At 35.6% G+C, this 144,179-nt stretch overlaps 1 protein-coding gene across 4 annotated transcripts; it reads right to left on the minus strand.

Moving 5' to 3' along the window:
* Nucleotides 1-39,212: 39,212 nt before the first annotated feature.
* PCDH18 (protocadherin 18) lies at nt 39,213-100,565 on the minus strand. Of its 4 annotated transcripts, XM_057502616.1 has the most exons (5): nt 97,595-100,565; nt 96,795-96,883; nt 96,540-96,703; nt 40,480-40,543; nt 39,213-39,537 (listed from the first exon to the last, which is right to left on the minus strand). In XM_057502616.1, exons 1-5 carry the CDS (start codon nt 100,076-100,078, stop codon nt 39,402-39,404), a joined length of 2,937 nt encoding a protein of 978 aa, XP_057358599.1. In that variant the 5' UTR covers nt 100,079-100,565; the 3' UTR covers nt 39,213-39,401. The 4 variants fall into 4 exon arrangements, with proteins under 4 accessions (XP_057358599.1, XP_036782882.2, XP_036782942.2 ...); XM_036926987.2 differs by lacking the exons at nt 39,213-39,537; nt 40,480-40,543 and adding an exon at nt 86,205-89,224 and having other exon boundaries at nt 97,595-100,558; XM_036927047.2 differs by lacking the exons at nt 39,213-39,537; nt 40,480-40,543 and adding an exon at nt 86,205-89,224 and having other exon boundaries at nt 96,795-96,880; nt 97,595-100,557.
* Between the last annotated feature and the right edge of the window lie 43,614 nt (nt 100,566-144,179).

The raw sequence follows: 144,179 nt of genomic DNA on the forward strand, positions 1-144,179 counted from the left end.
ATGAATTAATACTAATATCTAATATCCATAATATTATACTGGAGATATTGAATAAAATAAGAAAAAGTAATTTTACTGAAAAACATAATTCTAAAACCTTACTGTTTCCTAGCTTAATTGAATCTATACTACTGTTTATCAGTTCTCTCTTAGGTCCCACACTCTTTAAAGATTTTCCAAATACTATTTGCATCATTTAAAAAAACTTCAAGTCTATCTACTCTGTTACTAAATTTGCTTCTGTATAACATTTTACTGATATCTTAATGTTGAAGACTGACTTGTATGAACTCACCCAGTTTTCAGGTCAAGAAATGTATTCTATCAATTGCATCATTTTTTTCCTGTATTGGAATCACTAGTTCTGTACCAGTTTCTCCCTATTCTACTGTTACCAATTCAAGTTTCTGGCCTATAAAATGACCTGATAACTCTTGACATCCCTTTCTTTTCCATCTCAGACATACATTTTGATTTGAGTTTTCATGTTTCCACCGCAATTCATAAACCCTGGCAATCCAGCATCTACACAAGCCCTACTTGCCAAATAACACAATGATATGATTGTTGATTGCTAATTTCAGTGGGAATTTTTCCTTCTTTAGCTTATTTGACATTTCAGGTGAACCTGACACTCATTCTCATAAATATTCTGAACACACAACTGCCATGATAGCAATCTCTGCCAATTCTCCTCTCTCTCGTTTTACTTTTACTTTTCTAAATTTGATCCTCTTTCTTTGTCTTTCTCTTAAATGTCAATGTCTTTGCAACTGATCTTCTAAAATCTTTTTTTTTTAGTATTAAAAATTATCTTTTGATTTTGGTCCAAACTTTTCAATAATAGTTACTAAATCTCTTTTTCAAGCCCAGACTACTCATATTAATGTTTATGGACCTTAGTAGGTGCATATTAAGTAACTTACTAAATATTGACTGAGGTATATCAAAAATATTTCAAATGAATCATTTCTAAATTCAACTAATCATATTTTCCATGACTTCATCATTTTTCTTGAATGATCTTTTTGTTGGCTTCCTAATTCCCAAGGAGAAACTTAAGAGTCATGCTAAAATCTTTCCCGTCCATTTTCCTCACAACTAATTGATCAACTTTTGTCAATGACAGACTCTTCCTTGCTATTTGTCAAACCTATCCATTATTTTTTTCTTTTACATATTAATCCAATCTTTCGTCAACTCTCTTGCAAATTACTTCATAGTCTCCTGCTCCTGGTCTTGCCCTCTCCTTCTTGTTTATTCTCCCCATTGCCACCAAACTGATTCCTGTAAAGCATAAACCTTAGCTTGATTCCTCTGCTTACAATGCTATAACTCCTAATTGTTTATGCTGAAAGTCCAAACTCTTTTGTTAGCTTATAAAACAGTTTTTTATATGGTCCCTATCTAAATCTCTTGCCTCATTTCTGTAAGCTTATTTGATGCTTTAGTAGAACAGATATTGTATGCTTCCACTCCTTTATATATAATATTTCCTCAGCTAGGAATAATGAGACATGCACACACATACATGCACACTTCATCTCCCCAGAGTACTCCTAATCAGTATTCCTAATCAGACTGCCCTAGATAGTTAGAAAAGTTTCTTGGCATACCTACATCGAGTTAATTACTACCATTATTATGTAGTTCTATACGCTGAACATGCTTCTTACTTTTGAATTTACCATATTGACCTGCCATGTATTTGCGTCCATATTTGTTTGTCTACCTTGTTGTTCTAGAAGCTACTTCATGTAGAGAGAATCTTCTTCTTTCTTGTACCTTCAGTGCCTGTTATGAAAGGACACAAAAATGTCTGTTGAATAAAAAAATGGATAAGCATTTATCTTTATGATGAATGACAAGACCCATTACCAATGTGGAAAGTAGATGAATCATCACCAAAATGTATGTTAATAAGATTTCACAAGGAGTAGTGAGCACACTTCAAAGGACTTGAGCTCTGCTTCACAGTAAATGTGTAGATATGCTTCCCAGGTGGCTCTGTCATATTGTTTGTGACAAAAATATCATGTAAGACTATCTCTGCATTAATGTATAATCCTCTGACAAGGGATGGAATTGAAAACATAGATAATCCCCATTCAATAAGGAGGTTTTATTCAAAATTTTTATTTTAATTTAGTAATTTGGAATTCAAGCGCTTTTTTCTATGGAAGTATTATTGTGGACTGTTGTTAACTTTTCCAAGGAGGTCACAAAAGGCAATTATACCTATAAAATATCTGATTATAATGGTGAGTTCCTTTTCAAATCACTTAATTATTATTCAGAAATAAATCTGTTCAAAACCACACAATTTCCGCTTCTGAAGGACCAAGGCACTCCATTTCCCACCAAAGTGCTCTTTAATCAGAATGCTGAATTTTTGCCAAGGAATTGAAATTGGATTTAAGGTTTTGATATTCCAATAGGTGACCTACTTTTTTGTAATAGTGTTTTCATGCAGTTGAAAAGGTAACCATCTGGTTTAAACCCATGACATTTATTTTCCTGTTATATCCTAAATATCGTGGTAGATACCCTTAGAAAAAACACAGAAGTCTAAGACATGAGGTTTTCAGGGCACTGGAAAAAAAATGGGAACCTGAGTATCCCTGCTGTCCTATCACATAAAATGCTCAGTAATAATAAATGTGACTGGAAAATGTGAGCTGAGGATACTTCATATGAGTTCTTGAATGTCATGTTAGGAATTTTGCCCTTAAGGAGGGTGCATTAAGATGTCATTAAAAACTTCACACATATACTTTGGGAAGTTTAATTAGGAAGTGATAGGTTTGAAAGCTTAAAAAGTAGAATGATTATTAAAAAACTACTTAGGTTATTGCAATAGTTTAGTCTCTTAAAATTGAGGAAGAATGATCAAATGTCTCTAGTGTAGGAATAAAAGCCTACACAGGCACAAAACTGCTCTTTGAAAGTTCACATACAAGGGTCTCATAAGACAACTAGTGGTACTAGTCCTTATAATGCCAATACTTCTAGGAATTACTCACATAAGGTATGCAAGGAAGCTCAAATAGTTCATGTAAGGTAGCTTTATACCAGACACCTAACAGCAAATAACTATCATTTGAGAAAATAGCCCCTTTTCTTACTGTGTCACAATGATGTATAATCAGGTTTTATAGAAATATGTGATTTCCCCATCTGTTATACAGAAAATATAACAGGTGGTACAAAATTTTGAAGTTATTCCAGTCTGCAAGTCTGAAAATAATGCTTCTGACTAACAGAAAATTAAATGAACAAGAAAATTAAAATAAAAAATGAAGCTTTAGCAGATACTTAAAGAAATCGTGATATTAAGCATGGCAAGTCAAGCCTAATTTTTTGGATCACTGAAATCCTTCTCCATGGTGGCTGCTTATAAGAAAACACTAAGCTCCATGAAGAAATGTGATAATTAAAGAACTTGGTGGCAATATATACGCCATCACCCTCCAGCAAGTTTCCACAGTGGAAGAAATTAAAGCATGTAGTGGTTTATGGCAACTGTCTTTATTTCAAGAAGGGGAAGGAATTAGATTTATTATTTTTTAAATGTGTTTTTTTCTTACACACTTACACATACACAGAATGCCACCAAATACAATATCTGACATTCTAATAGTTTTCCTTTCAAGCCATGACCATTTAGTCAAGCCATTGGTCATTGCCTGGAATAAGCACATATTCTCACCTTTGGCCACATTTTCTTCCACATGGAATGTGAATGACCAGGTGTACTATGCACAGTTCTGCCCAGTGGGGAGGTATTTTCCTCACTGTCTTTCAAAATAACCCCTGAATGTGACTGTTATGTAAGCACCATCCATTCTTAACCTCTGCCTTCAAATCAAACTGACCTATCCATAAATCAGGTAATGGGAGTTTTCCTCCTCTGTTAGCCATTGGTATGGACTTCTCACCATCAATTATGGCCATAGGTGAGAATGGAAGAAGAGGCCTGGTATGACTGTGTTCGGTGACTCAGTGTTGATGGGGTCTGGGGTCCCTGCTCACTCAACTTATCCATGTCCACTGTTCCCACTCAATTTCCATTTTAGGATGAATTGCTGCTTGGACCCATCCAACTTGGTGACTTTGAGAGTGTCTTAAGTCAGGCTGCTATAACAAAATATCACTGACTGGGTAGCCTATAAAAAACAGAATTTATTTCTCACAGTACTAGAGACTATAGCAAGGTCAGGTGAGGACAAAGGACCTAAAATAAATAAAATTAACTAACTAAATAAATGAAGAACCTAAATAGATTTTTTTTTCAAAGAAGACATGCAGATAACCAACAGTTACATGAAAGGTGTTCAACATCATTAATCATCAGGTAATTGCAAATCCCAACCACAGTGAGATATCACCTCACATCTGTTAGGATTTCCATTATCAAAGGAAGCCTAAACAAAACTCTAAACTGTTGGCAAGGATGTGGAGAAAAGGGAATCCTTGTGCACTGTTGGTAGGAATGTAGATTGGTCCAGTCATTATGGAAAACAGTATTGAGGTTCCTCCTCAAGAAATTAAAAATAGAACTATGATAAGATTCAGTAATTCCATTTCTGGCTATTTATCTGAAAAAAATAAAATAAAATGATAACTCAAAAAGATTTATGCATCTCCACATTCACTGTAGCATTATTTACAATAGGCAAGATATGGAAGCCTCTTAGGTGCTTGATGGATGAATGAATAAAGAAAAAATGGTATATGTACACAGTGGAATATTACTCTGCCATGACAAAGAAGGAAATCTTGCCATTTGGACAACATGAATGGACTTTGAGGGCATTAGGCTGGGTGAAATAAGTTAGACAAAGAAAGATAAATGCTGTAGGATCTCATTTATATGTGAAATCTAAAAAAATGAACTCACGCATGCAGAGAACAGATTGGTGGTTGACAGAGGCAGGGGGTGAGTGGTGGACAAAAGGAATAAATTTCCATTTCTAAAATAAATCTTAAAAGTTCTCTTCATAAGATAAAATATGTAACTATGTATGGTGATAGATTACTTACAGTACTGATTGTTTCTCAATATATACAAATATCAAATCATTGTGTTTATTTAATATAATGTTTATGTCAATTATACATCAATTTAAAAATGGAAAAACAGACCTAGCATATGATCCAATAAACAGACCTAGTATATATCCAAAGGAAACAAAATCATATCTTGAAGTTATACCTGTATTCTCATGTTCAGAGCAGCTTTAATCGACAACAGTCAAGGTATGGAAACAAAGTAAGTGTGCGCTGACAAATAAATGGATAAAGAAAATGGCATATATATATATATAAGGTGATATTGTTCAGTCTTTAAAAAGAAGGAAATCCTGTCATCTGTGGCAACATGGATGAACCTGGAAGGCATTATGCTAAGTGAAATAAGTCAGGTAGAGAAAAAGAAATACTGCATGGTATCATTAGTATGTGAACTCTAAAAATAAAGTTTGCACCCATAGATATAAAGAGTAGAAGAGTGGTTATGGGGAACTGGGAGGAAATAGAAGAAGTTGTCAAAAAAGTCTGAGGATCTAATATGTAAAAAGGTGATCATAGTTGATAACACTGTATTGTGCAATTGAAATTTGCTACAAGTAGAACTTAAATGTTCTCACCAAAAGAAAGGTAGAAGTTGAGGTGATGAACATGTTAATTAACTAGATGGGGGTGGGGGAAAATCTTTTCATAATGCATACATATATTAAATCATCATGTTGTACATTTTAAATGTCTTACAATATTATTTGTTAATATGTATCAATAAAACTGGAAATAAATCTATAATTAAATACCAGAAAATGAAAAAAAAAACACACACACAAAAACCCTGTGGTTGGGGCATTGTTGTTAATAAAGCACTCTTTCATTCTCAAAAGTCTACTTTACACGATAATTTTTTTCATCTGGTTTAGAACACAACTCTCCTGTACATTACCACATCATTGGTATATATATGACTATAGTCTTATAGACTATATATGACTATAAGAGTATAGTCTTAACTCTGTAATAAAGTTATATTTTGTTAAGCATTCTATGTCAAAGATATATATATCTATATGTACATAACCTCACTTAATCTAGTAAATTGTCATCTCTCATCTCTAAGAGAGATTAAATAATTTGCCAGATATTACCTCTCTAATAAGAGGTAAGAATAAATATGAAACCAGATCAGCCTGATTTCAGATTCTATCATATGACACTTTCTGTTTATCTGTTGATAAACACTTACAATAATTCACTGAAAACAGTTCCATTTCTGACACCTTATTTTCCTCATTTCTGAAAGAAGAGTTTGGCTGTATAATTTAAAATGTTTCTCTTAAATCTGAAATTCTATGACTTAAATTAAGAAGGTGGCTTTATTGCTATAGCTATCAAAGTGGTTACCATGGTCTGAATTTTGCCAAATGTATGAGAGGAACATACCCAATTAAAAAATGTAGTTGCACATAGATTCTATTAAACACAACTGCCAGATTTCTTGGAAAGTTCAATTATTCTTTTAAAAATGACGTTTCTGTAAGGCAACACCTTAGCGATAACTTAATTTTGTTCAGTAATACCAAATATTGAGGCATAGCTGTTCTTTTTCTTTAATTTTTATTTTTAGAATAGTTTCAACAATCAAATGGATTTATAAATCCTATTAAGAGCACTCACATGCCCTCATCCCATTCTTTTAGCTCCTTCTTTAATCATTTATCTTCATATCTATAAATAATATGCTTATAGTGCTTCTCTGGGATTTTTTTAAAGCCAATATCTACTGACTTCCTACTATGGAAATTAATGACTAAATTCTCTCTTATTCTCCATGTTCCAAATCTCTTTGTGTGTGCACTCACACACACAAACACGTGCTTCATACTTCTCCTCGCCTCTCAAACTAAATTTATAACATAGTTTTATTAGTTTAACATTCAGAATTTATATTCTAGTAAATAAAGGTGTAAAGGCTAGTCAATTTAGTCTTAATATGTATCAGGCCAGTGTTTCCCTTCTGGAAGAATTTTGGTTTTCAAGACAATTATTTTTTCTTATAATTTGCTTAACTCTCTGAGAACTTATCACTAATGTATTCTAAAATCTCTTGTTAGTGTCAACATACCCTTAATGCATTCAAACATATCATGTATTTTACCCACTTAATCTCTTAAAAATCTTCTGCCAGCATTACTCAGTCTCCAATCTCGGCTGACTGCTCTTTAGATTTGTGACTCAATGCCCTAATGCCAAGAACTTTCTCTCTCCTTCAGATTCCTTTCTCATCATTTTACACTGGATCTTTGTCCAGATCAAATAGGTTTGTTTTCTCTTTCTTGGTTTACTTCTGCAGTTTGGCAGATTGTATTAACCAGTACTTTCCTGAGAGGCAATGAAGATCATTTTGAAACTATCTATGTATGTCTGAAAAAAGTGTTTCTGTAACATAATATTTGATTGATAGTTGATTAAATATGTAATTATATTTTAGAAACAATTTCCCTCAGGATTTTGAAGGTGTTGCTTTTTATTTTCTTCTGGTTATCTGTGATATTGAGGTAACTGATGCCATTGTGATTCCTAGCCCTTTTCATGTGCCCTAGCTCTTCTCTCTCTCTCTAGAAAATTACAGGACCTCTCTTTGTCAAATTTCAACTTTCCAGAGTTTTAGTGTGATGTGCTCTGGTACAGGTGATACTCAAAGTTCCTTTTAGCTTTCCTATTGTTTATTTTTGGTTTCTTTCTTGACTCAAATTAATGATCTATTTTTAGTTAGTGTGGGTAAAATTGCAGTATTTACAGAATCTCTCGCCTGGCCTTAGTGCAATTTCATATCAATAGATAATTACAAGAACCAGCTATGGCATGTCTGGACCAGAGAGGTTGGGTGGGGCCTCTTTTCCTGCAGCTGGGTCATGAGAGAGACATGGAATAACAGAAGTGGGTATCTGCTTGTAAGAAACATAAATGGGTTTTTCCAACTTTATTTCCCTTTGACTGATTTCAGTTTCAAAAGTATTTTTTCATGGGATTTTCCCCTCAGAGTTACAGTAGTAATATTTGATAAGCACACTAAAAAGATTAGAAATTCTCTGGACATGGGTACAGTTAAAAACCTCTAAGCCTACAGAGCCACAGGGATGACTCTTCTCTCTGTCTTGTGAGGATTAAATTTATCTGGTAGCCAAGAGAGGGGAGCACAAAGTCACAAGTCTTAGTATAAGAACTTTCATGTAGACAGAGGAAAAGATGGTGGTATGAGTAGTGTGACAGAAATCCTCTCCCAAAACCACATCTATTTTGAAAATACAGTAAATAAAACTATTCCTAAATGAGTGACCACAAGTAACAGTACATCAGCCAGTCTACAACAGGGAGAAGTCAACATCTCATGGAATAGGATAAAGTAAAAAGCCACAACCCAGCAAGACCCTAACACCCCCGCCACCCCACCTCACCAGTGGGAGGAAAAGAATCAGAGTGGGGAGGGAATGGAAGCACAGGAATGCTAAATACCCAGCCCTATATACCTGCCCTGGGAGCACAGACCAACATTGCATGGTGCTCTGCAGATTAGAGGAGCTGAAAAGCAAATTCAGAGAGTAAGACTGTGAACAGTCTCTCAAAAATGGCTGCTCTGGGACAAAAACAGGGGATTTAAAAGTCTTAAAGGGTCAAGGGTTTAAGAGAGGGACAATATTGTGCTGGCACACTCAGCCCAGCAGGCTGGGAACTTTCAGGAGCTTCAGGCACCCTATCCCCCTGTTTGGGAATGCAGCCCAGAGGTCCCTCACTGCAATAAGCAGTCTGCTGTTCCTTCCTCTGCACCAGCACCTGCATGCAAACCAGCTGTCACCACCATTGCTGTAGACCAGCCAGAGGGCAGCCCCCCTACAGCAACTACACAGCTTAATGCAGAGGCTGTGAGTGGTTGACTGGCAGAGACAGCACAGACAGACACTGAGACCAGGAGGCATGAAGGGGCTTTATTCTTGCAGAAGAACATGCACAGCTTGGCAGCAACACCCACCATTGCCCTAGGCCATCCCGAGGGTCACCCAGACCATGGTAACTTAGGAGATTAACCAAGAGGCCACTCCATGGTTAACTGGCACAGACAGTGGAGATAGGCATGGCAAATAGCAAGCAGGAGGGGACTTGTCATCCCAGCTGACACCTACACCACTCACCAGTGACCACTCCCACTGTTCCAGGACTATGAAAAGGCAGAACCATGTTCAACCCCAAGTTCCTCAAACACCAGAAATAGGGCCTGGGGATATTGAAATTACCAATCTTCCTGAAAAAGAATTAAAAATAAAAGTCATAAGCATGCTGATGGAGCTACAGAAAAATATTCAAGAGCTAAGGGAGGGATTTAGGAGGGAGATAACAGAAATGAAACAAACAATGGAGGGATATAAAAGCAGATTAGATGATGTGAAGGAGATTGTTAATGGAATATTAGCAGGAATAGTAACAGGAATGAAGAGAAGCTGAGGCAGAGAGAGAGAAAAGAATCTCTAGGAATGAAAGAATATTATAACTGTTTGACCAATCCAAATGGAACAATATTCACCTTATAGGGGTACCAGATAAAGAAGAGAGAGATAAAGGGATAGAAAGTGTCTTTGAAGAAATAATTGCTGAAAACTTCCCCAATCTGGGGAAGGAAATAGTCTCTCAGACCATGGAAGTCCACAGATCTCCCAACACAAGGGACCCAAGGAGGACAACACCAAGACATATAATAATTAAAATGGCAAAGATCAAAGACAAGGAGAGAGTATTAAAAGCAGAGAGAGAAAAAAGATCACCTACAAAGGAAAACCCATCAGGCTATCATCAGACTTCTCAGCAGAAACCTAACAGACAAGATGAAAGTGGCATGATATATTTCATGCAATGAAATTGAAGGGCCTCAAAAACCAAGAATACTCTACCCAGCAAGGCTATCACTTAAATGTGAAGGAGGGATTAAGCAAATCCAAGATAAATAAAAACTAAGGGAATTTACCTCCACAAACCATCTCTACAGTGTATTTTAAAGGGACTGCTCTAGATGTAAGTGTGCCTAGGGCTAAATAGCTGCCACCAGAGAAAATAAAACCACAGCAAAAGATGTAGACTAACTAAATACTAACCAAATGCAAAATTAAATCAGTTACCCACAAAGTCATTCAAGGGTTACACAAAGAGTACAGAATATGACACCTAACATACAAAGAGTAGAGGAGGAAGAAAAAGAAGGGAGAGAAAAAAGAATCATCAGTCTGAGTTTATAATAGCATAATAAGTGAGTTAAGGTAGACTGCCAGATAGTAAAGAATATGCCCTTGAACCTTTGGTAACCACAAATTCAAAACCTACAATGGCAATAAGTACGTATCTATTGATAATCACCCTAAATGTAAATGGACTGAATGCATCAATTAAAACACAGAGAGTAGCAGAATGTATAAAAAAGCAAGACCCATCTCTATGCTGCCTACAAGAGATTAACTTCAAACCAAAAGATGTACATAGACTAAAAGTAAAGGGATGGAAAAATATATTTCATACAAACAATAAGGAGAAAAATGCAGGTGTTGCAGTACTTGTATCAGACAAAATAGACTTCAAAACAAAGAAAGTAACAAGAGATAAAGAAGGACATTATATAATGATAAAGGTGTCAGTCCAACAAGAGGATATAACCCTTATAAATATCTATGCAACCAACACAGGAGCACCTACATATGTGAAACAAATACTAACAGCATTAAAGGGGGAAATAGAATGCAGTGCATTTATTTTAGGAGATTTCAACACAACACTCACTCCAAAGGAGAGACAGAAAATAAGTAAGGACACAGCAGCACTGAAAAACACATTAGAACAGATGAGCCTAACTGACAACTATAGAACACTCCATCCACAAGCAGTTGGACACACGTTCCTCTCAAGTACACATGGAACATTTTCCAGACCACATGCTAGGCCACAAAAAGAGCCTCAGCAAATTTAAAAAAACTGAAATTTTAACAACCAACTTCTAAGATCACAAAGGTATAAAACTAAAATTGTACAAAGAAAACAAAAAGGCTCACAAACACTTGGAGATTTAACAACATGCTCCTAAACAATCAATGGATCAGTGAACAAACTAAAACAGAGGTCAAGCAACATATGGAGACAAATGAAAACAACAGTGCAAGGCCCCAACTTCTGTAGGATGCAGTGAGGTCAGTTCTAAGAAGATAGTATATAGCAATCCAGATTTATTTAAAGAAGTAAGAGCATTCCTAAATGAATAGCCTAAATTCACAATTAATGAAATTGAAAAAAAAAAAAAGAACGAATGAGGTATGAAGTCAGCAGAAGGAGGGACATAATAAAGATCAGAGAAGAAATAAATAACATTAAGAAGAATAAAACAGTAAAAAAAATTAATGAAACCAAGAGATGATTCTTTGAGAAAATAAACAAAATAGATAAACCCCTAACCAGACTTATTAAGAAAAAAAGAGACTCTACACTCATACACAGAATCAGAAATGAGAAAGGAAAAATCAGTACAGACACCACAGAAATACAAAGAATTATTATAGAATACTATGAAAAATCATATGCTAATAAACTGGATAACTTAGAAGAAATGGACAACTTTCTAGAAAAATACAGCCTTCCAAGACTGACCAAGGAAGAAAGAGAAAATCTGAACAGACCAGTTACCAGGAATAAAATTTAATTGGTAATCAACAAACTACCAAAGAACAAAACCCCCAGCCCAGATGGCTTCATGGCTGAATTTTATCAGACTTTTAGAGAAGACATAATAGACATTCTCCTTAAAGTTTTCCAAAAAATAGAAGAGGAGGGCCTACATCCAAACTCATTCTATGAAGCCAGCATCACTCTAATACCAAAACCAGGCAAAGACACCACAAAAAAAGAAAACTACAGACCAATATTCCTGATGGACATAGATGCAAAAATACTCAACAAAATATAAGCAAACAGAATTCAAAAATACATCAAAAGGATCATACACCATGATCAAGTGGGATTCAACCCAGGGATGCAAGAATGGTACAACATTCAAAAATCCATCAACATCATCCACCACATCAACAAAAAGGACAAAAAACACATGATCATTTCCATAGATGCTGAAAAAGCACTCAACAAAATTCAACATTGATTCATGATAAAAACTCTCAAGAAAATGGGGATAGACAGCAAGTGCCTCAATATAATAAAGTCCATAAGGACAAACCCTCTGCCAACATCATACTTAACAGTGATAAGCTGAAAGCTTTTCCTCTAAGATTGGGAATAAGACCAGGATGTCCACTCTCCCTGCTTTTATTCAACATAGTACTGGAGGTCATAGCCATGGCAATCAGGCAACACAAAGGGCATCCATATTGGTAAGGAAGAAGTCAAACTATCACTGTTTGCAAATGACATGATATTGTACATAAAAAAACCATAAAGAATTTAGTCTAAAACTACTAGATCTAATATCTGAATTTAGCAAAGTTGCAGGTACAAAGTTAATACACAGAAATCTGTTACTTTCCTATACACTAACAATGAAGTAGTAGAAAGAGAAATCAGGAAATCAATTCCATTTACAACTGCATCAAAAAGAATAAAATACCTAGGAATAAACTTAACCAAGGAAGTGAAAGACCTATCCCTGAAAACTACTAGACACTCTTAAGGGAAATTAAAGAGGACACTAATAAATGGAAATTCACCACATGCTCTTGGGTAGGAAGAATTAATACTGTCAAAATTGCTATCTTGCCTAAAGAAATCTACAGATTCAATGCAGTCCCTATCAAAATACTGACAGCATTCTTCAATGAACTGGAACAAGTAGTTCTAAAATTCATATGGAAACACAAAAGACTCCTAATAGCCAAAGCAATTCTGAGAAGGAAGAACAAAGCAGGGGAGATTATGCTCCCTAACTTCCAGCTCTACTACAAGACCACAGTAATCAAGACAATTTGGTACTGGCACAAGAACAGACCCATAAACCAATGGAACAGAATAGAGAGTCCAGACCCATAAACCAATGGAACAGAATAGAGAGTCCAGATATTAACCCAAGCATGCAAGGTCAATTAATATATGATAAAGGAGCCATGGACATACAATGGGAAAATGACAGCGTCTTCAACGGCTGGTGTTGGCAAAACTGAACAGCTGTGAGAGGATGAAACTAGATAATTGTCTAACCCCATACACAAAAGTAAATTCAAAATGGATCAAAGACCTGAATGTAAGTCATGAAACCATAAAACTCTTAGAAAAAAACATAGGCAAAACTCTCTTAGATATAAACATGAACAACATTTTCATGAGCATATCTACCCGGGCAATGGAAACAAAAGCAAAAATGAACAACTGGGACTATATCAAACTAAAAAGCTTCTGTACAGCAAAGGACACCATCAGTAGAACAAAAAGACATCATACAGTATGGGAGAATATATTCATAAATGACATATCAGATAAGGGGTTGACATCCAAAATATATAAAGAGCTACCATGCCTCAAAAAACAAAAAGCAAATAATCCAATAAAAAAATGGGCAAAGGACCTGAACAGACAGTTCTCCAAAGAAGAAATTCAGATGGACAACAGACACATGAAAAGATGCTCCACATTGCTAATCATCAGAGAAATGCAAATCAAAACCACAGTGAGATATCACCTCACACCAGTAAGGATCGCCACCATCCAAAAGACAAACAAAAACAAATGTTGGCAAGGTTGTGGAGAAAGGGGAACCCTCCTACACTGCTGGTGGGAATGTAAACTAGTTCGACCATTGTGGAAAGGAGTATGGAGATTCCTCAAAAAGCTCAAAATAGAAATACCATTTGACCCAGGAATTCCACTCTTAGTAATTTACCCTAAGAATGCAGCAGCCCAGTTTGAAAAAGACAGATGCACCCCTATGTTTATCGCAACACTGTTTGCAATAGCCAAGAAATGGAAGCAACCTAAGTGTCCATCAGTAGATGAATGGATAAAGAAGATGTGGTACATATACACAATGGAATATTATTCAGCCATAAGAAGAAAACAAATCCTACCATTTGCAACAACATGGATGGAGCTAGAGGGTATTGTGCTCAGTGAAATAAGCCAGACAAAGAAAGACAAGTGCCAAATGATTTCACTCATCTGTGGAGTATGAGAACAAAGCAAAAACTGAAAGAACAAATGGCAGCAGGCTCACAGAACCCAAGAATGGACTAACAGTTACCTAAGGGAAAGGGACTTGGAAAGTGGGGGAGAAGAGAGGGATAAAGGGATTAAGGGACATTATGATTAGCGCACATAATGTGGGGGAGGCACAGGGAAGGCTGTACATATAGCACAGAGAAGCCAAGTAGTGACTCTATAGCATCTTACTACACTGATGGAGAGTGACAGTAATGGGGTATGTGGTGGGGACTTGATAATGGGGGGAATCTAGTTACCACAGTGTTGCTCATGTGATTGTATATTAATGATACTATAATAATAATTTTAAAAAATGAGAAGAGAAAAAAGAGATTTCATGTAATGCTTTGTATTTAAATGGTAAACATCCTTGTAAATGAAATAAAGGAATAAAGCAAATCTCTCTTATTTCCTGTTATCTTTACTCAAATTGTCCAAATTGTTAGTATTATGTAAAAATTAAATATGAATGTCTTTTCAATAAAAAAAGTACTCAAAAAACAAATAAAAATATAAAGAAAAATGTTTAGAATTTATATAATAAATATGTAAAGCATATGCTAAGTAGTACAATACAGTGCAGTACATACTATGCATTCTTATAGAACACACCAAGACTTGACCAAGTGTTCCAGTAAGGATCAGGTTGGAACTCAACACAATCATGGTTCTCCCAGGCATACACTACCCATCCTTCTATTCTGTAGTAAAGAGGCCATTCTACCTCTTCTATATTATTCTGCAGAAGAATTATAATACCTTTACCACTATATTAATTCATATGTAAAACTTTATTATGCATGGAGAACCATTCTTGTTTTTTTCAAGATAATAATGTGGAAAGTCTTCACTAAGAATTGGTCATTCTAGTGTCTGCTATTTTTCTTTTTAATAAGGATATAATATCAAAACATCTCTCTATATGGTTTTATTTTCTCACTGTTCTTCAGGATTGACACTGCAGATAAATCCTAACATGAGAGGATTCCCATATTATGATAATTTCATAATCTTTAGTGAAGATTGAGCTTTTAGGGTTTGGTTCTCTCATCTCTTTAGAAAAAATTATCAGTAGCACACATAATATAGGTATGTCACAGGGAAGGCAGTATAGCACAGAGAAGACAAGTAGTGATTCTATACCATCTTACTATGCTGACGGACAGACAGTGACTGGAATAGGGTGTGTGTGGGGAACTTGAAAATATGGGTAATATTGTAACCACAATGTTGCTCATGTGAAACCTTCATACAATTCATAAGATTGTATATCAATGATACCTTAATAAAAAAAATTCACAGGTACTGTCATTGGAAGTATGGTGGGTGATGGAAGGAAGAAATGAAATTTAAAAGCTTTTTCAATACGGGAAGGGTAGTTTATCATTTGTATAAAGGTTTATAAGTGTTCTCCCCTGAGCCAGGTATGGAATATGGCAATGCTTATTTCTATTCAGGTATCAGACCTCACAAAATCAAATCCCATAAAGTTCAGCAAGCCAGAAGTATCTCTATCTTCTCTAAATCACATGAAATTTCACACAATGGAGTAGTTGGGAATTCCATGTAGTAGTAACTTTCGTTTCACAAAGCAATTGTGAATTTGTTACTATAATACGTATTTGCTGGTTCTAACCAGCCTTCATGGAAAAGATCTGAACTGTAAAAGTTTACACTTTCACCATAGCACAAACAGTGAAGTTTTAGAAGACGTTAGCAAAGGAAACAGCCCCTTGTAACTGCCTGTAGCAGAGAAAAGTCTCTTTCTCTAACATTTGCTAGGGAGAAAACAAGCATTTGACTCCCATTAAGTTCATCTATTCAGAAGATTTCCTACTATTCATTATCAGGCTTACTCCTTTGTTTTCTTAATAACTCCAGAGAGATTTTACCACATATGGAAAATAACCCAGCTTGTTTATCTCATCAGCTAATGCTACATAGCAAGGGACGATCCAGGTAGTAGATGGACAAAGGGAATGCTGAGTTCACTCCCCAAGGGCCCCAGTTTAAGCTGAGACTCTTTCTGAAATCTTTGAACTGATAATTACTACTTAATTTTCTTGCAATAGTAAATATCTATCATTTGATTAATCATTTGATACATCTCAGTTAATATGAGAAATTAAACTACCTGTGTTTGCACTATACATGTCTCGTTTATAAATTTACCACATTAAAACCCACATTTTAGGGGGTTTTGGCCCAGGAAGAAGTCTGCAGAAACCTATTTCTACATGTAAAATAACAACACAACAAATATTGCTCAAAAAATCATTATCCAGAAAGCTCATCAGCAGTATACCTAAAAAAATAAGTTAAAATGCACTTTATATTGATTCATATTGCAACAGTTCAGCAATGCTACTTAACTGAAAAATTTTAACACTGGGTTTATTAATACTGATTTTGATACTTTAAGACAGGCTATAAAAAACATTATGCACATTGGCAACAACCTCTCCTGATAGAGTAGGGTGACAAGGAATAAATAAGCCAGCAAATAGAAGAGTGCATAAATAAACCAACGTCGTCTACTGTAACATAAATTATCTGGAACAGTAAAGTTTGGGGGAAAAAAAGTTTGTTCAGTTTCCATGATTCTTTTGCATCATACTTTCGCTACAGATTTTTTTCTCCTAGTTTACAAGGGACTATTTTGCCAGTACTGTCAGATAGTAGACAAAAGTCCTCCCTCAGTGAAGGTTAATTTTCTTTAAATGAGTTAAATTTGAATTTAAAGTCTATTAGAGAAATGCATATTTCCTTTAATCCCCCCTTTTTTTAACATATAGCACATAGGTTGTATTTAAAATAATCTAATTACTCTAATCAATTTTGCCTAAACTAATTTGGATTTGGTGAAATATACATAAGACTAATTCAGTTAATTTTTTAATAATTTCACCATTATTGTCATCAAAAAACATTTATTAAAAATATATTTCCACTTACCCTAGTTGTGGTTGCTATACATAGAATTTGATTAGATATAATTGTTGGCTAAAAGTGACAAATTCTATGATAGGAACATACAGTAAATCAGAAATTTGCATTACAGTTTTCTAATGGCTTATTAGTATAAGCAGATCATTTTTAAAAAGCACTTTTTCTTATGTATGTAAGCCAAATTCAAATAAATTGTTGAATATTTAAGTTTACATCTTTATTTCCAATTTAACACAAATAATTAAGCCTCTAGTCTATAAAGGATTAGAGTGTCAGAGTTTATTTAACTCCCATTTATATATTTTCATAACTAGAAATGCTCTTATGAAAAGTATAGTCTAAGACTATGATCTTGTGGAGAGACGTTTTATTTAGATCTAATGCTTTACATTAGTTCCTTCATTTTGAGACACCTCTACAAACCCTCTGCTACCAACATCACTTATAGAATTTCAGATTAGAGACCTTCATAATCAGCAAAGCAATAGCATAAGGAAAAATCTTCTCCTTGAAAATAATTGAGTTTGTGGAACATAACATAGAATGAGAAATACAAATAAAATTCAATGTGGGGAAAGATTTCTAAATGAACATGAACTTAGAGAGAAGTTGCAATTTGATACATAGGCTGAGAACCCCCAGAGAGAAACAGCAATGTGGAATTACCATTAGGTTTCTGGTAATAAAAGTGGAAACTTTATTTTGAATGCCAGGATATGTGAAGCAACACCGAGTTCCCTAATGTGAAACAGTCTGGCAGGCAGAGTTTTATTTTTAAAAATTTTACAACTGTTAGTTAAAACTTCAGCCATTTCAAGGCCATTTAGATGGATTTTCTAAAAATCCTATAGCAAAAGCATTGATTTGTATTCAAAGTTTGATACCACTCAGAAAAGTTAAAGAGAAACAAATAGCTAGATAAGTCGGGAAAACATGTTTGCTTTTGACAGAAAAATAAGCAATAAAACCATTTGGATTTTACATTTAAGAATATTGTGCTCTTACTGACTAAGCAAAGAAATGGCATTTTCAAAATAAGAATGTGGTAGAGGAGGGGACAAAATCTTTAACAAAACATTAAAGTATCAGTAAACAATTTTGTCTGTAAACATACCATCTTTTTTAATGAATGTGCTAGTCTCCTTTTATTCCCCGTAACAATCAGGTGTCTGTGGTATTAAAATAAAATATTTTCAAATGAACTGAAACATTGCTCTCACAGAAATGTAATCTTCATATTTCTCCATCATATAAAAGAACTGATTGTGGAACGATATAAAATAATAGTCTGTATATATGAGCATTTCATTTTTGTGTTTCAAAACTTTGCATGAACTTAATTCAGTGATTTTTGGCTCACTCTAATTTTTCCATCTTTTTATTCAGTTTGCATTCATTTTTATTTTTCTCACATTAAAATTTTATATTTTAAATATACTAATTACAAGCAGTGTCACTAATATATTTAAAAACAATTAACAGTATGGAAACTTAGATCTATGCTAATGAATAATAAAAGATTTTATTGACAATCAATGGACAAAATAAGATAACATGGAGTGTTAGAAAATGTAGAAAATTTTTATCTTGGATATATTTATCCTTTGTATTTATAATTTTATTTCAATGTTTGTATTGGTCTTTAGAATTAAATGAATAAGAGCAAATATCTGTCATAATTGAGCACTTATACAATGAATAATTCATACTCTCAGAATTCACACATTACATATTTAAGGAACAGAAAGTTGAATTTTTCCCAAGAAATGGAAACTTATGAAGCAAGCATACAGTAACACATCTTCATGGTTACTTAGATACCCAGAATTCTCTCATCTTTGGAATTTTATCTTTGCGTTCTGTGTCAACTCATTCAAGCACTGAGCATACTTCCTGCTCTTATTTTTCTTTCTTTCTTTCATTTTTAAAATTAAGTTGTCATTTGTAAAACTGACCACTTAAAAATCACTCTGATCTGTAGAATTTGTCCTTGCAATTCACCTCCGTAGTAGATACATACCCCCTAGATTTAACACTCTTACAGGCTAGCACTTGAATGTGTTCCTGGGCATGACCATCATCCTAGAGCCCTGGCTCTATATGCCGATGCCTTTGGATTCCTGCCTTTAGGGTTACCTAGTCACCCTCAGTCAGGCATTCAAAGCTGAGACTTTCAAATTTCATCCTCCTAATACCATTAGCTAATTTCATCTCAAGATTAAATATGCAGCACAGATGAAAAATATTTCTGTAGCATTCTTTAGACATATGCACATGAAAGATAACATTGCTTTTAAAATCCCTTACAGACCAAAAAATTCAGTTGAGAGCTTATATGTCAGTGTTAATGTCCCAAATAATAACGATATTTGGGAACTACTCTTAGAGATTTGGATTCTTTTGACAAAATTAATCACCAGTATGAAGAGTGTGAGTAGACAGGTCATGTTGACCTTTACCTCCAAATTGTAATGTCTACAAGTGCCACTACACAGCTCCAAGAAGTCCAGTGCATTAAAACAAACTCCTTAAATATTTCTAAGAATCCAGGATAAAATTTCATTATCCAAAGACTTGGCCAGTTTATGACTCAGTTTTGCTTTGAGACTACACAGCTCCTCCCTGACCTGTTCATCACAATGCTGTTTAAAATGGTGGCAACTCTCCTGCTGTCACTGCAGTTGTTCTTGCAGCTGGAATTCCACTTTATTATTCTCCTGAACTGAGAGGAAAGTGTCACTATCTGTGATGGGACAAGGGAGTTCTCATAATAAGGTTCTTCAAGACTTAGAAATTTACAGAGGCGAGCTCTACAAGTCCTTCCTCTCCACTATGGCCAGCTAAGAGGTCCTTCATAGCCTGAACTTCAGCACTCTCCCATGGAAGTTTTACCATGATAATTCTATGTGGCCACCGTTGTCAGAATTTTCACTGACATTATTACTGCTGCTGCTTTAGATATACCAAGAGATCCTCTGAAATTACAGTTCAGGATGCAACCTTTGCCAGGTTTTTGTTCATGGACCCTACTTCAGTGTCTGCTTGCCTTGCATCACTCTCTAGTGCAAAGAGTTGTTTATTAAATTTTGCTCAATGTTTATTATCACTATCCCTGGGAGGGATAGTCCAATGGAAAGCATGATGTCATTAGTGGCAGAAATTCGGTATCGTATTGTGAATCTTCCTTTCCACTACCTTGTGTACACATTCAATGGATTATGTCATATTCCATCTTATGGTGGGAAAACTCTTTTAGACCTAATAATTTTATATAGATCCAACATTTACTTTCAAAGACATTTCATATAAAATGGTCTTAATCACTTTTTAACTTTGACAGTTTGTTATTTCTGTTAAGTATGTTCTTTGTGTCTAATTAACTTTCACACCTATCTGAGTGCATTCTATCACTATTAAGAGTTGTCCAAATTGTTTTTATCTGTTGTAATTCTTGACACATAAAGCATAAAAGAGAATAAAACAAAAAAAACATGCACACAAGGATATGGAATGACTGTATAGAAGCTCAAACCTAATATGTTTGGCACCATTTTTTTTTTTATCTAGGTATCATTAATCTACAATTACATGAGGAACATTATGTTTACTAGATTCCTCCCATTGCCAAGTCCCCCCATAAACCCTATTACAGTCACTGTCCATCAGCGTAGTAAGATGCTGTAAAATCACTACTTGTCTTCTCCATGTTGCACAGCCCTCCCCATGCCCCCACTCCACATTATACATGCTAATCATAATGCCCCCATTCTTTTTTCCACCCTATTATCCCTCCCTTCCCATCCATCCTCCCCACTCCCTTTCCCTTTGGTAACTATTAGTCCATTCTTGGGTTCTGTGATTCTTCTGCTATTTTGTTCCTTCAATTTTTTCTTTATTCTTATACTCCACATATGAGTGAAATCATTTCGTACTTGTCTTTATCCACCTGGCTTATTTCACTGAGCACAATACCCTCTAGCTCCATCCATGTTGTTGCAAATGATAGGATTTGTTTTATTCTTATGGCTGAATAATATTCCATTGTGTATATGTACCACATCTTCTTTATCCATTCATCTGCTGAACACTTAGATTGCTTCCATTTCTTGGCTACTGTAAATAGCGCTGCGATAAACATAGGGGTGCATATATCTTTTTCAAAAGGGACTGCTGCATCCGTAGGGTAAATTCCTAAAAGTGGAATTCCTGGGTCAAATGTTATTTCTATTTTGAGCTTTTTGAGGAATCTCCACACTGCTTTCCACAATGGTTGAACAAGTTTACATTCCCACCATCAGTGTAGGAGGGTTCCCCTTTCTCCACAACCTCACCAACATTTGTTTTGTTTGTCTTTTGGATGGTGGCGATCCTTACTGGTGTGAGGTGATATCTCATTGTGGTTTTGATTTGCATTTCTCTGATGATTAGCAATGTGGAGCATCTTTTCATGTGTCTGTTGTCCATCTGAATTTCTTCTTTGGAGAACTGTCTGTTCAGCTCTTCTGCCCATTTTTTAATTGAATTATTTGCTTTTTGTTTGTTGAGGTGCATGAGCTCTTTATATATTTTGGGTGTCAACCCTTTATCAGATCTGTCATTTATAAATATATTCTTCCACACTGTAGGATGCCTTTTTGTTCTATTGATGGTGTCCTTTGCTGTACAGAAGCTTTTCAGGTTGATACAGTCCCACTTGTTCATTTTTGCTTTTGTTTCCCTTGCCTGGGGAGATATGTTCGTGAAGAAGTCACTCGCATTTATGTCCAAGAGATTTTTGCCTATGATTTTTTCTAAGAGTTCTATGGTTTCATGACTTATATTCAGGTCTTTGATCCATTTCGAATTTACTCTTGTGTATGGGGTTAGACAGTGATCCAGTTTCATTCTTTTACATGTAGCTGTCCAGTTTTGCCAGCACCAACTGCTGAAGAGACTGTCATTTCCCAATTGTATGTCCATGGCTCCTTCATCGTATATAATTGACCGTATATGTGTGGGTTAATGTCTGGAGTCTCTATTCTGTTCCACTGGTCTGTGGGTCTACTCTTCTGCAGTACCAAACTGTCTTGATTACTGTGGCTTTGTATTAGAGCTTGAAGTTGGGGAGCATAATCCCCCCCTACGTTATTCTTCCTCCTCAGAATTGCTTTGGCTATTCGGGGTCTTTGGTGTTTCCGTATGAATTTTTGAACTATTTGTTCCAGTTCGTTAAAGAATGCTATTGGTAATTTGATAGGAATTGCATCAAATCTGTATATTGCTTTGGGCAGGATGGCCATTTTGACAATATTAATTCTGCCTAGTTAAGAGCATGGGATGAGTTTCCATTTGTTAGTGTCCTCTTTAATTTCTCTTAAGAGTATCTTATAGTTTTCAGGGTAGAGGTCTTTCACTTCCTTGGTTAGGTTTATTCCTAGGTATTTTATTCTTTTGGATGCAATTGTGAATGGAATTGTTTTCCTGATTTCTCTTTCTATTAGTTCATTGCAGGAAAGCCACAGATTTCTGCTTATTAATTTTGTGTCCTGCAACTTTGCTGAAATACCATATTAGTTCTAGTAGTTTTGTAGTCGAGTATTTTGGGTTTTTTATGTACAATATCATGTCAACTGCAAATAGTGACAGTTTAACTTCTTCTTTATCAATCTAGATTAATTGTATTTCTTTGTTTTGTCTGATTGCTGTGGCTAGGACCTCCAGTACTATGTTGAATAACAGTGGGGAGAGTGGGCATCCCTGTCTTGTTCCCAATCTTAGAGGAAAAGCTTTCAGCTTCTCACTGTTCAGTATGATTTTGGCTGTGGGTTTATCATATATGGCCTTTAATATGTTGAGGTACTTGCCCTTTATTCCCATTTTGTTGAGAGTTTTTATCATGAATGGATGTTGAGTTTTGTCGAATGCTTTTTCAGCATCTATGGAGATGATCATGTGGTTTTTGTCTTTCTTTTTGTTGATGTGGTGGATGATGTTGATGGATTTTCGAATGTTGTACCATCCTTGCATCCCTGAAATAAATCCCACTTGTCATGGTGCATGATCCTTTTGTTGTATATTTTTGAATTTGGTTTGTTAATATTTTGTTGAGTATTTTTGCATCTACATTTATCAATTATATTTTTGTGTAATTTTCTTTTTTGGTGGGGTCTTTGCCTAGTTTTGGTATTAGGGTGATGTTGGTTTCATAGAATGAGTTTGGGAGTATTCCCTCCTCTTCTATTTTTTGGAAAACTTTAAGGAAACTGGGTGTTATGTCTTCTCTGTGTGTCTGATAAAATTCCGAGGTAAATCCATCTGGCCCGGGGGTTTTTTGATTACTGCTTCAATTTTGTTGCTGGTAATTGGTTTGTTTAGATTTTCTGTTTCTTCCTGGGTCAATCTTGGGAGGTTGTATTTTTCTACAAAGTTGTCCATTTCTTCTAGGTGTTCCAGCTTGTTAGCATATAGGTTTTCATAGTATTCTCTAATAATTCTTTGTATTTCTGTGGGGTCCGTCATGATTTTTCCTTTCTTGTTTCTGATTTTGTTGATGTATGTTGATTCTCTTTTTCTCTTAATAAGTCTGGCTAGAGGCTTATCTATTTAGTTTATTTTCTCAAAGAACCAGCTCTTGGTTTCATAGATTTTTTTCTATTGTTTTATTCTTCTTATTTTTTAAAATTTCTTCTCTGATCTTTATTATGTCCCTCCTTCTGCTGACTTTGGCCTCATTTGCTCTTCTTTTTCCAGTTTCAATAAATGTGACTTTAGACTATTCATTTGGGATTTTTACTTCTTTAAATATGCCTTGATTGCTGTATACTTTCATCTTAAGACTGCTTTCACTGTGTCCCACAAAAGTTGAGGCTTTGTTTTGTTGTTGTCATTTGTTTCCATATATTGCTAGATCTCTATTTTAATTTGGTCTTTGATTCATTGATTATTTAGGAGCAAGTTGTTAAGCCTTCTTGTGTTTGTGAGCCTTTTTGCTTTCTTTGTAGAATTTATTTCTAGTTTTATGCCTTTGTGGTCTGAGAAGTTTGTTGGTATAATTTCAATCTTCTTGTATTTACTGAGGTTCTTTTTGTGGCCTAGTATGTGGTCTATTCTGGAAAATGTTCCATGTGCACTTGAGAAGAGTATGTATCCTACTGCTTTTGGGTGTAGAGTTCTGTAGATGTCTATTAGGTCCATCTATTCTAATGTGTTGTTCAGTGCTGCTGTGTCCTTCCTTATTTTCTGTCTGGTGGATCTGTCTTTTGGAGTGAGTGGTGTGTTGAAGTCTCCTAAAATGAATGCATTGCATTCTATTTCCTCCTTTAATTCTGTGAGTATTTGTTTCACACATGCTTGTGCTCCTGTATTACTTGCATATATATTTATAGTGGTTATATCCTCTTGTTGGACTGACACCTTTATCATTATGTAATGTCCTTCTTTATCTCTTGTTACTTTCTTTGTTTGGAAGTCTATTTCATCTGATACTAGTACTGCAACACCTGCTTTTTTCTCCCTATTATTTGCATGAAATATCTTTTTCCATCCCTTGACTTTTAGTCTGTGCATGTCTTTGGGTTTGAAGTGAGTCTCTTGTACGCAGCATATAGATGGGTCTTGCTTTTTTATCCATTCTGTTACTCTGTGTCTTTTGATTGGTGCATTCAGTCCATTTACATTAAGGTGATTATTGAAAGATATGTGCTTTTTGCCATTGCAGGCTTTGGATTCGTGGTTACCAAAGGTTCCAGGGTAGCTCCTTTACTATCTAACTGTCTAACTTAACTTGCTTATTAAGCTATTATAAACACAGTCTGATGATTTTTTATTTCTCTCCCTTTTTATTCCTCCTCCTCCATTCTTTATATGTTAGGTGTTCTTTTTTTCTGTACTCTTTTGTGTTTCCTTTGACTGCTTTTGTGACTAGTTAATTTTATTTTTTGCCTTTAATTCTATTTGGTTGGTCTGCTTTTTGCTCTGATTTTATTTTCTCTGGTGACATCTATTTAGCCTTAGAAGTGCTTCCATTTAGAGCAGTCCCTTTAAAATATCCTGTAGAGGTGGTTTGTGGGAGGCACATCCCCTCAATTTTTGCTTGTCTGGGATTTGTTTAATCCCTCCTTCATATTTAAATGATAATCGTGCTGGATACAATATTCTTGGTTCAAGGCCCTTCTGTTTAATTGCATTAAATATATCATGCCATCCTCTTCTGGCCTGTAAGGTTTCTGTTGAGAAGTCTGATGATAGACTGATGGGTTTTCCTTTGTAGGTGACCTTTTTCCTCTTTCTAGCTGCCTTTAATATTCTGTCCTTGTCCTTGATCTTTTCCATTTTAATTATTATGTGTCTTGGTGTTTTCCTCCTTGGGTCCCTTCTGTTGGGAGATCTGTGTGCTTCTGTGGTCTGTGTGACTATTTCCTCCCCAGTTTGGGGAAGTTTTCAGCAATTATTTCTTCAAATACACTTTTTATTGCTTTTTCTCTCTCTTCTTCCTCTGGTTCCCCTATAATGAGAACATTGTTCTGTTAGGATTGGTCACACAGTTCTCTTAGTATTTTTTCATTCCTGTAGATCCTTTTATCTCTCTCTGCCTCAGCTTCTATGCGTTCCTGTTCTCTGATTTCTATTCCATTAACAGCCTCTTGCACCTCATCCAATCTGCTCTTATGTCCTTCTAGTGATTGTTTATTTCTGTATTCTCCCTCCTAACTTGATCCTTTAGCTCTTGCTTATTTCTCTGCAGGTTCATCAGCATGGTTATGACCTTTATTTTGAATTCTTTTACAGGATGATTGGTTAAATCTATCTCCCAAGGCTCCCTCTCAGTGGTTGTCTGGGTAATTCTGGACTGGATCAAATTCTTCTGCCTTTTCATGGAGATAGAGGTAGTCATAGGCAGTTGGCTCATGTATCAGCTGGGAGAACAAAGTCCCTTCCTGCTTGCTGGTCTCCTTGCCCTTGTCTGCTGCCTGTGCTTGTTGCCTGTACATGAGGATCCGCTTCCGGTTTTATTTCCTGAGCTGCCGTGGGCAGGGCAGCTGTCAGGGCAGCCCAGAACTCTTTGGGGAGTGGCAGGCTTGCTGAGTGTGATCTTCTGCAAGAATAGTGAACCTTCGTGCCCTCTCCTGGGTTCCTCTGTCTGTGCTGGGCAGCCACGCACCAGTGGGACCTCTGAGTCTGGCCCAGGTGGCTGCGGAGGCAGGTCTGGGTGGCTTCTGTGGGTGTGGCCGCTCTCAGGCTGCTCCCCTGCTGTGGCGGGGCCATGCCAGAGGGGGAATGGATGGGAGGCTGTTTATCACCATGAGGGGCTTCAGAGCTGTGCTGCCGCCCACAGGGTTAGGGCGCCCAAAGTTCCCCGGGATTCCCAGCCTGCTCATCTGAGTGTGCCAGGATTCTTCCATCCTGATGTGGAACCCCTGTTATTTGCTTTTCTTTTGTCCCAGTGGAGCCAGCTGCAGGGACCCGCTCGCATGTTTTACTGTTCCATTTCCCTAATATCCAGCACACCATGTGCTGTGTGTCTGCACTCCCCAAGCAGATGACTTGGGCTGGGTATTTAGCAGTCCTGGGCTCCCTCTCCCTCCCTGCTCCAACTCTTCTCCTCCTCCCGGTGAGCTGGGATGGGGGTAGCACTTGTATCTTACCCCCTTCATGAGGTGCTGAGTTCTTGCAGATGTAGATGTAGCCTGACTGTTGTACTGTACCTTCTGGTCTCTCTTTTAGAAATAGTTGTATTTTTTGTATTTTCAAAAATATTTATTGTTTTGGGAGGACATTTCCACTGCCCTACTCATGCCGCCATCTTGGCTCCTCCCTCCTGCACCATTTTGTTCCAACTCTGCAAAACAACTGGCTGTATTTCTTACAAAATTCTCTTGAAATGTGTATGGGATATATACATAAATATGAGGAATACAATCTTAATTTTTTCATTTTCAATTTTGTCTTTGAAAAATTAAATATTTTAGGCTATCTATTTCTTATCCAGCTTAAAATATCTGTAACTTTTTCTCTTAGCTTCTCTCCTATCAAATTTTAAAGCCATGCTTTCTTTTTCTTTTATTCTTTAGCTCATGTTCTCTATTAAAATGGTTTATACAAAAAAATATATCATCAAATCACTGGTTTTCTGGGATTTTGAAAGTTCTATTGTTTTATCTGTCCGTGGTGTAAACCACTCAAATCATCTCTTAAGATGATTTACTATCTCAGGAAACCTGAAAACCTCCAAATGTTACACCTTCAGTTCCCCCTTGGGGATCAGCTGAGGTTATACTTCCTCCAGGCTGCTGCCAGACATTCACTAGTGTGTCAGGGTGGTACCAAAGGTGGATCATTTCTGTCCAGTGTGTCATTCCTTTAATTCTCAAGATCTCTCCATCAACTTTCTATTAGCAGTTGTACAATCTGAGCTTTTTCTACCTCCTCCTCCTCCTTTCTCTCTTTTCTTTCTTGGACATCAGACCTGCATCATGCTGTGGAGACCCTTTTCACCACTCTTGAGCACCCCCACCTCCCACTTTAATCTGAGGAGGTATTTACTACAATAAATGTCACTCATGTTTAACTGTCTCTTGATGTTTTCTCAGATGATGTGAACAGACAGCACTGGTAGAGTAGATCAAAAAAAGAAGCAGAAAGATGGATTTGGTGACTGGCTCACTTGCTGCTGCACTGGCAAGGAGAATCAATTCTGAGAGAAACATGAAGCAAATATGATGTTTCATTGCTTAGTATTTCACTGGCAGTGACTGGGAATTGGCCTGGTAGGTGGGAATGCCTTTGGTGTTGTGATGATTCAGTCATTTGAATGATAAGGGTTGGGGTTGGGGCAATGCTATAAGAACAATAGATTTAGGTGGGTATTTATACTAATGAACTGCAGAGGGAAAATGATAAAGTAATAGATGATAAAAGTTAATTTAGACATGAACAGTATGGCAGTAAAAGTTGGATTGCCTCATTTTGCCTCCCCTATCACAAAGACAGAAGTACAATGTCTGGGGAGCCTCTGTAGGATTCCAGAGGCAATGCACTCCACACTTACAATTACTGCTTCACCTTCATACCAGGAGACTCAGAAGACTGTCAGGCTTCAGTGGGGATCTGAGTAGGATAGGACTTCACGGCAGTTCCTTGCTGCAATGCAAGCAGCCCTTGGCTCGAATCATAGCATCTGGCAGACTTCACAAAGTTGAAGATTTCAGCAGCGAGAAGATACAAATATAGTGTTTGTGGCAAGATCTGAAGATAAAATTAAAATGCAATTCTTTGAGACTTCAGTGCAAGACGATGTGATCTGAGCTAGAAAACTGTTTTTTAAAAAATAGCTGCTGGGTGGTACTAAGCCTTCTTAGAAAGAGAAGGCTGTCTATGGGACAACAATGGAACATTATAAGCCTGTCCTATCAGATGGGACCAGTCATAGAGTCAGACAGGGTCAGCAGCAGTCCATTACTGATCAGAAATGGGACATCAAGGATCAGTCCAAGAAGGATGTGAGGGCACGAGTGAGCAGATAAGCAGATAGTTCAAATGTCCATTCCACCCACCCATCCTCCACCTCATACTTCTGTCCATGTGAGCTTATCAATGACTAGCTGAAGCAGGAGGGAAAAGCCCACCTTTATTTATGGATGGGCTATCTTGATGTGTGAATCCAGGAGAAAATGGATTGTGGCTACATTGCAACTATCTCCAGGGAGCAAGTTGAAAGACAGGGAAAATCTTCTAACAGGCAAATCTGTGAGTGGTATACCTGCCACAGTTTTGGTAAAAGCAAAAGTAGCTCTAGGTGAGGCTGCATACAGATTCTTGTGCAGTGGCCGGTAGGGAGGTATATGGGAAGAGGCACAAAGTGGGAAGATTTTCGTATCATACATTAACACCTACCAGAATATAACCTCCATCGAAGGGGTACTGAAAAACCAAGAAGAATGACTTAGCCAGTAGAGGTTAGCCATATTTTGCCAGTAGCCAACCCCAGAACTGGTTCAAAGTGCACATGAGCAGTGGACAAGGTGGTAAAAATCGAGGCTACACACGGCCCAACAGTATGTTCTCCTATGTACCTAGGTGTATTTGACCATTGTCATCTCCAAATTTCCTATGTGCCAGTAATAGACACCAAAACAGGGCCCCTGATGTTATTATATATCAAGGAAACCAACTGGCCATTCAGTAGTAAGTTGATTACATCGGACCCCTTCTGTCCTGGAAGTGCCTGTAATTCATCCCCACTGGGTATGGGTTTGATATTCTTACCTGCAGACCCTCATCTGGCATCACTAACTGGGGCTCATGGAATTCCTGATCTAAAAGTGTAAAATCCCACCACAGAGCAGTGGCTTTCAGCTCAGTTTCTTAACCTCTTTTTTTGCCAGCTTTACAATTCAGCAAACGTTGACCAAGTGAAAACAGTAGGGTTAAGCTCACTTCCCTATGCCAACCCTCTTTTTAGGATCTTGCCCCTCAAATCCATGCTGCCTTGGGAGCCCTGAACTCAAATTTTGTCTCTCTAGCCACCTAGTATTTTCAATTGTTTTGCTAGCATCTCTGATCCCTGCTTACAGCCTGTGTTTTCTTCTCACACAGAGGTAAGCATTAGCAAATGCCCTAAGAAGAAAAGCAGCTTGAAAATTAATAATTTCTCCTTGGTTTCCTTCTCTTTGAAATCTTAGCTTCTCTAGTCCTGGTTATCTCAGCAGCTTCAAAATTCTTTTTTTTTTTTTTTTTTTTTAAATAATTATTTTTTATTGAAGGGTAGATGACACACAGTATTACATGAGTTTCAAGTGTACAACACAGTGGTAGAACATTTATATACATAATTCTAGGTTCCAGCTATCACCCTACCAGGCTGTTACAATATCTTGACTATATTCCTTATGCTATACATTACATCCCGGTTACTAATTTATTTTACCATTGCAAGTCTGTCCTTTTTTTTTTTTTTTTTTTTTTTTTTTTTGTGAGGGCATCTCTCATATTTATTGATCAAATGGTTGTTAACGACAATAAAATTCTGTATAGGGGAGTCAATGCTCAATGCACAATCATTAATCCACCCCAAGCCTAATTTTTGTCAGTCTCCAATCTTCTGAGGCATAACAAACAAGTTTTTACATGTAGAACAAATTCTTACATAATGAATAAGTTACATGGTGAACAGTACAAGGGCAGTCATCACAGAAACTTTCGGTTTTGCTCATGCATTATGAACTCTAAACAGTCAGTTCAAATATGAATACTCATTTGGTTTTTATACTTGATTTATAGGTGGATACCACATTTCCCTCTTTATTATTATTATTTTAAATAAAATGCTGAAGTGGTAGGTAGATACAAGATAAAGGTAGAAAACATAGTTTAGTGTTGTAAGAGAGCACATGTAGATGATCAGGTGTGTGCCTGTAGACTATGTGTTAATCCAAGCTAGACCAGGGCAATAAAACATCCACGTATGCAGAAGATTTCTCTCAGAATGGGGGGGTGAGGTTCTAAGCCTCACCTCTGTTGATCCCCAATTTCTCACCTGATGGCCCCTCTGCGACTGTGCCTGTCTTAGGTTGTTCCTCCCTTGAGGAATCTTACCCGTCTCTGGCTAACCAGTCATCTTCCGGGGCCATACAGGGAAATGTGAAGTTGGTAAGTGAGAGAGAAGCCTTATTGTTTGAGAAAGTTAGCTTTTTACTTCTTTGCATATTTATGCCCTGTGGCTTCTATGCCCAGCATTTGTCTTGAGGTATCTTTACCACTTGGAAGAATTATGATACTCGGTAAATTTGATATGAGGCACGAATTCTATTTAAGGGTTGTAATTAGGAAGGAAGAAGAAAAGCTATAGAAGTAGCAGGCGGAAGAAAACATGGGAAGATTGATTATTTCTTTGATATATCTTCTTGTAGAGTAACTTCAGCATGTATAGGTTTTAAGCTACTACTTAAATTGCACACACACATTAACATAATAGGAGTATAGTTACATAACCAAAGCATATCTGTAATTACCAGCCATCTGCAGTGAAACCAAGAAAACCAGTTAGGCACCTTAGGCATTTGTGAAAACTTATCTATGATATGGTGGATATTGTCCAACTGAACTTGAACAGTCTGAGAGAAATCAGACAAATTAAAACAACCCATTCCTGGGGACTGTTCACATGCCATATGTTCTTTTAACAGTAAATAGTTTGTAGTTGTAAGACTTTGGAGCGCTACAATTTGCACTTCTCCAAATTCTTGGTTGAGTTCCAACAGTATAGATCCAGTCCAATTTTGTTGTTTTACTGTATGCACAGGCCAGCTTAGATATCTCCTTCCTCATTCCCATGGCAAGTCCAGGAACTGGTGGGATGAGTGCATTTACAGCTGTAGCAGTGCGTGGATCTTTGTTGGGGTTTTTTGATGATCATCTTCTGGCATGAGTCTTCCAGAGAGTGCAGATGTTGGAAGTTCTTTTTCATATCGTATCTTAGTTCATTTTCGGGGTAGCCCAATTAGGCTTTCATCCTCTGTATAAACACATACAGACCGTTTGCCTACACTTTTATATGCCCTTTATACCCTTGTGTAGAACTCGTTGGAGGTTACCACACAGGAACTGCCCTTTTTTTTTTTTTTTTTTTTTTTTTTTTGCTATCACTAATCTACACTTACATGATGAATATTATGTTCACTAGGCTCTCCCCTATACCAGGTCTCCCCTATAAACCCCTTTACAGTCACTGTCCATCAGCATAGCAAAATGTTGTAGAATCACTACTTGCCTTCTCTGTGTTGTACAGCCCTCCCTTTTCTCCTACCCCCCCCATGAATGTTAATCTTAATACCCCCCTACTTCTCCCCCCCTTATCCCTCCCTACCCACCCATCCTCCCCAGTCCCTTTCCCTTTGGTACCTGTTAGTCCATTCTTGAGTTCTGTGATTCTGGTGCTGTTTTGTTCCTTCAGTTTTTCCTTTGTTCTTATATTCCACAGATAAGTGAAATCATTTGTTATTTCTCTTTCTCCGCTTGGCTTGTTTCACTGAGCATAATACCATCCAGCTCCATCCATGTTGCTGCAAATGATTGGATTTGCCCTTTTCTTATGGCTGAGTAGTATTCCATTGTGTATATGTACCACTTCTTCTTTATCCATTCATCTATTGATGGACATTTAGGTTGCTTCCAATTCTTGGCTATTGTAAATAGTGCTGCAATAAACATAGGGGTGCATCTGTCTTTCTCAAACTTGATTGCTGCGTTCTTAGGGTAAATTCCTAGTAGTGGAATTCCTGGGTCAAATGGAAAGTCTGTTTTGAGCATTTTGATGTACCTCCATACTGCTTTTCACAATGGTTGAACTAACGTACATTCCCACCAGCAGTGTAGGAGGGTTCCCCTTTCTCCACAGCCTCGCCAACATTTGTTGTTGTTTGTCTTTTGGATGGCAGCCATCCTTACTGGTGTGAGGTGATACCTCATTGTAGTTTTAATTTGCATTTCTCTGATAATTAGCGATGTGGAGCATCTTTTCATGTGTCTGTTGGCCATCTGTATTTCTTTTTTGGAGAACTGTCTGTTCAGTTCCTCTGCCCATTTCTTAATTGGGTTATTTGTTTTTTGTTTGTTGAGGCGTGAGAGCTCCTTATATATTCTGGACGTCAAGCCTTTATCGGATGTGTCATTTTCAAATATATTCTCCCATACTGTAGGGATCCTTCTTGTTCTATTGATGGTGTCTTTTGCTGTACAGAAGCTTTTCAGCTTAATATAGTCCCACTTACTCATTTTTGCTGTTGTTTTCCTTGCCCGGGGAGATATGTTCAAGAAGAGGTCACTCATGTTTATGTCTAAGAGGTTTTTGAATATGTTTTCTTCCAACAGTTTAATGGTTTCATGGCTTATATTCAGGTCTTTGATCCATTTTGAGTTTACTTTTGTATATGGGGTTAGACAATGGTCCAGTTTCATTCTCCTACATGTAGCTGTCCAGTTTTGCCAGCACCACCTGTTGAAAAGACTGTCATTTCGCCATTGTATGTCCATGGCTCCTTTATCAAATATTAATTGACCATATATGTCTGGGTTAATGTCTGGATTCTCTAGTCTGTTCCATTGGTCTGTGGCTCTGCTCTTGTGCCAGTACCAAATTGTCTTGATTACTATGGCTTTATAGTAGAGCTTGAAGTTGGGGAGTGAGATCCCCCCTACTTTATTCTTCTTTCTCAGGATTGCTTTGGCTATTCGGGGTCTTTGGTGTTTCCATATGAATTTTTGAATTATTTGTTCCAGTTCATTGAAGAATGTTGCTGGTAGTTTCATAGGGATTGAATCAAATCTGTATATTGCTTTGGGCAGGATGGCCATTTTGACGATATTAATTCTTCCTAGCCACGAGCATGGGATGAGTTTCCATCTGTTAGTGTCCCCTTTAATTTCTCTTAAGAGTGACTTGTAGTTTTTAGAGTATAAGTCTTTCACTTCTTTGGTTAGGTTTATTCCTAGGTATTTTATTTTTTTTGATGCAATTGTGAATGGAGTTGTTTTCCTGATTTCTCTTTCTGTTGGTTCATTGTTAGTATATAGGAAAGCCACAGATTTCTGTGTGTTGATTTTGTATCCTGCAACTTTGCTGTATTCCGATATCAGTTCTAGTAGTTTTGAGGTGGAGTCTTTAGGGTCTTATATGTACAGTATCATGTCATCTGCAAATAGTGACAGTTTAACTTCTTCTTTACCAATCTGGATTCCTTGTATTTCTTTATTTTGTCTGATTGCCGTGGCTAGGACCTCCAGTACTATGTTAAATAACAGTGGAGAGAGTGGGCATCCCTGTCTAGTTCCCGATCTCAGAGGAAATGCTTTCAGCTTCTCACTGTTCAATATAATGTTGGCTGTGGGTTTATCATAGATGGCCTTTATTATGTTGAGGTACTTGCCCTCTATTCCCATTTTGCTGAGAGTTTTTAACATGAATGGATGTTGAACTTTGTCAAATGCTTTTTCAGCATCTATGGAGATGATCATGTGGTTTTTGTCTTTCTTTTTGTTGATGTGGTGGATGATGTTGATGGACTTTCGAATGTTGTACCATCCTTGCATCCCTGGAATGAATCCCACTTGGTCATGGTTGTGTGATCCTTTTGATTTATTTTTGAATTCGGTTTGCTAATATTTTGTTGAGTATTTTTGCATCTACGTTCATCAGGGATATTTGTCTGTAGTTTTCTTTTTTGGTGGGGTCTTTGCCTGGTTTTGGTATTAGGGTGATGTTAGCTTCATAGAATGAGTTTGGGAGTATCCCCTCCTCCTCTATTTTTTGGAAAACTTTTAAGAGAATGGGTATTATGTCTTCCCTGTATGTCTGATAAAATTCCGAGGTATATCCATCTGGCCCGGGGGTTTTGTTCTTTGGTAGTTTTTTGATTACCTCTTCAATTTCGTTGCTGGTAATTGGTCTGTTTAGATTTTCTGTTTCTTTCTGGGTCAATCGTGGAAGGTTGTATTTTTCTAGGAAGTTGTCCATTTCTCCTAGGTTTCCCAGCTTGTTAGCATATAGGTTTTCATAGTATTCTCCAATAATTCTTTGCATTTCCGTGGGGTCCGTCGTGATTTTTCCTTTCTCGTTTCTGATACTGCTGATTTGTGTTGACTCTCTTTTCTTCTTAATAAGTCTGGCTAGAGGCTTATCTATTTTGTTTATTTTATCAAAGAACCAGCTCTTGGTTTCATTGATTTTTGCTATTGTTTTATCCTTCTCAATTTTATTTATTTCTTCTCTGATCTTTATTATGTCCCTCCTTCTGCTGACCTTAGGCCTCATCTGTTCTTCTTTTTCCAATTTCGATAATTGTGACATTAGAGCATTCATTTGGGATTGCTCTTCCTTTTTTAAATATGCTTGGATTGCTATATACTTTCCTCTTAAGACTGCTTTTGCTGTGTCCCACAGAAGTTGGGGCTTAGTGTTGTTGTTGTCATTTGTTTCCATATATTGCTGGATCTCCATTTTGATTTGGTCATTGATCCATTGATTATTTAGGAGCGTGTTGTTAAGCCTCCATGTGTTTGTGAGCCTCTTTGCTTTCTTTGTACAGTTTATTTCTAGTTTTATGCCTTTGTGGTCTGAAAAGTTGGTTGGTAGGATTTCAATCTTTTGGAATTTTCTGAGGCTCTTTTTGTGGCCTAGTATGTGGTCTATTCTGGAGAATGTTCCATGTGCACTTGAGAAGAATGTGTATCCTGTTGCTTTTGGATGTAGAGTTCTATAGATGTCTATTAGGTCCATCTGCTCTACTGTGTTGTTCAGTGCTTCCGTGTCCTTACTTATTTTCTGCCCAGTGGATCTATCCTTTGGGGTGAGTGGTGTGTTGAAGTCTCCTAGAATGAATGCATTGCAGTCTATATCCCCCTTTAGATCTGTTAGTATTTGTTTCACATATGCTGGTGCTCCTGTGTTGGGTGCATATATATTTAGAATGGTTATATCCTCTTGTTGGACTGAGCCCTTTATCATTATGTAGTGTCCTTCTTTATCTCTTGTTACTTTCTTTGTTTTGAAGTCTATTTTGTCTGATATTAGTACTGCAACCCCTGCTTTCTTCTCACTGTTGTTTGCTTGAAATATGTTTTTCCATCCCTTGACTTTTATTCTGTACATGTCTTTGGGTTTGAGGTGAGTTTCTTGTAAGCAGCATATAGATGGGTCTTGCTTTTTTATCCATTCTGTTACTCTGTGTCTTTTGATTGGTGCATTCAACCCATTAACATTTAGGGTGACTATTGAAAGATATGTCCTTATTGCCATTGCAGGCTTTTAATTCGTGGTTACCAAAGGTTCAAGGTTAGCCTCTTTAGTATCTTACTGCCTAACTTAGCTCGCTTATTGAGCTGTTATATACACTGTCTGGAGATTCTTTTCTTCTCTCCCTTCTTGTTCCTCCTCCTCGATTCTTCATATGTTGGGTGTTTTGTGCTGTGCTCCTTCTAGGAGTGCTCCCATTTAGAGCAGTCCCTGTAAGATGTTCTGTAGAGGTGGTTTGTGGAAAGCAAATTCCCTCAGCTTTTGTTTGACTGGGAATTGTTTAATCCCACCGTCATATTTGAATGATAGTCGTGCTGGATACAGTATCCTTGGTTCAAGGCCCTTCTGTTTCATTGTATTAAATATATCATGCCATTCTCTTCTGGCCTGTAGGGTTTCTGTTGAGAAATCTGACGTTAGCCTGATGGGTTTCCCTTTATTGGTGACCTTTATCTCTCTAGCTTCCTTTAACACTCTTTCCTTGTCCTTGATCTTTGCCATTTTAATTATTATGTGTCTTGGTGTTGTCCTCCTAGGATCCTTTCTGTTGGGGGTTCTGTGTATTTCCGTGGTCTGTTCGATTACTTCCTCCACCAGTGTGGGGAAGTTTTCAGCAATTATTTCTTCTAAGATACTTTCCATCTCTTTTCCTCTCTCTTCTTCTTCTGGGACCCCTATCATACGGATATTGCTCCTTTTGGATTGGTCACACAGTTCTCTTAATATTGTTTCACTCCTGGAGATCCTTTTGTCTCACTCTATGTCAGCTTCTATGCGTTCCTGTTCTCTGATTTCAATTCCATCAATGGCCTCTTGCAGTCTATCCATTCTGCTTATAAACCCTTCCAGTGTTTGTTTCATTTCTGTGATCTCCTTTCTGGCATCTGTGATCTCCCTCCTTACTCCATCCCATTTCTCTTGTGTTTTTCTCTGCATCTCTGTCAGCATGTTTATGATTCTTATTTTGAATTCTTTTTCAGGGAGACTGGTTAGGTCTGTCTCCTTCTCTGGTGTTGTCTCTGTGATCTTTGTCTGCCTGTAGCTTTGCCTTTTCATGGTGATAGGAATAGTCTGCAGAACTGGGACGAGTGACGGCTGGAAGGACTTCCTTTCTTGTTGGTTTGTGGCCCTCCTCTCCTGGGAGAACAGCGGCCTCTAGTGGCTTGTGCTGCGCAGCTGCGCGCAGACAGGGTTTCTGCTTCCTGCCCGGCTGCTATGGAGTTAATCTCCGCTGTTGCTGTGGGCGTGGCCTGGCTCGGGCAGCTACTCCAAAATGGTGGAGTCGCGTTGGAGCAGGAGCTGCTCGGAGGCTATTTATCTCCGTAAGGGGCCTCCCTGCTCCCTGCAGCCCAGGGGTTAGGGTGCCCAGAGATCCCGGATTCCCTACCTCTGGATTAAGTGACCCGCCCTGCCCCTTTAAGACTTCCAAAACGCACCCGCCAAAACAAAACAACGACCACAAAAAAAAACAAGAAAAAAAATTTTTTTAATTAAAAAAAAAAAAGGTGGTCATTCGTTTTTCTTTATTCTCCGGTGCCAGCCTCAGGCCTCTGCTCACCAGTCTTTCTGCCCTGTTTCCCTAGTATTGGGGTCCTTGTCCCTTTAAGACTTCCAAAAAGCGCTCGCCAAAACAAAGCAGCAAAAAAGCAAAAAAAAAAAAAATGGTCGCGCGCTTTTCTTATGTCCTCTGTCGCCCAGCCTCCAGTGCCTGCTCACTGTTCTTGCTGCCCTGTTTTCCCAGTATCTAGGGCCCTGCACTCTGGCCCGGATGGCTGGGGCTGGGTGTTCGGCAGCCCTGGGCTCCGTCTCCTTCCCGCTCTGCCTGCTCTTCTCCCGCCGGGAGCTGGGGGGAGGGGCGCTCGGCTCCCGCGGGGCCGGGGCTTGTATCTTACCCCCTTCGCGAGGCGCTGGGTTCTCTCAGGTGCGGATGTGGTCTGGATATTGTCCTGTGTCCTCTGGTCTTTATTCTAGGAAGGGTTGTCTTTGTTATATTTTCATAGATATATGTTGTTTTGGGAGGAGATTTCCGCTGCTCTACTCACGCCGCCATCTTCCACCCCTCCCCCCAAAATTCTTTTAAATAGACGACGCCAAAAATTCTTATTCCTAGTTAGAAGTAGGAGTGCCCTATTTGTTTTTGAATAAAACTCCCGAAGGGTAAAATATCAATTTACTGCTACACAGATTAACCATTTAGAAATGATGTTCATGATTTTTGCAGTTCCCCAATATCAGTGTTCAATTATCTACTGAATATTTCTTTGAATCATCTTACTCTTACACTTCCATAAATGGAAAATCAGTATCACCTGAAAAAAACTCTTGCTCCCAGGACACAAAGTAATGAAAAAATAAGTAAATTCAATAATTAGCATTATTTAACTCAAAATATGTTCTTGAAATGCTTTCCATGGGTAAATATTACCTCATTATACTCTAACACCCTCAAAAGTATTATCTCATAGGAAGAAAGCTGAAACACAGAGAAGTTAACTTACTTGAAGTCACCCAACTAATAAGGAGCAGAGCCAGCAACTGAATAAAGGTAATCTCTGGCTTCAGAGTCCAAAGATTTAACAACTGTATTTCAATAAAACAGTGAAAATAGTTCAGTAATATTGTTTATCATACTTCATTTTTCCTCTTTTCTCTGCATATGTTGTTGTCTTTCTTTATTGAAGTATAGTTGATATACAATATTATATTGATTTCAAGTATACAGATAGTGATTTGACAATTATCTACATTATTAAATGCTCACCCCAACTAGTATAGTTATTATTCATCAACTAGAATAATGTTATAGAACTGTTGACTATATTCTCTATGCTGTACTTTCACCCCTGTGTCTAATTTATATTGTGACTGAGATTTTGTGCCTCTTTATCCCCTTCACCTATTTCACCCACCCACCGCAATCTTTCCCCCATGGTAACCACCACTCACTTCTCAATGTCTGTGAATCTATTTCTATTTTGTTTGCTTATTCTGTTTATTTTCTTTTATTTTTAGATTCCACATGTAATGAAATTATTTGTCTTTTTCTGACTTACTTCACATAGTATAATATCCTCTAGGTCCATCCATGTTGTCACAAATGGCAAGATTTCATTCATTTTATGAATGATATTCTATTGTGTAGATGTACCACATTTTCTTTATCTATTCATTTATTGATGGACACTGTGGCTGCTTCCAGATCTTGGCTATTGTAATAATGTGTCAATAAACAGAGGAGTACATGTGTCTTTTCTAATCAAGGATTTTATTTCCTTCCAGTAAATTCCTAGAAGTGGAATTACTGGGTTGAAAATGGTATCTCTATTTTAGTTTTTTGAGGAAACTCCATACTATTTTCAATAGTGGCTGGACCAATTTGCATTTCTACCAACAGTATAGGCAGGTTCCCTTTTCTCAATATCTTCACCAACACTTGTCATTTCTTGTGTTTTGGATAGCAGCCATTCTGACTGGTGTGAGGTGATACACATGTGGTTTTGATGTTCATTTCCTTGATGAATAGTGAAGTGGAGCATCTTTTTATATGCTTGTTGGCCATCTGTTTGTCTTCTCTGGAGAAAGAAAAGAAAAGAAATTTCTATTAGAGACTTCAGATAAATTTATTACATACTAAAACAATGGAATACTGACTTTCTTTCCATTTAAGATACCTTTAAGATTATTTAATCAAAATGAACAAATTCTCATCTTCGTGGTTTCAGAATTATAAGATTTGCCAATACAATAAAAAAGTTTTATAGTATTTGATTAATTGGGGTAAAATGATTTTTTAAAGTTTTTTAACTATTAATTATAGTTGAACTGTCTGACTATCCCTAGTAATAAAATTTATTAGACAATTTATTAGATTTTCTCCTAATATTTTTTCAAAGTATCTTATCTCCTACTCCTCAAATTGCTGTAATATTGTATTGATTGCTACTAAATGCTTGTTAAAAACCTAATTAATTAACATTTCTGATGACAAACATCAGCTGAAATAATGATTGGTGTTTATTCTGTTTCCGTGAAAGTAAATGATTGAAAATCACCCAGCTGGAAATCACCTATTTTCTGAATTACTATTACTCCAGAAAAGGCTTTACCCAGACATTTCAAGTAACTATTTCTTACGCCTGTTTCTCTTTCACTTAGAGGCATTATTTTTAACCATATGCACACAGAAGGATTTGAGAAAACTAAAATGCCATTGATTTTTGTGTTTGGACAAAGGCTTCTATATTATCATTAGCTTTGCAACCTTGGAGCTGATGCTGTGGATCATTCAATTAATGGGAAAATGTCTCACACATAACCTAATTTTCAAACAAAAGAGTAAGAGCATATTTACTTCTTGACAGAAAAAGCCTGACTTCATATTCCAATTTAAATATATGTGTCAGCATGCATCCTGAAACAATCTCACTTCTGAATTTTAATTCTGAGACCCATATATAATGAAATGATATTAGATGAATGATAGCTACGTGGATAGGTAAAGCATGGGGACTTACTGTGAGCTTGATCCTGAAGCTCTGCTGCCTTCTTCCTCAAAGACAAAGCATTCTCTGACTAAAACTGAACAATGAACAAGTCAGGGTCATTAAATGAAAGTTATCACAGCAAAATCCAGAATTTTTGAGAGGTTTATCTTTCTTTTGCAAGGTGAGAGCATGGCAATAATGAAAAGGGAAGAGGAAAAAGAGAAGATATGCCATCCATCACCTCACATATTAGAAAGAACACATATGGAGGTTGAAAATCTGGAAATTTGTTTCATTAAAACTATCTGTGCCCATTTACCATTTGGAACGTCTTTCTGACCCCCCTCTGCACCTGCACCATGGCACCCCTACCAAGGGTATTCATATCCCACCAGTTTGGAAGATATTTTGCATCACTTGTTTATACATAAACTCTTTTGTGTAGTTTATGTAATTAATCTAATTATTTGGGGGAAAATCTTAAATACCCTATCTTATCATCAGGTATTATTTTCAGAGTCTAAAGTTGACTGACTGAATTTTCAGTTACCGTAAAACATCATCAAATCATAGTACAACATGGAAAACAATTACAGTTATTTACATGAGAAAACTGGTAGACATTAGAACAATTCCCCTTCCCCAGCACACACATGCATTATTTGTATTGTCTTTTTCAATTCTGAATATTTCCTTAGTCTAGTTAATGTCAGATATATTCAGATCTGTTTGTAGAAGAATAGAGCAATTATAACCTACCTTTACTCCAAATTTGATAAATGATTAATTTTATTTCATATATCAAAACAAAACACGAGGATAGGTAGGCATAATTAAATGTTTTGAATAATACTACACATGCCTACCAACAGATTTTCAAACGCACAGCAAACAGCAGTTTTATATGTTTTCTTTAAAAATTCCAAAAAGAACACATTTTCATTAGAGTGTTTAAAATATAATAGGCCATTCAGTTTGACTCACAATAGAAATAAAACATTCTCAATCAATGGGCCTACTGGAGATAGGACTCCTGCATTGTTTCTAAATTCCAAATAAATCTTTGAGAGAGGTTACTAAAAATGGGATTGAATGGTAACAGGGAAAATAAAAGACAGAAAGCTTAAAAAACCCATGAATATCTGAGACCCAAGTTGAAGCCAGGAGCGGTCTACCTGTGACAAAGCTTTCCATGCACTGGAGAATAATAATATCAATGTTTGCAAGCCCCTTATAATGAAGTCAAATTTTAAAGAGAGTCTTTCTGGCTCTTGTTTTGAGAAGGAAATTTTATAGAAATCTAAGAAATAAAAGTTAAAATAATTCCCCCAAATAAGTTTCAGATGCATTGAACCCTATTTCAGTGTGCTGACTAGTTTCTGGGTGGCTATGAATAATTTATTTCTAGATTCTTTTTTTTTTTTCCAGGAAGCAGACTCAGTAAAAAAGCCTGTCTTATTCCATTGCTGACTCACTTTATTCCTTCTTCCTTTACACCTGACAAGTATGTTTCTAATTGAAATGCATAGTAACATTTGCCTGCTCAGAAAAAGAAATGTAGAAAAATAGTTTATAGTTAATTTTATTTCATTTTGGCTGCTTCAAATCAAAGTTAAATCCTCTTGAAGTCTGAATAAAGAAAAAAAGAATAAGGTCACATTTGTCAAGCTGAATACATTGTAGACTTATTTCTAACAAAAAATAGATTATTATTTCTAAAATAAATGCTTTTTATAAGAACAGAATTTTTTCTATATCCCAGATGGATGGGTGAAAGAGCAATGTATTCTGTGTAGAATGCTAATAAAACCACATTGGGTGTTCTGTAATATTAAGAAAACTCATATACCTTTTCATTATTTATAATGTAAAAATTGAAAAGTTGGAACAAATTTATTAAAACCCATTGCCAAGTTGTAGAGGCTTTTGGAGTTTTCAGCACTGTTCACAGTGTAATGGGACTGCTCCTACCACTGCACAGTTTTCTCTCTTAATCAACTTCTCTGTTATACAGTTAATCATCTTCACTCCCTAAACAACCTCTTTTTTTTAACATTTTTATTTCTTTCAATAGCAACTTTCCAGTGAATGGGCCTCAGTTCTTGGTATCATATTTAACCCCTTTTCCTACTTGGTACTCACAGGCCATAAGGTAATAAGTGCTACAGATTCCATTTCTATGATTTCCTTCCAGGATCTCTTCTTTTCCCATTGTCACTGCTATCGGTCCCGTTTAGACTTTCGTGAACATTCACTTAACAAACTATGATCCCCAAGCAAAATCCAGCTTGCCTCTTGTTTCATAAATAAAATTTAATTTAAAAAAAAATAAATAAATTTTTTTTTTTTAACACAGCCATACTCATTCGTGTCATATAGTCTAAGGCTGTTTTTATTTTTCATCAGTAGAGTTAAGTAGTTGTGATAGAGACCACATGAACTGCCAACTTGCAAATGTTTACTATCTGGCCTTTTACGAAAAACTTTGTCATCCTTTTACCTTGGCTATTGTTATATGCATCCTAACTATCTCCTCAATCCCAGATTCCTCTAAAGTTAATCCTGTTGGTTGAATCTTTTTAAAACATAAGCATTGATAATAGTCTCATGCTCACATCCCTCAAAGCTTCATCCATACTTGTAAAATATGGAATTCTGAGTCTGCTGTTAAAGCTGTACAGGTGCACCACATACTCTGGTGTAGACTTTGTCTCCTGGGGCTATATATCCTCACACTTCCCAGGTCTACCCGGGGTATCCATCATTGTCCTGTTGAAATGCTGGATGTTACAAACCCACTTAAACTAATACCTAATCCAGAAAGCTTTCCCAAGTTCATCATTCATATGGAACTTGCACACTTCCCTCTCAGGATCCTTTTCTTTTTGCTATAGTCATTTGTCTTCCCCTCTCACTAAATCTAATGGAGGAATGGAGCTTTGCCCTCCTTTTTCTTTATCTGCTCTTGGTTCTGGTCTGGCTGCCTGCATTTGTTTATTTATTTAACAGCAATCTATTTAATACTTACTATGTTCCAAGCACAATGCTGGTAAAGGAGGAAGCAAAGAAAGGAAAGGTAGTCTCTGCCTTCAAGAAATTTAGTTTTAGTATTAGAATTTAAAAGTAAATAGTAAAATATAATGAATTTAAAATAAGATTATGACCAAAGGAAGACAAGACTTGTACTTAAGTCTGATTGAAAGATAGAGAAGGACTTTCAATGAAATTGACAACTGTGTTGTCTTAAATAGAGAACAGCCAAGTACAAAATGGTAGAGGAGTATTTCAAGCAAAGAAACATATCATGAAATAGCATGGGGGAAGTTCAAGTAAGTGTGAATAGTTTCACAAATCTATAGTTGAGCATGTGTTGTCAGGGTAGTGTTATAAGAGCTGAAGCTGTAAAGAGAAGGAATCACGGCATCCTGAAAGTAGAGCCCTAAATACCTTATTGAGGAGTTTAGACTTCACTGTAGGCAATGAACCAAAATCAAGTTCCAAAGAACATTGATATTGAAGGGTGTTTGGCAATTCTTAAGAGAAGAAAAGAAGAGACTCTAGTCAATTAACTTTGGGAAATACTTGATAAAGCAAAAGTCATTCAAGTCTTTTCTGTAGGATTTGCACTGCTAACCATCAAGGGTGAGATAGATTGTGAAGTACTTCCCAAACTGATGTTGCCCATGAAATCTTTCCTTCTTAAAACATTTCCAGGGACTTATATATTTCAGGAAATTTAGGAAACTCTACTTTGTGCAATAGAACATTGAGTCATATCCTCCCAGGCACAAAAAAGAGATGTATTGGCAGAGACAGAACAGAGGGTGGGAAATGAGATAGGATATGCTGCAGTAATTCAGGTAAAAATGAGAAGGCTCTATATTAAGGAAATGATAAAGGAAGAGGGGGGAAAATACCCTTATTTAAGAGTTAACAAAGATGGGATTTCTTAACTAGATGTGAGGATAATTAACAAGATATTGATTATATCACTCACTGGCCTAAAACCCAGAAACAGTTCACCCTGTTTCATAGAATCTTTGAAAGTTCAGTAAGGATATGTGTGTTCTCCTCCTTTATTCTCTTCTACCTCAGCCCTTATCACACGTCCCGTCCCCAGACTCCTTCCCCTCAGCAGCTCTGGCCTTCTTTCAGCTGCTCCCATTCGCTGTGATTCCCCTGGTCTGACAGCCTTTACACTTACAGGTCCCTCCTTCTCATATCATAAGTCAGTTAACTTGATACTTATATTTCAGTTTTAGGCTCATTTCCCTTCCTCTGAAAATATTTCCCTGATCTTCCTGATTAGGTCCATTGTTGCATTATATGCTATTTTGGAGCCAAGCATCTCTCATTTCTAAGCTTATAACATACCTGGATTTTTGTGAGATTTTTTTTTCTGTGTAATTATTTGTTTATTATTTGTCTTATCACCTAGAGCAAAATCTCCAGGAAGGCAGTAAGTGTTACCACTGAACCCTCAAGGCAGAGAACAGTTGCTGGAATATTAAAAGCTCTGTGGTACTAATTTAATACAATGAATTCATAATTAATTAATTAATTAATACATGAGGAAGGAAGAGGTCAGAGATATATCTAGGATTTATAACTTGGGAATGAGCACGTTTATGTTTATTGATTAGGAAACACAAAAGTATAAGGAAATATGGGAGATATGATTACATTTAGCTTTCGACATAATGCTTTTGATATGCCTAAGTGGTTAGAATGTGAGTCTGGAGATCAGGAGAAGGATTTGAGTAGACATTTTGAATCTCTCATTGTAGTTGATGAGTTAGCCCAAGAAGAATATATCTAATTAAGTGGAAAGTCCATGAATTGTGCCCAGAGAAATAACTGTGTAATGGAAAGAAAGTGTTAAGAGAGGTCTAGAAAGAGATTTGATGGTATAAGCAGTGGTAGGAAGAAAACCACAGAAGAACATATAGAAACCTGTAGGAGAACAAGCTTCAAATAAAGAGGAAACTTCACTGACAGACACTGGAATCTCCAAGCCTAACTAAATTTACTGGTAGTTACCTATTTCAAAAACATATAGATGGAGATAAACAAGCTTATACCCACAGGTAGTGCATGTTATTTCACTATAATTAAGACGCTAGAACTCCCCCTATGGAGAAGAGAAAAAATTCAGATCATCTATTTATCAGTGAGTTTTGTTAAGTATAAGGATGGGAAGTCATATAGACTTGGGAGATAGTTAAGATAGAGTGAAATAAGACTAGGAAGATCAAAGCTTTCTGTATTTTACTTGTAATGATTTTGACTATATTTCCTCAGTTTCATCACATACATTGGAAGTGATAGTACCTACTTTCAGCGTTATATAGTTTAAATAAAATATAAATGAAGATAGTTATTTCCACATTTGTTTTATATTTGATATTTGTATGGAAACTAAATTTACTTTAATACTTTGAAAATTAAGAAAAATAAAAACACTGGCCTAACTTTATCCTAACAGTGATTTCCTAAAAATACTTAATGTACTTCTTAGGAGAAATTATAATGGAAATGCATTCCAAAATAACATTCCATAGCCTTGGCAAAAATCTATGTGAAAAAAATCAACAGAATTCAGAAAATCCATTTTATAAATTCCTTCATCTGCAACTGTATAAATAAGTATCATAAGCAGAGTTCAGGTTCAAATGAGATCTTTTTTAATTCCCTATGGATATCCTAAAAAACTGTGAGTGATTGTCATCATCTAGTCCTGCTTCAGTTAGTCAGTATTGTTTGTAAACAGCACTGCAATATACAAGAAAATAAAATTAAAACTCAAGGGCGTCTGAAATGTCACTCAACATTACAATATTTCTACAGTAATGTGTTTCATCCAATGCAGAATCATCATAACATAATCTGTGCTTAATGAATAAACAATTTCTAGAAAGTTTTAAAAAGGATTCAGCCCCAAAGAAATAATTTGTCAAATAGCATTTCAAGAGTCAATTCTTTCTTAAGCAGTGTTTTTTGTTATTCCAGGACAAATTTGAAGAACTTAATCAGATGGTTATTGCAGACATAGATTTTGAGATAAATATATTATCAGCAGATCTATCTAGTTTCTTCTTGAAGCAGCTCAATTTCCAAATATAATAATACTATACGCTCCCATATTTGACTTTTACTCTGGTATTTCTGTTACCTCTTGATTACATATATAACATTATTTCCTCTCTTGAAAGTTGGTATTTAATATGATAATCTTTTAAAAACATTTGAAACTGGTTAAGGTCATATATAAAGATCTGTCCAAAACTTGAAATTGTTTTCTTCATACTGTGTTTCTATAATTATAAGTGAAATGATTAATATTATCCTTAAAAATTACATGCCAAATTATCTAGAAAAATAACATGTATAAAATATTCAAATGGTCTTAAATATCAGTTCTCAGGATAGATAAATTCTGAGTAATTTCTAAATACTTTTTTTTGTATTTTATTTCAATACCCCATATTATAACTATTAATAGAAATACAAATCTGACAGAATGTAGTAATGGTGATAGAAACTTGCTTATCAAATATTATCTACAAGTTTCACTTTTAATGAAGATCTGCCAATTTATATAAGATACACCTTTAATCAGCATAAAAAATTATGATCTTTTTCTAATAACAAAAACACAGTTGATAAATGAGAATTAACTTTTTAAAAAATAAAGTTGGAATGTTTTCTCATGAAGTAACAGAGTGGCAATTTCTCTATATAAACTGGTCAATAGTGTGAGCCAAGATGAACGATTCAGGTCTTTATCCTACTGTCATTGTTTTATTGTTCAGACTAACTAGAATATTTATTTCAAAATGTTCAGTGGGTGATACACAAAAATTTATTAAAGTACTTTAAACACACAGTAATTTGATATATCTTCTGTATATTTTTATTAATTGAATAGGACATATGCTAAACAAAGGGAATATACTAAGAAGATCATAAAGTTAAGAAAAGGCAAGAATGGAATTATAAGAAATGAATTTATTCATTTTGACTTGAGGACATGGGGCTAAAATAATCTAAATTTCAGTGTTTTGAGGAATCGTACAGTTAAACTTTTGGAAAATTTACCTTGGAGGAGTATAATGGAAAGAGATAATGAGGAACAATCTATGTTTAAAATCTATTTTTTTTTTTGGATGAATATTACCCAATGTAATGAAAGCTGGCTGATCTTTATGTATGATATAATTTTTCGGACATACAGAAACCAAAAAGAAGAGATAAGTACCTTAATGTATATTTGAATTACTTCACTCAGCTTTGAAAGGAACGCAGTTTTAGTGTATCAAACAGCTACAGCTGAATAACTGTATAGCAACAGAATCTGGCTTCGTAAATTTCCCAATATTTCCAATACTGACAATAACTAGAAGGTTATTAGCAAAAAGTCAGATATTGTTGTCATCTGTACACAATTTGGAGAACTTCAACACAACAGATAATACCTATATGTGAATTCTGAAGTCAGCAAATAGGTTACCCAGTATCCTAAATAGACATGTCGCTGTCAGACAAATTGTTGTTGTAGTGAAAAACATTAAGAACATATTCTCTTCAAAATAAAGCTTCCATTTAGGCACAATCAGCAGGGCTTAATTAGAAAACGTGAATAATTGAACGTGCTCTCGTTCTTGTTATACAAAAGGGCATGTGGTACTGAATCATTCTTGAATCATTTCATCTCTCTGATGTCAACGTTTTCAGCGATAATGCAAATCAATACCCTCTGAGCAAATACTGAAAATATAGGTCTTCAGTTAAAATAAAAACAAACAAACAAAACAATTCCTTCATTATCTACATAACACCAAGTTTCTGAAAATACAACAGAAAAAGAAAGGGGTATGAATTGGAAATACTGTAGAATCTGAAGTCTCTGGAGAATTAGTCACTCTAGCAACACTATTAAAGGCCTAGCTCACAAATATTCTCTATCGAAACACAATTTAAATTTATGTGCCTATTTTTCCCTTCATACAAGCCTGACCTAATTGTATGCTAATAAGCCAAAGGCTGAATGCTTCTGGACAAACCCTGGAAGCTATTTCAGCCTCAGCATGTTTAGGTGCTCTTTAAAAAGTCACAAAATGATTAGTTGAGGTGATTAAGAACATCCCCATTGGTAAACAGAATGTAGGTGAACTAAAAAAAAGGTTTAGGTACAAAGATACAAAAAAATCCACATACCTAAAACCAGTAACAAAAAAGAAAAACAAATACAACAAAAAAATAGAATAAAAATCACAACTACCTAGCTCACCCCCCTAAGTGCTAATTTCCCTGGAATCATTCTCAACAGTACCATTTGTATGTCTTACTTTGGACTTTATTTTATTTTCCTATTATGAGTCATCAAACCCATCTTTTTGGATTTCCTGTTTATTTTGGAGAGCTAACCAAAGGAACCGCAGCCATTTCTATGGTGACTGGTTTGTCTGCTGGAACAAGGAATTGCTACCCACGCCTTGAAATCTCCTGCAACTGCTTTTGCTCTTGCTGACCTGGAAGGCCTTCCCTGCCCTGTCCATAACCTTCTATGATATTATTCTCTGTCTCTCAGTTTATTTCTCTTTCTGGACTCCTGAACCTGAAGGAGACATCAGAGTACACCTTAAATGCTGGAAACAGTGAGGCCACAGGGCAGATTTTTCCCATTGGTAGTGCTACCAAGGCCTGAGCACGTCACAGGGACACTAGTGCATACTAATTATTCTACTTTCGATTTCTTGGCTCTCTCAGCCCCTCCCCTCTCGCAGCTCTCCCACAAAAGCCAACAACGTTTTCATTTTAAATAACTTCCCAGGAGCTTTGGTTTAGAAGATAGCACCTCCCAGAAGCCTCAGATATCTGCTTTGTTATCTCTGCAGCATGGTCTCCAAACTCTAGGACACCAGTGAAGGCATTTCTGCAGGGTTACTGCCTAGAAAAGACCCTAAGACATCATTTCATTCTTATCCAGGATATTTGAACCACACACGATAAATTCCTTAGCCAACTCCTGTTTACCTATAGCAATCCTCAAAAATTTTATGCACAAGGTTTTAAAAAGGCTCCTCCAAAATACCTCAACTTGGACAGGCAGAATAGTCTAGGAGCTCAGAATGTAGACTGTGACAAGACTGTGCAAGGTTCTGATCTCAAAGCTGCTGCTTCCTACCTGAATTGCCTTCAAGTCACTTTACCTCTCTGTACTTTAATTTCCTTATCTGTAAAATGGGATAATATTTCCTTGAGTCTATTAAGAGGCATACATGTGCTTAATCATGTAAAGTGCTTAGAAAAATGCATCGCATATACTAAGCACTACATCAAATGTTACCTGTTATTATTACTAGCATTAATGGGAAAAAGTTGAATGTTAATCATTTATTTTCTATTAATTCACTGAATAACTTGACAAGCAGTTTAAGCTCTTTGCAGTATATTTCACTATTTAAATAAAGTTGCCAGCTCATATCCAAGATCTTTTCCAATATTAAAAATATGAATTACTCAGGGATTTCATTGAGCAACTCTACCTTTCAAACTGAAGTAAAGCTGTTCCTAAAATATTTACAATTAAGGGTACTTAAGGTCTGCCTTATTTTTTGAATTACATATCATCACAAGACAACCTCTTAGGTGTTATAGGATAGATACTTCTAAAAATTTTATTAACTATATACATATTTTATGATGCTATTTCATTTTAAAATTATATTAGTAGGTATTTTTTCACATGACTTTTTCCTGATATTATTACTGCTATATACACAGCTTATCTTGAATAACTAAATTACTTCTAGGAGGAAGAAAATGTCAAAAAATGTGTTGAAATTTGTTGTTTCCTGTGTGGATAGATGGGTCTGAAATTTCTTCTCATTTTAATATATTTCGCATATACTTTTACATAGCCTGAAGTAGAAACAAAAGCTAAAAATAAAAACGTATTCCTTAGCTTGTAATAACCATGATGTGCTTTCTGTAAAGAACAAATAACCTCCTGAGATATCAGCTTCAGAAAACTCCCCCTCAGTGAGAAATTATTTAGAAAAAAATCTTAGATTTGGAAAAGAACTGAGATGTTAAACAATCAAATTATCTACCTAACATAACCAACACCTAGAAAGTATCCTTTTTTTCTAATAGCCATTGACCATTGCTAAAAACTCTCTGGAGTTGGGAGCTCATTACTTAACAAAGCACACAATTCCACTGCATTTCGGAAACATCCAAATTGAGTCAAAACTCATCTCTGTGTCATTTCCCTCCACAAGGCCTGCTGCTACCATTTGGAGTAAGAAATAAGTGCATTATCTCAGGACATTTTATATGATCTGATTTCAAGTTTTTACTATCTTAATTTTTCTTTTCTAATTATATTCTTCTTTGTTAATTTCTCTCTGAAAATCTCAGGCAATTTCAAAATCCTTTCTCCTTTCATTTTAGACACAAAACATAAATTTCAATTTAATGAGCACATTATTAAAACTCAGAGGGTGAAATTATTTTTCTTCTTCCTATATTGAAAATGTTGATGCTGCTTCTTCAGCAGTTTCCTTAAAAAAATAGTAACAACAAAAACATACATGTAATCCAAAAAATAGAGTGACCTGCTTTGGTATATCCTCAAACCTACAAAATGCCATGAATCTCTTGGTTTTTCAAATTACCGTCAAGCACTGTGTTACTGGTTTTAAAGTCCAATCCACTATTTGACCATGTTTTTTTTATGGCTAAAATCAGTTTCTCAAAGTTTTCTATTACTGGGCAAATCATTTCCAAACAGAGCAGTGAAAGTGTTATGCTTTAATTGTAAGATTAAGAAATAGGAAATGAACTTAATAAAACATACTGCTCAAAGTTGCAGATGACTATTAAACACCAAATGCTTTTCTCCTTTCCAACTTGTGAGAAAATAAGTAAGTATTTTATCTTTTCAAGGATAAAAGAAAACTTCTCTCAGAAACTCATCTCTGAATGCATTGGTGCATAATCTGCTTTCATCAGCCATTCTTCGTGGAATCCCAGCCGTAGTTGCATAATTATAGGGATTGATATTTAGGCTAGGGTGTCTCAAAGGATGTTCCACTCAGGATCTCAGACTATTGCTTGTTATCTGGGGAGCATAATAGTGGGGCATCTCATATATATATGGCAGTTAGAGATAGAACGTGAAGAATGATTATAACCAAGAGAAAAAGGAAAAGGAAAACATATTCCATTTTGGAATTTGAGATAACTCAATAGCCAAATTGATTTTATAAAAATTACCAAGAAAACACCCAAAATCAATGGACATGAAATTGCTGAATTGCCATTAGCCACAGTGCTAGTGGGGGTTTGGGGAGGACATGCTGTGTTTGAACAAAGTTAATGTAGGTGAATAATAAATTATGGGAAGGGAAATAGGCAGTCTAATAATTTTACATTGTGAAGTACATGTTTTATGAATTTATGAAAATGTCCCATAAGTTAAATAATATATTAAAGAATGAGAGAAAAAGCAAACATTCAAACCAGTTGTGTTTAATTTTCCATTTTTATTATATACCACAGAAAAGTGACTCAAAATTCATAACTAAACCCTATCTTGCATCAGAAAACAATCTTCTGTTCCACTTGCAAACTTATTCTTAAAAGAAAAATGTGTGTTCTACTGAGAGAGGTTTTACATCTTGCATTCATAATAAACCTCTAGCTTTTTATAACATTTTGGCAGAAATCCTGAGCTTTATCCTGTGTACTTACAGTTATCTGATGCAGCCTAACAATAATTTTGCAACAACTTAAGCAATGCTAGCAAAGATTTCAGTTAAACAACACCAAAGCCCTACTGAAAATAACGACATTGTTTGCAATAATTTCCAAGTGAGATGGGTAAGCTGTAACGTTACCAACTCAAAGATGGTCAGATACTGTACTTAAGGCAACTGTCATATTCAACTTGAAAACAATCCCAAGTTTAGTCTAGGACCTTCACAAAGTGCCTGGAAGAGACTTTGGCTCTAGCTTAGGTCTGGACTCCTAGAAAAAGATAAATAATTAAATTGCATACCTTGGAATAGCTCTTACTAATATTTTAGGAAAACGTAACTGACTCAAAAAAAATAAATGGATATTTTTTAATTCACAGTGCATCTGGTGTTGAACTGATAATTCTTTACTAATCATTAACCATTTAGTATACCATTCTGGCCAACCGAATTTAATGAAACTAAACTTGCTGCTTTCGGAAGTGCAATATGGTGTTTGCTCTTCTTTTTTAATGAAGAACTGTCTTTCAGTATCTTTCAAAGTTGTCCTCATGGTCTATAAATACAGTCCAGGTGCATGGCTTACTAATAACCCATACTCTCTGAAAACTGTGTATGTACAATTTGCAATTTATATATATATATATATATATGCATTATGTCACTTGAATTTTGTTTAAGCTATTATTTAACTTCTTGATATAGAGCCTGCTAATGCCGAACAAATACATGGCAGTAAGAACACCACTCGGGACAATTCATCTAAACAAAATAATTGAACAGAGAAAAATTATATTCATAAACATTAATTACATAATTTTATCATTCAAACTCTTATAAATATCCTAAATGTCCAAAAATAGAGAAATGGTTGAAAACTTAGAATATCTGTTTAGGTAAATGTGTTTAGTCACAAAATTTTAGTTATGAAGATAATTTGATGATAATTATGAACATTTAATGAAGTAATGTGAATTAATAAAAGCACAATATGCTTTCAATGATATAAAGAATAAATATGTATGTGACATATGGTAGAAGGACAAATGGATTTAGTCCTGAGAGGATTTTTGTAACTCTAAATAGTTTTTGTTCTTTAAAAATGCTTTGTATTAATGTAAATGCTACATATACATTATGTATACATATGTGTATGTTTTTACATTGCATAAAGTCAGTCCAATAATCTGATTTGCAGTAAGGTAAAAATAGCATCCTAGCTCTGTCAGAAAGCTGTCTATGTTCTGAACACATCTAGTCATCCGTCTTTGACTCTACCCTCTCCTAAATATATATTGTACAATATGGACTAGGAAGTGAGATCTATGGTGATATGTACAAAGAAAAGGGCCTAAAAATACATAAATAATGACATTCTATTCAAAACTTAGTTAGAAACACTTGGGTAAATAATATTAACACTAGTATTGAGCTGTGGGTGCCCTTCACTCTGAGTAATACTTACTATGTCACTTAACTGGCACAGTTATGTTATATGATATGATTGCAATTATTATCAACTGTTTTATAGGTGAAGAAACCAATTCTTAAACAAATCAAATGACTTGTCTGAAATCAAGGAGCAAGTCAATGGACTAATCAAATTTTTAGCCTAGAAGCCTTTGACTTTAATCTCCATACTGTTCGTCCTCAACATGAAAATGATCCAGTTTCTCATTTACGCCTCAGAAAACCTGGATGTTTTGGGAGATGGTGAGCCATGGAGTAAGTGCAAGTTTTGTTATCAGGTTCAAGTTGCTCTTTGTGAACATAGGCAAAAATTTTTACTTCTACCAGTTTCAGAATCTTCTTGGTAAAATGAAAATATAAGGAATGCCATTTTTCCCAAAGGGTTATTTTGAGGTTTAAAAATATAAAAATAGCCATTTCCTCCATTCACTCAGCTAGTATTCATTAGACAACTACTTTGTACCAAGACTTTAGTGAGGGCTTAAAGATACAAAGGTGAGTCAGTGTAGAAAGGGAGAAAACATTAAGATACTTGTGTAAGTCAGTGCATGATTACTCAGTGTGTTAAGTACCATGAAGACAAATAAGTGGGGGATCTTAAATAGCTCAGGGGATAGAGAAGTCTTCCCTGAGGAAGTACTCTACTGAATGATAAGCAGAGAATTAATAAACAGAAAGTGTAAGGGAGGCTCTCTGGCAAAGGAAGCAGGTCTGAAGACCTTGAACCAGGAAGAAGTGTATTCAGGGAATCAAAATATGGCAAAGAGGGGGATTTTCCACTGAAGCTAGCAATTTGAATAAAATGGTAGCTGGAGAGAGAAGCAAGAGCTAGATAATGGTCCTTTAGACCCCTTAAAAGATGTCAATCTTTTACCTAGGAGTAATGATTCAAGGGTTTCGAGTAGAGACCTAATCAGATTTGTACTTAAAAAGAATTGAGGAACTGGGGCAGGGGTTTGGAGTGGGTGAATGTAGGGAGATAACTTTGCAAATGTAGAGGGAGAAGTAGGGATATAGATAGTTTGGACCAAGGCTGAGCTGAGGATTTACAACATTTAAATGTTGGATGAGGAGAATGAGTCAGAAATTCTCCTCAAAAAAGAACAGCTAGAAAAGTGAAGGAAATAAAAGCTGGGCAGTATAATGAAGCCAAGGGCTGGGTTTCAGGAAAAGGAATGGTTAATACTGCCAAGTGCAGCTTAAATGTCAAGTAAAAAATTGGAAATAAAAATCACCATTGGATTTAGAGGCAAGGACCCCATTGGTTTTTTTTCCCCTTTTAATAGAAAATCATCCACCATCCCAAATAATTAATGAAATCTAATTTATTTGAAAAGACATCTTGATTTCTGAACTGTACTTCTTACAGTTCTTAAGACAATATGGTCAAACCTTTTGACCATATTATCTTAGCCATCTTCCTTTTGAGCAAGTATTAGTTATTAGGGTTTGTGAGCATATAAGGATATACTGAACTGTGTGGCAATGGGTTTCCAGTTTTCAAGCAGTTTGACCTTGTATGCCATATAATGTCACATAGTAAAGAATAAACTGCTAAACCAGAAAGAACGCAACAAAAAGAGAGGACATGAACTTAATCAGTTAGACATTTTAGTGCCTTGAGGACTAATCTCTCTCATTCTTCATGAACTGAATATTTATAAAAGTGTTTCGTTGGGTCTTATATAATACTTTTCCTCATCAGTTTTTGAAGTCTTGCAGAAACTTGGGCTTTTGTTGTTACAAAGAAGTTTCTGTCACATATTATGTGGCAGACATTAACTCAAACGAACACATTTTTGCAAGAGTTAGTTTCTAGTTAGTGATACTTGTCAAGGACTGAGCAGAGCTCTTGTGAAGTTTAACTTATAAAACACTGAAAACTAACCATGAGTGCATATTAAATCTGTACTAATAGGAAAGTATGCTAATGTTTATGCCTATAGATTGTAAATGTAGAACTTGTATAATTATGTATAGAACATCAACATAATATCAACTTAATTATCCAGTATCAGTAAATCACAACATTTTGAGATTATATCAGAAATGTTCATATTTATACCAATAAGATAGCAACATAGTCCAGTGTATTCCAGTGATGTAAAGAAGATAATATGAGGAGAGAAATACCTACTGTGTCAGTTGCTAAAATAACATTCGGTATAAATGTCTTCACTTTTTTCTTTATTGTTTTTCCTTTTCCCACATCCTGTTATAATTCTGAATTTCTTAATTTATAGTTTATTTTTAGGAAGTGAAGTCTGCTGTTTCATTTACTAGTTTTTTTCAACAAATATTTATGAGCATGCACTACTTACCAGATGCTCTATTAGGCTTCAGGGATGCAGCAGGAAACAAAAACAAGCCTCGCCTATGCCTTCAGGGCACTTACAGTCCAGTTGTAAAGAAAGAACCAATCAACTCACCTCTGAAATAAACCTCAAACTGCCCTTTCAAAATTCGATGGGACTGGAGAAGTCAGGAAATGAAATGCTGACTCACCTGTGCTAAGGAATCTACCCTACTGAGAGGGGAGTGGAAAGTGTATCTGGCAGATGGAGCAGATGCTGCAAAGGAGTAGATGAAAACAGGAAATCTAAATAATCACACTGTGGGTGGAGCAGAGAAAAAAATGAGGGCCAAAATCAAGCTAGTCTCTAACTTGGATAAAATAATAATATATTTTTTTCAAAGTTTTGTGCACATTAAATTTAACCTCCATGAGATTGTTAGAAAATAAGTTGATTAATTTGTAAATTATGAAGAAAACACACTTCATGACTAGTAGCTAGAAGCAAAAATAAATATTAATAGAACCCAAGTCTTCTGATTTTCAAGCCATAGATCCAATGATATTAACTCTCCCTCACAATTTTGTACCATTGTATATACTTCATTGAATTCTAAACAAATATTTTTTAAATTATGCTCATCAGCCTGATGACAAATGGCATTATGAAGCATATCAGTGAGCATGAAATGGAAATGTGTTCATGGAAAAGCAGAGTCTTGCCTCATTTGCACCTTAACTTGGGAATCAAATGATCTTAGAAAGCACAAAGAGGTCTGGAGTAAACTGGATCTCTTCTTCTGTGCTTATTATTATTCCCAAACTTTGAGTATTAGTATCTTGCACTTTAAAAATGGGGTTCAAATATCTATCACTCACTAAATATTAATTTGAATTTGTAACAGTAATAGCTAACTTTTGCCGAGTATTTCCTGTGGACAGCCACCTTACACCTATTAAAATTATCTAATTAAAGCAGGTCCAGTTAGAATCCTGATTTACAGACGAGAACGTTGAGAGCCAGAGTTGCTCAATATCCGGGTCAATGTCTTATAAGTAGTAGAGAGGCACATGTAGGAATCACTCTCAGTCTAGTATTTAAGTTCAGGCTTGTAACTATGGGTACATCCTCCTATTCTCAGAGAAACTGATTTGGCTTTTTCATCTTGATGGATCTACTAACACTAATACTTCGGTGACTAATGTCACCAGATTTTAATTAACTCCCCATTTCTTTTCTACCAAAAAAAATTATTTAGGCTTTCAGATGCAAAGAGATTTAAAAATTCAGCCAATTTGCCTTTAGTTACAAGTAATTCTCCTTGACTTGGTTACAAAGAAATATCACAAATGATTTTGTAGCAAACTTCTGTTGTCTGCTGATAATTTGATTTGAAACAAAGCAAAAAAGAGAGAAAGCTTTTTTGTTTTTGTTTTTTTTGTTTTTTGACTTATTAATTCTCACAAAGTACATCCTGCTAGGAAGCTGCAGGATACTTTAAACCAGGTTATTTTAACTAAGCATAAATACAGCACAAATTGGATGTCCCCTCAGGCCTTTGAACTGACTTAAAGCCAAGTCTGTACCCCGGCCTTTGGTTTTATCTTTGCATGTTCTTGGAGTAGAGCCAAATTCTCAGCAGAAACACACATTTGCAGGAATATGACCAGCTGCTGAAGGTTTTGAAGCTATGAGCACTAACACTTTCTAGAAGCTGAAAAATACAGACGGCCTCTGAACTTTAATTACTTGACTTCTCCAAAGGCACAAATAGAAAACCCCATGTCTATGCCTAAACTATTCATTGCTGTGGGATATGATGGAAAGAAAATTAGCTTTGTAATTTGTCTGGTTTTGCAATCCTGGTCTGTCTGCTAGTTGTAAGGCTTTATCCTGAGTTTTATCTATCAGTTTTATATCTTGCTGGGTTTGTGTGTGTACGTGTGTTCTTGGGAAAGAGCGGAATATCAACAAATAGTTGCATTGTTATATTGAAGCTGAGCACTTTGCATTACCAGTATTCAGAGGTGTGTCCCTTTCAATATTAATTTCTTTCAGAAGGTTTAAAACACCTTTTGTCCTTCTACAGCTTTCTTTCTCTTTCTGAAGGGAAACAGTCTTCCACCATTTTTGTCTTTCTAATGACTGTATCATTTTGCACCATCATTGAAAGGAAAGCTCATCTTTTATAGCAAAGAAAGCACTCACATTTGTAGAGCATTCATGAAATAATCTTTCAAACTAATTTAAGCTGCAGTGATATAGTCTCAAGTACCAAGTTACTAAAAAGGTGTGAAAGATTTTGGAGTTAAAATGGGGGGAAATGTTTCCCAAGTCTCATTAAAAGAAATATATATAAACAGTGCAATTAGGAGAGACAAACTAGATTTGGTCTTCTCAGTATGACAGTGGAAAGAGGCATCTTGCTAGGTAATGTCTTCTGAATTCAGGCACATTTATTGATCTTTTCTTCAAAATTAGCTTATCTACTGAATTCTGCTGCTATATCCTGTAATATCAATCTGTTGCCCAGGTTTAATGGCATTGTGGATACACTCCCTTTCCTTAAGAAAAGACAAATGGGCTGAAGGGGACTGTCACTGGCCAATGTCCACAAATAGAAAGAGTACCATGTGCTGTTTCAGCAATTTGAACACCACTGCCAAGCCTGCCTGTTTACAATAGAAATAAAAAATGACAAATGTCACAGAGAAAGCCAAGTACTAAATGATTTCACTCATATGTGAAGTAAAAGAACAAAGCAAAAACTGAAGGAACAAAACAGCAGCAGACTCACAGAACCCAAGAATGGACTAACAGTTACCAAAGGGAAAAGGGGGTGGGGAGAGTGGGTGGGAGGGAGGGAGAAGGGGAATAAGGGGCATTATGATTAGCACACATAGTATAGAGGGGGGCATGGGGAAGGCAGTATAGCACAGAGAAGACCAGTAGTGACTCTATACCATCTTACTACACTGATGGACAGTGGCTGTAATGGGGTATGTGGTGGGCACTTGATAATGGGGGAATCTAGTAACCACAGTGTTGCTCATGTAATTGTATATTGATAACAAAATAAAAAAAAATGACAAATGTCAATTTTGGAAGACTACAGAAGGAATGAGTTGAAGTAAACTATAGAAAGCCTATTTTCTTTTTCTTCATTCTTGGGCTAAGTGAGGGGCTGAGAAATGCAAACCAAAGTATATAGGAGGCTTTTCAAATTAGTCCATTAATTTGCAGCCACTTAATAACTTAAGATACATGAATTTAAGAACTTTGGCTTCCAGCTGTGCTGAGAGTCCTGGGCTTAACTGACTTTCTGGCATATACAAAAGACACAGCCGAAACTCTGGAACATAGGAAAGAAGACCTTCAAAGTCTGATGAATTCTATGCTAACCCAAGGCCCCTGTAGCAGCAGACTAGCTTACAGAGGGATAAATCAAAGTATTAACTGGTTTTGTCTGAAAACAGGTGTTTTGACTGTCTTTATGGTTCATTTTCATACAAAAAGGTTGTGGGATACAGAAATCACAAGGGATTGTGAATAAATGGCACTGACAAGATTGATTCCACCAGGCAAGGGGGCCCAAATCAGTCTGTCTTTTCATATGAAATATACCGAGCAGCCGTGCCTTCTTAAGCTCTAGCTCTATAATAGCCTATTTGTGAGCTCAAGATTTTTCTTCTTTTTTTCCTTGTCTTCTTCCTTCTTTTTTTTTGATCTGTCAAGGACATTTCTTTCTTTCCATGATAAACTCTCCCAACACCCATAGCAAGTTTAGAATGTTAAAGGACCATGGCACACATGACTTGACAAAAGGATTTTTGTTTTTATAAGGTTCTAAGACAGGACAGACAAACTGTGTGATCTGGTTCTAAGAAGGAAGGAGGAGGAGGAGAGGTGGGTCCTTCACCCCACTCCCATTTCAAATTTCAGTGATGGATATATCATTTAAAAGGCCCAGGAACATAAACCACTCTCAAGATACTGGTTTATCACAATTTTATATTTTAAAGTGTGGCTGAATTTGGAAACATAATTTAAAACTTGAAAAATCTTAAATTTAAAGTCAAACTGACATAAAAGGCAATTTTGATTTACTTTGGAATTTTGCTAGATTTGCTAACTGAACCATCATTGGTATAGTAAAATGTAAGTTGAAAAACATAAATAAAATTAAAATTGCAAATTCTCTAGAAGATTTCATGATTTTTCTCCTGTATAGTAGTAGTAGCATAGTTTTGGACAAACTCCAAAATTGCATGCCAACTAGTTAATAGACAATTATGAAATACTTATTATATTCTAGAAATTATTCTAAGCAGTTTATATGTGCTACACTCATAACTGTATGTGACAAATAATATTATTATCTCCCTAAGGAAACATAAGCACAGAGAGGGTAAGCAATTTTTTCTAGGTCATATAGTTACTAGGCTGGAATTCAAGTGCTGACTGAATTCCAGAGCCCTTATGCTCATCCATAACATTCTTCTGCCCCTATAGAGTGACTTATTAGATTCCTTGTTCTTAATATTAGCATTTTGAATTGTTATACTAAATGTATAGATCTTTTGCGATACAAATTTCTTTTTAAAGAAAGCAAGCTAAGAAGTAAACTGTTTAAGCCAAATTATGTTTTCCATTTCCATTTCCATTATGACTTTACATAGATCCTTCAGTTTATAATATATAATAAAATCTTGTTGGAGAGGTTTACAGTCTTTCCTAATAACAATTTTAAAGAAAATCTAATACTTTCCTCACTTCCCCAGATGTTCTAGAGCTTATTGTTGGGAACAAGAAGTAGTCCTGGATAACAAAGAAGCTTAAAGATAGTTTGGAGAAAACATTACTTCAACTTGCAATCTAATATAAATCTTGTGTAGCCACCATGTTACAAGATTGGTAAGAACTATCAGGATAAGATGTACATGAGGACTTTTAGAACTATAAATTTCCAAAGGAATGAAATTGGTCAGGGCATCTGGCAAGTACATTAGTGCCCTGCAGATAATCTCTGTAAAGAATCTGCTCAAAGCCAGGAATTTGCTTGTTGAGTGCACATCCCCAGAGCAAGGGTGACGTTGCTCACACAATACATATGTTTTGTGACATCAGGTTACGAATACACCAGACATACATCACCGCAAAAGAGAGATGGAATCCTTCAACTAAAGTGATTTCTTTTGGTTTTAGTATTTCCCAGATGATTCACCTTTCATTACAGCCTAAGGTTGATTAATCCCCTTTGTTTTAGAAGTGTAAATACAGCCTATTCAATCACATAGCAATCACATCTTACTGGCCTGCACACATTTGTCTCCTTTGGAAAGATTTAATACAAACACTCATGGATAGGCTCAAAGGCCCAGTGCTGAAATGACACATTAATTATAATTGAATATTGAATTTGAATGTTAAGAGCTTATGAACTTGTGCATTTTTCTGAGGACATGATCTAAAAGTTCTATCTAAATGTTTTCAGATCTAAAATGTTTTCAGAGAGCACATGTTTCAACAAAGTAAGAAAACTTAATGGATGTAATTCAACAAAACTCTGCTCTTAACCATTCATTCTGTGCTGTTAATATACTTTAACACTCATGAGGGCAATCTAATGATGGTCCATTAAGAAGAAACTGCAGCTACTGTTAATAGTGATTTTTTTCTTATTGATGAATAAAAGGAGATAGAAATATGCTCTCCTTTTTTTGTAGTGTGTAACATATACATAACATTTTACTATTTTAGCCTTTTTTAGCTCACAGTTCAGTGGCATTAAGTACATTCATATAGTTCTGTAACCATTGCCTCTATCCATCTCCAAAACTTTCCATCAAACCAAGAGATTGTTTTTTGAAAAACAGTTTGATAGCATTCTCAGTTTTAAGTATGGAAGAAATGAGCTTTATTACTTTAGTTAAGGCTATGATTTCCTAACTGTTTCAGTGTCTATTCTCCCTCCAAATATAGATTTATTCTTGTGTATGAATTACTTCTGACAGTGTGTTATAAGATATATGTGTTAAGCCCAATATGAACACTTATATCATTTAAAAATTCTTAACTTGAGTTCAGTTTTAAAAATTGAGTTCATTAAAATCCAATGCTAAAAAAAGATTTTTTTTTTGTCATGTTCTTAAGTTAGAAATATGACTATGGTTTCAAAAGATAGTTATCATTTGATTAAAAATCAAACGTGAGTATATTAATTGGAAAAGTCTAAGAGATCAACATAAATATTCAATTAGTATCATTAGAAAAGCTGTTATCCTAATTTTTTACTCTACTTTGTAAAATTTTGTATTGTTTTAATAGCCAATCTAATTAAATTACAGAGTGGATCCTTATTTAAACAAAAGAACTTTTTTGCTACTAATAATAATTACAGAAAATATAAAATAAAATAAAAGTGGAAAGAAGGGAAAAAACATTTATACATACCATTTCAAATTGTGCTTCTTTTTCGGTAATGTTATTACAATTAAAGAATATTAATTTGTATATAAAAAGTATATCTTAACTTTTCTAGTAACTTCATGTTTTAAGCTGAAAATTAAAATTCACATCCATATATTTATGTCAAATTAGTTTGAAGTGCACTATGGACACATGAATTCCTTTTTATTATTTATTTAGATAAATAGTTACTGGAACCCATGCTCTGTCCTTGTACTGTAATTATTGCAGAAAACATTTCCATTCTCTTTATTGTTTATATAGCGCACAAAATATGGATATGACAAGAAATGATCAAGCATCAGTTTACAATTTACAATAATTAATTGGAAGCAACCCTGAGACTTTATGGCAGTATATTTATTTCTAAATATGATTTAGAATGCTTTCACAGGATTGCATGATGCTTTCCCCAGCGACTCTGGTCAGGAACAAGATTTGAAAATTTGCTCTTCTAGTCCTATTCCAGACAGTAGCTTTTAAAATACGAGGCAGCCTAAGGGAACTATTGTAATGCCTCACATTCATTTGTACAGATGAGCTTTCTGCAGTCGTGCTGACTTCCTGACTTTATTTTTACATAAGGACAAATTGATCAGGTCTGTAGAAAACAGAGTTCCTCACTCTACAAATAACCTCTGTTGATAATACATCCAGATGAATTCAACCACTAGTTGTGTGAGTGTAGAAGAGCTAATCATTGATTTTTCTTCTAAATTTGAACATTCAGAAAGGCATATACATGTCTTAAGAATATTAATGTGAATGATGATGAGTTAAAAAAATCTAATTCATAACATCCTTTCAGCTGGGTTTCTGAAACATACTTTTCTAACATTAGTAGCCAGTTTCAAGATACAGATGTCATACATTCCTAGCAGAATAATTTATTTTGTGGAGGAAACATGATCAAGAACAGTTTAGAAGTATATTTACAAATGTTTGTCTTCCTTATGGGAAAATAAAAATCTTTTAATAAAAGCAACATTTCTCTCAAAGGTATTAAAATGTCCTAAGTAGATTAAACTCAGAGTGACTTGTATCCCTCACTGCTGAATGGCTGCCTCACTGCTGGTTATTATTGATTTACTAATCCAAGAACAATTTAGAGGTTGTGTTGTGGGCTGAACAAATACCCCAAGTTCTACTTTTTAAATTGGATCCAATGGTAGTTACATAAGGCATTTAATCAAAAATGTTTAGCAGATACAGCTACTAGCCTGTGAAATAGAATGTTAGCTGTTGCCTGCCATCAATTTTACCCAGGGCAAGAAAACAGAGAACAAAAAATAATATACCCTGTATACTGAAAGGAGGAACCATCAGATCTACAATCATATTCATTTCCTCCGCCAACTGTAACAAATCACCACAAAAGTAGTGGCTTAAATAAAAAAAAATGTATTCTTCTAAAGTTTTGGAGACCAGAAATCTGGGATCAAGAGGCTGTGCTCCCTCTAAGAGCTCCAAAGGAGAATCTTTCCTTGCATCTTCCACCTTCCACTGACTCCAGGTGTTCATTAGCGTCTAGATGCAGAACTCCAATCTCTGCTTCTACCTTCACATGGCTTTCCCCTTTTCTCTGTGTCTTCTTTTCTTCTGTCTCTTAAAAGGACACTTTTCTTTGGAAATAGAGCCCATTGAAATAATCCAAGATGGTTTCAATTCACAATGCATAACTAAATTATACCTACAAATACCCTTCAGAAAGATAACATTCACATGGCTAAGTTTTTTTGGGAGGGGACATAGTTTTACAATTACTATCACACTTATGCTGCTGTATTTTACTATATATGAAATTAATGAGCACTTACATTGTACTTTGTAATGACTACCTGCCTATCTTCTCCAATACTGTGGTGTACAACAAACTAAAATGTTAAATGATAACAATAATAACTCTCATAGTTAATATGTATTGAATTTTATTATGTGTGAGACATGCTTTTTAATTTTTTTTACTCCTCAGAGAAGCTCTGTAACATAAGCAGCATTATAACAAGTTTACAGATCAGGAAACAAAGACACAGAAATGTTAAGTGATTCATCCAATTTATACAGGTGAAGTTGCTGGGGTTTAAATCTAAGCAAGTTGATTTCAGAACCCTTACTCATAAATTAGTATCTATATATTTTATAACCTTTCATGTAATATAATTTAAGATTATCCAGAAGAAAACCTATACCTCTTAAGAAAATGTCTACACTCATTTCCAAAAGTATTAAATAGTTTGAGACCAAAATACCTTTATTAAATTTTACCTTGAGAATTAGCCACTGTATTTTTACTATGGATAATATTGAAATGTATTAGAATCCAGAGCTCAAAGGGTCATTTATCACAGACAGAGGAAGAAAATTTTATGAAAGCAATGCCCTAAGTTTATTAAATTTACAAAGTATGTTAGGAATTTTAGAAAAGGAAGTCAACCTCCTGCCTGAATTACAAGACAGTATTCTTTATATTTGTTAAAGAAAAAAACAGATAAATTGACTTTTATAGTTAGAGGGCATGTGGCAGATATTTTTGCCCCAAAGACAGCAGTAACAAAATGTATCTTCTTCATACCCTCGAATGCACATTGTGACATTAACATATCCATTCGAGAGGTGGGGGCCATGTTACCTCCCCTGGCCTCAGATGGAACTTGAAACTGTAAGCAAGGTGGTAGAAGTGATGCTGTGTGATTTTTGAGGCTGAGTCCTGAAAGGCAATACAGCTTCCACTAGCAATGTCTTTCCCTCTTTTGTCTGTCTTAAGATAATTGCGTTTGGGATACAGACCCTGTACTTTGAGGAAGCCCCAGCCACAGGGCAGCCATGTGTAGCTGTTCAGGTTGATAGCCCCAACAGGTCCTCAGCTGACAGCCTGTATCAACTGTCAGACATGTGAGTAAATGAACTTTCAGATAATACCAGCCCCAAGTCTTTGAATTTTTCTCATGGAAACCCCAGAAAGACAAACCATTCCTACTGTGTTCTAAGTTCCTGAGCTATGAAACCATGAGAAGTAAGAAAAGATCACTATTGTTTCACAGTACTAAGTCTTGGGGTAATTTGTAACATAGCATTAAGTAACAAAGAGGAATATGGCATTATGCCCTTTTTCTGTACTACATATTAGTTTCTCTTTTAACTTATTAGTTTACTTTTTTGACTTGTGGAATTGTCATTATATAAAGACCTTAAGGCATTCAAGAAACCCTTATTTTAGCATCTTCCATGAAACAGGTCTTGTGGTGACCTCTTATGACATGGTAGTGAGATCGAATTTGTGCTATTATGGAGAGTTTGCATTCTAATTTGGTAGAAACACAGTTCCTCCTTTGGCCCTAAACAACACATACCTAAATCCAGAGACATGCGATAGGCTGTGCCAAAGCAAAATATTCTAGGCATGGTTTGTGTCCTAGCTCTGTTCCCTGGAATCAGAGTCTGAGAAGTATAGTATTTATTATGGAGATTGCCACAGGAAAAACCACAAAGAGAGAAGGAATAACAGACAAGGAGGCAGAAGACACCAAAAATGGTACAGGTTTCAGGCAAAGTTCCAGGCTTAGCTTGTTCCTATAGGGTGGATCTATGGGTACCCTTGCACCTAAGAATTTATCTCCGTTAGAAATGACAAAGCTAGGCTTTTCCACTCTTGCATCAGCTAGTCATTTTACAGGGTTGTTAACGGCCAGGCACTCTGATTCTTTCTGAATTTGAGCAATGTAAGTTCAGCAATGCAAAGAAAATTTTGGAAACAGACCAGCACAATGAAGCCAGGGGAAAGACACACAGAAATTATAAAAATAATCTTAAGGGATCTGGGATGAACATGAATATGTCTCCTTGATTTATTTAGAAAAAATTATTTGGGATATGAAAAAGAGCTACTATTCAAAGCATAAAACTTACAGAAAGACAAAATACTGAATCATACTGCAAGAAAGTAAAATATTTTGCACCTCCAGAATGAAGGCATAACTTGTGACATAACATTTATATATTACTGCATAATTTTTCTGTTCCTTTATTTTATTAAGTTATTTAATAATATATTATGACTTTAATTTTCAGGTAGAGTCAAGAATAATATAGACAGATGAAGGGGTGGAGTAAGGAGGTCATTCATGTTTGTGTATACCAGATACAGATATTACTTATTCTTTTTCCAACTTAGACTAGATGTTGATAGTTCTGATGATGACTAATTTGGCTTCTGCTTCTACTACCCTTTGACTACTTTCTCCAACTAGAAGTTATTTACCTCTATTATCTATGTGCAAACAGAACCAATATCTTCCTTTTTTGAGTCTGCCTACCTGGCTAAAGGAGAGGGACCTCCAAAAGTATATTTCATGCATTTATTTACTTATTTTAATGGGAAGAAGTTTTTAGAATGTCAACACAAGTTTAAATTGACAGTAGTGACTAAGTATAGAATACTGAGTAGGGACATGTAGCTGTCTTCATTGACTTCTAGCTGTCTCTACAGTATGGTAAGAAGAAATAGGCTCAATGTTAATAAAGAAAATTCATTTTATATTCCAATAAAGGGCTGAACCAGTTATTTGCTCTTGGCTAAATTTAAGATTAATGGAAAAGTCTTCATGTTCTCAGACCTTGTTGAATAACAAATATTCTTATTTGACTATTCATTTGTATCCGATAGATGGAAAAGTTGGTATCAATAGAAATCAGTCATTTCATAAAACAAAGCAACTAGATGAAGCTAAGTGTAATTAAACATGTAAGTTGTATTAGTTATCTGTTGCTGCATGATGAATTGCTGGTGTTTTGTGGGTCAGGATATAGGCATGCCTTGCCTGGGACCTCTGCTTCAGTTTTCTCACAAAACTGGAATCAAAGTGCTGGCCAAGACTGGATCTCCTCTGAGTCTCAACTTAGAAAGGATTTGCTTCTAAGTTTAAGTGGTTTCTGACAGGATTCAGTCAGTTGTATTCTGTCCAGTTGAGCATCTCAGCTCTTTCCTTGATGTCATCTAAATGCCCCTGTCAGTTTCTTACCATCAGGCCTTCTCTATTTGGTGGTTTACTTCATCAGAGCTAGCAAGAGCCAATAGAAAGTATCTGTTAGCAAAATGGAAGGCACAATCTTAGGCAACATAATCATGGAAATAATAGCCTGTGATCTTTATCGTATTGTATTGGTTAGCAACAAGTCACAGCTCCCAACCACATTCCAGGAAAGGGGATTGTACAAATCTTTGAACAACAGAAGTCAAGGATAATTGGGAGCCACTTTGGAATCTGTCCACCACAATAGTTTGTGTGGTGACATAATGTAAAAATGAATAATTTCATTCAATGACTAAAACAGTTCATTGTTCTAAGACTTGAAAATCTAGTAATGAAAATATGTGCAAAAAATAAGCAATAACAATCACAATACCTTAGTAATAATATCTTATATGTTGACACATTCTCATTTCATTCATGAAGTATACATAATAGGTATAATTTCTGAGAATGTGACCAATACAAGCATGTCACCTTACTTAATCCAAAATGATTATCCAGCAAAGAATACTGATTAACTAGCATATAGACACATGAGACCTGAAACAGTATCAGTGGGGAAATAAAAGGACAAGAGCAGCAATTATGTAGTTTCCCTGTTACCCATCATACTCTAAGGTTGCACACAGTGAAACAGTGGAACAAGAATTCATATTCTGGAAGAGAAACCTAGTCCTCTGAACTAGGGGCTTATATAGCTTTACATTAGAGGATGAATAGCACTTCTGCTAGCTTGCTCAGGAGTGACATCCAAACCTTGAGCTTGCAGCTGTGTGATATGTTGTACAGTGGCTTCTGACCCCGATCCATCATTTTAGTACTTTACTAATAGATTTCTACATCTGGTTTCAATAGAATAGATTTCAGTTCCCAAATATTCTTCAAGAGGCAAATTCCCTCTTGGACAAGTTAATCTTTAACTCTCAGTCAATACCCCAGATTCCAAAGTGATGGATTCTATGATTTCTATCCCATCAGTCACTCTTACCATTTCAACTTGAGTTAATTACTTGCTAACATAGCAATGTTGTAGCATTTTGCCGATGCACATGATTCTGAGTTCAATTTAAAAGCAGGTTATTTAGTAGGCTCCATATGATCTATATTTCTTCTATATAATTCTTTCTGGAAGAATATTTTAATTTCAGAAGTTTTTGTCATTCTTCCATAAAGTTGTTAACCTGTTAACCACCCAAATACACTTTTCCTTCACATTCTGTCCCTTTGATCAGATTCCACAATTTCTTCGAATTTAACTTAAAATATATATTTTAAAGATTTCTCATGCTGTTTTATTTCATAATTCTAGGTAGTACTTTTTAATACATTCTACTGAGTGGAGTTATCTTACAGATATGAGTGTTTTATTATGAAGTCTCATTAGTTTCTGATGAAAGGGATTGTTTTTAGTTGGTTTGGGAGATATGCCTTTTATTCCAAGTTCTGTTTCAAGCTAATAATACTAGAACAAAGGTACAATATATTTATTTTTCTTTCTTTTTCCTTTTTTTGTCTTTTCTAAATGTTAATGGTGTAGTTTCTGAAATAACCATTTAGGAAATGTTAACTTTATGCTAATTCAAATTATTCTCCAAAAATCTGCCCTGAAATAACCTCTGGCCATTTTTATTCTATACCTGCAAGAGAATTAAAAAAGCTAAGTTTCTCAAAGTGGATCTTGCAAACAGAAAGAAAATGCATTAAACATATATCACTGAACTAGCTAAAGCAGAGCTTATTTTTTTGCTCTGGCTACTTTGGCACATATCTTGACTATTTCTTTTAAATGCAGAAAGTTAAAAATAACTGTCAGTGCACAGGAATTAACATTTTTGCCTTGGTATTTATGCCAGGAGTAAATAAAATCTCTTAGAAAACAAAGAATTGTTCAGATAGGTAATATAGGGCTTATAGTTTGCGGGATGGAGCACACCAGCTTAGAAGTGCAAAACTAAGAGAACCGAAAGCCCAGAGCTGGTTAGGAGTATAAATTTGAGACATATGTTCTTTGATACCTCACCGAAAAGAAATAAATGGATAGTGATCTTTTTCACAAAGTTTCAGGGATCTAGAATATCAAGACAAAATATTGCCTGAGGGGAAAAGGTTAGATTTTCCAGATGCCTTAGCATTAAAATATGGGAGCTTGGAGGCAAAGGTTTCAACAGTAATGGCTAACTACCTTATTTCTATTTTTAGATAATTTGTATTCTTCAGGTATTCCTGTCCCACTCTAAAGGCTAAATACATTAAGCTCTCTTTATTTTTTTAAGCAAAAAATAAGAATATTCACAATATTTTGTTATTATTTCCTTGAAAAATGTGTGGTGTTCTCTAAAAGCAAACAGCTTTGGCCAGCAACATTCTTTAAATCAATGCTTCTCAAACTGTCCTAGTCTGTGTCTCATTTTGAAAAACAGAGAGCAAAAATTAAGAAGTAAAATTTAGTTGTCTTTATAATGCTTTGAAATTTCCAATTAGAATAAATATGTGACTATAAACAAATCAAAGAAAATAAATGGTGGAATGACTATTTTCTAACTACATAATCAGCTGTGCTCCTCCAGTTCTTCCAGTCTGTCCTAATCTGGTACCATTGGATGAGAATCACTGTGAGAATGCTATTTATCTGGTCTGTAATTTTAAGTGCATGCATCTAAATTACAACAATAGTTTGTGTTTTCCTGCATTCCAATAGCTATATATCATAATACGAGAATGAATTATGTGGAATGGACAGAGAGTCAAAGAGCACCTGGAGCAAATTTCCAAGGTACATCAAGACTGCATTAGTGGGTAGAAAAGAAGTGAAGAAGAGGTATATATGGAAAGGAAGCACCCAGAGAATTCACAAAAGAGCCGTTAAAATGTTGCACTTAGAAGATGACAGTAGTTCTAAAATAAATCCAACAATTCTTTGATACTTGCTCCTTCAAGAGGTAGAAATTAATTCTCTTCCTCTTAAGTGTTGCTGGACTTAGTAATTCACTTCTAATGACTAGAATAAAGCTGAAGTGGTGTGATATGCTGTGGGAGACTAGGTCATAAAAGGTACTGTGGCATCCTTGTTATTCATTCTCTTGGATCATTTGCTCTGAGAGCAGCCAGATGCTGTATTATGAGGAGAAGTCCACAGAGTAAGGTGTTGTGGCTTCCACCCAATAGCTATGCAAATGCCTCCATCCAATAATCATGTAAGTAAACCATTTTGGAGACAAGTTACTCGGCCCCAGTTAAGCCCTCAGTTGACTGTAGCCCCTACCAACATCCTGTCTGCATCCTCATGAGAGATTGTTAACCAGATCCACCATCTGTGACACTACTGAATTCCTAATCCACAGACACTACAGAGAGTAAATGTTTGTTGCTATAAGTCACTAAGTTTTGAGATGAGTTGTTATACATGATACATAATTACTACAAGAGCCAGGGGAATAATAAGAGTTAAGAGAGTTGCTATAGGTCACAATGTCATATGGTACAAGGTTATGTAAAATGAGGACCAAAGAACATCCACTGGCCTTATCAACTTGGAGGCTATTCCACAGCCTTGATCAGAGCAATTTGATGAAAAAATGGGAATGGAAGTTAGGAGGTTATCAAAAAGTAGAAAGTTATAAAATGAGTCTAGTGAGTATGGAAAACGAATTTAAGAAATTTGGAGTATAGAGGGAAGAGACAGTGATAATTGAAACATGTTCTGGAGAACATTATTTAAGATGAAATGGAAAAGACAATATACTAATAATGTAATATTTGACATGCAGAGAGGATAAACAGAGAGTCTGAAAACACCAGGAGATAAAAATAGGACAATATCCCTGGGAAGAAAAGGTAACAGAAAAGCAGTGGTGACATGTCTATTGACATTTACTCTTCCTTAACTAAAAGGGAGTAGAAATTATGGTTGCAGTTAGAGATAGATTTTCACACAAAAGTTATAAAGTGTGTCTATTTGATTGATTGTGTTACTTCTGTAAAATTGAATGATATGTTAAAGAAAATGGAGACTAAATAGTGTCATAAAGATGGAAGTTCCCCCTTTTTCGAATATCACCTAAAAAGCAGTAAAAGGTAAGAAGTAGTAGTATAACCAAGATGGTGAATTTAGAAACCCCACCCTCCATCCCACCACAAAGAACAACAATTCAACAACTGTACATGAAAGAAAACAGCTCTGGAAGAGCTCAGAGGTTTATCCAAGAAGCTTCAGCAATATAGTGGAGCAAAAAATGTGAGATGAATTGCACAAAAAAGGTAGGAAAAACAGTTTCAATTTGCCTGCATTCTGCCATCCTCCAGGCGGGCACTGCTCAGAAGCAAGAGGGAAGTCCCTGGCACAAGAGTGTTCCCCTAATTGGGCAGAGAAGAGCTGGGTGAACAAATAGCTTTCCCAGCCTTTTGGCACACTGCATGAAATCGCAGTAGACTTTTACCTCATCCAAGGCCCAGCAAAGCTGAGAAACCCAGGAACAAGGTGACGGCCAGGAACTACAACTATCAGCTGTGTAGCAGGAGCACCCAAAGTTCCCAGTGGCCTGCTTTGCAGCAGCCTCTCCACCAAGGACATAAACTGGTCTTGTCAAAGCTGCAGACGGCCACCGCCCCCACCCTGCAGCTTTCATCACTGAGGACCTCCCCATGCACCATAGTAGATTACTCCACAGAGGACTCCAGCAGTAGCCACTGAGGAAACTAATGGCAAGTACATCCACCCTGGATCCCCTTCAGATTGCACCACTGAGATTTATGCCCCACATGCTTTTGTGTTTGCAGATACCACCACCTAAGTCCCTTCCTGGTCCTTCTGCCCTCACTCAAGAACTTAGTATCAGTACCAGCAGCCAGTCCTAACTTCTGTAACTGTGAATGCAAGATGCCAGCCTAGACCCCTACAGCTGATTCTGCTGCCATGTTTGTGCTTATAGCTAGAACTTACAGCTGCACAGAGTGCATGCTGATAGCCAATGCCCCACAGCTTCTGTGGACCTGGATCTCATTCTGACTCTTGTCACTGGCCTCCACAGCCATGTGCACAAACCCACAGCTAGTACCTACAAGCTGTGCAAGTTCAATCTGTTAACCCAACCCACCCAGCTGCATGAGTGCCCACAGATGACCTTAACTCCTGTCACTGTCCTGTTCCACCACACGTGTCAGCAGCTAGCCCCTGCAGCTACCTACTTGTGTGATGTTGGCCTTGACTCCCCTCACTGACCCCCACCACCATGGTTGCACTGGCAGCTAGCTCCTGTAGTCATGTAACTTCACACACACAGTTAGGTTCCCACTGCTGCTGAGCACGCCCAGCTGGCCCTAGCCCCTGCAGCTGACCCTCTCCTTTGCCACTACACTTATGCTTGCAGTTGGCCTTGGCACCACACAGGCACTTGTAGCCAGACCCCACAGGACCAGGGCTGGAGCTGAGGCATCACTGAGTACCCCAACAACCCTTACAGCCAAGTTCATGAAGCTCACAGTCCCTCCAAACAAAATCAGCAAAAAGTAATTTTCCCAAAGTCATATTATAATAAAACTTAAAAATCAAACACACAAAAAAGTAATTTTAAAAGCATAAAGAAAAAAGAAGCTAGTCACTTACAAGGGAATCCCCACAGGGGATCACTGGGTTTCTCAGCAGTAACTCTGCTGGCTAAATGGAGACTAAATAGTGTCATAAAGATAGAAGTTTCCCCCTTTTTTGAATATCACCTAAAAATCAGTAAAAGGTAAGAAGTAGTAATATAACCAAGATGGTAGAATAAGAAACCCCACCCTGGCTAGGAAATATGGGCTGATATAGTCTAAGTGCTAACAGTAAAAAAAAAAATAGAAAAAGAAAGAAAGGAACTGCCAACCATGAATTCTTCACCTGGCAAAGCTGTCCTCCAGAAATGAAGAGATACTTTCCCAGAGAAACAAAAACTAGGGGAATTCATCACCACCAGACATGCCTTTGAAGAAACGCTAATAGGATTTCTTCAAACTAAAATGAAAGGAGGCTAGTCAGTAAGATGAAAACATATGGCAAAGGTAAATACATATTAAATTTCAGAATTCTCCAATATTGTAATATGGTAAGTGTTAATCAGCTTAACTTGGGTTAAAGGACAAAAGTATTAAAAATAAGTGTAGTTACAATAATTCTTAATAGATACAAAATGTAAGAAGATGTAAATTATGATACAAAAAGCATAAAATATGGGGAAGAAGGACTAAAATGGTAGAGTTAGTATATATAAAGTTATCAGCTTAAAATAGACATCTCTATGTTTTATATAGGCATCATGACAAACACACAAAACAGTATACAGTAGATGCACAAAAGATAAAAAGGAAATTGAAGCATATTACTGTGAAAAATCATCAGATAACAAAGGAACACAGTGAGAGAGGAAAAAAGGAAATAAGGAACTTTAAAACAACCAAAAAGCAATAAAGATGATAGCATTAATAAGTCCTTATCTGTCAATAAGTACTTTAATTTGGGATCTAATGTACAGAATGGTGATTATAGCTAATTATACTATAGTATATACTTGTGTGTTGCTAAGAGAGTAAATCTTGAGTGTTCTCACCACAAAAAAATAAATGTAATTATATGACAGGGTGGAGGTGTTAGTTAATACCATGGTGGTCATCATTTTGCAATTTATAAATGTGTAAAATCAACACAATGTACACCTTAAACTTACGCAATCTTATATATCAGTTACATCTCAAACTCGGGAAAAAAGTAATAAGAAATGAAATTTATGGGCATTTTTGATAAAATATAGAGATATTTGTAACCTCAAACCATAATTACAAAGAAAGATGTGAATTTTTGACAAGATCAGAAAGCAAATAGAAACACACTAAGATCCTGTAGTTTAATGAATAGTGGCCCTTTAAACAAAATGTCCACACAGAATCTGCAAATGTAACCTCATTTGGAAAAATAGTCTTTTCAGATGTTATTAAGGTTCTCAAAATGAGATTATCCTGGATTGGGTGGGCTTTAAATCCAATGACAGGTGCCTATCTAAAAAAGGGGAAAAGATCATGTGAAGACCCGTGTGAACATGAAGGCCAGGAATGATCCAGAAAACTCAAAGAATGACAGGGGCCACCAGAAGCTAGGAAGAGGCAAGGAAGGATTCTCCTCAAAAGCTTTCAGAGGAAGTATGTCCCTGCTAACTCCTGATTTTAGACTTCTGGCCTACAGTACTTACTCTGAGATAATATATTTTCTGTTGTTTTAAAACACCCAGTGTGTGGTATTTTGTTATGACAGCCCTAGGAAATTAATACTCCTTTAGTTTTTTTAGAATTCAGAGAAATAAAAAGAACCAGAGTGTATTCTCCAAATAATGGCCCACTCTGTGAACAACTGGCCAAACAATAGTTTGGAAACTTGGTTGAACAGTGAGAACTTAGAGGAAATCTTTGGGAATAAGTCCAAAATTCATAAAAGACAGGGCTGAAAAAGAAGTCACAGACCCAAGTGGTATATTGCAAGGAAGTATTCTCAAGCTTAGTGAAATGACCAACTTAATAAAAAGCAAAACACAAAGGATAGTTTAAAAAGTTCAGGGACCTATGGTGAAAATTCAGGAGGAAATAAAATATGAACAGTAAGAAAACACAGTAAAAAAGTCTAGGATAACACAAACATAGATCAACATTTATCATCCATACTGATCTATCAAGGAATAAAGCTTCACTGGATTTAACAACTAATAAATTAGACACTGCTGCCACACAATAAATAACATGGAGGGTAGGATTGGGAAAGAAAGATAGATGAACGATAAAATGACGATGAAGAGTTTTAAAAAAATAGAATGATAGGAAAGACAGGCAAATGGTATTTCATTTTACAAAATTGATGCCCCAAAAGAAAATGAATTGGTTACTAGAAAAGAAAAACAGCAAAACTCTTCTCAGATAAAATAAAGCAAAACTTTCCAAAATAAAATAAAAATAATATAAACTTTCCCAATGTAAAAATATGAATCTATAGATTAAGAAAAAACCTGCCACAAGAAAAACTGACACAGAATAATCAATATATAATTGGGTTCCCTACTGCTCATTAAAACATTTAACACTGGAAGCAGAAAAGCAGTATTTACAAAGTCTTCAAAGTAGAATAGACTATCTAAATATACTGTGTTAATTTATTTAAGTATAAAGGAAACTGTGCCGAGAAAAAAGTCTGATGATAGGCATTGAATTAGTTTACTTGAATAACAAAGATAAAAACAAATGTGGAATATATGATTATATAGTGAAAACATTACATGTCCTGAAAATGTAGAAATGACATGACTAAAAGTATAGCAAGAATAAAGTAATGGGAACTATGGAGATTGGGAGTAATCTTTTATCCCCAAGTTAAATGAAACCATTTATTCATAGAAATAAAGTTACAAGTGTGTATTTTAATATATAAGTAACAAAATAAAACGGGTAAAGATAGGGAATAAAAGGAATAGAAAGAAAGTAGAAAAACTGAATTATGCCACTACCCATAGCAGGAAGTTAACAGAAATTGTGTATAGAAAGCAGATTAATTTTTTTATAAAACAGAATTATACATGTTTAAAAACCAGAAAAATAAGAAAAATGAAATTAATATCAAAAATCATAAAAATAAACAATAATTAGGGTAACTTAAACATAGACTTTAAACAGCCAAGGCAAAAAAATATGTCAAACCACTAAGTGTAAGTGGACAACTTATTTATTAAAGGATAAATTCTCAGGTTAGACTACAAACCACAATACACTATAATAAGCAAACATTCTTAACACAAAGATATTAATATTGAAAAATTAAAAGATGGGTAAAAACATACCAGACAATTATTTACACACTAATAAAACAAAACAAAACAAAAACAGCTTCAACATTTCAACATTAGTGAGCAAACTTTACAGAAATAAAAAGGAGACATAGAAACACATGGTGGTAGTAAATTATTTTACATAAACGTGTGTATCCTTTAATGACACTGGTATTCTAAAAAATAATGACCTCATATTGTTCCCATGCAGCTGCATCTGGGGAGGTGTCTGCCTGCACAGCTGGTCAATCCTCAGCCAGGATGGAGGAGGGTTCTGGACTCTGAATGAGAAAGAATTCTCAAGAACATCAGAAGAGTGTAGGTACGGTGATGAGAGTAGCAGGGAATGGCAGCTGCCTTTCAGGCAGCAGAGAACAAGGCAGCTGAAGTAAGAGAGGGTGAAGACCTGTGCTAAACTGTAGAAAAAAGAGTGAAATAATGAAGTACCAAAGACGTTTACCGCTGGAAGAGCACAGAGACAAAATGCAGTAAGTTGAGCAGTGAGAAGGCTTTATTGAAAAGTACAGACACAAAGAAAGGGGAGTGTGGGCAACCTCAGAGAGGAGGCACACCTAAGGGCTTAGGATTCTGTCTTTTAAAGTTTTTAAGAATAGGGCAAAGGGTCGGGGTGAGGGTTGTTGGGCATAGGCTTGACTTGTGGTCTCATGATGTCTCTTTCCAGTGGGAGACATTATGTTACTATCTACAGTCAGTCCTCTAGATAATTCTGTAAGAAAACTTAACAAAAGGAATTTATTGATCCAGTTCCTCTTCAACATAGTGGTTTCCCTCAAGTACTGGGAACTATCGGTTAAGACTGCCTGCCTTACCTTAAGATAAGTTGTTGGCTGACTACCAAAAAATATGTTAGGAATCCTACTTATTAACTCCTTGGTTTTTAAAATGGAATGTTAGCTTTAAGATGGAGTCCCTCCTGTTCTTGCTATACTATTTATATCTTAGCATTTTTCATCATAGGCAGGAGAAGTTAATCATGATGCTTGTACTATGTCCCTGTCCTACATTAGTATCATAGCCCAAATCTTTGTTTTTTTATAACACAAAGTACTATAGGAATTGATTCTCATAAATACGCAAACAATGTAGAATATTTAGAAAAGTGAGAATGTGCCTCTTCTAACATATAGTATCAAAAGCAGCATGCACCCAATTTCAAATGTTTGAAAAAATATAAAACAAACATAAGAAAGGAGTAATAAAGATAAAACCAAAATTAATTACATATAAACAGTTAAGTGTTAGAACCATTAAATAAAACCGATTACTTTTTCTTATGAATAAAATTGTAGCATGAAAAGGACAGCATCTAACCTTATAAATGACAATAAAGACATAAAAAAATTCAAAAAATTAGTAGACTGCTAAACAACTAATCTTTTTGAATCTTTAGTCTGAGAACATGGTTAAAATGAATACCTTTTTTGAAAACATAAACTACCAAAGTTGACCCCACAAAATGGGTCTGTAAAACTACACACACAATTTACCAATCAAGAGAAAAAATTGTCTAATAGTTATTGCCCAGATGACTTCACAAGGGAATTATTCCAAAACTTCAAGTAATAAATAATTTCAATTAAACTTCAATTGTTCGGGGCAAAGAAAAAAAAGTATTTCTTTTAGAATATGTGCATCACATTGATACCAAAATCCTCTTAAAGATACACACACAAAAGAAAACCAGAGAACATTCAAACACATTAAAATAAAAACATTTAAAAATATAACTTGCAAAATTCAGCTGTTTATTTAATAAATAGTAAAAAACAAATGCAGCTTATTCATGGAATGTTAGTGTGTTTAAATAGTAGGATAGATATATATATAAAACAAAATATTTAGTAAGTCCAAAGAGACAGTCATATAAGTATCACTAGATGTAAAAAAATCCAATATCTACTCTCAATTTTAAAAATCATAATATAGAATAGCTTCTATATAACTATGTTTATATATATGCAAAAATAGCATATATATGCTAATTGATGAAACATACACTTATTATCTTTAAAATCAATAATAAAGCAACAAAATATGCTATCAATGTTTTGATTATCAATTTTTCTGGAAGTATTAGCCAGTGATATTGGGGACTACATTGGGGAATGAATTTAGAATGAATTTAGGGTTCAAAAAAAATTGAAAAGAGAATTTAAAATTATCATTATTTAGAAATAATATATATTTTTCCAGTTATAGGGCTGGGCACATAGGAATAAAGGGTCTTATCTTATGGACAGTAACTAGATGCAAGACTAAAACACCAAAACATAACATACAAAACTTAACAGAAAACATAAATCTTCTTTGACATAAATTGTACATGCCACTGAGAAACACAAAATAAGATATGAGCACGAGGAAAGACACATTCTTGGAAAAGAATATGCAACATCATAAGAATGCCAGTTCCCCCTCAAATTAATCTATAAATTTAGTACTATCCCAGTAAAAATAACAACAGCAAATTTTTGGAAACTAGACAAATTGGTTCCAAAGTTAAAGTAGGAATAAAATAGTCAGAAATGTCCTAAAGATTTAGAGACAGAAAGAGAATGAAAGGAAGAGAATTATGTTGTTCTAGCCTTATCATTTTAAACTTGGATAATTAAAACAGCATGACACTGAATAGAAACACAATTTGTGTACTGTGAAGCACTACAAGCATTGGTATTTTTATGTTATTGTTATAAATTTTATATTTTTAAATCTGAAACTAATCAATTGCTCACCATCACATGATTCATTTCTATAAGTTTTTGTCAACAGACTGTTTAAATGAAAAACACAGTTGAGAGTGCTATACAAAAATATATTATACAAATTAAAGGAGAACATTTATCAGCAGTAGCTTTTTGCCTGAACTAGAACCAAATAAAATGAGGAACATGTGAAGAGTCAAGGAAAGATATGATTAAATCAAGTTTTCTTTTCAGAAAAGGAGGTGATATTCAGGATATGATATTCTGAAGAGTGGTCACCTTTTTGAAAGCATGTTAGCAGAAAAAAAATCGAAAAGTATTCAGAATAAAAATTTATTTATTTAAGAAAAGTTGTTCTATCATGAAATAAAATGGATTTTTCTGAGTCACATTCTAAACCTCCATTCAAAATTGAAGCAATGGGTGAATACTTTTGAATATAGATATTTTCACTGAAATTCAGAGACTTAAATATCAATGGAGATTTTTCATGCTGAATGAGCAGAAAGCATCCCTCCATATTAAAAGTAAAAAAAATTGGAAGTTGAGAGATCCTTTCTGTGGAAGGCCAGATATATTCTGTACATTATTTTCATTCTGCATTCCTTCGTCTGGGACATGAGTGGAATGTATGGCATGTCTTTGCTTCTGTCAGACTGAATGCAGTATAATAAAAATAAGGGACATAGGTTGGAGGGGAGGAGATTATGCCTTTTTTTTGTTTTGCCATTTGTTTATTTGCCTGCTTGTTTTCCTACAAGTACTAATGCTGTGAATCACAAACCTTCAATAATGACTCACTCAATAGGAAAGAAAGGATGCTGCAAACACTCCAGTAGTGAGTGGCATGTCTGTTAATTTAACACATGACCTCTAATACTCTGTGGGCCAGTTGGATGCCTAGAGCATGTTGTAAGCACTCAACTGCCAGGCTGAGATCCACTGTTCATCTGACAGCTTCTCTGGATGTTTCATCATTATAATTTTGGAGCAACAATCTCATTGCTGCTTAAAATCTTTGTGTAGTAGTTCTGGGTAAGCCCCAAATTTCTCTTATAGCTAACATGGACTACTCCAAATACTTTCAGAAAGCTTGGCAAAAATTGTTACCTACATGATATATATTACACTGTACACACACATACACACATACACACACACATGCACAAAATATTTTGCGGGTAATGCACACAGTTCTTCCATGTAACAATTTGGGTTTCTGTCAAAACAAAACAAAATCAGAAATTTTTCCCTCCAAGTGGGAAGGATCCTTGGATGAGGTCTGGGCTTTAGTGTTCCTGGTGGTTTCTTTTGCGCTGCCCCTTGTCACAACTGATAGTGTAGAGATTAAGATAATTAGATTTATTAGACATTTTTTTTTTCCCTAAGTTATAACAAGAAGACAAGTGGCCAGGTCACAGTACTGAGTCACTGCCAAAGCAGCATTATTTAATTATCCTCCTGGGACTCACTGTGAACTAACTTGTTGCATTAGAGAAGATTTTATTCAATTCAGTGGGAAGTCCCCACATTCTTCTCATTTTTTGCTTCTTAGCCATAGTTTGTAATTGTGATTTTTTCAATTTTATTGATGTATAATTTGCACAATAAAATGCACGATATTCAATGTACATTTTGATGAGTTTTGACAAATGTAATGCACCACCCCCATCAAGATGGAGAACATTTTCTTCAGCATAAAGGGTACACTCACTCTGATTTGCAGGCAATCTCCACCCCCTCTACTCCCCACCCCTATAACCAGGGAAGCACTTTTCACATAACTATCAGAAAGCATTGTCATATTTATTTTGAAAAAAGGTTGATTCCACTAAAAACTATATCTACCAACCCTTTCCCATTACACGCCTTGCCCTCCCTACCACACACCCGACCCTGAGCCACTAAGGATTACTGTGTAGGATTTACATTTTATTCTTTCTTTCTTTTTTTCTGTGTATTATAGAATGAATACCCTTGACAGGTCAAAAATTGTCCTAGTCTCTGGAGTCACAAAAATAAACCAAAAATAAAAATACACACTCCCTCTGTCAAGGTATCAAGATTCTAGTGTGGGAATTAGAGGACTGAACTGAAGATTACTGAAAAATTACATAAATGACTGGTAGTGACATTTGGCGAGTGCAGGTAGAGACTGTGCTCACCTAAATATAGCATGTCGCATTTTGTAGCCTCCCTATGACTGTCCATAGCCATATGACTTTTTCTAGCCAATGAGCTTTCAGTGGAAATGGCATATGACATTTCAGGCTTGTTCTCTAATGACGTCCTACTTGTTACTTCATGCCATTTCCCTTGTGTCTGACTGAAAAGGAGACCCTTCCCAAGGGAACCTGGGAAATGATGGGTTAATGGTGGTGGGGTTTCCATGAGACTGGTCCTCAAATGACCTCTACTCAAGCCTGTCACATAAGAAGAAACTTCTGCTATATTTGAGAAGCTGTTCATTTTGAATTTATTTCTTGTAATTGTTAGCTTTTTCCCAACTAACAGTAAGAACATGAACTACAGTTTCTCATGTTTATATACAATTTTTTTTTCTTTCAATCCATCTGGTAAAACTCAGATGGTGAAGAAACTTATTTAATTCTTCATATCTGCACCTGAGCTGGTGAGCTCTTCTGTAGACAAATGACACAAGAAAATACATGGTTCCTGTTATAAATTCTTCTGTGTTTCCGTCCTCTAATTTAAGGAGGTCATTATTCATTTCACTTGAGGCACATAGTGTTATTGCTATTATTAACATTGTAGTACAAGTGTGAAGACCAAATTGTTCACTTGTTAGGTGACTTATTTAAAGTCATACTGCCAGAAAGAAGTGGCTTGGGAACATCAACTTTGAGACTTTGATGGCCTTACCTAATTTAGAATAAAAATGCCCAAGGAAAAGGGAAAAGTATTCTTGAGTATCAAAGTGGTGCTGAAAAGTGAAAAAGAGACTTACACACTCGTATCTGGTCTCAAATTTTACTGATTTCCAATTCCTATTACTGGCATAAATACTGAATTGCATTATATTTAATGCTAACTTAGTTCCATGAGACATAATAATTAAGAATGTTTGGGTATTAACTCAGTTTATGATGGTAGTAATGCCATTATTTTTTGAGTTTTTCTCTCTGGGTAGCATATGGGTTTAAGAAGTAGCATCCAATTATTCATTCATTCACTACATATGTATTATATGTCTATAATGGGCTAGCTACTCTTTTAGGCACTGGAGATGTATACGTAAACAAAGCAGGGCCTCTGGTCATTTCTCTGTTCTCATGTTGCTCATCACACTGGATGAGTATCTGCCTACACTGGTATTATGTATGGTCTGTCCTGTCATGACAGTTATGGCCTGGTGCTTTCTCCCTGCTGGCTTTGCTCTTCATTTTAGAGCAGTTTTAGATTTACAGCAAAATTGAGAGGAAGGTACAGAGATTTCCCATATACGCTTTGAATCCATATATTCAAAACTTCTCCCTTTACCAACATTTCCCACCAGAATGGTACATTTATTACAATTGATGAGCCTACATTAACACATTATAATCCCCCAAACTCCATAGTTTACATTACTTTTCACTCTTAGTGTTTTACATTCTGTGGATTTGGACAAATGCATGACATGTATCCACCATTGTGGTAACATACAGAGTATTTTCACTGTCCCCCAAATTCTCTCCCCCGACCCCCACCTGATCCCTGGCAACCACTGATCTTTTTACTGCCTCCATAATTTTGCCTTTTCCACAATGTCATATGGTTGAAATCATACAACATGTAGCTTTTTCAAGATTGACTTCTTTCACTTAGTATATGCATTTAAGGATCTCCATGTCTTTTTATGGCTCAACAGGCTCATTTCTTTTTACTACTGGGTAGTATTCTGTTATCTGGATGTGCTACAATATATTCATCCATTCACTGACTGAAAGATATCTTGGTGGCTTCCAAGTTTTAGCAACTATGAATAACGCTAATAACAAATATCTGCGTGCTGGTTTGTGTGGACATAAGTTTTCAGTTCCTTTGAGCAAATACCAGGGAGTATGATTTCTGGATGGTATAGTAAGAGTATGCTTAGTTTTGTAGAAAACCACCAAACTGTTTTCCAAAGTGGCTGTACCAGTTTGCATTCTCAGCAACAATGTAGTAGAGTTCCTGTCTCTCCACATCCTTGCCAGTATTTGGCATCATCAGTGTACTGGATTTCACATTTTCTAATACGTATGTTACAGTCTTCATCTATTTTTTCGTCTGTTCTATTCATCAGTGTATCTCAAACACCTAGAACAATGCACAATAAATATTTGTTGAGTAAAAGAATGATCTATTTGTTGTCCCTCTATTCATGTCACCTAAGAAGAAACTGAGGAGACAGGGAAGAGAGAAAAGCAGTGAAGATGGAGTCAGTTGGTGGGTGGTCCTTTGGAGGTTTTTCCTACGATGACACTTGGCTCATTATCAGTTGTCTTCTCAGGCACTCACTGCCTCGCACTCTGAGTGATGGCCGAGACTCTGTAGAGGGAGTTGGTGAGTCCACACTGACAGCCTCCAGGCATGAGTTCACAGCAGAGATCCCAATCACAAGACAGAGACTGGCAAATATTTTTCTTGTTAAAATTCATGAAATGTTCTTAATTACATTTTTTGGGTACGTTAAAGTTAATGTAACAAGAGTTACTGGAAGTTGTGTAAGTTATTTGGAATCTAAAACCTAACACAAAGGTCTACTTCCAAAGGGAAAGTCTATGCTTCCTCTGTCTCGAATTTTTTTGGTTAGTTCTTTTAAGCTACAGAATGTACCTTTTAATAAAACAAGAATGTACCTGAGGCTTTTAGAACGTTTTACTTCATTTAGACATAGGTTCTTTGAAATATTGTACAGTTAATATAAGCCCCTCTTGGATTTGGGCAAGGAAGAGAGTCTGAATCTCCTCCAGGCCACACAAAAGAAATTAAAAGGGGAAAGATGCTATCCCAGAAGCACACACACCTTGGCACCACTTCCTTCTGTGTCTGCACCCCTGTGCAGGGAGGGTCAGGGGAAAGAGAAACATCTTCCCTTAAAGCATCACTTTATTCTACAACTTCTTCTTAAGATCACTTGGGGTGGAAATAAAACACTGATATCTGATATTTTGCCCTTTTCAGTTTATTTATCTCTAGGGCTTTATACCCTCAACAATTGTCTAAGTTATCTTTCTTTTCTGTGTGGCAATGGACCTTTCTTACTTTTTTACTTAACATTCATTTTTTTTGCACTTAACCATGGCTTATAGTAAAATTCAAAGCTCATCTTTTGTAGGTCAACCTAATGCATAAAGGGAAGTGTTTTACATTTAGAAAAAATTAATTTCCTCCCCTGAATAAGTCAAGTAACTGGTATCTCCCCAGGCACTCTAAAGCATTTAATTTAAAACACGGAACAAAAGAAATGACCTCTTGTTCTTAATTGTATAAATTTACCCTTCCACTAGACTAGTGAATCATAGGAAAAAGGTTCAGTGAGAATGAAAAGGTATTAGTTTCATATCTCAAAAATATGATCTGTTATATCAATAACAAAGAAAAAACATGGAAAGAATTGATAAAATCAAGATAGTTGTAGAAAGAACTATATACATGCAAAAATTTGGAGAAGAACACTATAAAATGTGGACACTAGGATAAATTATCAAGGAGGAATACCATAAAATAAATAAATTGAAAAGATAAAATCTGAAAAAGTAAACAAGAATTAGGAGCAACTTGGAGAAGCCATAAAAGGAAATAGAGCTCTATTATTTTAAAGTGCCAGGGTAGGATATTACTGCAATGCTAAAAGTCAGGAAGTATGTAAATTTCAGTAGCAAGTTTTGCAATACCAGCTCCCCATAAAATTCTTTTAACACCACCACAAGTTGTAGAAGCTAACATATAATACAAAATGCAAACTAATGAAAAATACATACTATCATTTTCAGATTTATAATACAGGGTCTACCTATTAAACAATTTTTTGGTTTAGATTACTTTAAAGGTCTTATTATTTCTAGTATACAATGTGTACATACTTAACTATGACTCCAGTCACACAGATGAAGAATGAATCACAATTTGGGCAATAAAGTTTTTTCAATTGCAATGTCAAACTTTAGATATAGCATTCAGTTATTTCAAAAAAGTGACTTACTCTTTGTTCTAGGAATTACACTGAATAAGATGGCTATTCAGTGGCCCAAATAACCTTACTTATTAAATTAAAACTTTGTATAACCATGTAGAATCTTCTCTATTATTCTCAAAGTCATCTAATATATTAAAAATGATTATAATCAGTAAGGCATCTCAAACTTTCAAAACATAGAAAACAGTTAACAAATGTTAAGATAGCTTTGTTTTACATATTTAACATGCAATTAAGGAAGTCAATGTGCTGGTTCTTTTGAAAACCTTCATTGTTTTTATTCTTTATAAAACAGCATAAATCTTAGACTTTTATATGGTTTGAATTTAATTTTATATAGCAATGTTTATTGCCTTTCAGAGTTCAGAGTATTCCTAATCTTTGGTACTGTGATGATATATTATCAAGCCATATAGAATTAGAATGGAAACATCAAACTTTTTCAATAGGTTGGCACATTGCCTGAACTGTCTTGGATGAGTTCCTGCAAGACTGAAAGTTGCTAGGTCAGGCAATACATTTTTCACTCATAAAACTAAATTTTAAGATACACAGTTCTTTGAATTTTAATGTGTCAATAAATCACACTCAATTTTGAGTATTTTTGACATTAGTTAAAAGAGTGAAACAATTAAGCTAAGCTGATTTTCACAGATGGGACTTCTTCAGTGACTCCAATAAGAGAGGTACTTACCCATCTTTTGCCTTAATAGTCATCTATTGTTAAGTGGTAAATGTGATATCTGTGTGACCAGAGGAGCAAGGATTTAAATGATTCACAAAGCTATAAGCCCCGTCTACAAAATAATACCAAGAAATAAATGATAAACGAAGAACAATGTTAATAACTTGCAAGAATTTAAAGAAAGACAATTCTAATTATCCTATAAACAAGCATTTAAAAGGAAGATTTGATAAGCTACAGATTTAGTGTTGAATTACATTTTGGAAGGAGATTACTTTAAAAGATGATATTCACTGTAAAGAAACTGAATGAGCACAAAGGGATTTGAAATAATGACTGGAGAAAGGGGTCTCTGACTGAAGTGCTTCTTGGTTGTTTCAAACTGAACAGGGACATGGTATCAAGGAAGAAGAAATACAGACTTCATGAGAGGTTAGACTGCTATGGTAGGACCAGACATTCCAGCTTTCACTGAAATAATACTATCTGTGAAAGGAACAGGAATGAAAAGCAAAAATTTTGCATGCTGTGGTCTTGGAAAACAGTAAGAAGTGGAGTATGTTGATGAAGCAAGGAGCTTAAGACACGGAATCCTTACTGTATGGCCAATATGCAGAAGTTTTGTATTTAATATAATATTGCATTTTATTTACTACACATTATTCAAACATCGATTTCCAGCTTTGCTTCCTAAGTTATTGTTGGTGCTTTAAATTAAGAATAGTGAAGTTATGAAAGCCTTTTTTTTTTAATGATAGTATGTACTGAAAGGAAGTGAACTTGAAAAAGTATTTTAAATGTGGTTAGCATTTGTGTGTGTAACCTACTGAAAAATAAACTGAAATTTCACTTGTAACTGCAATCCCTCCTACAAAGGAAAATGTGCGTTTGAAACACATAATAGATCTATTTGATGTGGTACCCATTTGAGAATTAAAATATCTAAGTTTAGCCAATATTTAGATTATTTAACTTTCCTAGTATTTCAATTCCTTAGTAGTAAGCCAAGGAGGATACTTTCACCTCTTGGAAACATTGTAAGGGTACTTTTTTTTAATACAACTTAATACAAAATGTTCTAAGATATATTTTTTTTAATTTGAAAAATGTTCAAGCACTTACTGTTTGATTGTTCTTTCTTCTTTACACTTTAAATGTATTTAAATTCTTTAATCTACTGGGAATATGGTAGACTACTTTCATTTCCTTTACAGATCTCAAATTCATTCCTTTCCATTCTGTTTTTGTTTGCTGAGCTAGCTGAATGTTCCCTCTTTATCACCTGAGACCCAACCCTGAATTACCCTCTTCTGGAGCATATGCTTTATGCAATGCTTTTGAACATATATGTAGGAACAGGATTCTGACTTATGTACAGTTCTTTAGCTTTACTTTAATTTTCCTTTTATTTTCATTGACAGTAAAATTTTCTGGAGAGTACAGTCAAGATAGTGTATTCATAGAAATAATAACATCAATAGAAGCTTGGTCATAAAAGAGAACAGTTATAATAATGATCTCCTTTACCAAAGCATTCCACACAGAGAGATAACAGCACAATAATTAAAGAATTTGTCATTTGTCACACAAGAAATAAAACAGAATTGCAATAACACAAAATGTAATTTCATAAATGTTCTTATACTAAAAATAAACCCAAAATATAACAGCATGCACTGGAGACAAAGCTAAAAGTGAATAGTCATAGTAAAACACATCACAAAGGATAAAAATGTTCAAGTATTGTGAGAGGAGAGGGGATGATGCAAATAGAATGGTTTCAGAATAAATCAATTATATTTTCTACCCTTGGAGGGCACTGACATAACTGTCTTTGCCCATTTATACTCTACACTGTTAGAATACAATCTGTTATCCATTTATAGGACAGATTCCATTTCCCTGGAGCACTTCTCCTGTTACAAGGATGGAATGAAATTTATTGTTTCCCTTGATTATTAGTAGACAATATCCTCAAGAACAGGTCAGTGTGATGCCCTGGAATAGTAGGAGCCTGGGAGTCAGGAAACATTAACTCTAGTCCTATTTTCATCATTGTGAAAGATACTTTCCAGTACTGAAATAAAATGTCTCCTTATGTTTCTATTTTGCTGTGAGAATTGAACAATTAGAACTAGTAGGGAGCAGTAAAAATAATAACAATAATAATAATAATAAAATTAACATTTTTATTGATGCTTCATTTTGAAACAGTATTGAAAAAGGAAGGTGAAGGTGGATCACTTAATGGAACTAAGAATTGTGTAATATTTTAATGGTGTTGTCCCTACAGCATAACATTTTCTTCCCCAATATAACTAATCTACACAGTGCTTTTGTAGTTGGTGGTTCAATAATATATTTGAATAGTGGCTAGTTTCTATATGATCAGGAAAGACATGTTTGTCATGGGAGTAAAAAAATAAAATTTGTCTGTTAAATTACACATAAATATAAGGTACAAATGTATTTTTAAAATACAGATTAAAATAATCACACTTGCATTGTGTACATACGAAAATACAGTATTTAATATTCAATATACACAGACACATTTATGATAAATGTAACTATTTGGCAAGGCCAGTTCTTCTCAGGGATTTCTCTGTTCCCTGTTTCCATATACACGGAAACAAAAATGCTTTGTTAAAAATCTCCTAGCTCTGGCGCACATCTTGAAGCAGTTTGTTGATCTCAGCCACCAGCTCACTGGCATCCATGAGTTCATGTTTCCCGTCGTTGAGGTGGTTGAGCACATTATCAAAATCATCTTCTTCGTAATTTTCGGGGATCTCCTCCATGGCCGGCAGCCATTTGGAAGAAGGCTGCACACTGGAGTGAGTTACAATTGGGGGCCCAGAGTTGTTGGTGGGATTCTGAAAATAGGTGCTGGCTGCCCAGGCCGCCACCCCCTGCGGGTAGCCCACGGTCTTGGCGGGCAGAGGCGCCTTCCGGCGCTCCAGGGAGTTGTACCGGTCCGCCTCGCCGCACTCGGGGTAGGCGTCCAGGGAAGCGGGCAGGAGGCGCTGGAACACGCTGCTCATCTCCGAGAGCAGGGACGACGTGCTGGGATCCGCAGCGTCCTCGTTGTTTGGGGAGTCCTTGCCAAAAGTGGAAAAGCTCTTCTTCTTCTCCCCAGAATCCGCAGGCTGGGCGTCATCCTCAAGGCTCGGGTGCACACGCTGCTGCTGCGGCTGGGCTGGGAATTCCTCCCCGGGAATGAACATGTTACTCCGGTAATCAGAGGATGGCGACGCCAGCGGTGGCATCCAGCACTGGTCGGAGTGTCCCAGGACCCTGCACTCCTCCGTGCAGAGCCTCATCGCTGCGCTCGAGGAGAACGGGGGATTGTCATTATACTTAGCAGGATGGGAAATGAGGGCAACGTGTAATTTTATTCCAAATATAGAATGACAGTTTCAAACTACTACCGTAACACTAACCCCTTATTTTACGCACTAGATAGACTATAATTATGGCTGTAATTTGACCGCTAGTTACATGGACCTGGTCTAAAGATTTTTTTCTTGTTTATCAAATAAGGAAAGGAAGGTTATGTACGACTCATATATTTCTCTTTCAATCCAGTTACCATTCAAATCTAAGATACTATTTTGCATTTTATGCATTCTGTTTTTTGCTCTAAAACTAAATCATGCTATTGAAGAAACCTAATTGTCACAGAAAGAGATGGATAATTTGTGGAGTATATTGTTGGTTGGTGGGATTATCTAAGAGGAATATCACTTCTGCTACTCAAGTAATGGAAAAATGGATTGATAACTTATAAATGAGAATGAATGGGAAAGAGCTAAGATGTAGGTTGTGAAATATTTGCTGAACATAAATCCTAAAAAGGAATCAGAGCTTTAAGGTGAAATCCTTAATTTTAAAATGCCACCAGATAATCCTTGAGGAATACCTTGGAGTAACTTTCTAGACCTGGAGGTCTATCTGGCCTACTTCCTTTTAAAGGCAGCATCAAGAATACCTATTAATCTCTCTTAATATTTGTTGACTTGTTACTTCAAATAGCAATGCCAAGTATCCTCAACTACCAGACAGCTGTTGTTACTCTATTAAGAAGTCTTCTTTGAAAGGTTTGAAATTCAAAGAGATGGAAAAGTCATCAAAACATGAAGAATATGAAAAATCCATTGGTTAGTTCTTTCAGTTGTTATGATGCTCTATGGAATGCAAGTGGCCACACTCAAAGAAAACAGCCGCTGATATGAGAAAAGCAGAAAAATAAAGAGGAGAAAAATCTCTAAATGTGGCAAATAGAATAACTGAACTACATAACAAACAGGAAATGTGAAGATGTAAAATATACTCCACAAATTATCCATCTCTTTCTGTGACAATTAGGTTTCTTCAATAGCATGATTTAGTTTTAGAGCAAAAAACAGAATGCATAAAATGCAAAATAGTATCTTAGATTTGAATGGTAACTGGATTGAAATCAGCATACCTACATATGCAGAGCTAATTCTAGAGATCTGACTACTTCAGAATGATTCCTCTTCCTCCCAAATTGTTGCTAAAAAGACTGACTCTTGAACAATGACAAATTCCTTGTCAGGGGAAGCAAGTTTTCTGTCATGTTGATTGGTCTATCCCCATTACTGGGGTAAAGTGTCTGCATAAAATAAGCACTGACTACATATTTTCTAATCATCAGGGAAATGCAAATCAAAACCTCAATGAGATACCACCTCAAACCTGATAGAATGGCTGTAATAAAAAAGTAAATAAACAAAAATAACAAGTGTTGACAAGGATGTGGATTAATTGGGAACTTTGTACACTGCTGTTGGGAATGCAAGATGGTACAGCTACTGTATAAAACACTATGGAGATTCCTCAAAAAATTAAAAATAGAAACACAATATTATTAGGCAATCCCACTTCTGGGTATTTATCCAAAAGAATTAAAATCACCATTTCAAAGACTTATTAGGACTCCCCTGTTCACTGCAGCACTATTCACAATAGCCAAAATATGAAAACAATATGAATGTACACTGCCAGATGAATGGATGAAGAAAAAGTGGTACATATAACCAATGGAATACTATTCAACCTTTCAAAAGAAGGAAATTTCACAGTATGTAACAACATGGATGAACCTTAAGGACATTACGCTTAGTGAAATAAGCTAGTCACAGAAGGACAAATATTGCATGACTCGATGTACGGGAGGTATCTAAAATGGCCAAGTTCATAGAATCCAGCAGTGGGGTTCAGATTGATAGGAGCTGCAGGGAAAGGGGAAAATGGGGAATTACTAATCAATGGGCATAGACTTTCAGTTAAGCAAGCTGAATAAGCTCTAGAGATCTGTTATACCATGTTGAATAACACAGTTACAATACTGTGCCATACAGTGAAATATTTAAGGGTGGAGAGCTTATGTTTAGGTGTTCCTATACAATAAAATAAAATTTTAGAAAAGGTATATGCACCAAAAAAAAGTAAAGAATAAATACTTCCTTTCAAAAAAGGAGAAGTAAAGGACTTCATTAATAAAAGGTGGAAGTCTCTGTTCTTCAGGGCTTAAATCTTGAGATAATTTGGTTCTTATACCTCACCAATTCTGGACCTCAGTTCTTAATAGAGAAGGGGATAATTTGAGGAACAAAAGTGAGAACAAGTTGTGCGAGTGAGAAAGAGTGATTCTCTGAGAATCTCTGTGGGATAAGGGAAAGAGGGCAAGCATTGAGAATCTTTGTGTAATTTTGCTGTGAAGAAAAGCTAAATTTAAATAAAGAAGTATGATTTAAGAATAAAATCAGGTTTAGACATGCTGATTTCATGCATTACTACTACTTGGAAATGTTCACCAACTATTGTTATTCATCACTTAATGTGGACAAAACCAAAAGGAGTTGACAGTAACTGGAATACCTTAATTGCAGTGAGGTTTTCTCAGCAGTGAAATAACTATCAAAGTGGTAATGAATTTTTTTCCCTAAGTCTCTGAAATGGAAAGGAGCCCTGCCACTGTTGTCTTGCTTACATCCTGTTAGAAGGAAGAGGAACAGACCTCATGGTATCTTTAATTTGTCATCTGGTCTTTAAACTCTGTGTGAAGGACATGATTATTTGATTGATTATTCGATTGGCTTTGTTTTGTTTTAATGTTTAATAACAGAGGAGAATAAAAAGAAACACAATACATAAACTTCTCAGGCATCTGAACATGATCAATTTTCTGGAGACCTGAATACAAAGAACATTTACCCAAAAATACAATCTAGGGGTGATTAAAATCATAGTCTATGTTCAAATTATTTTTGGTCATAGGTATTTTAAGGAGGTAATGCTATTTTACATCTTTACCATAAATAAATGAGGCTTTAATAATAAAATACTAACACAAAGTGAAATATTCAGAAAAGATGAAAAATGGATGAAGAAAGACTAATGAGGAGAAAGATGGCAAAAATAATAGGGATGGAAGAACCGTGGTGCAGAAGAGGGCATTTCTCAGTTTTATTGATACTTTCAACTGTTTCCCTGAAGACTTTATTATTTGAAAACATTCTCCACGCTTACGTAATTCAGTGCCACAGAGGATCCACACCACATCCAATGAATGAAAACTTGCTGGCAAGTGGTGCAAGTGGCTAATATTTCTGTCATTCCTTGAAAGCTCTGCTAGGTGCTTAAATTTCCTCTGGGGAGGGGAGGACAAAAGGGAAACAGAGAACTTCTTTCCCACTCAATCACTATCAATTTTGTCACCATGCTACACCTTCCAGGGAGGGCAGGAACAAGTATCAGGTATAAAAAGAAAACCGTATGCCTAACTTGTATCAAGCATCAGTTATTGGGCAATCCATCAGCTATCTATTAAGAGCCTTCCATACATGAAGTGCTATGGCTTGCCCTCAAATGGATTCAAATCTAGTTGAGTCAAGTGTAGCAAATGAGTCCCTAAATGCCTAAAGTACCAAACTATATGATGCTGAGGGTGAGTCAAGAAAAGAAGAACCAGTGGAGGTGGAGGCTAAAGTAGTTAAAGAAAAAGAAACTTGAAATAGATTTTAAGAGACAAACAGGATTTAGATAGACAAAATGAGGATAAGCCAGGGTTTCAAGCAGAGAGGCCACAGGAGGAAAGAATTAGTATGTTTTGTGAAGAGATGGCTCTGCTTATTGCAAAAGATACAAAAAAAAAAGAGTTTTAATAATCTAGTAGTGGATTTCATTGGCTTTGAATGCCAAGATAAGTGATTTAATGAGGTGATATGGGGCAACAAAAGTCAGTTTTTGATTTTGAATCCAAAAAAAATGTAAATTACAGTGTTCTGAAAAAGTTGTTCAAGCTGCATTAAAGAAAGATTAACAAAGGGAGGAGCTGCTGGAGACTGAATATCATCAGTTTGTATGCTGGTTGATAAACCAGACATGGAAGAGAAGCCAGAATGAGAGTACCAGCCGTGAGAATGGAGAGAACATGGAATTAAAGAGGAATGTTTCAATTAAGTAATCACAAATGACAGATGGATGAAAAAATGCAATGAGCTCAGTCAAGAAGAAGTATTAAAAATCTTAAAATATTAAGAATAATGAAAAAGATATTAAAAAGTAAAACAAAATCTAAAGCCTTTGTAAGTCATCCTGGAGCAGAGAGTATGTTGGGAAAAAGATTTTACAGGAATACATGTAGTACTATAGTTCAAAGATGAATAAGGAATAAAGTATGTTGACAAACATGAGCTAACAGACAAAAATGCAGGCCGATTTTACTGCTCAGAGTGCGGAATATTTCTGTGGGAATTAATAGAATGAATGACCAGAAATGACCCTGTTGGCAGGCAATGCAACATAACATAATCTATATTTGATCACAGTCTGATGCAGAAAAATAGTTGGAATAAGACACTTAAGGCCTAAAAATATCCATGCTTTTGAAAACTGTACTGATTGCTGTTAATGACATTCAGATGTGGACTTACATTTTTTTAAATTTGGGTTATTTCCTGGGAATACAAGTTTACAAAGCACAAGTTTTATACTCTCATGTGCAGGCAGAAGCTGCCAGAATGAATAATGAACCAGAAAATGGGTGAAGTATCACCACAGTGATAGTCATGATTTAAAGACAGTTATCTCTGTATAGATACTTAATATGTACATTTCTTTCTATACTAGCCAAACATGAGTAAAGGTTAAAATATTTTATGGAGCATTGGTGATATCCTGGTGCTCTCTGCCTCCAGAATACTTTCCAGCATACACAGCACGCAAGTAAGTAGTCTGCAAAGCAGAAATGTATCTACTGTGATACCATCCGATGCAAAAGGACTCCATACGCCAGCAACATGGCTCTCCAACCACGCACCTGGATTAAGTATGATTGTGTAAACATGGAGTTGTTTTTTAAAGGGCTGTCTATACATTAAATGCTGTCATTAATGATAATATAAAAGTAAGCCTCCAACTTTGAAAAGAAATGTGACTCAGAAGGAGCCTAAAGTCACTCACTAAACAAGACTCCCTATTACATAGACTTTATATCTTTCTATTGTATCCCCAATGTCTTTATCTTTTAACATCTATTTTTATTTTACTTTTTTAAATTCCAGCATTAGATAACTCTCCTGACATGAACATATCTGGTGTTGCTAACTTTGAAAATACAGGAAAGATTGAAAGAGGTGTTGACATTTAAAAAAAAGTTCCTCCATGATTAGCTATTAGAATTATAAAACTTCAGAATTAAAAAAGACTTAAGGTACCACTTAGGTATAGAAATGGCCAAGTTATCTAAGTAGGGCTAGTTACTCTCCTTTTAACTATGCTGAACACTTTAAAAGTCAATGAATAGACTTCATATAATTTAAAAATAACTTACATAATAAAATATTAATATTATGCCCATTATGCTACTTTTCTGTTTTATGAAATAATACTCTTTGGAAAATCACATTATTCAAAACTAGAATTCTGTCAGTATCACAGAATCATAGTAATTCAACCAGCTCTTTCACTTCATGTGTAAGAATAATAAAATTGATTCTTTGAACAAGTTGCATAAGGTCATATATTTTCCACTAGATTTTCAGAAATTTCTCTTTAAATGAATTAAACTGAAACAAAACCATCATGGATAACTGCAAATATCAGCTCTCATGTACCTTGTAGCCTTAATGCCACTATAAGTCATTTCTATTCTATGCATTCATCCTGCCAGAAATGGTAGGATGTAATAACAATTAACCCAGCAGTATTTACTAGTTTCATAGAGGTGAGTAAGACTTTAGACTGTAAGAACAAATGCACTCAACCTATTTTTAAAAAGTGACTTTATATTACTCTAGATAGGTTAGTATTTAAGAGTATGGGGACTGGTTCAAATCACTTATACCATGTACATATTACCTGATTCTGACACATTGTTTAACCCTTATAAGCTTCAGTTTTCAAACCTAAAAAAATATGAACACTACTATTACTACCAACACCACTAATAATTCCTATGTCAACATGTTGGTAAAGGCAGTGTGGGTATGACTCCCAGTGCTCCCGGTGTTGGACACTGCTGGTAACTAGTAGTGTGTCCACTATAACTAATACTAACACCACTGGAAAATGGCCACCACTACTACCATGACTTGAAAGAGCTAGAATTTTTATTTATGAACTTCAACTGAATTTCTGTGGCTTTCTGAAGGCCCCTCATGCCCATTTATCTGTAACTACAACTCTCTTACTTACCTGTAATTACAAAATAGATATTTGACGAAACTCAATTAATATAATTTGGTTCTGCTACTTTTCATTTATCAAATGGTGGTCATTTGATTAACATTCAGCAGAATTTAGAAAGGTAAGTAGCCAAAGGAACATTCACGTGTTCCTAATAGTTGGCCTTATGTTAGTCTAGGAAAGACTAACAGGGTTGCTGCAATGAGGCAGTCAGTATTTATTCAGTTGGTTCAGAGAGTTTCTGCTGAGCAATTGGAGGGAGTGGACTCAGGGACATGCAACTCATAACTTACCAGGATCTTCATCATCTAACTGTGGGCTTATGAACTCCCCTCTTAGACTCCTGTTCCTCTTCTACTATAGTGGAGACAATAAGTGAAAGGTGGCAAAAAATATTCTTCTGTGCTTACTACCTACAAAGATGCAGTCTTTCTCCTATTTTTAGTCATTAAAGTGTGTCATTTCCTAGCATATTTTAATCTCTGATTCTGTGAGTTGATTCCCAACTCAGGAAATGTGTCCTCCAAATTATAGTCCAGTTCACCACTATGCACCCACACAGCCTGTCTGGAAAAACACAACCACCCAGTAATTTTATAAGGAGTTGCTCAAAAGTGTCCTATGGCAGTACTGGATGAAGTAAAGAGAAGACGGGAGTGGTGTGGTTTTCCATCCTCCTCCCCCCACTCCTTCCTTCTTGTCCTGCTAGAGTCTCTACTTATTCCATTTTCACCAAACTGCTTTATCTGACTTTCAAGAAAATACTTTTTTTAGAGTTTCAGTTTACTTTCAGTGCCAGTAGTGCACAGATTACAGATACTTTTATGCAAAGGACAAAGAAGAATATAAGCATGGGCAAAATTGTTCACTTTACTGGTATAGTAAATCTGAAAACAAGGATTTATCTATCACTAATCTCTTACCTGCTGGAATTCTTCCATCTGTTAGAAACAAGTCACTGAATCCTTCACCCAGCAGCCTGTCTATTGGAGAATCTCGCCCCAAATCATAGTCACTATCTCCTGCTTCACTGTCACCACGGCCACTATCTTTTAAGCTAAACTTGTCCATGTCTTGAAGGGCATATCTAGAAAGATAAATCAGGGAAAGTATAGATTTAGTCTTCAGCATTCATATTATTTGAGACTATTAATAGGTAACCCGAGGATAATTCATACCTATAGCTCCTGGAGTATTTGTTTCCTCTAAAACTCGGCCTTGGCTGATACTGCCCCTGGTGAAGCATCGAAAGAAGCTGGGAGACCTGCTGGAAACCAGAGACAGAACTGATTCCAGGAAACAAACCTGAAATACTCACAGGTTCTAAAGATTCACATATGCTGGCCTGTGGCAGACGATGCAGCCAGCCACCACATACAACTGAGCATAGCCCTGACAGATGGAAATGACCTGTAATACAACCTACAACACCTCTTTGAAAAAGCATGCCTCCGTAAATAACAGATTGATTGTCTTTGTTATACTACAGTTTAAAGTGATGGTTATTTTAAAAAGTGGTAATTGCTGTAAAAGACAACACTCTAATACATGTACTTAATATAATGTCAGAAAATGTTCAGAAATTGAACAAATATAATAGGCATAGAGATGTGATATGGGGTGCTTCAGTTTTTGATTTTTCAGTAGAAACAACTATGAAAATAAAGCAAGCCCCTTTATTTTTGGCTTTCAGTATCTTAATCTAAGAAGTAAGGAAATTCTAATTAGTCCTTTGCAAGCCTCACATTTATTTTTCAGCATTATACATAGTACATGCAAGTTTTTAAAACAAAACTGAAAACAGTGTGCTAAGGTGTGTATACTTGCTACATACACACACTGTAACTTGTATTCTAGTATTTGAATACTGTTAGTGTTGTTACTTCTTCATGGAAACATTTAGGAACTAACACCTACACAACTTCTGAACACTAACGGTGACTTTGTCAGTGAACTGAGGCAGAAAGTACGATCTTACCTCAACAGCAGGAGTGGCATGGGTGAGTTCTAATGCGAAATTCTCTGGCACATGGTTCGATGAGATTGTCACCAAACTGTTGAGGGACTGGTGACTGTCGTGACTCTGCCGGCTGCCCATCTGCCCTCTTTCTAAGGTAGGAGATGAAGATGGAGATGATCTGTGATGAGATCTGATGGGCAGAGTGCCATTCACGGTTGGCACCAATGTAATGTCCCCTTTGTGAATCTGCCTGGATGGCCTTTTTGGGTGGTGCTGGTAAGTTGATTCTGCGACCCTGCAGTTGTAGGATCGCGTGTCTTTCTTTTCTCGGTTACACCTCGTTGCAAACAGTACCATAATAACCAACAGGACTGCACAAATCGCTCCTAAGGAAATAATTATAATCATGGAGACATCCAGAGATGCCTGGCTTACTGAGGTCATTGCTGTACTTGTCACCAACTCTGCATATTCAAAGATCACACACTTCAGAAGCACTTTGGTATGCAGCTGAGGATTGCCTTTATCCTGGATGATAACTGTGAGCTCCCGTTCTGTGTAGGAAACAGATTCCATGCTCACATTGGTATGGATGTCACATGATCTTGGATCAATTAAAAAGATATTCCCCTCATTACCTGCCACTATGGAGCAGCTGAGTTCAGCATTGACACCAGAGTCTCTGTCAATTGCCCGTATTCTTGTGACATGAAAGCCACTTTCAGCCCCTTTGGGGATGGAGATTTCTGCGGTATTATTGCGCAATGCAGGCCCTATAACCACAGGAACGTTATCGTTTTCATCAATGATGGTGAGCACAACTGTGGTATTGCTTACAAGTTGCTTTGGACTTCCCCCATCTCTTGCTTCAACCACAAAAGTGATCTGACTCACTTCTTCATAATCAAAGATTCTGAGGGCATAGATAGCTCCGTTAGATGGGTCAATGGTTACATACGTAGTTATGGAACTTCCCAAGATAAAACTCTCCAAAATGGTGTATGTAACTTGTCCATTTTCTCCAAGATCAGGATCTGTGGCTGTAACAGTGGTGATATATGCCCCCGGTGAGTTATTTTCTGAGATTGCAAATTCATATCGACTTCTCTGGAAGTGGGGGGGATTGTCATTTATATCATTGATTTGAACAGTAAAATGCTTTACTGTAGAGAGACTGGGTGTCCCCTTGTCCTCAGCGATGACAGTCAAACTGTATTCAGATCTCCTTTCTCTGTCCAGTGTGGCATTCGTCAGGATTAAATAATTGTTCTCATAAGTCTTCTGAAGTTTAAAGTGACCATGTCCATGAAGCTTACATACTATTTCTCCATTCAGCCCAGAGTCCTTGTCCTGAACCCCAACCAAAGCAACAAATGTGTCAATGGGATCCCCTTCAAAAATATAAGATATCTCTTCTTTTCCAGGGGACATGAGGTTTATGTTAATTTCAGGTTTATTGTCATTAACATCCACGACCTTAATTATGATTTTGCAATGAGCTGGGATTGAATTCGGACCCAAATCTTGAGCCTGCACATCAATCTCATAGGATTTGGTGATTTCGTAATCCACTTGCTTGAAAAGAGTCAAATGTCCTCTCTCTGAATCAATTTTAAAAGTCTCTATAATTTTGGGAGACACATGACTGCTGAAGGAATATACAATCTTCCCATTAGCGCCCTCATCTGGATCAGTGGCATTCAGATCTAGGAGCAAAGTGCCAACGGGGGAGTTTTCTAAGAGTTGTATTAGGTAAGACTGCTGCTCGAAAGCAGGGCTGTTGTCATTGGAGTCTGAAATGCTTATCTTTAGTACGGATGAGCCAGACCTCTGAGGCACCCCCATGTCTGAGGCGGTGAGCTGAAGCTCATAGCTTGACTGCAGCTCCCGATCCAGCTCTCTGACCACTATGAGTTCTGCATACTTGGCTCCATCAGTTCTGGTCCTAACCTCGATATTAAAGAAATCATTGGCAGAGAGAGAGTATGTGTGGAGGGAATTTTCCCCAACATCTGGATCAGATGCACTGTCCAGGGGGATACGAGTCCCAACTGCTGCACTCTCAGATATCTCAATAGGTATGACGGATCTTGAAAACTGGGGAGAATTGTCATTAATATCCAGCACTTCAACTTCGATATGGAAAAGCTGCAGCTGCTCAGTGGGTAGAGTGATCACATCAAACTCTATAGAACAGTTCAAGTTTTTCTGGCATAGTTGTTCACGGTCAATTTTAGCCCCTATGCTGATTTCCCCATTATCCTCATTTACTGCCAGTAGAGGAGAATTTCCCCTTTGCATGGCTCGAAAACGAACAGTAGGATTAGGTAGCGTAACTAAAACATCAGCCACATCCTCTGATAGTCTTGCAATTACTGATCCAACCCTCTGCTCCTCATAAATTTTGTATTTCAAATTCTTGCCCAGTACAGCACAGTTGAAAGATACCATCAGGAGTGCAAACACAAATCTAAAGTGCATTTTAGCATTCATTTGGTACATCGGTCAGTTCATGAGATTCCTCTCACAGAGCCAGTTAAAACAGCAAAGCAATTCCCTCAACTTCCTTTGGCAACTTAAAACTAAGCTACATTTGGTACTGGAAACTTGAAAGCGCCTCCTAATAATACAGCACAGCAATTAACAGCTCGCAAACTTTTGTTTTATACACACCGTGTCACGACTTCCAGACACAATGGGCATGGAGTCCGATCCTTGCATATGTTTGGCTGTGTGTCCTCTCTGTGCAGGCAGAAGGGTGTCACCTCCGCGTTTTCCGCCTTGTGGAGTCGAAATCCATCTATTGCAGGGTGCCGGCAGAGTCGAGGCTGCAGTAGATCTTTCTGAGCGATTCCTTCTCCCTTTCTCTGCTCGGCTGCAGACTAAACACCCGTGATTGCTGACTCCAGTCTAAAATCTGTACAACTTCACTTCAACTCAGACAAAGCTCTCCAGCCCGGCGTGTGTTGAATCGCTTCCAGCCAATCAGCGCACTTCCAAATCAAAAGCTGATGGAGTCCCTGAACCTAGGGCGGACTCGGGTGGGGGCGGGAGCGCGGAGCGGGGGGCGCGGAGCGGGGCGGGCGGGGCTGGAGAAGGCGGACGGCGCTGCTCCCTGGCTGCTTCTCCTACGTCCTCCTTGCTCCCCCTCCCTCTCAACTGACTGCATTCACTTTCTCTGAGCGTGCCACGACAAAGGGGAGACAAATTACAGAAGAAAAACTTTAAATCAACTTCTGGTCGCCTTTGTTTATATGGCATTTTAAATTGCGCTGTTTTTCTTAATTGCTCTTTCTTCTTCCACAAACATGTAATCATCTTGCTTTTCATAGTCTTTAAGTACCGGTTTAACTTAAAATACCTCTAAGTGTATTTTGTTGGTGGGGGAATTTAATAAAATTTGAAAACTGCTTCTCATTATGCTACTCAGTCCTCCTCTGCCCCCTCCCCCTCGGTAAATACTTGGGTCTTTTTCCTGTGAGCACACGCAGCATTTCTTGAGGCTCTCTTATAAAGAACAGAACAAGTAGAGGTTTCATTTTCTGTTTTACTTTCATCTCTTTGAAGATAAGAAAAGGGCTATTTTCCATTCCTGATTTCTCTTAATTAGCAAGATTTAAAATAACAGCTTAGGATTTGAAACTAATTTGCAATATAGTTAATACATTACACCACTTATTTATTTGAGTTTGGGCAAAACCCGCTATATTTCTTTGTCCTGTACTTCAAAAAAAATCCTATTTGCCCTGAGTAAAAGACATTTCATGCTTTAGTATGCTAAGCTCTTCCAAAAGGTACTATATATATACATGGTAAGTGTTCACAATGAATACTGGTGGGACATGGACTCAATAGTTGACAAGTCAAATTTTTATAATGTATGTATTATTTATGAAAACACTTTTCAGATATGGATTTTAAAAACCCAAAGCTTGTTTACACTGAAGAAAAAAAATGCCTGAGCTGAAAATTGCATTTCTTGTGCATCAAAATGCTAAGAAATATCATGGGAGGCTTGTGCTCTATCCAGGTCACAGAAACTGCTATGGTATTCTTACTTGAAAATATGATTATTTATGATGTTCTTTCTGCTGTGCAATTCCTTTTAAGTTTATCATCCTGGCTCTACTGCTGCTTTTTTTTAATTTTGGTGCCTCTTGCATTATTCCTCAGCTGTCTTCATCCACTTGCATGTTTACTGTTTCACATAATCTGTCACTTTTTCCATTTATTTTTCTCCTACTCTCTATTTTGCCCCCCAGAAACATATAAAAAAAAGTAATTTTCTTATTTTTCCACTTTGCTTACTCTCAGCAGAGCTCAGCTAAAAAGTCACTAAGACGGTTTTTCCCAAAACAGAAAGCAGAGGAGTCTCAGCGTGAACTCTCCTTCTTTTTAGACATTCAAAAGCATTTTATAAGCCATTGTCTTTTTCTCCCCCTCCAGAAACCAGTGCTGTGTGGCAAATTGTGCAGAATAGAAATGCCTATAATGAATGTGTTTAGTACTGGGTCACGCTGATGAACATTCTGCCCCCATGAATAATACTGTTTTACAAGTTTGTAGCCCTTTCAAATTGCTGATCCCCAAACCCTAGAGGCAAACTAGGGAAACTACCACTACCAACTGGGACTTTAGAGACCCATAGCCATCTGGCCTAGATCTCTCACAATCTGAGCCAATAATTATATCAATTCAGGCTTTAGTGAACCCCTTTGCAAACACTAAAAGAGCAAAGAAAGGAATTAGTGACTATTCAAAGTTGGGGTGAGAATTCAAAAGTAATCTAATTTCATTAGTTCTAAGAGAGTTCTCTGTGGATTTGATAAGTCTAGCCCCCAAAATCTCCAAGAGCAATAGACTTGATTGCCTTCAAGTAGAGGACATTTTCCCCTAATGCTTAAAAGGTAGAAATAACCAAAAACAAAAAAATCTTTATTTCTGACAGTGGGTTTGAACAGAATAAATCATTGTGAAAAAGAGCTTAAAATGAACTTATTGAAATATTTTAAATAGGTTGTAAATTAATCTATACTTCAAGAGTGTGTTTCTTTAAAGAGAGAGAGAATCTTTAGAGAACATGGAATCCTTTCATAGACAAAGGCTTTTTTCGCTTAGAATGCCATCCTCAACAAATACCATTTGATTTTCAGCTTGCCGATCTCTCTCTGAGAAACTATATGTACTTGACAGTATTGAGCTTTTGATTTCTTCTTAGTATGCACTACTCTGCATTTCAAACTTGTTTTCAAAAAGTACAGAATAAAAAATCTTTCCTTTGCACTTTTGATTAGTTTCAGCAATTCACAAATGTCCTTATTTGGTGGGTCTGAAAAGGAAAAAACCAACCAACAAACAAACCTCTCTCCTAGATCATCTACTGTTTGTGAATGGGTTTGTTTGTAGGTGGACAAAAACTGATAAACTTCAATTAATTGTCTTCAGTTAGTGATTTGATTAAACTTCGTCCTCCTTTTGGAATATCACAAAGCCATGAAGACATGGTAGGCCCTCTAAAACAACTTCTCAGCTATCCAGTGAGGAAGAATTGACCGAATGTTCCCTCAAGTCTATCTACCTTAGATATGGCAGCCTATGTTGACAAAGAAAGGAGTTGGCTTCACCTCTTGAGTACTGTGGCATTGTGAGTGATGTGAAGCAGGAAAAGAAATTTCTTCTAAGCTTCTGGAGGAGAATCTTAGCTACTTCCTTCATGGTGTGCATATTTGATCCACAAAGTTCCTTTTCCCAGATCAGCTTAAGCTGGCTAAGAATTGCTAAACTTAGAGAAAAGATAGTAGCTACATTTGCAATATATCCTGTCACCTCTAAAAAGACTTCTATTATTCCTTGTGTTTTGATTACTTTTGTTTTAAGTAAAATGAAGCTTTCTAATTCTAAGTCTTTAATATTTTCCTTTTTATTGGAGAGGAAGGGGAATGTAGCACTCAGTTGTAAACTGACCTAAATGTCTCTTCATGACATGAAGAACAGCATCTTTTTTGGTACTGGAATCCAAAATTAAAGTCACTATAATTTCTTATAAGGAGATGTGGAATTTGTTTAATATTTATAGTTATTAATTTATATTTTATTACATCATATGAAATGCAAAAAAATGAGTAGATGAGTAAATATTCACTCCCATCTCAATGTATCATACCTTTCCCATCATCAAAATAACAATATGGCCTCTCACAATCTTCTTGTAGAGTGACATAACATTTCAATCTTTCCTCATAGCATTTGCTGTGAAATGCCTTACAGGAGGAGCCCATGGTCCTCCTTGACACCATATGTCTGTAACAAGTCTCAATAATTACTCTATTATATATCAAGGGAAATTAGATCAGAGCAAAAGTTTTACTAGACTAAACTGTGTACCATTAAGGAATCTCAGTGCTCTGGAACTGCTTAAGATAAAAAGCTTGACTTTTTAGATGAGCCCAGTACAAGTATGAATGCAGGTACGACCCACTGGTAGCTATGTAATCCTGAACAAATTATACACCTTCTCTGAGTGTGTTTAATCCTCTGAGAATAATAATAACTTACTATAAATAATTCTTGTAAGCATTAAATAACTGGGGCTTTCCACAGGGGCTGGCCCAGAGTGAATATACAACAAAGGTGAGTTTCCTTTACTCAGTCTTTGTGTGCCTGTTTCCTTCCTAACATCCATTGAAAAAATTTTATCCTGGATACATGCAAACTCTCTCCATTTATGATTTATGAACTTCACCTTTAAAAAAATCAACAAAACTAATAGTACTGATCTATGATGATCTTGAAAATTTACTGGTTCTCTGAAGGAAATTCCAAAAGATCTATCAAATATATCTAAGTATGCCTCTAGACCCTAAACCATAGAAATATATAAAATAATACAGTTAAAAGAAACCTACCAGGGGCTTAATTATCTTTTATATTTTGTAGGATACACATCTAGTATTTGCCTGTTCTCAAATAGTAAGAGATAAAGTTCTGTTTTGTTTTCTTTTGTTTTTTTATCATGTCATACTATACTGGGAAGACAAAAGGATGTAATTTGATATGATATCTTGGTAATGACAAGGAAAGATAAAACTTGTCAAATAAGATTTTCATTTAAAAAGTACTTTTATCAGTCTTATTACATCTCTTCACGTTGTCCTCCCCGTATTCCATTTAGTAATCTATTCAAGAATATAATAATGAAAAATCACTGAACAATATGAACTCTTTATCTTGGAACAAAGTTATCAACATAAGATCAAGCGTTGGGAAATGACAATGGATCCTAAACTGTCCTCAGACTTGTAGAATAGACACAGACTTTAGTAGAAATTTCATGGGAGAAATGCCCACGGGAAGGCCCCACCGCTGGAGGTATAGCTGTGCAGGTCCCAGGAAGCTGCAGCAGTGGGAGGATCAGGAAGCATTGGAGTCCATGAAATGCCCTGGCAGGTGCTAGGTCAGTTTCATCTGCGTGGATAGTCAGTGTTTGGGATATCCTGCCACAGGTAGCACACCAAGTTCCAGTGAGAGACTTAGGGTCTGGTGACAGGCAATTAGCTGGGTCCAGACACAAGACATGCAGGTTGAGGGGATGTTCATTCTAGGACTTCAGACCTTCCAAGTCAGGCAGTTTTGAAATTAGAATTTAAACAGAGAGAGCAAGACAGCAAGATCCAGCATTCTGAAGATGGATACATATTAGGAGCCTACCCAAAATTTGAGACCAGATCACAAAGTTAAATATACATGGCAATAAGGTTGATTTTAGGATTAATCATCTGAACTATTGTAGAGTCTCTTAAATTTCCTCTCTTCAGGGCAGTATCCCAGAGGTAGGAAACTAAGTGTATGAATTATGTTCTTAAAGTTGCTACTGAAGAGATTTGAGGGACTTAAAGGCTCATCTCCCATCCACCAAGTGAGTTGAGTCTCAGTTCTTAGTTTAAAACATCGCTACACAGTGTATGGTCCATAGGGCAGGAGCACGGGCATTATCCAGAAGTTTGTTAGAAATGCAGAATCTCAAGCAGCACCACAGACCTACTCAAACAGATTCTGCATTTTATTAAGATCTTGGGCTAATTCCTATGCACATTAAAGTTTGAGACATTGTTATGAAGAGTTATCTATTGTTTGAAGTGGTAGGAATCTTAACATAATGGTACTCACAGCCTATGTGCTGTGAGATTTTATTCCCCCAGGGAGTTCAGACAATTGGCACGTGGTGAAGATTACCATAGAAGGTGTCAGGGCTTAGAAATCATTTATTCAAGATTGTAAATAGAAGTGATATAAAAGAAAAAAAACCTCTCTATTTGGTTAAATCAAGAAAGAGAAGCAAAATTAAGTTCCCTCTTAATCCAATGTTCTATTCCAGTTACTACCCTGTCCTCATCTACATAGGCAATACAGTGTCCATTTGGGAAGGAAATACTTCTAAGAAAAAGAGATCTAATTCTTTTTGAAGAGCTATTTCTGAAAGCAAAAATATCGTCAATGTCATTGCGTATATGTGTGTTTATACATGTGTATATGCTTAGGAATCTCTGGTTGTTTTGAATCTGTCAGGTATATATAAATGACAGATTTACCTTATACTTTCTTTATGCCAATATTCCTTCATCTTTCATTGGTGTAGGAGAGCATATCTTAGGTACACTTTTCATTTGTCTTTAACTACTTCTAGTTCAGGATTAAGAAAAGAAATTGAGTTGTGACAAAAAGTTCATTGTAAATGCTTAAATCTGTTGTGTTCATGTTAAAATCTATTTCACATACTTCTGGATACTCCTAATAAATGTCTGATTTATCCAATCATTCTTTACCCAACTGGAAGCATTCCACTGTAAATAAATTTCATACTTAAGATAAAAATGTAAATTTCATACTTAAGATAAAAATGTAAGATAAAAAACATAAAGAACTAATATGACTTAGAAGCATGATCCCACACTTAAGGCAAATCAAATCAATGCTCTTTTAGGATATATAGATTATATTAAAACTTTTTGAAAAGTTTTAATCTATATATGTTAAGCTTAAATGTCTACTGAATAGTACCATCAATTATGTACAAAAATTACTATTAGTAAATACAGCTAGGTTAATTGCAACTTCAGTGTCTCATTGTTTATTTATTTAGAATTTATGGGAAATTATTCCCTTCCTAGTTACCATCCACCAGTTGAAACCTCTTCAATGAGTCACATTCCAGGATTTGTAGTGCAGCAAAGCAATGTTTTCAAACTGTGAGATACTTAGTTTTACAAGGAAAACAAAAGGTGCAAGTATGCTGCCAAATAACAACTTTTATCAAAAATAATTAAAATGTATAAAGTAATAAATAAATGATTAACAGATTTAGAACATGAAACAGATATCTAACTATATAGCTGGTCTCTGTAATGTGTGTATTTTCCTTCTTCTGCCAACCTACAAAGGAAATAAGCAGTGTGCATGGACTTTTTGTATAATAAATGTCTAAATGTTTATTAGTTATATAGAAAATGTTTCATTTAGAACAAAACTGAGGAAAATTGATAGGCCTTATTGAAAATAGTGTCTATTTTCTACAAGGCCTAGAGCAGGCTGCCATTTGTGATAGCACAGTGTCTCTTTAATATCATCTAGCATTTATTTAGAATTTGGATAAGCTAATTCAGTCGCCATAAAGTAATATTCTCTATCCACAGGAATTAATTTCCAAAACAGATTCTCATTTAAACAGTAAAGCATTTTAGAAAATATCTGCCTCAAAAGCAGTAAAACATTTTAGTGATATCTACTCCAAAACATATTAAAGAGAACAAATTAAAGAGTTTACATTTAAATTGAATTACTCATAAAAATACCATCTAAAATAATAAGAACTCACATAACTAAATGTTAGGGTTTTGGAACACAATAAATAAATATATGTAATAGTTATTGAACACAATTTTGTTCCAAATGCTTTATATATATATATATATATATACATATATATATATATATATATATGTGTGTGTGTGTGTGTGTGTGTGTATGTATATTTATTTGTTTGTTTATATCCTCAATTCTTACTATAACCACAATAATGACATGTTTATCATTGCCAGAAATATGTGGAATACAATAGAACCCAGCCAAAGTGTCAAGAAGAATGAGTTTATTATCTCAAAGCACAAGAAACACAGAGATAGGACATAACACAATATTTAAGCAGCCAATAATGGTTTCAGGAGCCAGTTTCCTTACCCTTATCCTTCTTGCTTGAGTTTCACCTTCTCAAGATGGCTGTTACAGTTTTTGGAAATATCTCCTCACTAAGCTGAATATAAAGTTACAAAAAAGAGAGTACTTCCTTTACAGATCATCTATCACCAGGAAAAAAAAGTGTTCTAGGAGCCGCCTACTGATATCCTCTCAAAGCTCATTGGTCAGATTTGTGTCACATGACCATTCTTTAATTCTACTAAGGAAAGCAGAACAGTCATAACTGGCCTAAGCCAAGAAAGCTTTAGCTCCACATTGTATGAATAGCTCCTTCACTTCATACAAGGTGCTAAAATACTGGGATTTAGTTAATTAGGTGAAACAGGGAGTGGATGTTAATCCTAGAACCATTTTATGATAACAAAACTAAGACTCACAAGTTTAAGTAAATTTTCACACAGCTAATATACAGTTGATATTGAGTTTGTGTATCCATATCTGCCTCCAAAATCTGTTTTCTATATAATTGTAACTACTTGTTTCTTAGTAAATGAGAAAGCTGTCCTCTGTTTTAATTTTTTCTTTCTTAAAAAAACATATGAAGCTATGGGGCTAGGCATCATTATATATAAAAGTGAATTGTCTTGTGGAAAAATACTGCAACTAATGCAACTAAAAAATCATCACTGCTTTGTCCCTTGGATATCATTCTTGAAAATCATCAATGCTATAGGATTACATAAAGTGATTCCTAGGCAAGGGTGGGGAAAACAGAGGAGGTAAACACAGAGGTGATGTTCTTCTGACTCTGAATATGATCCTTCAGGGACATCTTCACCTACCATGTGCTATTTCTCTGAGACCAGGCTCATTTTTACAAGGAAACACAGTAGAATCGTTTGTAGGTTAAAAGGTGAAAATAGAGAGCCTGGAAAACTGAGAAAAGGAGAGTAGACATTTAGATGCATATTTCTGTTATAATCAGAAGCATTCCAGTGTTTGAGCAAAACCTAAGCAGGGGATTGACACAAGGGAGGAAGCAGCATAATGCCGTACAAGAGATAGTGACCTGAAATCAAAGAAACCCACTTCCCACTCAACAACTCTTTGATGCGGCATCACTCTCACACCATCGGTAGTGTTACCAGTGATAGGTCACTCTCCACAAATACTTCTTTGTATAAATTATTGAATCCCAAATTTGGTAGGAAGACTTAAAAAGTACACCTGGATATCTTACTTACATTGAGTACTCACTGGTATTCTATTTATTTTGACAAACTTTTCTAGAAATTCTGCTTTCTGTTATGAAGCTAAATGAAAGACACTAACATTCCTGGCAAAGAAAGTAACATAATTTAAAGCAAGCAAATGTGCTTTATCTTGCTCAGCCTAAGTATTGAATTTAACCATCCCAAAAAATAACAATAGTAAAAAAAATCTTTCTTTAAATTTTAAATAACTGTAGCCTGCACATCATCAAGTCTCCAGAGGATTTCTGACTATCTAACATTAACTTAATGAAATCATAAAATAATACTCACTTTCCCCACAACCCCCAATACAAATTTTTCTAAACAAAATAGCTGTGCATTTGTTTTAATGTATCCTTCCAGCAACAGGAATATGAAAAAGTAAATTTCAATCCCTTCCCAGTTTTATCCAGAGCAGCTCAGCAAAGCACAATACAATGGTTTGAAAGTGATTTTTCTGGACAGCAGGAAACTTATAGAAATCCCTGATTTGCAAAAACAAAACAAAAACAAAATAAAAACACGTAAACATATTTAAGCTTTTTCACAAATAATCTTCAACTACAAGATCTGCTGTGGTTTTTTATGTTTTCCTGTAACTCTACAATGTTTTAAATTCAAAAGGTTTCTGTTAGAATTGGATTATGGTTATTATGCAGGAGCATATCGCAGTATAAACAGCTTGCTTGGCATCTCTGCTCTCACATGCTTTCATATCAGACTTCTCAGTAAGTCAGAAGCACATATTTTATTATTATGAAAATAACACAGTTTTTTATTTACTATAGAGTCTTGGGTCTTTATAAACAGAATAATCCAACACCATAGAGCTCCTACAGCCAAAACCTGAACTGATAATGATAAAAATTTACAAAGCATGTAAATATTTAGATCTAAAATCTGTATTTTTAATGCGAGATCATCAAAAGTTGTCCACAATGAATTGTCAAATTCCAGCCTAACTGTTTTAATAATAATGAGGATCAACCAGCTGAACAAAAAGTGTGAACTTCAGCAGCTTTTGTTGAACCCCCATGGAGACATCAAGCCTCTCACCTCAGGTGGTATGCACGTGACAGGTCTACCATATCTTCAGTCACCATTGAAACACACCCTATTTTCCAACATTAGAAATAGGTCTGCCTTTTCCTACAAAGAGGATAACACTAAGATATCTGCAAAGCAGGTATATATCCTCAAAAGTGAAAGTAACTAATAAAGTTTCTTACAGTTTCATGCCATTCTTCTGTCCTCACTGAAAGTCCTAAATTGCCATCTGGAAAACACTGCCACACCAACCTAAAATGTCCAGTATGTGAGAGTCACTTTTGATTTTGCTTGCCTCCATCCTGATCATTCATGTTCCTAAGACAGAGTATTTGAGTCTTTCTAGTCTTAGGTATTCAACAAATTAAAATTCCTGAATGATCAGTGAGTGACAATTCTAGTTCTATATAAACAGATTATTTTGGCTAAGAGTGTTCAAAAGGTCAAGGGTTTTTATTTTAATTAAAAAGTGAATATTTATAACAATTCTTCAACTTAAAAGTTTTTCTCTTTGATAATTCAAAGAGAAACAGCCCCTTAATGTCATCAAAACCATGTGGTCTTGCAAATTTGCTATAGAATCAACAGCCTAGGGAGAGTCACGAGGGGACGAGGCAGGCATGTTTTGTCAGAAGAATATGCATCATATACGGGACATCAGTCCTTCCATGTCAATCGTTAAACATTTTGGTGCAAATGTTATAAAGAATCAGATGTTCCTTTTCCTTCCATTCCTCTAGTATAGTTAAACCAGTGCCATAAAGTCATTGCAAAAGACAGCAAACAACGTTGTTATTGTAATAGGCTTTTTTTTTACTTTTTTTTTTTCATTCTTTTTAACAATAGGTCTAGCAGGTGGCATGTGGCTATGGTTGGGTCTATCTCCATCTCCAGGGTGCCAAGATGTCCCTCAAAGTTTCTGTGGGAGGAATTTGTTGGTGGGATTTGGATTGTAAAGGCACGCGAGCATCTGCTGCCTCCCTGCTCTCATTACCATTCACACAATTAACTCCTGTGGCTCTCGGCTCAGCAGCCAGAACCAAGGACTCAATTTTACTGCCTCTTTGACAATGCTCTTTATCATTCATCTGAACTTAAGAGTTCTCAGGCATTCAATTCAATGGCAAGTGTTCTCAGGAAAATAGTTCACACACAGGAAAGCACTAAGAATGAAGAGTGAAGGAGCAGAAAAATGGCTGAGGACCCAAACCAGCACCCGAAGAAACTGAGGTTCTAGAAGGTGGAATTTATTTCACTTCATAGCAGCATGCTGCATCTTTCAAGACTGTATCATATTTCAAAGGCTTATGTATGATCTTCTAATATTTTCAGTTAAGGTACATGGTACCAATGTTCAGTTAACAACTGTTATTTCAAATGTCCTCACTGATTCCAGATCCAATTTTGTATCCTGTAGATGCTTTAATCAAGACTAAAATTCTGTCTAGAAAAATGGTTTTGAGTAATTTTCAGTAGATATAAACAGAGTCTTGAACTGCAAGGAGAGATTCACAAAAAAGTATGACAAAATTAGGTAAGCCTTTATTTTTCAAGCCTCAGTCTGTCTGATCAATCAGTTGTAAGTTGTATGATTATCAGAAATGCTATATAAAAATTAAAACTGTACTGTCTCTTTAACCACTGTGACTCATGATACATATTCATGAACTGTAGTTATTAACAAGTTTATAATGGACCAGATTGAGGTGATAATATATGACATTTTTTTCTAGCTTAAATAGCAGAAGTCTGTCATTTATTGACATGTAGACTACAAAGATGTTAAAAGAAAACCTCCTTTCTTGTTACTAAATAAATGACATAAATACTGCACTTTCTCTCTAAGATAAAACTTTAATTTTAAAAAAGAAGCATTTAAAACAATATGACTGTAATGGAATAAGGCTTCTTTGAAACAACAAAAGAATGATAAGCTGTTAAAAGCTATGAAAGCTGTATTATTGGTGAAAGCTCTAAAGTTTTAATTGTACTTTTATGAAAAAACTTAATTGTGAAAGACAAAGTTTACAAAGCTATCTTTCTGCAATAAGTAACACTTTAATAACTCCAGTTGGGAAAAATATATAATATTGTGATATCACTATTGAACATTTTGCATTTATTGAGCTTTATATTTTTTAGAAATTGGAAACAATGCTATGGATCCTGATGATACAGTTTGTCCTTTGAATTCCACAAGTCAAAACATACAATTTCATACATAAATTGTATATTAAATTTGGCCTTAGGAATAAAGACATTTACTCTAAAATTTTAGATTTATTATTATAAATTTAAATTGCTGGATTTTATAAACTGTTCTTTCTCTACTGCCCTCCAAAATACAGTTCTAATCGGTAACCTTCAGATATTCCTTAGGTTAGCTTGCTTTATTCTCCTGCCATTCCAAGTCCGAAACACTCAGTCCTGCTCCCGATTTTTTTGGCTTGTGCCTTTTTGTCAGCTGGTGAAATTCTGTGATGCCAACACTCCTCCAGGAATCTTCCCTGGAATCATTGCACCACCTACCCGTGAGAGTACTAATGATCTCATGTTATCCTCCAAAGTGCTCATGGAGTGACAGTTTATGATCTTCTGCCAGACTCTGGTTTTCTGCCTGCTACATTGGAGTTTTGGATGAGTCTCCTAGCATTTGCTCTGCTCAAGAAGAAGGTTTTGTTCACAGCTTCTCTCCCCTTGTAGGCCTTGTACTATCATGTGGTTAACCAAGACTTGCTTGCCTATGTCCATAACATAGGTGAGATTTAAGCAATATTTCTGTTTGGTAATGCATTACAGAAAATGTGAACTTCATAGAAAATGAACACATGACACTGCTTAAATTCTATTCCAGGTTTTGCAGAAGTCTATGGTATATGGAATATTGTTAAAAATGAAGGAACACAAGCATGTATGTTATTAATACAATTAGATCTTCAAAAGCAACATATTGTGTCTTTGTGAATTATGTTGATGTTTAAGGAATCATTTTTTTATTGTAACCAAAATAAAACAAACATATCAATAAGTCAGCACATGTCAGTTAATTTCAGTAATTGACTATTCCTTATTATGTTAAAGAAAATAAGAATTGGTTATAATCATTATAGCAAACATATTTGCTGTATTTTCTCTAAGGAGTCTAATATGAGTGTATATGTGTGTATACATATATGCTTTTGTTATTTACTTGTATAGAATATCATATATCAATAGAACTCTTAAAGGAAATATAATGACATACAGCCACATGTTAAAATATAATTAAAATAATAGAGTGCACTTTCTCTCCAGAGTTATAAGTACAAAAACATCCAAATGTTTACTAAAATGTTTTCTAAAAAGCATATGCTCCCAGGCACATGAGTTAAATCCCTGGGCAGAAACAATGCATAATGAAGCAGCTGGTATAACCTCTTACAAATTAAAAATATACAAATTTTAATATTTTCATGATGAGAATTGAAAGTAACCTGAATTTTCAAACTCTAACATACATACAAACGTTACCTAATTCTTCATGTGTGAAAAAAAATTACTTTCCTTATAAAAAATAAAATCTTATCATTTACATAAGAAAAATCTGTGTATGTCACTAACAAAATTGATGTGCTGAATTTAGTTTTTAGATGGAATATCTGCATTATATTCATGTTACTAATCAATGTTAAAATGTCATATTCGCATTTTGCCTTTGAGTGCCCTTTTAAAACCATCATCTTATTAAAAAAGTGTTTGACTGTTGTGCCCTTACTAAAGTCCTTTAAATCATCGTATAAGGCTGTTAAGCAAATGTAAAATAAGTCAACCATGCATTGTATGGCATATGGGCAATTTCCATTAAAGAAGTTTGTATGTGGATAAAAGAAAAACTCTGTGAAATAGAATATCGACATCAAAATGGCTTTGGAGGGTAACTATTATGAATTCTGCACTAGTCAGATTCCTTGGATAAGCTGAATATTATCCCCAGGGTTTTTATTTTCTATCTTGAACAGGTAGTTTAAAGATTAGCATTTAACTCTTTAATGAAAATCACAATTTAGAGGCAGTCTGTACTTTATTTTTCAAAATTGTATTTTACCTTAGCTATTTTGGAATTATAAACAAGAGATTGGTAATGAGGTTTTTGACAAATGACTGTTTTATAAGGCCGATGACATTGATTCAGAAACTTTTCCTTCTCAGGGTTATTTATGTCCGTCTTCCATATTAACCATGGCATCTCAACTGTGAATGTCTGACCCTTTGAAAAATTCATTTTTTCAGTGATTCTCCCCTTTGTTAAACTTTGGAATCACCTGAAGAACTTTACAAAATACTGATGCCTGGATCTCGCCCTCAGAGATTCTGAAAAATTAGTCTTGTCTTGTTACCTGGGTATTTTTTAAAGTTCCCCAGGTAATTACAATATGCAGTCAAGGTTGAGAATCATTTCCTTCAATTCTTTCTGCAGACAAGCAATTTGACTATGAAGATTATGTATGTATTATGGATGGAATATTGAAACAAGCAAACTGATTTCTGATTCGATAACAAAATTTGTGTTATTTATATTTTTTCTCAGATTTGAGTGTAGCAATGAAAGAGCATAATGGACACTGGTCACGGTGAGGAAACAGAAGGCAAAAGGGCATGAATGCCTGCAGAGAGCAGGAGGGAGAATGAGCCGAGAGGAAAGGAGGGAAAGGATATGTGAGTAGCCATTCTCTACCTTATAATCCTCTGTCTTCTTATCATTTACAGAACCATGCAAATCATGTATAAATGATTCAATCCTGGAAGGAGAAAAACAAAACACCAGCATTAAACAATAGCTATTTGCTTCTCCATCTTAAAAAAAAAAGGTAAAAGACTAAAATGGAAACAAATCCTGCCCTTAGTGATTCTCTAGAAAAGAGCTACCTCTTGAGCAAGGAGAAGTCAGGGCTCACAAATTCATACATGATGTCTAATATTTCTATGCAAGCATTCTAACAATATGAAAATCAGATCCTTGATTCTGGCTCACAAGTCACCTTCACTCTCCCTGAAAAATGAACTGTCAATTCAAAGACAATCCCCAAAAGAAATGGTGATAGCTGTGTTATAGTACAAATATTACACTTTAAATAATTTTAGGTTATTAAAAAAGGGACAAATAAGGACTCTGTAAGGCAAATTGGAAGTACCCTGGCCCTATTACTATGTACTTAAGTGCAATGGTTGTCTGAAAAACTGCATTAGACCACCCATGTAAGGGAGACGGAATGTCTAGGTCAGTCCATGTGAACAGGGATAGCAGAGGGTAGAGTTTTAAAGAGTTTGAAGAGAGATCTCTTTTTCCCATACTGTGGGGGAGTGCCTGGGAGTGTGTGCCAAGTTACTTGAGTAACGTGAAATTGATATCTCACTCTGTAGCTCAAGTACTGAAATTATTAAACATTCATTTTTCTCTTAATTGGTGAGTTATGGACAATTGACAGAAAAGAAAAAGGGCAAATATTAAGAAGAAAAATACTTGATGAACACAATGAAAGCAGAGACAAAATATCAGAGAATTAGGGATGATGGTCTGGCTAGTGAAGGCTTCTGATAGACCCGTGCTGGGAGTGGTCTCAGTGGATTTTAAAATATTTAAAAATCAAAAAGTAGCACAAAACAATGAATATAAATATGCATTTTATTTTTTAAAGAAAAGGCACACTCATTTACACATATGTTTCCTATTTCTTGCTACTGATGAGACCTAGAATCAATGACCAGTCCAATAGGAATGAATTCTGTTAGTGCTCTAATTATGGTCTCTCAACACCATTTTCTATTGAAAAGACCTAGGGTTTCTTGGAAAAATTGTTGCTTCCAGGTCTGAGATAGGAAATATGTAATATAAACCCTGATTATCTTGTCATAACAGAAAGCAAAAATGTCTCCAAAACCTTGCAGGACAATGTCTTTAGGACTCAGGAACAAACTTGAATAGACCCTAATAGCCAAAGATGGACTCATGTGAGTGTCATGTAGGATAATAATGGCAATGTATTAAAATACATCAAAAAGTTTTTAAGCCCATTAATTTATAACAACAATAAAAAAGACAAAAGCTTTGCTGGTAATTTTTAAAAATGCAAAAGAAATGTAAATAAAGGGAAAGAATTTACTGACTGTTTAGAGTTCATAATGCATGAGCAAAACCGAAAGTTTCTGTGATGACTGCCCTTGTACTGTTCACTATGTAACTTATTCATTATGTAAGAATTTGTTCTACATGTAAGAACTTGTTTGTTATGCCTCAGAAGATTGGAGACTGACGAAAATTAGGCTTGTTTTCTGTCTTTTCTAAATAACTTTGACTTCTAGTTAACCAGAGTTGATATGGGGAAGCTCTTCCTTTTAAGAACAATATGTTAAAATTAGAATATTGCCATTTTTCAATCCATAATGATGTAAAGGATCTAGGCAATGATCATCAATGACTGATAATATCACAGACAGATTATGTGCCTTCTGATGGAACTGTACACCACCACTTAGAAAATAAACTTGCCAAAAACACAAAAGGGAATCTGATCAGTCTTCTGGTTTATGAAATTAAAGGAAGTACAGGGAAAGAAAATCATGCTAAAGACACTACTGGGATTCAGTCAGCAACCCCCAGAAGGTAGGAAACTACAGAGAAAAAGATAATCTGGCTCTCCAACAAAAAATTTCAGAAAAATTAAAAACATGAATTCTGCACTAATTTAATTAATTTCAATTAATCATAAAAAATGTCCCTTGTTTTTTTTTTTTTCACATTTCAAGAAAACAAAGTAAACTTAGGAAAAAAAGATAAAACAATTGGGAAATTTTTATAATATTAAGGAATTATTATTTTTTAACATGTGACAATAGCATTTTGGTTTTGTTTGATTAAAAAGCCCTGATGAAAAAACAGTCAAATAAGTAAAAGAGAACCACTTCAACCTTTAGCATTTTTTATGAGTACTATAAAAGATAATTTCTACAAAGATAATTAAATGTATGGCAATATTTTTGTATTTTTTAAAAATCTACTTCACAATTAATAGCACCAAAATCACTCATTTGTTTCAGATGTCACTTAAGCTTGTAGATTTTTATTGTTGTTTTAATCAATAAATCAATATGACAATATCTAGTGCCAGTAATTCAGAAATTGTTCCAAGCAATGTGGCTTTCTGGCAACTGTCCTTCCTGAATCTGACATACAATCTGAAAGTACTAGGAATTTATAATTTCTTATTGATTTATATGCTAACAAGTAATTTCCAGACTGTTGGTGCCCATGTTTGTGTTTTGGTTCATAGAAATACAAACATTTGATATTGCTTAATTAATAGGTGGGAAATTGATCCCAAAGTAACTGAAATACAAGAGAGTGAATTGGTAAATGATAGCTGAAGCATATTCCTTATCAATTAAGCTCCTTCTGTGATTAAACCCAAGGTCATGAGTTTATAAGACATCTGTTTATATTATTTCCAGATATATGTGTTTTTGTAAATGCCTATATTAGCATATTTATACATGTTTATGTATGTATGTGTGTACACTGAATTTATGGTAGTGTGTGTGTGAGAGATTGAAAGAGAGAAAAGAATCTCACAGGGTAAAGAGCACAAACACTAAGGAGTTAGATTTTCCAGGGTTTCATTCCAGGTCTGTTTCTGGTACTTACTAGTCACACAGACTTGGCCAAATTACTGATACTCACTGGTTATCAATTATTTCATCTTCAAATAAGGATAATAAAATCCCAAACTCATAGTTTTGTTGTAGGTATTAAGTGAGATAATGAATTTATAGAACTTTGCACTCTTCCTTGCACTTAGCACCCAGCAAAGGACACCACAGGTAAACTAGGATGAATAAATTACATAGCAGTTTTAAAAAATAAATTATTACAGATTGAAATAGAGAAAGAGACTGAGAATGCATGGAAGAAAGGGTTAGATTCAGAAGAGGATCTCCTCAATATTGTGACTTCCTTTACCTGGATTATTAATTGAGCCTGAAAAATTCTATTCTAAACCACTAATCCTATAGAGTCTAGAAGTATGTGAACACTTTTCCCCTGACTTAATGACCAAACTTGCTCTTTAGGTTTGTCGTAAACCAGGACCCTAAGATTGGGACTTGTTTAAATATTACCATAAGAATGTACATGTTATGGAACAGAATGTCTCTAAGAACACAAAGGGATCCAGTCTTATACCTCATATGTCATAAGATAAACAAGGTTTTCAGAAATATAGGAGTTTTACTTACAAATGGCTTCAAAATATTTTAAAATAGTGCATTACTCTTATTTGTTGCACTTTCCTCCAACAAAATTGACTATAATGAAAATTCCAAACTTAATGATAAGCAATCTCTGAGAAGCTCAACTCTTTCCCTTAAAAAGTTTGTTAGACTAAAGCAAAGTGTCAAAAATTTTAGTTGTTCTTGTAACACCTATATGGTTTTTACCATATCACAGTACACTTATATTATTATTGACAAAACTATACTGTCTTCAAAGTGACTCAATTATTTTGCCTTAAAAATTTTAAAGAGGAAATTTTGTAATATTACCATAAACAGTGGTAAAAGAAAACAAAAGGAAAACCAAATCACTTGCCATATATATATTTTTAAATGTATACCCAAATGAAACAATCTGTTATTTTAAAATACAAATGAGATAATGATTAAATTAATATCCCTCCACCATGACCTTTCATAAGACCTTGTATAGTCTGTACCTGAGTTACTCTTCTAGCTATTTTTTTCGTTATGCTTCCTCTGTTGTCTCTTACAGGAAACTAAATGTCATTCAGTCTTTTGTACTGTTTATGATTCCTCATCATAGGGCCTTTGCACTCACCATTTCCTCTGCCTCGCTTCTCTTTCCTCCTCTCTATACCTAGTTAATGATTTATTCTTTATACCTTAGTTGGAGCACTGCTTATTCCAAGAAGTCTTCTGTGATCTTTCTGGTCAAGTCAAATTTCTTTATTATAGGTTTTCCTATTTAGATCTTGTCAAAATAATGATTTTCTCATTTGTTTTTGTGTCTATTTGACTAATCTCCCATTAACTTCTAAGTTTCAACAGGGCTGTGATTATGAATGGCTATGCATATCAAATTGTCCCCAGCAACTAGTACCATGTTCAGACCACAATAAATGCAAAGCATATTTTGTTAAATAAACGAATGAAAGAATATACGTATTTCCACCATATTTTTAAAACATAAGGAAGCAAAATCCTATACATATATTAGAATTACTATCCCCTTTACTGTTCTTACTCTGTATTTTTTCTCACTCCTAACCATGCTGAGTTTGGATTTGATAGCCAGCCAAATGACAATCAGACATGACCTTTGAGATATTGCTGTATTTTTCCAGAGAAAAGCTGTGTTTGCTTTCTCAGGTAAGAAAGGGATTGTCAAGGTGATTTTATTGTTCAGAATTTTGATTTTTAGAATTCTTGAGTCTGCCAAATCCCTCTAGGCAGTGTCATTTCAGTATTGATACACCATTATTTTCAGATTAGATCTCTAATTTTGACATGAAAGATCTGTCTAGGTTGTAAATCCAACAAATAAATCATTTAACAACTAAAATAAAAATCAAAGTTCCTTCATGGACCACCTAAAAATCATGTCACATATCTGTACAATGGCAAATACTGGAAAGAAGGAGAGTCTTCAAAGTCATATTACTTTATATTCATGAATATTTCATGGTGTACAAGGCATTCTCATGTGTGCTATATGTTTTGATCTCCCACAAGTACTAAATGTTAGGCAGCAAGTATCTACATACCTGTTTAATAAATATTAAGCCTCAGTGAAATGGCCGAGATCTTACTGATATTTTAGGGTAGGCATTCTAGTTCCAAGAATCATGCATTCTTAGGGTTAAAAGGGACAGGTAGTTAAAGTGAATATCAATAAAACTCAGGCAACTTGTATGTTAGTATTGGGAGGGCCTTCATATAGACTTAAAATTGTGTATAGTAATGGAAGGAGTTTGGTTAGAAAAGAATCAGTTCAGTGTACCAAAGATTTCAGTGAGTGATGGGAAGTGAATGGAGAATTTGTAAATAGAAACAGTGAAGACAGACAGCAGTATAATAGTTTATAATATATTCATGGAATAAGCTTCCAGGAAGAAAGGGGGTATGTCAGGAGAGGGAGAGTAGTTGTAAGGGGGTGTCAGTAGGATCTCAGAGAATAACAAGATTGCCTTCTAAACAAATATACCTGAGACACAGAAAAATTAGGGGCTAGACTCAAGGGGTTTGTAAAAGAATCAACAATTGTAAGGGAGAGACCAGTATTAGTTATGTCAAGGAAGTTCAGAGATCATCCTATAAAAAATCTGAGGTCCTGTGGGATGGGAAGGGACTACAGTAAAGAGGATACTGGAGAAAACAACTTCAAGCAGTTGGAAAGGACGTAAGAGGAGAAGAGTGTGTGAAGGAGGAGAAAATCCACAACATAAAGTGATGAAATTGAGAAATAGCTGGTGTAGGAGATGTACATTGTGGAGAGAGAAGGACAATCACTAGTATATGAGTCTGTAGCTTTTGCAGAATAATCTTCAAATCTGTAGAGAAAGAAAAGCCCATAAGTACAGAGATAACATGTAGGAATATGTAGTTGGCAATAAGGCCATTTGTGTCCCTCTCTGGCCATGAAAGTGGCAAGAAAATAGCAAATGTGTGAGAACATCTGTATTATTTTCTTTCCATCTTCACATCTACTGAGATTCTGAAAGAAAATCAAGAAAACCAAACTATGGCATGCTCAATTTTGTTCTTAGATTTTGAATTGTGGAATGAAGAAAAACTGTTGCCAAATGTGAAGTTTCCATGAAATAAGTTATTGAGTTGCTCCATATAAGATACTAGAAGATAGGAAAAAGTAGTGGAATTAAACAAAACTTACTATCCAAATATCACTCCACAAAGGAGAAAGTAGCAGAAATTGAAAAAAAGTTCCTGGATAAACACAGAAAAAAACAGAAACCTTGGTAAACAAAGATTGTTCAGATTAAATGGTCCTCATTTTACTCCTTCTCCTCCCCTTATTTCATTAAGGCTTGCATAGAAAGTACATGGTTTGAAATAAACTAGGAACTCAATTTTTTTTTTCTCAATACGTGTGACACACTATGTACAAGGCTCAGGCCTAGACTTTTGCAGGTACAAAATAAATAAGGCTTCAGGGGCATTAGTAAAGGTGGATAAGATATGCATAAGGGACTAGTGTTAAATAAGTCTTTTGTTGGGAAATGAGGGTAGAGGAACATAGAGATTTACTTCTTCTTAGAAATGTCACAGACTCAAGGGTGAGTTTATATAAAAATTGGACTTGGAAGATTGTGTAGAATTTTATAAGTGGAGATGGAGTGGAAGGGAAATCAACAGAAGGCCAGGAATATTCAGATGGAGGACAACTTCCAGAGATGACTTTTGCGGAGGATAAAACAGGCAAAACAGGCCAAAAAGGAAATGTGGGAGCTCTTAAGACCTTCCAAGGGTCATGTTAAAAAGCATTTATATTATATTGGTTAAAAACTCCTCTGTGGATTGAATGAAAATTTTGCTTTCCATGTACATGTGCTTATTCAGGTGGTATTTTGCACACCGTTTCAGGGTTTCACAGTAGGCTTTGAACCTTCAATAAGTTCTGGTTGTAAGCAATAGGAACTAAATAAAAATATATGAAAGATGATGAAGTACAATTGATTTCTTTGCTCCATGTGAATCTCATCATCACTAACTAAAACTCTGGACACAATATAGACTGCAAATTCTGATGGCATTTTCTAGGTGTGGAAGGATTAAAATCCTTCTCTGAAGAGGGCCATACAACTTCAAGAAGTAAACATCACCTATGTGAGCACAAATTATGTGTATATAGATATTGCCCCTCTGAGAAATGTACTGCTTGAAAAAAATGCATCTATTTTGAAAGCTGAGAAAAATGACTGGGTTTGTTCTGCCCATGTTATTTGCATAAAGGGATTTTTATCATTCAGACATTTCTTGAATTAGAAAACAGTTTTCAAGATTTTACCCTTTGAAAATGACAATATCTAATCTCTCTGCTTTCACGAGCCAGGCCTGTATTGCTAAATATCTCAGAAGTGGAATAGCAAACTATTTTTCACAGATCCTCCATAATAGATGAGATATGAAATGAATTTCATGGAAGTTGAGCACCCTGGAGGTTATTAGTTTGCCATAATATATAACATTATTCTGACATTATATCATTATCATTATTATTTTCTTGTGCAACCAACCTAAAACATTTGAAAAATTTATCAATTTTATCATTTATGAATCTTAATATAGAATGTGTACCCTTTTCTTAAAGTCATTTAAGCCATGAAAGACAGTTATATGTTAAGTCATTAAGTCATACATGTATGTACTGAATATATAACAAATTAACTTAAGGTATATTGAATAAATAGTTAACAAATATTTAGTTAACACAAGATACAATTTTCTTAGAGAAGGCAATATATATTCAATTAAGACACTAAATCATTAACATTCTATAAAAGTGTTTAATAATAATAATAATATATACCTGTAGAATCAGAGGCTTAAAAATAAGAGTGGAAATTTAAAGTCAAAATATAATAAACATTAGATTTTTCTAAGTGTTATGTCTGTGCTGCCAGTAGCATATTTTTTAATATTAGTATGCATATATGTGTTTTTCTTTACCCCAGTTCTGAGAGAACTGTGTATTAGTCTTTTAAAGATTTAATTGTGAAAATTCTCTTAATTTCCAAGCAAGCTTTAGAATTAATTTTTTAAAATTGTGAATTTAGTGCCTTGTCTCTTATTGAGCATTTTGTCTGCAAAGAATCTAGAAGCTATTATTAAAATGTTAACAAACACACTGTATGTGTTTGTTAAAACTAATAAAACTATATACTTAAGAAGGTGAAAATTATGTTAATTAAATATCAATAAATCTGACAAAAATATTGTGCCTATGAAAAGGATAATGTAAAACTTTCAATGTACTTTATATTTTATTTAAAATATAGATAGTAATATTGTTTATAATTGTCTGTATAATCATGAACCAAAATCACTTACGTCAAACAGCATCTGTCCTACAGAGAGTGTATCACAATTAGAAAAAACAAAATTCTCCATTGATCAATAATATTTTTCTTTTTTAAATGTTAACTTAGCATTAATTTGACTACAAAAAAATCTCAGCACATTAAAAATTAAACATATACCTCCTCTTGGGTTTCTGGTTGGAGATGTCAAAGAGATTTCTTAATATATGTACTACATTTTCTTGTTTTTGTCATTGAAAAGATTTATGGTTATTTGTCTACTTAGCTAGCAGATGGGAAGTGATTTTGTGATGTTCTATATTCATCACAGAGTTAGTGCTCGTTCCTATTTTCCTTCCATTTCAGAGGAAACAAAAGAAAAACAACTTGCATTATATTGGTTCTAGTTTCATTAATGTGCTATTGTCAGAATCCTTTACACTAATCCTAGATATGAGTCTAAGCATCAGGTAGCCACTAAAATAAAACACATCATTGTTCTGTATCCAGTAGTCGGGTTTTGCGATTCTGTGAACTTAAGGAAACCAGCTGCACATAACTCCTCCTGCACTTGCTGACCCAGTCTTCCCTCTCAGAATTCAACTGTTTGCCTTTGCTGCTAATCTCTTATTGCTTCTGCTGCTAGCCACTTTTCTTGTCTTTGAGCCTTAGATAAGACTTTATTCTCCCATTATCAGTGGCAAAACTAAGACCAGAGTCTAAAATGTCCAAGGACTGTTAGAACTTTCAAAAGGAAAAGAATGAATTATCCCCTTTTCTCCACTGTGTCATAAAAAAGAGGTTCATGATCCAGGCATCTAGGTAAATGTAAGATGTTCATGAACTTTCCATACCCCTCTCCAAACATGAAGAAAGATATCAGTGTTTGAATCACTAAATACCAATTCCCCCAACTCGACTAGGAACAGCATGAGATTTCTCCCCGACTTAAGAAAAACAAGAGAGCCTCTCCTCCCATATATCTCTTGGCTTCAACCACAGGGGACAACTCTCTTCTTCCCAGTGGAAAGCATGACCCATTCCACCTGTAAGTGAGGAAGGTCCTATTCCTTTCCAAAAAGCATCTCTTGGAATATTGTTATTTACGCAAATCCATGTCCTGTATTCAAAGGAAGAAAAACTCTTCATGGTATATGTAAGGAGAGTCCAAAGGAGGTGCCCATATTAGAATTTTCTATTGTTCATTTTTACCTGTTGCATCATTCTTTTTAAGGAGCCTGTATTTCAGATCAGTTGAGACCACATCACCTTTGGTCCTGGAAGTAACATTTATATCACTTCCAGAACAAATATCACTTAATGGCATTCTCTTTGCTCCATGTGTTAGGAAAGATTTTCTTATTCATTGTTAAAAATACATTAAATCCCAGCAGATCTGTTTAGCTGTTCTTAAAATAAAATCCTCAATAGCTTTAATTAGAGTTCATCCATATGAAGAAACATTTTGGAATATATGATCTTGCAGTGGAATAAATTGACATATACTCATTTTTTATTAGTTGACCATTCACCCCCATGTAAAGATAGCACTTATGAAAATAAAGTCACTACCTCTAATGACTTCACACATATAGTGTAATTTTTTCCTTATTACAACTTCTAAAAAGCAATATCATATTTCCAAGGATGAGATATATCAAAAAGCAGTTATTTACAGAGGCCATCCTTCATGCCATTCTTCAGATTGCAGCTTCCAGAGAAAGTAAAAACTCTTATGTACTGTGGTTTAGGAAACTACTTTCTGTATATTCCTGAATCTTTTTATCTCCCCTCTTTCAGTATACCTGTAATTTGTGTTGTTGTTTCATACACCATTAATAGAATTAGATACCTCTTCATAATCTTAACCTTGGATTCTCAACTTCAACACTAGTGACATTCTGAGCAGGGAAATCCTCTGTTGTAGGAGGTTGTCCTGAGTATTATTCAGTGTTTAGCAGTATCTCTGGCCTCCACCAGTAAATGTTAATAGCAGCTCTTTCCTTCCTCACCCTTGTGACAACTAAATGTCTCCACTTATGACCAAACGTCCCCTGTGGGGCCCCTATCCTAAGTTGTAAACTTGTGTATCAAAGTATGAGAACACTTTCTAAGTTACCTAAATAGAGGATCATCTACATATTTTTCAGCTTTAAATTTTACTTCAAGGAGAATTAAGATACAGAGGCAGTGAGAGGCAGTTATATAATCTATCATGTACTTTGGATTCAGACTCTGCCTCAAGTACTTAGCAATTAGGTGAAATCTTTTACCACAGTCTCTTCACCTGAGGAGTGACCTTGTGCTGATTATTTTCTATAGCTCCTGTAGATCGTATCTGCCCTTGTCTTCCATGCCTGGAAGGCTGACCTCCTTGGAATGATCCCATTTTTCAAAAAAAGTTTCTGAGATTCTATTATCTTAATAAGCAAATTGCCTGAGAGTATAAAGCTAGTATATGGAAGATGTGAGCTTTATAACTAAGAGCACTAAAATCACACCTGCATTCACAACACTAAGGCAATACCAACTCCCTGTTTTAACTAATTAGGGAGTTTTACAACTTTTATTTAATGTTTACTAGGCTTCTAGAAGTGTACTTCCTCCTATGTATGTTTTCTATTGTTTAATTCTCAAAAATGTGTTTAAAATTATAAATCCCCTCTTAACAGATGAAGAAACTCAAGCCCCAAGGTTTTGTTTTGTTTTTTTGCATGCTCTCCTACCCATTTTAATCTTTCCTCAATCTTTGCTTGATTTGTTTTCTTCCAACAGTGGGGTTTCATTGTACACAGCGCATCTGCTGAGAGAACTCTTGAGGCTTCCATGGCATTGAAAGCCAGTCCCCTCCTTGTTACTTATTCCCTTATAGCACTTACCTCTAATTTCTAATTATTCTATCTATATATTTGTCTTCATGGTATTTGCCAAGGATTTAACAGCAGAAGACATAGCTATCTTGTTCACCTTTGTCTCTCCAATGCTTAGCATGTGAACAGATACCAGTGTTTGCTTAACAAGTGTTGAATGAATTAATAAAGAATCACAGATCTAAGAAGTGGTAAACTTAGGCACTGAACTCAGATATTTCTGAATTCAAAGAAAAACTACATTATTATGGCTATTTCTTTTCGTTATCCAGAGTAATGTCTAGTCCTGTAGCCAAGGGATACAAGCTACTCTTACAGTTTTAGCACATCAGTTTCATCCCTGAAATTCCTCTTACTATTGATCGTCACTCCTCAGCAGCCTCAACCATTTATCAGCTTCATTGTACTATTTTCCAAAGCACATTGTTAATCTAATCACTTATTATCCATATACTTTGCTACCTTATTCCATGGACTGTCTTTAATTCCCATGCTACAGCACAATATTCTTATCAGTCCTCTTGCTCCATACTTTTTCTTTTGTTACAGTTGCCATGGAACAGTTGATAGGAATTAAAAAGTAAATATCATAACTTTGTATTATTGAAATGGTTCCAACCATTTTCTTTTAAAATTAGAATAAATACAAAGTCATTAAGTGAGTCAACAAGACCCTAGCCCCTGACATCATTACTTACTGCTCTGCCTCCATTCACCGCTCTCAGTGTGCTGGCCTTCCATAAGTGTCTTTAAACAAGAAAAAGCTCGTTTTCTTTGTTATCTTCTGTCATTATGTGTTAAACTGACTCATCATTCAAGGTTCTGATCAAAGAAGATTTCCCTAACTACCCATCCTTTAATAGCCCATAATCCTTGTTTTTCCTTTGTAGTATTTATTACTGCTTGAAATTCTTTATTTGTTTAATGTGTATCATTCCATACTAGAGGTTGTAAAATCCTTATCAAGGGCACAACTGTACTTACATTTCCCAGAACAATGCCTGGCACAAAGTGGACACTCAAAGATTTCTGAATAAATGAATAAATAACAGATGATACTTATTTTGGACTTTCAGAGGACTTTTAGATTAATGGCTCAGTACCATGTTCCCTTTTCTTCTTATCCAAGAATGTTTCCAAGAAAAACTCACTTTTACCTTTCTTTTCTTTCAGTCTTTCTTTTTTTCTTTATTATTCTTTGCTTTCCTTTGCTGGCTTCTCTTTAGGCTCCTTCCTTCAAAGTACAACTATTCTTCCAGTTTAGGTTCTTTCTGTCTTTGGCTTTTAAAAACCTATCTACCTATTTATCACTATCTACATATTTATCAATCAATTGTCTGTTTCCTCCCATGGAAATCCCATTTACCACTTAACCATTTCTCAAGCAGTACTGACATTTTGGTTTCTAAATCAAACTTGAGATTGGCTTTTTGTGTATAATTTACATCATTCGTCTCATATGGTTAGTTCAACATGGAAAGAAGTAAGCTAAGCATCCTCCTGAACACTTTCCATCCTCCATTCCCTCTTCTTTAATGATCCCACCATTATTCCCACTCTCAGGTGTAAAACCTCAGTCACATTCAATTCCTTACGCTCCCAATCCACCACAGTGAATCAGTCTTTAAATAATGTGATTCTAAATTACAAAATATCTTTTACTTCTTCCCTTTTTATTTTTTCCCAGTACTACCATAGCCAATACAAACCCTACAGGATTATAGACTCACTTATGATTTTATGCCCTGGGTCACCTTGTATGGTGCCCCGCGCCCATTAGGATGACAAATAGAGTTGTTGAAACAAATGATATGCAGAGGCCATACCATTTGTGACCTATGGTTTCCAAAGAAACCACATAAGCTAAAATTTTGAACTTCCCTAGAAATAAATCATGTGACTAGAAATCAACATTAAAGTTAAATTTTATATGCTATAAAGAAAAAAACTCTAGAAAGATGGTGGCATGAGAGGAGAGACAGAGGCTTCCTCCTAAAACTGGATATAATTAGAAAATACAGTTGGCGCAACTAATCCGAGAGAGTAACAGGAAAGAGGATGGTGCGAGACTGCACACACCTGGAGAAAAGAGCAGACCTCACCGAACGGGGTAACGTACCAGAGCCGTGGCTCAGCGGGACCCAAGCTCATTTCTCCCACCCCAGCTCACCGGCGGGAGGAAGAGAAACTGAGCAGGGAGGGAGTGGAAGACTTGGGACTGCTGAATACCTAGCTCCAGAGATCTGCTCTGGGAGCACAAACCTACATTCCATGGTGATTTCATGATACGCGTGTGATTATGGGGTTGGAAAGCTAATACAGGCAGAATTCTGGAGAGACTGGGATTCCAGCTGCTTGTGGAAAGCAGAGATCCATATCCAGCTGCTATGGGACAAAAGCTTGTATCTGTGTGCTCGGCCCACTGGTTCAAGCAGTGGAGACAGGCATAGGAGCTGGGAAGCAGGGAACAGCTCTTTCCTCCCCCCAGGCACCAACCCCACTCTCCTGTGAACCCCGACATTGTTTCAGGGGATGAGCAGCTCCAGAATAGAGCTTCTGGACACTAGAGGGCACCATATGAAATGCCAAAGAAACATGGACCAGAGTAAAATTATTAATACAACTCCCGAGAAAGATTTAAATGATATGGACCTTTTGACTCTTCCTGAAAGGGAGTGCAAAATAAAAATCATCAACATGCTAATGGAGGTACGGAAAGACATCCAAGAACTCAGGAATGAATTCAGGTCAGAGATCCAATCATTGAAGAGCAGGATGGAGGGGATTAAAAGCAGGTTGGATACAGTGGAGTAGACGATAAATGAAATAGAAACTACAGAAGAGGAATACAAAGAAGGTGAGGCACAGAGAGAAAAAAGGATCTCTAGGAATGAAAGAATATTGAGAGAACTGTGTGACCAATCCAAGCCGAAAAATATTTGCATTATAGGGATAACAGAAGAAGAAGAGAGAAAGGGATAGAAAGTGTCTTTGAGGAGGTAGTTGCTGAAAACTTTCCCAATCTGGGGAAGGGCATAGTCTTTCGGGCCATGGAGATCCACAGATATCCCAACACAAGAGACCCAAGGAAGACAACACCAAGACACATAGTAATAAAAATGGAAAAGATCAAGGATAAGGACAGACTGTTAAAAGCAGCCAGAGACAGAAATCAGGCAATATACAAAGGAAAGCCCTTCAGGCTAACATCCGACTTCTCAGCAGAAACCTTACAGGCCAGAAGGGAGTGGCATGATGTATTTAATGCCATGAAGCAGAAGGGCATGGAACCAGGATTACTTTATCCGGCAAGATTATCATTTAAATTTGAAGGCAGGATTAAACAATTTCCAGATAAGCAAAAGCTGAGAGAATTAACATCGCACAAACCATCTCTACAGTCTATTTTGGAGGGACTGCTATAGATGGAAGTGTTCCCAAGGTTGAATAGCTGTCACCAGAGGTAATAAAACCACAGTAAAGAAAGTAGAACAGCTAATTACTAAGCAAATGCAAAATTAAATTAACTATCCCCAAAGTCAATCAAGGGATAGATGAAAGTACAGAATATGATACCTAATACATAAAGGATGAAGGAGGAAAAAAAAGGAGGAGAAACAGAAAAGAACCTTTAGATTATGTTTGTAACAGCATAATAAGTGAGTTAACTTAGACCCTAAGATAGTAAGGAAATTAACCTTGAAACATTGGTAACCACGAATCTAAAGCCTGCAATGGCAATGAGCACATACCTATCGATAATCACTCTAAATGTAAATGTACTGAATGCACCAATCAAAAGACATAGAGTCACTGAATGGATTAAAAAACAAGACCCATCTATATGCTGCTTACAAGAGCTCACCTAAAACCCAAAGACATGCACAGACTAAACGTCAAGGGATGGCAAAAGATATTTCATGCAAACAACAGGGAGAAACCAGCAGGTTTTGCAGTACTAGTATCACACAAAATAGAATTCAAAACAAAGAAAGTAACAAGAGGTAAAGAAGGACATTACATAATGATAAAGGGCTCAGTCCAACAAGAGGATATAACTATTATAAATATATATGCACCCAACACAGGAGCACCAGCATATGTGAAACAAATACTAACAGAAATAAAGGAGGAAATGGAATGCAATGCATTCATTTTAGGAGACGTCAACACACCATTCACTCCAAAGAAAAGATCCACAAGACAGAAAATAAGTAAGAACACAGGGGGCACTGAACAATGCACTAAAACAGATGGTACTAATAGACATCTATAGAAATCTACACCCAAAAGCAACAGGATACACATTCTTCTCAAGTGCACATGGAACATTCTCCAGAATAGACCACATACTAGGCCATAAAAAGAGCCTCAGTGAATTCAAAAAGATTGAAATCCTACCAACCAACTTTTCAGACCACAAAGGTATAAAACTAGAAATAAATTGTACCAAGAAAGCAAAAAGGCTCACAAACACATGGAGGCTTAACAACATGCTCCTAAATAATCAATGGATCAACGACCAAATTAAAATAGAGATCAAGCAATATATGGAAACAAATGACAACAAAAACACAAAGCCCCAACTTCTGTAGGACGCAGTCTAAAGAGGAAAGTATATAGCAATCCAGGCATATTTAAAGAAGGAAGAACAAACCCAAATGAATAGTCTAACATCATAATTATCAAAACTGGAAAAAGAAGAACAAATGAGGCCTAAAGTCAGCAGAAGGAGGGACATAATAAAGATCAGAGAAGAAATAAATAAAATTGAGAAGAATAAAACAATAGAAAAAAACAATGAAACCAAGAGCTGTTTCTCCAAGAAAATAAACAAAATAGATAAGCCTCTAGCCAGACTTATTAACAGTAAAAGAGAATCAACACACATCAACAGAATCAGAAACGAGAAAGGAAATATCACGACAGACCCCACAGAAATACAAAGAATTATTAGAGAATACTATGAAAACCTATATGCTAACAAGCTGGAAAACCTAGAAGAAATGGACAACTTCCAAGAAAAATACAACCTTCCAAGACTGACCAAAGAAGAAACACAAAATCTAAACAAACCAATTAACAGCAAAGAAATTGAAGAGGTAATCAAAAAACTACCAAAGAACAAAACCCCCGGGCCAGATGGATTTACCTCGGAATTTTATCAGACATACAGAGAAGATATAATACCCATTCTCCTTAAAGTTTTCCAAAAAATAGAAGAGGAGGGAATACTCCCAAATTCATTCTATAAAGCCAACATCACCCTAGTACCAAAACCAGGCAAAGACCCCACCAAAAAAGAAAACTACAGACCAATATCCCTGATGAGCGTAGATGCAAAAATACTCAATAAAACATTAGCAAACCGAATTCAAAAATACATCAAAAGGATCATACACCATGACCAAGTGGGATTCATCCCAGGGATACAAGGATGGTACAACATTCGAAAATCCATCAACAGTATCCACCACATCAATAAAAAGAAGGCCAAAAACCATATGATCATCTCCATAGATGCTGAAAAAGCATTTGACAAAATTCAACATCCATTCATGATAAAAACCTTCAACAAAATGGGTATAGAGGGCAAGTACTTCAACATAATAAAGTCCATATATGATAAACCCACAGCCAACATCATACTGAACAGTGAGAAACTGAAAGCTTTTCCTCTGAGATCGGGAACAAGACAGGTATGCCAACTCTCCCCACTGTTGTTCAACATAGTACTGGAGGTCCTAGCCATGGCAATTAGAGTAAACAATGAAATACAAGGAATTCAAATTGGTAAAGAAGAAGTTAAACTGTCACTATTTGCAGATGACATGATATTGTACATAAAAAACCCTAAAGACTCCACTGCAAAACTACTAGAACTAATATCGGAATTCAGCAAAGTTGCAGGATACAAAATTAACACACAGAAATCTGTAGCTTTCCTATACATTAACAATGAACTAATAGAAAGAGAAATCAGGAAAACAATTCCGTTCACAATTGCATCAAAAAGAATAAAATACTTAGGAATAAACCTTACCAAGGAAGTGAAAGACCTAAACCCTGAAAACTATAAGACACTCTTAAGAGAAATTAAAGAGGCACTAACAAATGGAAACTCATTCCATGTTCTTGGCTATGAAGAATTAATATCGTCAAAATGGCCATCCTGCCCAAAGCATTCTTCAACCAACTGGAACAAATAGTTCAAAAATTCATATGGAAACATCAAAGACCCCGAACAGCCAAAGCAATCCTGTTAAGGAAGAATAAAGTGGGGGGGATCTCACTCCCCAACTTCAAGCTCTACTACAAAGCCATAGTAATCAAGACAATTTGGTACTGGCACAAGAACAGAGCCACAGACCAGTGGAACAGAATAGAGACCCCAGATATTAACCCAAACATATATGGTCAATTAATATTCGATAAAGAGCCATGGATATACAATGGGGAAATGACAGTCTCTTCAACAGATGGTGCTGGCAAAACTGGACAGCTACATGTAAGAGAATGAAACTGGATCACTGTCTAACCCCATACACAAAAGTAAATTCAAAATGGATCAAAGACCTGAATGTAAGTCATGAAACCATAAAACTCTTAGAAAAAAACATAGGCAAAAATCTCTTAGACATAAATATGAGTGACCTCTTCTTGAACATATCTCCCCAGGCAAGGGAAACAAAAGCAAAAAATGAACAAATGGGATTATATCAAGCTGAAAAGCTTCTGTACAGCAAAGGACACCATCAATAGAACAAAACAATAACAAATGGTGGCGAGACTGTGGAGAAAGGGGAACCTTCCTACACTGCTGGTGGGAATGTAAATTAGTTCAATCATTGTGGAAAGCAGTATGGAGGTTCCTCAGAATGCTGAAAATAGAAATACCATTTGACCCAGGAATTCCACTTCTAGGAATTTACCCTAAGAATGCAGCACTCCAGTTTGAAAAAGACAGATGCACCCCTATGTTTATCGCTGTGCTATTTACAATAGCCAAGATATGGAAGCAACCTAAATGTACATCAGTAGATGAATGGATAAAGAAGATGTGGTACATATACACAATGGAATATTACTCAGCTATAAGAAAAAAACAAATCCTACCATTTGCAACAACATGGATGGAGCTAAAGGGTATTATGCTCAGTGAAATAAGCCAGGAGGAGAAAGACAAGTACCAAATGCTTTCACTCATATGTGGAATATAAGAACAAAAGAAAACTGAAGGAACAAAACAGCAGCAGAAGCACAGAGCCCAAGAATGAACTAACAGTTACCAAAGGGAAAGGAACTGGGGAGGACGGGTGGGAAGGGAGGGATAAGGGTGGGAAAAAAGAAAGGGGGCATTATGATTAACATGTATAGTGCGGGGGGGCATGGGGAGGGCTTTGCAACACAGAGAAGACAAGTAGTGATTTTACAGCATCTTACTATGTTGATGGACAGTGACTGTGAACGGGTGTGTGGGAGGGACTTGGTGATGGGGAGAGCCTAGTAAACATAATCTCATTCATGTAATTGTAGATTAATGATAACAAAATGAATAAAAGAAAAAACCTCTATGTGATGTATTTTCCATGACCAAAACCATAGATTTTATATCAACGATTTTATAGTTTCCAGGTTGACATAAAATAAATCGTAGCAACTCATGAAAAGTAACAATTTCAATTCAAAAATGGTGTAAGATAGAGGATACTAACACTTATTAAATGTTCAATATTGGCAGGTACTGTGATAGAGACCACACATGAGCAATTCAATTGAATCTTAGAAAAAGCTGGTAAAGAGAGATCATTTTATGGCATTTACACATGGAAAAACTTCCAGATTTTTATTTCTCCACGATCACATGTCTAGTGAATGTCTGCCCTGAAACTCAAATCTACCTTTTTTCTTTTTAAATCACATTCCCAGGAAGACACCTAATAACATGTAATGGGCTTCTGTCTTACCATGCAATGTAGATAAAATTTAAGAGAGAAAAATGTGCTGTAGTACATTTGATAATTTTTAGATTAGAAATAAAAGCTTTGGGTAAGTTAAATCACTTTCAGATCTCTAAAAGCATCAATCATGTTTTACCTAGCTACAGACATTTTTTTTTTTGTCTAGTAAGGTAAAATCATAATATAAGAGTAAGTGAATGGCACTGGTATCATTCACTTGTTCATTAATTTAGCAATCAAAAATTGGATGCATACTGTGTATGATGGTCCTATTATTGGAAATTACAATACATTGAAGAGAAAATGTATTCATCAGATGGCTATTCTACTTATTATTTGTGTGACCATTAATAATCGACTTATGTCTCTGAGCCTTACTTTCCTTACCAGTAAGCAATATTTAAGGACTAGTACTGTTGCATTGGACTGTTGTGATGAATAAATGCAGAAAGATTTCAATTTGCTTAAAAGTTACAGAAGAGTCATGCTACTTCTGGGTTTCATTTATGTTTTCAATTCTTTTTGTATTACCTCCTCACTTTCCTAATTCTTACTCATCACTTAGAAATCTGATTATACCTCATCCTTTCCAGGAAAACTTTCTAGAAATCCCAGCAAAATGAGGTATCCTTTTCATATATATATTCCTATATCCTTCTGTATATATCATTTTCATGTTACAAATAACATTTTGTAATAAGCAAAATATATTCTGTTTTCCAAAGTAGAAAGTAAGGTTCTTAAGGGTAGCATAAGTTCTGTGCTGCTCACCAGAGTGACCTTTGCACCTACTATATTCGAAGCCCACAGTGGATTTCTAGTAAGCATTTCAGAACAGATCTGTACAGGGGAGTAGCATGGAAGTAGTAATGGTGAACTTCGTCACAGTTGTTTCAATATTTCAACATGAATTAGGTTTGTAGTGGCTATTACAGGAAGGCCATTATCTACCCAACAGCCTTGTAAATGCTTTAACTGTCTTGTCTTTCAGTGTAATAGTGCTCCATTATGGCAGTGGCAAGATAAGCTGTATGCATCACCTTTCTGGAATATTTTGGAAAGGTTCATATATTAGAGGGAATTGATTGGACTCAAGAAAATTCCTCAAGACAGCACATAGACATTTGTTTTCTACTTTGATGTTGCTTAGGAAAATATAGTATCTGGTAAATAAACACAGTCATCTAGAAAAGGTGTTCCTTACTCAGAGCCAATAGAAACAAAACAAAACAAGGAAAAGTAAAAAGAACACCAGCAATGAGAACAACAAAAGAAAGAGGTTGGGAGAGCTTTCAAAAGTTGTAAAGCTTTAATACAGTGTATTTGACATATCTTGGAGTGTGCATCAGAGGGGAAAAATAGCATGTCATTGCTCTGAAACTGTCTTTTCTAATTCAGTGCTTCCATGTACTGTGATAAATTTGTTTCCAAATCTTGCTTTCTCACTGAAAGATGAAGATACAAGGGAACAAACATCGCTGCTATCAGCTCAGATAAGGAAAAGTTCCTTTCGGCTTGACATTGACAGCTTAATGAAATGGAAGCCGGGAAGCATGTAAATGAGAGAAAGACTGGTAAGGTCATGACCAGACATGGTACTTAAAATGAACAAGCGGTAAGATGACTTATACCTTGTTTTTATCCCCTTAAGCAAGAGCATCGAGACTGAGGTAAGAAGACTGCTATCAATGGATGGTTTATGGAAACTACCTTCACAACTTAATATGCACAACTTAAATACGGCCTGCTTAAGTAATTGAAGATATTGCTTTTTTTTTTTAAGAAGGAAAGTTATAGGGTATTATTTTTTTCATTTTGATAAGTGAAGATTTTAGGATCTCAGGTCCAACCATGTAAATTTGCGCTGTGATTTCATAACATTCCTTACAGTTTAATTTTTTAAAATCTAAAGACCAGTGAGCTTTACATAGAACAAACTGACAAATGATTGACCCAATTTTTTACTCAAAACATAACAAATATTTTATTATAATTCACTTCCTCATTTTTTATTTTTTATTTTACTTGCATGCCTCTAGCCTTCCTTAGCTTCTGCAGAAGAAAGAAAATAGGAGGGACGCACCAGAAAGAACTTCCTATTTATATTCCAGATTATTAACTCTAAACAGGTGTTTAAACTCTTATGAGAAAATGAGAATTGTGACAGAATTACAGCATGAAATTTGGTGAAAGAGATGATGGTTGTGAAAATGTTTTTGTAAGAATGTAAAATTTAGTCTGTACCCATACTGAATTCAGTTGCTAATCCTTAAGAAGATTGCCTATCAGTGACTTGATCCCTGATTTGTACCCATTTACAATGAATATTTAGGAACTGTGTCTCTTTATTTAAGCTACCAGTATCCTACAAAATACAGAAGTTACCCTGAACAATTCTCTTAGACAAAAGTAAAACATAAAGATGTTATTTCTAGAATTTTTACCCATTATTTAAATGCTATAATACTATTAGGATTACTAGTAGAATAACCAAATTTTCACCAATCATTAGCCAGATTTGTATTTAATGTTCCTCTTTATACTCAGGGCATGTCAGAGCTTACACCAAGGGTGGGAATTAGCAGAAAGATTAATGCTACAGTTTGAAAGTATCAAGAAACCATTCCTGCAATTCTGTTCTTAAAATCAGTTTAAACCAGGTGCTTCCTGCCCATGGGGAAGGTTTTGACCTCCATTCTATTCGCTGTCACTTTTTTCCTTTATTCTCTTGACTAGAGCTACAGGGGAAAAAAATGAGATGAATTAAATTATTTTACTCTTTTCTTTAAACTTAAGGGCCACTACTTCACAGTTACTGAATAGTCATCAAAATCCAGGATGAGACACATAATATGGAGAGAGGGTTACTCCAAAATTAGTCAGATAATGAAATCTTCCATATGTTTAAAATACATTCTCAGATTTCAGCAGATCACCAGAAATCTGTTTACCTAGTAAATTTATGGCAATTAAGAAAAAAAGGCATTTTATTTTGCCATTACCTTATAGCAAAAGTTATTATAAAAACAAACAATCCTATGTGTGATCAAAACTGAAAGTTTCTGTGATGACTGCCTTTGCATCGTTCACCATGTAAGAACTTATTCACTATGTAAGAACTTGTTCACCATGTAAGAACTTGTTCGTTATGCTTCAGAAGATTGGAGACTGTTGAGAATTAGGCTTGGGGTTGATTAATGATTGTGCATTGAGTCCCCTATACAGAATTTTATTGTTGTTAACAACCATATGATCAATAAATATGAGAGATGCCCTCTCAAAACAAAAAAATATTATCAATCTGTCTTAGATTTAAATGTCAAGGCATTTTCATTATATGTTAAAGAAAACAAAGTAAAATGATATGAATGCAAAAAAAAAAAAACACCAAACGATCCTAAGCAACTCTGAAGGATCTACAGTGACTTTTTTTTAATAGCTAAAATTGGCTAATTGCTCTAAGATTTAAGACAAAACTTTTTTTAGTTAGATAACACAATAAAAGCTTACTTACGTCATCCATCTCAGTCCACTTAGGCAGCCTTTGTTTTGCTAATGGAGACTGCTGGGTATTCTGTCTTGTGGCTTTCTCACTATGAAGGCTTTAGAGTCCCTCAGTGGGTGCTCCCCATTTGGTCTAGAAAAGAGGGGGGAGAGACAGCATAGATTTCATGAAAGGTATTTTATAGGCCATACTTAGATTGGATAAACCATACTTCTTACTATATTACATTGACAGAACTCACTCAGATGGCTCTATCTAACTGCTATGTAGAATAGAACGATTAGGGTTCTGTTAAAACAGAATAGGTTTAGCAGCAATGTTTTTTAAGATGGTGTTCTTTATTGATGTTAGTATATTGAGCTCCAGGAGAATTCTCACTGAGCAATTTGATAATGTTGATTGTCTTATGGAGATGGCTAGTGTGTAAAGGACAAACTCATTTGTCATAATGTAGGTATGTAACTCATCATAGTAGGTTTGGATATATATTATCTTCAATAAAGTTGTCTCGCTTTCTTTGTTTATTCCCTTTTAATATAACATATAGTTTATCATATATTTTATGTAGTTAACTAATTGATCCTTACTGTAATAAATCTATGAACAGATAAATAAATGACTATACAAATAAATAGACAATTATATGAGTAGATGGATCAATAAGTAACTAGGTGGGTGATAAACAAATCATTGTACAGTCCTTATTACCAGCAATACAATGTGCTAGTGCTAAGGATGCAGAAATAAAAGATTCTTCTTTATAATCTTCTTATACAAAATTACAATTTGCTGGGAAAGACATTAAAGTGAGATATGCATAATGACAGATAAAAGCACAAGCAGCAGTAAAGGCATTAAACCTATGTGATAGTAGAAAAAGAGATGGAAATTCATTGTCAATGGAAACTTCTTGAAGCACAGGCACATTGAAAAATTAATTCAGTAAAAGTGGAAATATTCCAGGTTTCTAGAGAGTCATGTACAAATGCAGTACACTATGAAAGAATTTCCATGTTTGGGAAACTTCCATTACAAGTTAAGTGTGGTGCAACATTATGTGCAAGGAGAATAGTGGCCAATAATAATAAGATTTATATTTCATGCAAAATATGTGGGAATCAAACCTATAATGCATTGTGGCATGATAATTACCTGAAGATGCTGATTCTGTACATAGGGCTTTGAGATATTCTGTAGCAAAGCATCCCAGCTGATTCTAATGCAAATAACTAGATAAAACTTTTTAGAATACTGCTTGGTAGTGGGAATCCTTTTTAAATATTCACCAGGTAGTAACAAAGGAAGGTTTCTTTTGAAAATAATAAACATTCTAGTAGTTGGGTTAGGAAATTGGTTAGAACAAGTTGGCAGTAGGCAATAATATAAAACAGGAAGTTATTAATAATCTAAGTGAGAAATTGTGCAAGTGTGACTTCAGGCACTGCCAAAGCAGACATAAGCTGTTGGAAAAGATGAAGAATCAGATGGACAATACAGAATTAGAATTCATCCTACCATAATTTAAACACTTTATTTCTCACATATCCATATTGAACATGTGCTATCTCGTTTTATAGATACAGAAACTTTCAAAGACAGTTTATATAACTTGCCCAATGTTACATTATAAGGAAAAAGTTGCACAGGATTCCAGCCTACACTATCTTCCAGACTCATTATTATCAACACAGTGATGGACTGCCTCTTTTGTGAATCAGAGAATATGAACTTCACTTTGAAAAAGTTTGTTAAGAAAGGAGGCAAAGAGACAAGCCTATAAACTAAAGTGAAATATAGGTCTATGGAGGTATTTCTGTTGCCATAGTGATCTTTAAGAGGGAGTTGATTTAGGAATGTTTATTTGTTGAGGGCAGTATGTTGGTAGAGATGGAGACAAGGAAGAGTGGGAAAATTTATATGACATAATCATGGAGAAGCAGGAGGAAATGGCATCTGAAGCATGGTTAAGAAACAGGCTGTAAAGAATAAGATGGATGCATTCTCTTCTGGGTCAGAAAAGAGAACTGTGAGTGATGCCAGGGTTCTTGTTTGCGGAGTTGAAGAATGAGCTTCACAAACAGTCAAGGTAGGAGGGCAAGGTACAGGCTTTTATTTAGAGATAAAGTGAAAGGACAGAGCTCCCGGCTCACGCCAGGAGGGGACAAGAGAGTCCGTAGTGGTGCGCTGTCTAGGGGTTTTATAGACAGTTGAGGATTTTTCGAGAATGTGAAAAAGAGTTTAGGGGTGTGGACTTGTTAAGTGGCCCCTGAATATTAAAAATTAACTTAACATAAGGAATTTCCTGCCTTGATTTCTCTCTGGGACACTGGCACCTGGGTCTGGGAGCATATCAAAAGGCTGCTTGCTCAGCTCCCAAGGGGGGCTGAGGTATTGTCTACTTGCTAAAGAATCTTGCCTCTTGAACTTCCTGGGTGTTAAAATGCAATCTTATCTTCAAGATGGAATTCTTCCTGCCTTTTACTATGCTGTTTACAGCTGGGTCTGCATGCTAAGTTAGTTGCTCAGTTTGCAGAATCACCTTGTCAGATCGGAAGGAGGAAAGACAACAGCACATAGGCCTGGGCCTTTTAGCATGCTAAAGTGAATCTTACACATGGTTACAAATGTTTAGCTAGTGCTACTCTTCTTTATCTGGGGAACATTAACTGATTTCACTGAAGAATGATTCTAGAGCTCAATGTTAAACATAGAGTTTTAGCAGGGGGGTTTCCTTGCATGTAGTTACATTGCTCTGACTGCAAATATCCCGCCCTGCCCCCTCCAGAGGCCCTCACCCTACTCTGACTACACCCATGGTCCCTGTCTCATGAGGATGGGTATAAAGCAACAAAATGTCAAAATTGGGGGAAGGGACAGAATAATGGGGAAGGAAGCTAACTTTCCTAATAGTCTTTATTCTCTGTGGTATAATCATATTTGAAGTGGGAGATCATAGCATTTAAGCTATCTAGAAAAATCCATGAATTTCATCAAGGGCTGATAAGTGAGATAAAACATGGCACTCAAGATGTAGTCTTCATGAGGTAAAAGAGAAATTATATGCAATGTAACTGAGAACTGTAGAGAATGGTTAAGTTGGATACCTTACAGTTTTCGGAAGGCAGAGAAATTTCAGGTAAGAAAATGTTCCAGAATGGGGCCATAAAAACAGGTGAATTAAATTTTTCCTTTAATTGAATCAACAAATATTTGATGGCACAGAGAAAAACACTAGTGAAAGGAAGGCATTGAAAGCATTATGGCAAATACAGAACTCTTTCTAATAGAAACTGATCATATATAGTTTACTTTCTATATAACAAATCACTCTAACTTAGTTTTATATCAGGAATGACAAATCTGAAGCAGAAGTGCTATTACTTCTCTTCCATAACAGGAATTGCTCATCAATCTTAGTGCTCATTCATTCAAGAAAAGACAGCCTCACATTCCACTCTGACTTAGCACGCTAGGCAGTCACACTGGTTTTTACATTACCTTAAATCTATTAACTACACTTGATATATGGTAAATAGCTTACATTGACAATTTTATAATAATAGCATTGATCATTTTGACTCCACTGGCTTTTGGTTTCCAAACAGTGTCATTCACATAAAATGCTCTTACTACTGAAATTATTTTTAAGATTATTTGGATATTATCCTAATTATGAAAATAATTTAAAAGATACAAAAAGCTATCTAAAAATTAAAATATTTAATACATTGTCAGGTTTTTTCTAAATGTCAGTAACTGTATATAACTCCTATTTTTAATCTGCCTGTTAGAGTATTTAGAAATACAAAAAATAGAATGGATTTATTAGGGAAAAGAAAAATGTGAGTACTTCATATATAGAAAAAAACCCTGAATCTTAAAAAGTGCCCCCACCTTATAAGTTTCCCAACATTTAGAGTTCCTCTGAACTCTTATTTCTAGCTGCAGATATGGAGCAATTTGTTCTGTAAACACTGCTGTTGTGAAGATGTATTGTGCTCCATGCTCTCCATTAAGTTTTCATTTGCTAAACTTAAGTCAACTAAGGCAGGAAAAATATATTTTGAGAGCAAGATAGGAAAAAAAGGCAGTTTATTAAAAAAGTTTACTAGGTTTCAATAGATTCTTGTTGTCAATTTTAGCTTGTCTGGACAGAAAACTTAATTAATTAACCAATCCAGGAGAACGATAAATCCTAAGACTGCAAGAGAAAGAACTGTTTCCAACTACTGATGAATCATAGAAATGCTCTTTCATCACCTGGGTTAGAAGCCTCTTCCCTCTCTTACATGGGCTTGCTTATTTTTTTCCTTTATAGTAATGTATTGGTGACTATATCCCCTTGATACAAAAGAAACAAATATACAGTATTTTAAAATCATCTATCCATAGAGTCCATGATTGAACATACCTAGTAAATCTAAGTAAAAAGGAAGGGAGATACATCTGCACACACATGAAAACTACCACATTTCTATCAGGATTTAATCATTTTAAGGATTGTCAGTGTGCAACTTTGGAAAAGCTAGAATAGATAAAACCAAGGGAAGCGGGCAATTATTTTAAGAACATGGTAGAAGGCGGGTTCCTCAAATATGAAAGAGTAAACAACAGCGTGCATTAGTTTTCTTTTTAATAAAATAATCTCATATGAATTAGTTCCTTTAGCTTTTTCCTTTGACCTTAAGTTGTTCAAGCCTGGAGGAATTGGCAAAATCCCTCTTCTGTCATTGAACTCTTTGTGAACATAGATGTTTTGTAGTTCACACAGCTCACAGACTTTTGATCTAAATATGAGAAAGTCAGGAATTTCTAATAGAAATTAAGATGACATTCTCCCTGATAAGGTCCCATTTGGATATATCTGTAAACAGTGTGATAAAATATAGTGCTTTAAGAGGATAAACCAGTGCTTTGGAGTAGTCCTTGTGTGATATTTCTACAGTGCCCACATAATAATTGTCTTCATAACTTCACTCCCATTATCATATCAAACCTTACAAGGTTTTCATTTTTCTTCAAAATAGGATCATTTATATACTGTGTCTGTCTCTCAGACCAATGGATGCCACGTTCTACTTGTGAAATGTGATGATGTTACTCTGTGGGGAAAATGTAGTATATGTTCAGGTTATAGTCATTTGCCACTGGGACGATTTATCTGTGTTTGTGGTGAAAAGACCAGTGAAAACATGGTTATTTACCTGCACTCACCTCTACATCACTGTGTAAACCGAGTATTCATTGGTCTGTGGTGAAATTAGAAAAACAAAAACAATTGGGGCATTTTTCACTAAGTTATATGTATTCGTTTTTGAAGTTACTATACACATCTACAGGGAAGGGGGCCCCCTTTTTAGGGTAAGATGATATGATACTAGGAGAGCTCAGTTTTGTCCCTTGTATTATTGACAACCTCACCCCACATACACATGCATACACACAAAGCACAATGGAGATACCCTCATCCATCCTTGCCAATTTCTGAAACAATTTTAACTGTTCCTTTAAAAGAAAATCTGAGCATTCTTGTCATTATAATTTAAGAAGTGCAAAAACAAGTCCAACTTTCACCTAAAACTATTAAGATATGTTTTATTATAGTTCTCCTTGGTCAACACTTTCATGAGAGCATTTAAAATAAGGTGTGATTAAACAACAGTATACCAATAGCTCTGGAACATTTTAAAGTATGGAAGTCCAGTGCTTGAAATATCCGACAACTGTGGTTATACTGAGGATATTAAATATACAAGAAAACAAGGATCTTGAGGATGTCCTTTACATGGTGATGTAAATGAAGATAATTCACCTATGCTTCATGGCTATGCACATATTAAACAAAACCAAAAATTCCCAGCATACTCATTATTGAACCTCTATTTCATGTTAAGTTTAGGTATATTTTAAGCAAAACTACAATTTGTGTATCAAAATGATGTCAGAAGCAAAAATTTAAAAATCACAAATTTCTACTATGTTTTACATTTTATGTTAAAATTCATATTTTTTCTTACTTTTATTTTGATGGTTTGAGAAGTGTCCTAGGTTATCTGTTACTTAACTCTGCTTATGACTGGATAATAGGCTAACTTCTCTATATATACTCTATATTTGTGAGAAATTGTCAACCCAAATGAGTCTGTTTCCTTTTAATTCTTCCAATCTTATTAACAGAAATTGGTGACTGAAGCTGATGAACAGCATTTTGCAACATTTTTACAATTTCATTTCTGTCTGTAATATATAGAATTACATATGGCAATTGAGGTCATCTTTTATTTTCTCTCAATACTAAATAACACACAACATTAATTGAATTCAGTCTGTAACATCCTCTGTAACTTGCAGAAGTAAGGGTCTCAATGAACATCTTACTAAGGAAGCAAATATTTATGGCTTTTTACATAGAAAATCAGAGGTTTGCATATACATATTAGAAAGTAGCGAAGTCACTCATATAGCTTTAAATTCCTTATTGTATAACCAGATGATACCCTATTGCCAAAGTGTTATTTGCTGAAGAGCAATGCCATATTAAAAATTTATATAAGATTAATTTGAATTCTTTGGACAATCAAATATGGGTAAATTAAAGATGAGAAGAATTAGTAGTAGTTTTTAATACATAGGAACATGCATGCATACAGGGTTCTGGGGTTTGTAACGTGATTGGAAATGAGTGGGGGTG

This window comes from Manis pentadactyla, chromosome 5, assembly GCF_030020395.1.
Source record: "Manis pentadactyla isolate mManPen7 chromosome 5, mManPen7.hap1, whole genome shotgun sequence".
NCBI lineage: Eukaryota > Metazoa > Chordata > Mammalia > Pholidota > Manidae > Manis > Manis pentadactyla.

Bases quoted from the DNA above. Each gene is read 5' to 3' on its own strand.
- PCDH18 (XM_036926987.2), bottom strand. From the start codon at position 100,078: ATGTACCAAATGAATGCTAAAATGCACTTTAGATTTGTGTTTGCACTC. The intron at 96,884-97,594 runs GTAAGATCGTAC...TCTGGTTTCCAG, and splicing joins ATGCCACTCCTGCTGTTGAG to CAGGTCTCCCAGCTTCTTTC. The intron at 96,704-96,794 runs GTATGAATTATC...TTATCTTTCTAG, and splicing joins AAATACTCCAGGAGCTATAG to ATATGCCCTTCAAGACATGG.